This window comes from Nyctereutes procyonoides, unplaced genomic scaffold (assembly GCF_905146905.1).
Source record: "Nyctereutes procyonoides isolate TBG_1078 unplaced genomic scaffold, NYPRO_anot_genome, whole genome shotgun sequence".
In the NCBI taxonomy this organism is placed as follows: Eukaryota; Metazoa; Chordata; class Mammalia; order Carnivora; family Canidae; genus Nyctereutes; species Nyctereutes procyonoides.
In genome coordinates, this window is record NW_026575133.1 from 60,195,970 (window position 1) to 60,339,792 (window position 143,823).

General features: G+C 36.9%; 1 pseudogene; it reads left to right on the forward strand.

The window, feature by feature from the left end:
• Positions 1-15,407: 15,407 nt before the first annotated feature.
• LOC129523210 (tigger transposable element-derived protein 1-like) lies at positions 15,408-96,727 on the forward strand (annotated as a pseudogene).
• The last annotated feature ends 47,096 nt before the right edge of the window (positions 96,728-143,823 follow it).

The window sequence follows — 143,823 nt, forward strand, 5'->3', positions numbered from 1 at the left end:
CCTATAACATACTTAGAACCTTGTTTTTAACACTCCATGTACCACATTGGATAGGATATGATGAAAGAGGAGAAAGTGAATAGAAAATAGAGCAGTTACCTCCTGCATATGTAATTGTACTCTTTCTCAATCTATGACCTTTATTATTGTGAATCACAGTATGGTTCAAAAAGGTTCAGGGGCACCTGGGTGGCTCAGTGGTTGGGCACCTGGGTGGCTCAGTGGTTGAGAATCTGCCTTTTGCTCAGGTCGTGATCCTGGGTCCTGGGATCAAGTCCCACATCAGGTTCCCTATGGGGAGCCTGCTTCTTCCTTTGCCTCTATCTCTGTGTCTCTCATGAAAAAATAAATAAAATCTTTATTAAAAAGTTTCAAAAGCTACTTGTTTTAATATTGACTGCAATTATTGCCTCTAGAGTTTATTTTTGAATTTCTGACTATGCTACCATTTTAATCTTATGGTTCCATTTAAATGTTTTAGCACCCTTCTAATTCCTCTTACTAAAATTTCATCAAAAATGTATGGTTACACTACATTTTAACAGAATTTTTTTTTTTGAGAGGAAGAGAGAGAGAGAGCACAAGCAGGGAGAGGGTCAAAGGGAGAGGAAGAGGGAGAACCAGACTCTCCACTGAGCACAATGCAGGGCTCGATCCCAGGACCCTGAGATCATGACTGGGTTGAAATCAGATACTTCACCAACTGAGCCACCCAGGTGCCCCTTGAAGATAATTTTTTAAGTTGAACTTTAAACCATTAAAATTTCTTTTTTGCTCTTAGTTTTTAGGTAACATCTCACACATAAACTCTCTCACTCAACAAATAATTCGCAAACAGTTATTTTGTTGGTAAATTTATATTTGCATGTTTCAATACATTGTGTTCTATGTAGATGTTAGTGCAGACATGCACTGGTTAAGGTCTGGTCTGGCAAAAAGCATTCTAGGAATGCTAGAATCTAATATAGAGAGATAGTTACAAAGGTTACTGGAAGAACTGAAGAACCCTAGAGAAAGGATGGGATGAAAAAGTAACCGGAAGGAAGGTACTACTCCAGGGTAGGAGTGGGCAGCCACTGACAGACATGCCACCTTAAGAGAAGGGAGAAGGAGGAAATGACCTTGAAATCTCCCATCTGCCTGCCCTTCACTATTCTGTTTTCAAATCAGGAAAATATTGTTTGCAGGATCTGCCCCTTGTGACAGGGCTGAGCAGTATAATAGAAGGGAATGGATTTGAAAATAAACAGTCTAGTGACAGGCACAACATACATTTGATATTTACCCTGCTGCAGTCATAGATTTGAGCTTGCTACTTAGCACCCACTAAAGGTTATATCTAAGAGTCATGAATAAAGATAACACTCTGACTCCATAAAAATAAAATGGTGCAGTGGCCTGAGGATCTATTTGCACAATAGCTAATGACCCTGCAGACATCTTGCAGATAAGTAGCAGCCTATGCACTTGGGCATAGAGATGTACAGATTTACTGATAATTCCTGTCACTCATCCTTAAGATCATTTGTCTTATTGTTTTATGCTGTGACTAGTTATGTAAATATAAGAAATACTACTTCAAAAATGAAGAAAGCAATACTGTCTCACCATCATCATATAGGTGCTAAATAAGTTTTCAATGACACTAAAACAGGCTGGTCATCATATTAAGTCCTATCAGATTTTTGGGCTCAACCTGATGACTTTAAATTGTAAAAGAATGAAGTGATAAATTCTCAGATTTAGGTTGCCCTAAAGCAATTGCATGCTAATCAGACACCATTATCTAAAATCTAAATGTATAAATTTAAACAGATTTTTACTATCCACTCTTAAATTCATATATATGTGTGTATATACATAAATTACATATTCATAAAGAGATAGATGATATAGGTAAATAGATAAATAGGTAATACAGATGTGATGGAAGAACTAGATCTGTGGCTTTCAAATGTTTCACTCTTGATCACAAAGGAAATTTTAGAACTATGTATACTTTGTAATCATTGAGTAAGAGAGTAGCAGAGGATTCAGATAAACCTCGAAATTCATGGCTTAACATAATTAAACTTTTTCTTTGCTCATAAAGGAACCCAATGCTGGTATTCAGTGAGCAGCTTTACAGAAGTGGTTCTGGATCCTTCTGCCTTGTAGCTCCACTGTCTAGGGCTTTGGGGTCATTCACCTTCAGCCAGTGACTGGAGAAGTAGAGAAGACATATCCGCTTCTTAAACAATCTCAGCCTGCAAGTAATATAAATTATTTTTACTCATAGCCTATTGGTGAAACTAGTTCCATGACCCTATCCAAATGTAAGCAATGCTAGGAAGTATAGAACCTATAGACAAGCTTCCCAAAAACAACTCTCCACAATAGAAAAGGAGCTTGCATTTTTCATGAGCAAACACATCTTTTGTGGTTTTGCCACATGTAGTATCTCTCTATAAACCCCTCATTCCTCACAATGAAAACATACACTCCCACTCAAGAGAAACATCCTAAAATCCCACACAGTTACTGCATGCAACTCAAATCCAGATCCCCAGTATCTACACCGTCCTCTCCATTAGGACATGTGGCTTCTTGGGATCCCTGGGTGGCGCAGAGGTTTGGCCCCTGCCTTTGGCCCAGGGCGCGATCTTGGAGACACGGGATCGAATCCCACGTCGGGTTCCCTGCATGGAGCCTGCTTCTCCCTCTGCCTGTGTCTCTGCCTCTCTCTCTCTCTCTCTCTCTCTCTCTCTCTCTCTCTGTGAGTATCATAAATAAATAAAATCTTAAAAAAAAAGGTCATGTGGCTTCTCATGATCTAGTGACCTGTGAACTCAAAAGACAATTTATCTAACCTGTGCACACACACCCTGTATAATGATGACTAGAGGAAGAAAACCAACAATAAAATCTCTTACTTGGAAAAGAGAAGAGGAGGATCACTGGTCAACAACAGTGATAACAATTCTACAAGTAAGCATTGTGAGGTCTCTGCCCTGGAAGTGAGGAATTTCCTTGTCCACACTCTGAGTAGACTCTGGGCCTCTGAATGATAGTGTAGCTGCAATATAGAAGGAGCCTGAATCCTCAAATAACCCTCTTGGAATGCTTCCCACTCTACACTTACATTGAATTCTTGTGTCTGAGAGAAATAAATTCTATTTTGTTAAGTTCCTGCAATTTTGTGATTTCTCTCTGACAGCACTGAACATTATCTTAGCTAATACAGTTGATACAGAAGTGGAATGCTGCCAAACAACCAAACCCAACATATGTAGCATTGTCTTAATACATGAATAGCAGGTGGTGAGGCTAGAAAAATGGAGGACCATGTTAAGCAAAAATAAATATATTTTTGGTAATTGATAATTATATTGCTTCTGTGACTACTGAGGCTGATTTCTAAATGAAGAGGTTGGAAGACAGAATGCATTGGTGTGTTTTGGTATTTTCCAGTTATGTTTGCAAGGTATAGAACCCAGAGACGAGCTCAGGTTAGAGTTCACCTAGCCTGAGCTAGGATAAAAATGGAAGAAAAAAAAAAAAGGAGAAGAGAGAATCCAGAAATTTGAAGCCTTTGGGGTTGGAAAGTTTAACTGGCTTTAAACTCCAGATAACAAAAGGTAAGACTAAGAAATGTTTTCTCTATTAAAAATGCATTAAAATGCATTAAAGTATAGGTCTGTCCTTGATGTTTATAGCAGCATTATTTATAATGCTGCTATAAACATGCCCAATTGTGCCCGATTGTGGAAACAGGCCCAATTGTGCCCAATTGTGGAAACAGCCCAAGTGTCCATAGACTAATAAGTGGATAAAGAAGATGTGGTATATATACACAATGGAATATTACTCAACCATAAAAAGAATGAAATATTGCCATTTGCAACTACACTGATGGAACTAGAAAGTATAATGCTGAGCAAAATAATCCAGTCAGAGAAAGACATACACATTATTTCACTCATATGTCGAATTTAAGAAACAAAATAAATGAACAATGAGAAAAAAAGAGAGAGGGGGGCAAACCAAGAAACAGACTCTTAACTAGAGAGAACAAACTGATGAGTACCAGAGGGAAGGTGGGTGAGGGGATGGATGAAATAGGTGATGGGGATTAAGGAGGGCACTTGTGATGAGCACTGGGTACTGTGTGTAACTATTGAATCACTATATTGTACACCTGAAACCAATACATTCTAAGTTAACTAACTGCAATTAAAATAAAACTTAAAAATAAAGTAGAAGTCTGTCACAAATTGCAAGTGTAGAGTTCCATCCAAGCCTGCTTATTTCAACATAGCTGCCATTATGTTGAAAGAAGAGAAGAATGGGGGTGCAAGGAAACATGTCAGGCTGAGAATTATGACCTCTCTGACAATGAAAGATATTTGAGATTTTTTCAGGCAAACCAAATTGACTAGAGTAAATAGATTAAAAGTCTACTAATTTTTTAGAAAATTGCTCAGCTAAATAAATTATAAACCTGACTGAAAAAGCCTTTAAGTGTTTGAGACTTAAAATAAACTTTGGGTTTTAACACTTGGATTGACAAGACAGAATGTATAAAAATGATACAACTTCCCAGAAGATTTGGTGCCATCAATCCCGTCTACCCCAAAATGGACAATAATAGGCCAAGAAGAAAGATTCTGCCTGAATGGCTTCACTGGTTAATTCTCCCAAATATTTGAGGAAGAAGCAATTCCAACTTTATATCCATTCTCCCAGAGTACAAAAAAAGAGGCCAATTCCCAACTTATAACCTTGATTTCAAAACCTACCATAGATATTATATATAAAAAAATAAATAAATCGCACTTTCCCCATAATGAACATAAGTATAAAAATCCTAAAAGTTAACACACACAAAATTCTTTCACATCAAAAAATAACAGAAAATAAATTGAGTTATTATAGTAATTGAATATGGTCCAACTTTCAAATATACTCATGGAAAATGATATTAACAAAATAAAAAGGGAAATCATATGATTATCTTATTATATACATAAAAATAGTTGATGAGATCCAACATATATTCTTAATTATGATGGTAAATAAGTATAAAAAACTAATAATAAGAAAGTGATTTCTTAGTTTCATGAAAAGTATCCACCAAAAAAGCACAAAATAACAGCATGGAAATGTTTGGAAGTCTTTCCTCTGTAATTATGAACAAATCAGGAATGTTCACTATCTCAACCTTTATTTGAATTTAAGTGATCTATCCAGTACAATTAGGCAATGAAAAGGCAATATAGAAATTGGAAATGAAAAAATAAAACCATCATTATTTTCTGTGTATGTGACTATAAATGCACAAAAGTCTAAGAAACTTAAATTATTAGAATTAATGATTTATCAAGCATGTCGACTATGAAAAAGTGGCCACAATTCTTTGCAGTTTCTTTCAACAATAGCTGGAGTCTGTTTCTATACCGCAATCCAGGTTGGCCTTGTGACCTCCTTCGTCAAAACAATGCAGGAGAGTCAATATTGTCTGATGTCTGATAGAGGTTTTTGCTTGCTTCTATTTTTGTGCATGGAATCCTGCCTCCTCATGAATAAGCCTGATGTCAACCTATTGATGGATGATAGACCAAATGGAGGAGAACCAAAACAGTCTAATGGGCCAGTTCTCAGCCACTCCAGTAGGCAGCAGCAGATACATGAATCAGCCACATTAGAGATTAGCCAACCCTAATTTATGCAGAAGAACCACTCAGCTGAGCCCAACCCAAATTGGCAACCCATAGAATTGTGAGAAAAATAAATTGTTATTGTAATCCACTAATGTACGGTTCCTTGTTATGTGGCAAATGCTAACTGGTATAAGAAGGTTCTGAAAACAAAGATGGTATAGAAAAATATGTGAAAATCTAAAAACCCAGCATTTAAAATACAGTACGCTCCATAACATAAAAATTACCAAATAGCCTCTGGCCTTGATGGGCTTCAAGGAAGAAGGAAAAGAAGTAAGGAAGAGAAGAAGAGAGGGAGAGACAAAGAAAGAGAAAAAAGAGAAGGAGGGAGAAGAGAAAGAAAAAAGAAAGGGAGAAATGAAGAAAAAGAAAACTAAAAATGTTTCATTGAATAATAATAATTTAAAAACCACATTTAATTGATGGCAAAGGAAAGCTACCTAAATAAATCAGAATTTTGAGGGACCAGGATGCTGGAGAGAAGAGAAACTCACTGAAATGAATGTGGTGTTTTTACTACTTCTTCTTGGAAACACTGGCCACTTTTTTGTTGTTTGTTTTTTGTTGTTGTTGTTTTTTGGTTTTGTTTTTGTTTTTTTACACTGACCACTTTTTAAATGCTCTGTGATGCTGACAAAGGGTAGATGAAGGCTAATAGCTACTACATTGCAGAGAAGCAAAATAGAACAGAATTAAAAGGTGCCACTGTGTGGCTCAGTTGGTTAAGCAAGCACTCATCCAACTTGTGATTTCAGCTCAGGTCCTCATCTCAGAGTCTTGAGATCGAGACTTGCATCAGCCTCCATGCTCAGTGGGGAGTCTGCTCAAGATTCTCTCTCCCTCTCTCTCTGCTCCTCCTCCCACACACCCTCTAAATAAATAAGTAAATAATACATCTTTTAAAAAAGGAATATTTTTAAAAATGGTCCATGGCTGGAGGAAAAATACTGGAGTTTAGGACAACTAAGTAGTGAGGATTTGAGAGAGCAAGATTATAAAGAAAAAGGAAGTACAAAAAATAAAGCCTGAAGCTGAGAGCCAGTTTCAGCACAAGCCATTTGACAATCTATAAGCAACTTGGTTTGAGAGGCAGACAAGCTAATATAAAGTGGTCACTAAGAGGCTGGAAAACTAACCATAGCTCTCATCAGTATCATCTGTGGGATAGAAAACAGTAAGAGTCAGACCCAATTATGGTGGGGAGGTAACAGAAAATAGCATCACTTGGGGCCCCCCTAAAGCCAGACTCTACAAGTAAGGGCAAACCAGAAATAGAGACCAGGCCATAAAAGGACTAAAACCCTGACTCAAGTCATCTTAATAGCTTATTAGATTTAGCTGATAAACCCTGCTATTCTACTTGTTTACCATAAGCAAATGAAAACCTCCTATGGAGAAAAATAATCAGCCAGAGCTTCTATAATTCTTCATACATGATTTGTAGCATTCAATTAGAGTAATAGACTAAAAATTTAAAAAGTAACAGACATACAAACAGTAAGAAAATATTTTGTTTGGAAAAAGACAGCCTCTAAGGGCTACATATTAGAGTTAATAAAAAGTGGACTTTAAAATAATTGTAATTAAAAAAATAATTGCAATTTGTATGTCCAAAAATTAGATGACTAACGCTGGGAATTTTGCCAAAGAACTGGAAACAACAAAAGACTTTTAGAAATGACAAGACAATTACTGAAATCAAGAAAATAGATGAAATAAGAGACTAGACATAGCTGAAGAGATTCGTAAATCCGATCAGAGATTCAGAAAATAGGCCAGCAGAGAATTGCTAGGCAAGGGATAGAAGAAGTGTGGACTCAAAGTCATCCAAAACAGGTGTGATTTGAGTCCCAGGAAAGAATAAAAGAGAAACTGAGGCAGAAGCAACATTTGAAACTCATTTTCAAGAATTTTCCTAAAGGAATTCAAACTGCTGATTCAAGAAAACATGCAAATGACAAGAATAAAAGCACACCTTGCCAAATGATCGTACAAACCACTGAAAATCAATGATGAAAGGAAATCTTAAAACCATCCAGAGGGGTAAAAAAGACACATTATCTTCAAAGGAGACAAAACTAAAATTGGTGATTGTCTTCTTAACAGAAACTCTGGAGGTCAGAAAACAATGAAATACTATTTCAATGTCCAAAAACAAGCAAAAAAGTCTTCCTAGAGTTCTAGATGCAGTAAAAATATCTTTCAAAATTGAAGGTGTAATAAATATATTTCCAGGAAAAAAACTGAGAGAATTTTTCACAACATATCCCCAATCAAAGAAATACAAGCAAGGATTTTTTTAAGCACCAGAAAGGATTCCTAGATGGAGGAAGAAAAATGCAAGGGGCTGGGAAGTGTCATGGTAAGTGGGGAGGGAGGAAGGGGGGTGAGGAGAGAATATGATAAATAAAAATAAATAATTTAGTAAGCAATGAAAATAATGACTTCCAGAATTTAAAATACATGAAAGCATAGATGTCATGAGGAAGTAAATAGAGTTAGTGTTCTAAGGTATTTATATTTTCCGGGATTTGGTAAAAAATCACTAATTAATATTTAATAAATCAAGTACACTAGTGTAAGAGAAGATAATATATAACTAATAAGCTAATTGAGAATAAATTCTAATAATAATTAGCTGATGAGTCCAAAGAAAGAAAAAACAGTACATATAATGGTGGACCCAATAGAAAACAAGTGCATTAGTGATCGAATTGTAAATTAAATCATCCCACACTTCTCTTTACAAACCCCAATGTCTCCCACTGCAGTTAAGATAAAATCCTCTTTCTTGGATCTTATCTGTTCTCATCTCCCTTGTTTCTGACTTCTCTGTAGATTCACTGGCTTCTCTGACCCTTGAATGTATCAAATTTTCCCAAGAACCTTGCCCTCACTCTGCAGCCTAGAGGGCCCTCTTCCCCTATATTTCCAAGATTTGCTGGGCTGTGATATAACCTCTGCAGTACAGTCCCCCATGACCAGCACTCTAATTTAGTCGTTCAGCTAGCCTACCCTAGGATGAGACATCCCACTTGTTTTAATTTTTACTTTCATAGCACTGTTTCTTTCAGAATTTATCTTGGTCATTTATTTTTTCACTTCATTATGGTTTTTCTGCTCTAATACAACCTCTATAGGAACAAGGACTTTCTCTGTTTCTGTTCTCCAACAAATCCTAGCATATAAAACAGTGCATGGAGGGGGTGGGTATGCCTGGGTGGTTAGTGGATTAAGGGCCTGACTCTTGGGCTCAAGTCATGAACTCAGGGTTGTGAGATGGAGCCCCTCATCAGACTCTGTGTTTAGCATGGAGTCTGCTTGGGATTCCCTCAACCTCTCCCTCTGCCCCTCCCGTTGGTGCTCTTTCTCTTTCTGAATGAGTAAACAAAATCTTTAAAAACAAAACAAAACAAAAAACCCCAGTACATGGCACATTATGTGCATCAAGTAAAGACTGTTGAATTGATGAATGAAATGTCTGTTAGATAGCTAAAGCATTCTAGACTATCTTTAAAAATATGTTTCCCAAACAACGGAAGTCAGTATTTCCATTCTTCTCTGTATTGGTCAGATGGCTTCTAGGATATTGAATTGTAGTCTAAGTACCACATGTTAAGAGGAATTCAGAAATCTGGAGTTCTGATTTTTATCTTAAGTGTAAAGAGAGAAATATACAAAATTTCACATACTTGGAGTCATTTTAAGGAAGACAGAATAGACAGTTTTCTCCAGAGAACAGGACAGTGAATAAGTAGAGGTGCAAGGGATATGGTATAAGGGTACCATCAGAATGAGGACACTCCAAATCAAATACATTTGACCTGAAAACAGAAAATTTGTTGATCATTGAGATAGTTGAGGCTAATACCAAGAATCTGCTTAGGGATCCTGTACATGGCATCTCTGCACAAATGGAAAGTTGGCCAAAAGAGCTGTAAATCTCTTTAAATTTCAGTTCTATTCTATAGTACTACATAATGGCCTTCGCAATTAAGTTTATACAAAGTACGTACATTTAATGACAACACTTTCCTTAATCATAAAGAGTCACTATGCTGTTTGTGCATTATTCTGCTTCCTTTCTAACTTTCTTTAATGTCTGGTTTCTCGTGTCTATTTAATATCTAAGTATTTTGTGTGGTAGGAGGCTTTCCAGAACTATGTGGCCTTACTTTGCTCTTCTGGGCTGCCACCTCATCATACAGCCACCCAGCTGTCTATTTCCAGACTCTGGCAAGGATCTTTTTAAATGAGTTCCAGTGGCCATCTAAACTGGAATTAATCAAATTCTTGTTTGTAAAAACCTTGTTTTAGGTTTTGTTGTAAAAGGCTTACAAAATGTTAGTTCTTCCTGCCCAAGGGGGTGCGAGTAGGGAGGTTCTTTGGCAAAGAGGATGTTTGAGCATCCATTTTCTTAGATAAATTTTATCAACATTATGGTCGCTAATGTGATATGATAAAATTTATCTCTTTTTTTGTTGTATCCTCTTCTCATATCTTGTTGGTGAAGGGATGTTTTAAATTTATGGGATCACACAAGCAGATGCCTAGGGTTTCATGATGGTAAGCATGCTGCCCTTTATAAAATTAAGACAGAAAATTTGATCTTTCCAGCCTGGGTCTTTTTGTTTTTCCTACCGCTTTTACTCTGACCCACTTCTACTGCCTAAGATCAGATTCTTAGCACATCTTACATGTGCTAATATACTTTTATTTTTCTCATAATTACTCTCAAGCCTCCTGTGTCTGTCCTGGTCAATTAACCCTAAATATTGTATTTGTGTAATCTAATCAGGTCACTCCCCAGCTCAAAACTTCCTGCCGCCTACTTCCAGAGGCATGACATCCAGAGCTCCAGCCAGACATTCCAGACTTTTCACAATCAGACCACAATTCGCCAATCCTGCTTTATCTGAGCTAATCCTTATCAAATTACAGGTTTCCCCAAATCCCACCTCTGGTTTTCACTTATTCTGTTTCTCTTTTATCCTCATCTCTGAAGTCTGCCCCAGACAGAGGGGAATAGGAGTATGTGCAAGGGGGATGGTTATGATAGGAAGAGAATGCAAATGGAAGAGAAATTAAAATTGAAGGCATTGATGATGGGAATTTTAGGCTAACGATACTAGAAAGAGATTTGAATAACCTTTCGAGAAATATGTTTTTCTGATTTAGCCTGGTATAAAAGCATAAGGAATAGATTTCTGAATTTGTCTGCATACAGATGTTTGTAATCCCTGCTGATCCAGATTCAATTGAACAATGAATAAGATTTTCATATTATAATCAAAGCACCTAAGAAGGTAAAGCAGGCCTTTACATGGTTTCCCAAACCCCACTGGCTCAAGTTAAGTACTTGTTACTTGCTAGTTGACATGACTTGTTTGGGGGCAGGGGTATCAGTCATGATCCCAAATCATCCCATCTATCACAGGACTTTATCCTGGACAACTCCTTTTTCTTGTGTCTTAAAACATCAAAAGTTAGTCCCCAGGGTTGCTGGGTTTCTGCGTTTCAGTATCACTTCACACAATTCAACAGAGCAGAAATTAATCTCTGCTTCCCATTATCTTTTTTCATCTTATTACAAGTTATGGTGAGTGAGTAATGAGGAATACTGAACTCCAAACAATCCTGTTTTCTGTCATTGCTAGAAAACATTCAAAACTTAAAAATAAATAGATAAATAAATAAATAGATAGATAAATAAATAAATAAGAAGAAGAATACTTTTTGGAGATCTCTTTACACATGCACGCACACACACAACACAGCCTGATAAATAGAAAGCCAGAAAGGATAGAAATGGCAATCTCCAATAAAACTTTCTCTTTTAGAAGTCTACTTTTTTAAAGGTTTCTAAGGTAAATGCTAGTGTCTTTTTTTTTTCATTTACTTCTTCTTGATTTCTTAAGCGTTTAATAGTAGAGAGAAGAGGCTAAGAATCCTCATACTAATTCTCACTCACAAGCTTCCCTGAATCCATCTGTTTTGGTGTTCTCTTCCCTTAATATGGAAACAGAAAGTAAATAAATAGTGAGTCTTTCTTAAAACTCCCTCTTGTTTCACTTATATACAGCCCATCAACTCTGTCCTATTATGACTTGTGGCAAATCTTACTTTAACTATGTTTTAACCTAAATGAAGAAAACAAGTAATGAGACACTTTTCTGTTCTCCCCTATCCCACTGCCTAAAGAGACAAACTTGCTGTATTTTAATTTAGTGCTCTACCGAAGTCTAAAGCAGTCCTTTCCCCCAGTAGAAATTTGCGAGGACGGTTAAATTGTTTTATTTCACTCATGTGGAATTTAAGAAACAAAATATATGAACATATGGGGAGAGAGAGAGGAGCAAACCATCAGAGACTTTTAAGGATAGAGAAACTGAGGGTTGATGGAAGGAAGTGGGTCGGGGATGGGCTAGGTGGGTGAAAGGGATTAAGGAAGGCACTTATGATGAGCACTGGGTGTCCTACGTAAGTGATGAATCACTAGGTAAAGTAAGTAAATAAATAAATGAAAATAACTTTCTTAGAACCCTTAAGTAGGATATTTACTGAGTTTTTAAATTAAATTTGAAATTTAAATTACATTTAATATTATACATTCCAAGAATATCAATCTACCTTTTCATTTTACATACATTTACTGAATAATCACCTTGCTTCAAGAACAGTACTAGACATCAAGGAACCATGGATGAGTAAGTCAGTCACATGCCTGCCTTCGATTGTGTTTGGGAAACAAACATAAAGACTGTAATGGCTTTATGTATAAGGTTCATGGGAAGATTAGAATGGAAACTTTGCTTGAGTGAGTCAGGGAAGAGAAAGCTTCATAAAAAAGGAGAATTTTATGCCCAATCTTGAAAGATTTTTAAAGAGCCTGGGTGGAAGATGTTACAGGGAGAGGGAAACTGCATAATTAGTTTAACAAACTATAATTATTCTCTATGAATTAGCATAAAATTTAGGATTGGAAGCTGGTGTAAAGCATCCATGTGTCAGCCTAAGAGGTTTGTTCTTTGTGTTGGCCATAGGGAACCCTTCATGTGTGTTAATAAACAAAAAGTAGGAAAAGGGTTGTGTTTGAAAAGATATTTTGGGGGCACCCCCGGTGGCGCAGCGGTTTAGCCCCGCCTGCAGCCCGGGGTCTGATCCTGGAGACCCAGAATCGAGTCCCGCGTCAGGCTCCCTGCATGGAGCCTGCTTCTCCCTCTGCCTGTGTCTCTGCCTCTCAATCTCTCTCTCTCTCTGAATAAGTAAATTAAAAAAAAAAAAAGATATTTTGGGGATGTGTTCAGAATGGAATAGACAAAAGCTGTCCTGAAAGTCCAGATAACTAAGTGGGAAAATATTGCAAAATCCTATAAGAGAGATGATAGAGGCCTTAATAAATGTAATAATAATGGAGATGAAGAGGTAAGCACACACAGAAGCACAACTATAGATCAGAATCAGCAGTGCTGTGTGGGGAATGAGCAGTGAAAAGGAGGGCAAGCCCTGGGACCACTATCAGGTTTTCTATATACAAAGTTTAAAAAAAGCATCGTCAACAACATCATCGGTGACATTTATTGAGGGCTTACTCTGTTCCGAACATTGTGTCAAGTGCTTTGCTCCAAATCTTGTAACAATCTTATAAGACAAATACCATTAGCATTCCAATACTCCAAAATAAATGAAATTTCAACTACCTTAGGGAAATCACTGACATGTAACAAGAATACCAGTAACCCTGAATATTCTTTTCAACACATGTTGAACTTTACTATTTTTTTCTCAATATTCACATGAGGCAGCAGTCAAATATTAAGTTCATTTTATTATAATAAACAGGAAATTGATCTGGAAAGAAATGATAGCAGCTCAGGAATGAAACTTTGGGTCTCAGGGTTCCCGTGCTGGAAAGCCTTTCTGGCTCTCATAGAGTTACTATTACTGAGTCCAGTTTGTATTTCTGAAGCACAGAATCTAGGAAAAAAACACAGTTGAGTCCAGGCTCTTAGTTTCAAGTGAAAGAAATTCTAAGCATACCAAGGTGCCTTACAGAACTGAAGGGCAGGAATGCAGCGAATGGCAGGAACCACTGGAAAGATCTCCCAAATATCACCACTGCCTTTTTCTTCTGACCTATTTGAATTTTTTCTTTCTCTTCACAGGCTGGCTTTTGTCAATGTAAGATTTTATTTTTTCTGGGGTCTTTTATTTATTTATTTTTTGCATAAAAAGGACAAATCTTAGCTACTGGGATTTTTAAAATTAATATTCAATTTATTAAAGTAAAAAAAAATCTAGAATTTCTTTTCCCTTAAGCTTTTAATTTCATTTCATATATGTCACATAATTCTGTTTTCAAATTAGTAAAATTTAGGGCAGCCCCAATGGCCCAGCAGTTTGGCACCGCCTTCAGCCCAGGGTATGATCCTGGAGACCCGGGATTGAGTCCCACATTGGGCTCCCTGCATGGAGCCTGCTTCTCCCTCTGCCTGTGTCTCTGCCTCTCTCTCTCTCTGTCTCTCTCTCTCTCTGTGTGTGTGTCTGCCTTGAAAAAATAAATAAAATCTTAAAAAAAAAACAAATTAATGAAATTTAACAGTCACTTACAGAATGGGCTTTGCTGTCTGAGTAACTCAGTTTGCAGAACTCATTGAACAGCCAGCCTTCTTAGAAATTAGTTGATTTAATTGCCTTTAACATTTTAGACTACATCTATAATTAATGTATTTGTTGCCTGATCTGATCTGACCTGACAAGTGAAATTTTCTCAGGTACTCTCAGCTATTTAAAGTGCTCTAGTGGGCAGCCTTGTTGGCTCAGTGGTTTAGCACTGCCTTCAGCCCAAGGTGTGATCCTGGAGACCCAGGACCGAGTCCCACGTTGGGCTCCCTGCGTGGTGCCTGCTTCTCCCTTTGCCTGTGTCTCTGCCTCTCTCTCTCTCTCTCTCTCTGTGTGTGTGTGTGTGTCTCTAATGAATAAATAAATAAAAATCTTAAAAAAAATAAAGTGCTCTAGTAAATCTCATAAGTTAATTTCATAAATACGATAAATCTGAAGTTCTCTAATGCATTTTAGCAGTGTTTACAATCTTAGAAAAATCCTCTCCTGAGTTTCAACTAAACTACTAGTTCAAATCAATTGTACTTTTTTTTTCAAGATTTTATTTATTTACTTATTTTAGAGAGAGAGAGAGAAAGAGAGAGAGAGCAGGAGAGAGGGGCAATGGGAGAGGGAGAAGCAAACCCCCCACCGAGCAGGGGGAGTCCATCACAGGGCTGATCCTAGGACCCTGGGATCATGACCTGAGCCAAAGGCAAACACTTAATCACTCAGGTGCCCCCATTATACTTTCAAATTTAAATGAAAAACCTTAACTGTCAGATTTGCCAATAAGTTAAATATAGTAGACAGACTCCAAGATAGCCCCAACAATTCTCACTTCCTGGCAGTCACACTCTTATGTGATACCTTCCCCTTGGAGGGCTGGTGTTTCATGACTTCCAATGGATTTTCATGAGAAATAACACTATCTTATTTCCAAGATTAGGTTATAAAAAAACAACCACCAACTTCTGTCTTTGGCGATCTCTCTTCCTCTCTGGGTTGTTTATTCTAATGTAGCCAGCTACCATGTTGTGAGCTTCCCTGTGAAGGACCCATGTGGCAAGGAACTGAGGGAGGACTTCACATAACAGCCAATGAGGAATGGGGGCATTCCATTCAACATGCCATAAGGAACTGAATCCTGACAATCAGGTGAGTGAATGTAGAAGCAGATCCAGCCCCCGACTTGGGCCTTCAGATTAAACTGCAGCTCCAACTAGAACCTTGATTACAGCCTTGAAGAGCCATTATGACAGAAGCATTCAGCAAAGCTGCACCTCGATTCCTTATCTACAGAGACCATGAGATAATAAATGTGTGTTTCTTCAAGTCAATAATTGTTGGAGCCTTTGTCATAAATATGCATAGTCAGGATTCTCTGGGAAAACAAAATAATGTATGTGACTGTGTGTGTGTGTGTGTGTGTGTACAGAAGAAGAGGGTGTGGGAGCTGGTGAGTCCAAAAATCTGCTGAGCAGGTTGACAGGCTGTCAATTCCATCAAGAGTTGATGTTGCAACCTTGAGTCCAAAGGCAGTCTTTCGGGGGGTATATCACACTCGGGAGTGCACTCCGGCTTCTCCTGTCCACAGAGTAGAAAACGTGGCTATCAATTGCTCCCATACCTCCCTTCCAACTTTATATAAACCCAGCATACTAAAAGAAACTGATTTCCATTTCTTAGTTCTCATGTCTAAAACTCCTGTAAAGATTCCAGTTGGTCCAGTTCAGATAAGTTATCTATCTCTCAAACAGACAGTGATACAGGAGAGGGATTATAGAGGAGATCCTATAGCACCCAAGAGAATGAGGTGTGCTGGGCGGACAATCCCCTAGATTTCTAATGCATGGGTATTAAGACTCACGATATTAGATGTATACTGCTTTAAGTTGATGAACAAAAGAGATTTGCATGCACAGCTCTAAAAAGGAAAGGTTTCATAGCAGCACTCTTCTCAATTCCTTACCTGCTGGACTTCTCCCCAAGAGCCATTCTTATACTCTCATATCCACATCTTCATGTCTCACCCATGCCTGCCCTTTGGAGGCAACAAGTAGAGCTTCCTATCTATTCTCCTTTTTCAAAACTGGAGTTTTGCAGTATGCAGGTAAAAAAAGACACACAGCCAGGGCCAGAAAGGTAAAGGCCAATTATTTCACGTTCTAAACTTCACACAATGATTTCATTTGCATATTAGCAGCATGTTCATATATGTAAGCCATTGTAAACATTATAAAAAGAAACTTGCCAGGACAATGTCTATATGCAAATAGGATATGATCCTATAGTTAAAAATTCTAGGCACTACAGGAAGGTAAGAGATATTTTTGGATAGAGAGACTCTGATAGCAATAAAATTGGAGGTTGGAGCATGGCTGCTATAGGCCCATATGTCAATACCAAGCAAAGAAATAGTTATTTGCTACTTTCTGTCACTTGGATTGCCTCTAAATATTTGAATATAATGATCCAAAAGTGAAAAAATGGAAAACACCTAAATAAAATCACAGTAATGAAGCAGGAGATATACAAGAACATCAAATTAAAACTCTTAATTATTGATTATTGGGTAGTAATACAATCAATAATAGAGATGACACTACAGGAAACTAATACCTAGATAACTCTCCAAGTACTGAATTGATTGTTTTTCCTCAGAATTCTCTTTTTAAAAATTGGATAGTCATATACCTGCCTTCTCTCAGTCTCAGGGTGGACATTGTAAACCTTACATCAAACCACATGGAATTCATAATGTTGGCTCAATATCAACTTGATCCTTTTCCTCTTCATTAATTTTATGTGGCATCTCAGAACTTTCCTACGTGGCTGGGGGCTAGAAGTGCTATATATTCATTTAGTATATATTCATCTCTTACATTGCTAAGTGTGTATATCCAGTTCTAAGAAATGGGTAAAGTTTTGGTTACTATAGAGTAAAAAGAAAAACTGCCAAGCTAGATATGAATCACATACAAATTTTCTGTTTGGCAATGAAGTCTATTCCTCTGTTTTTCTGTACATTTTTCAAAGGCTGAAAGAATAGACTCCACTTAAGGAACTTGATGGGTAATATTTAGTTACATTCTTGGAGTTTATTCCACCTTTACTAATTGTACGCAGATTTTTCTTTGGAAATGTCCTTCTCTCCTCATACTATAGCCATAACTCTGGATAGATTGAATCCATCCCACCTCCAATCTATATTATTTTACCCCAATTAAAACAAAGATTGTTTCAGCAGGGGCTGTCACCAAAGCCCAGATGAACCTGCATTTGGTTTCCTCCTGGGCCCAGTGATGGCTCAACCAGAGTAAATCTCAAGACTATTCTTAAATGATTTTTAAAATGTGACAGTCTCCCCTCCTTTGGATATGAATCAAATAACATGTTGCCCTGGTTGCTATTGGCAGCCATTTTGTGACTATGATGGAAGCCAATCTGAGGATGTAGCCAGAACACAGAGAAGGGCACAGCCAAGAGAATCATAGAAAACTGAGAGTCTGCCTTGATCAAAACATGCCTGGACTTTTCAGGTACCTAAGCCAATAAATCTGGTTTATCATTTATGCTAATTTGAGTTGGAATTCTGTTACTCACAACCAAAAACATCTCAACTAATATATAAGGCATCTGGGAAGGAGGATTTATCTAGAAAATGAATACTAGAATATAGTGAAGGTTAAATTCATCACTATTTATTCTCATACACTGTGGCAATTCTTGGATTCAAGAATATCAGATGGAAAAAATTTAATCAGGACCAAGCACTCTTTTAATAATGTATATGTAGTAGTTGGTTCAGTCCTATTAGAAAAATATGCCCAGAAAGAGGAGCAAGCCATTTGAAGTTTGCTTGTTCTAAAATTTTCCCCTACTAACCAAATTTTTCTCTACTAATTATAGAAAATACCCCAAATTGGTCATCCTTACAAGAGAAGGCTTTGAAAGATAGTAATATTCAAAATTAGAATCTTAGATGGGCAAGATAGGAGCAATCTTTTATTATTAAACAACTCATCAGGCATTAGTTTATCAGATTAGCTCCAGCAGAAATAAGAACCCTCAGGAAATGGATACACATTTTATTAGGTGGAGGAAAGGCATGAAAGAAAAGAGTTCTGCCTACAGAGGAACGACAGATGGGGTAAAGAAAGAGTAGTAACATGGAAAAAATTATTCTAAAAACTAACCTCACTTATTTTAATTTCCTCCAGAGCCAGTCTATGTAGAGGACACTGATAAATTATATCTTAATGTTTGGACTACTTATTTATATGAGTATGAACCCTGACACCAACAATTGGCAAAGTTGTAAGAACATGTCCTAGAACTAGAAGTGGGTTCAAGCCAGAAAGCTGCAATACACAAACTGAACGGATGCCACATTTCAAACTTTACAATTTGCCCTTCCACTCCCTTCCTCAGCCCTTTCCCTCTCCCTGATCCTGTCAATCAATTACTTTTTGGCAATCTGTGCTTAGAAGATATTTGCATGACTTCGCTCCATTTTCCATCCAAACTGGAAAGGAACCAATTTTGTGAAAAACTTCTATTTGTCTCACTGGAAAAAAAAAGCGGTGATTAACTCCTAGAACTGCAAACACACATAACTGAAGGTGATTCAGCTCTTCTTTCATACACTCCATTTAAAAAAAAAAAGAAAAAAAAAGTGGAGCTCTTCCTTCCATTCTGCTAGCAACTACATCTTTAAGTGCCATTTCCCCCCCTAACACATTAAATAGAAGATTGTTTGATTTGAGGGAGGTCTCTTATTACTTATGGAGTAGCTTGAAAGCAAGTGTTTGTAAAACCACTTGGAAAAAAATATTTTGTTCTTCCTACCGAAAAAAAGCCCTTCGAAATATGTTTTGATTTCTTTCTGAGGGAGAGACAAAGAGAGAGAGAGAGAGAGAGAGAGAGGTATCGAGGTGTAAAACTATCATTTGACCACTTGGGAGTGAGCTAATATTTTATAAAGAATGATTAAGAAAACTCTTTAGGGTGTAAAATTCAAAATATTAAGAAAAACCAATGCTGTGTACAATTTTTTCAAAGTGAAAAATTCCTGCTCTATATATCTGGCTTATGGTTTGCTTTCAGGAAAAAAAAAGAATACCATGCAAGCCTCATTGGAAACCTGGTACTGATTTGCCAGTAGATTGATGTCAAATTCTGCTATTTTTGAGATTCTGACCTTTTACTTCGATTTTGTTTAATCAGGAAATATTTAAAATTACACTGTTTAGGCTTCTAGGTTTCACATAAACTCATTTGCCAGCAGCCTGTCCTCCTCCATAGGGGTTCCGGCAGAAGTACAAGACTAGTAAAATATCAAAGTTTATCAAGCCACAGAATCTACAAAATCTTAATTTTCCTCATTATTCTACATCCCACACACCCAGTCCCACCCTAGAAATTAGTAATGCAATCCAGAAAGAAACATTGGAGTTACTAAATCAAATAGAGTATAGCCGAGAATCCTAGACTCAGAAGAAGGATCTATTTAAATTTGCTTATAAATCTCTAATAAATTTAAATTTGTTTATAAATCTCTAATAAAGCATTTGTGAGTATGATGCCAAAAAATCAAAATTGAGAAAATTTACTTGCACATCATTCTCACAATGGCCTCCACAACCAGTCGATAATTGTATCTCATTCTTATAACCAAAGCATCTGAATCCAATGTCTAGAAAATATGTGAAATAGTGATAAGAAAGAACCTTATTTCTTACATACCTCTGAAAATCTCTGCCTCAAAGACAGAAGATACGGTTATATAACTGACAGCCTTAGAATATAGTGTTTCCTAAAATCTTAAAGTAGACTCCTCAGTGTGACTCCAAACCTTCAATATCTTGGCTTATTTCCAAGAGGAAAAACAAAACAAAATAAAATTACAGAAACCACAAGATTCTATACAGAAAAAATACTGAATATATTTATATTTTAATGTCAAAATTTTCAACATTAAAGGATCCATCATAGCTTTTTATTCCTATCTTTCTAGCTATCCAGACATCAGTAGACAATTTCTAAAATTAAATGACTTTTATGAATAATATGCATAGATGACTGCAAGCTTTAGATTTTGAATATAAAGTATAAGAGAAATTAAATTGACACATGATCTTTCATTTTCCTGATTTGCATCAGAGCAGTTCTTCAATGACCTGTGGATCTACCTCCTTCTTTCTCCTCTGCCCCTCCCACAAATTTTCAGAGAAATGGACCAAAATATTCATTGACATTGGAAAAATTTATAGAAGAAATACCTTAGGATATAGCAATGGTTTTTATTTTCTCATTGTAGTTAAAAGGAATAATATCCTGAATTTAAAATGTCTTTCTTTTAAAGCATTTGAGCATATTGTTTTTGTTTTTTACTGTTAATAGATTACCCAATGTTCCCGTGACATACTTAAAACCACTTGACTCACTGGTAGAGCTAAGACTAGAGCCTAAGCTTCCCACATATGTCTAAAGTTCAGTCTGCTAGGTTACACATTGGCCAACTCATGAGGTATCCACCTTAAAAACAGAGCTCAAAGGCCTCTGAATAACAGCAGAGGTCATGCCAATTAAGATTACCTTTCCTTTGGGTATGAGCTCTGTTGCTTTGTGATAGAGCTATTTTGATAGATCTAATTTTGATTTCTAAAATCAGTTCCTTGCTTTATAAAGCACAATTATTACCTAAGGAAGAAGCTATCTGAGCTGCTGCCTTTGGGTTTAAATTTAGATCCAGTCATTTGTTTACATGGCCTTTGAACCTACCACGTGAGAGAACCTTACCATAATCTCAGTCAGGCCAGACTGTATAGCAATGAACAGATAGATTTCCATTTACAATATGTTATGTACTTCTTAATTGGGACAATAAATTAATAAATTGAGACAATAAAATAGCACTTATCTCACAGGATTGCTGTGAGTTTTAAGGAGAACTTAAACATGTGTATGACACAACATATTATTCATAACTATATTTATATTGCACATAGAACAATGTATGAGTTTTATAAATACTCTATTCTTATTTTTCAGTTTGTAGCATTTTATTTTTCTCTGTATCCTATTAACAATTATCCCAACAGTTCCAATGTTGAGCTCAGAAACATCAACCAGCCATGAGCACCTGTCAGGTCCCTAGGCCAGCCTGTACAGTCCCACCTCCATTCCATCTCTCCCAAAAGATGATTAGGAAAATTTAGCAGAATTACTTTGATCACCTTAGCACATTTACTCAAAGCTGAAAATATTTGAATTGCCTGGTCATTCCTTAATCTAAATATATATAAACTTTGTAAAACTCATTTATGAATATTTCAGTTGAATTTTCAGAATATCCCTGATATTTAAAACTTATGTGAATGTATCAGTATATGTTGATATGTATGGATATATGTGTTATATATGTATTTATGTGTATGTAATATATATGTACATACAGTCAATGAAAAATGTGAAATACATCATGTATAAAATTGTCAAGTATTAAGAATTTTCACTAATAATGTATTATGAATGTGTTTAAATGACTGCATGCAGAAGATAATGATAAAGGAAATAGACATTTTCACAAGGGTCCAATGGATTCTCTTTCAGTATTTCAGTTTTAAATATGCTTTCACATACAGGAACAGTGTATGATACTAAGCTTAGTCCTCCCTTCCACAGTCCATATCTTTAATATTTTTCCATTCCATTTTTTTCTCTCAAAATACTGGCTTGTTATTTTTAAATTGTTGATACAGCCGAGATGGAATTGCAAAATCTTTAACAACTCTTTCAATCTTCCTCGTTTAAAATAAATACTGTAAAACAAGAAGCAAGTCTCTCAATTACATATCCATACTTCTGTTAAAAGATAAAGTTGAGAAGCCTTAAAAATACTAAACTTCATATAGGAAAGAAAAGTTTTAATTTTTAGGGGTCGTGGAATTTTATATTTATACATATAAATCAAGTTCCTTCCAAATAGTCACATGTCTGGATATTGATGAATGTTTGCCTTAGGTAAGCCTTCATAGTCTTAACTTGCTTTTTCATAGTTTCTTTTTTATTTTAGTTTTAACTTGAAATATGGTTTTATTGTATTGTATAGGAAAGACTCTAGGACACGGTTGTTTGCAGATATATTGGATTTGAGATTACCTCAGGAGCTAGACCTATGTATAATTCAGGCTGTGATAAATCATCTAAACATTTCAGTCTTTGTTTACAGAAGTAATTTTTTATTATATGCCTTCTTGGTTTTTTTCTGGGCAGGGTGTCTTTACTCTTGCCCTGTTTTCTTCTGTTTTATCAGTCTTCTTTATTTACATAATAGTTTCCTTCAACCTAAAACTTCCAAGTTAACTTGACATGAAGTTGTTTCTTTCTGGATCAGAAAAAGAAAATGTGTCATGTATTATTATTCTTTTCTTTATTAAACCATCTGGACATCTGGAAGCAGATTCTAAACCTGTCAGCTTCTCATGATATAAAGCAAATATGCATTATTCTATGGAGGAAACTAAAACAGAGGCGTTCTTCCCTCCTCTCTCCACCTCATGGAAAGAAGTTTAATTTATGGGGATTTCTGTGAAGGGCAAGCCATTCCAGAGAGGAAGGGCATAGCAATTACCTAAAAATAAATAAATAAATAAAAACCAAAACCCAGAGTTTCATCAAACACCTCCCATATCTTTGAAAATTTGCTCAAACTCCAATTAATTTTTGACAGAGCCTCCACATACATAGGAAGTGAAGCATAAGCTTTCAAGCCAAAATGTTCTTCACAGATGGCAACTGAGGGGGAAAACAATGGTGTGTTCTTTCCTCAGCCATTCTGTCAAGTTTGTATTGTAAGGTTTCACAAACAAGGAGTATTTACAGCATGTGGTGTCTGTGAGACATGCAGGTGGCATGTAAAGTGCACTCATATAGAGCTAAGGTGTCTCATTTCCTAATTTAACCTCTCAGAATAACAGAATTCCACCCTGGTATAGGGCCTCTGAACAATTAAGAGCAGTAAGATAGACACTGGGAGGACAATAGGATCTAACCAGCTTTGGTATTTTGAGTCAGCTGCGATTACAAAAAAAAAAAAAAAAAAAAAAACTTCATTCTTGAGTAATCTGAGACTTAAAAGGCCCGAATATACATTAATCGCTTAGCCCACTAAATCCACAGCTCAGTTATCAAAGTATCAAATAATTAGTAATAGGAGCTGCAATGGCAAGTGCTATTCCTTCTCTATTCTAACAGAATTATTCTCTATGAAATAATCCCACATGATATTAAAAACACAGCATTTCTTGACTCCAACTCACCAACATTTTCAAAAACAATAGAACAGAATACTTTTAGTTTATCCAAAGCACGAGATCAAGAGGGCATTAACATCTACACCTGTAGCATACATAGACAAGGATTTGGCTACTTAATAGTCCTAAAACTGCCATTAAGCCCTTTATCTGGACAACTCTATTATGCATTCTCTCTCTCTCTCTTTTTTTTTTTTTTAGATTTTATTTATTTATCATGAGTGACACAGAGAGAGAGGCAGAGACATAGGCAGAAGGAGAAGCAGGCTCCCCACAAGGGCCCTGATGCAGGACTGGATCCCAGGACCCCAGGATCACAACCTGAGTCAAAGGCAGATGCTCGACCACTAAGCCACCCAGGCCATCCCCCTGTTATTCAATTATTCACACAGTGGACTTAGAGATTTTATTCTAGGGGCACCTGGCTGGCTCAGTCAGTTAAGCATCCACCTCTTGGGTTCAGCTCAGGTCATGAGGTCAGAGTGGTAGAATCAAGCCCTGCCTTGGGCTCCATGCTCAGCAGGGGGTCTGCTTGAGATTCTCCCTCTCCCTCGCTTTCTGACCCTCCCACTCATGCTCTCTCTCTCTCTCTCTCTCTCTCTCTCAAATAAATAAATCTTAGAAACAAATAATTTTTATTCTAGCCTACCCCCTGTCACTCATACAGAATGGTATACACCAAAGGAATTCTATTTTTTTTCCAATTTAAGTTTAAGTTAGTTAACATATACTATGTTATTAGTTTCAGGCATGCCAAAATAATTCTTGAAGATTCCCTCTTACCTTTATTAAACCCTATAGACTAATGGACATTCTATCTTTTCCCCACCTTGATAAAGAGACTGGCTGCTTCTCTGTCCTTCCCCCACCACCGTTTCTAGGATTGAAGATGTGCTTGAAATTCTCTGTGGCCCATTCTGCAGATTTGTCTATCATATATCACCTGCTACTGGTGACAGACCTCCAGGCTGCAGTTCATGCTATGAAAATAAGAGTCAGATTTATGAGAGCCTATACATATGGTAAACTTTCTCTTACCACTATTTAAAAACTCTTCTCATTGTGTATAGCTTTTCTTGGTAATTGGGCCCATGCCTGACTGGCAGGTTAAGTCTTATGGATTTCTAAGTTTAGACTCCTTCAAACTAGACTTCTAGAACTTGGAAGCAATTTTAAGAGAACAATTTCATACCTTTGCTTTAAGAAAGTACAAACAGAATTTCCTATTATAAATTATTCCAATATTCATCTTTAAAGAACCAAAGCCAATGGATTTTCATCAAGCGCAAAGAAAATACTGGTGCTTTTCAAAATCCATCATTGTTTCTTTATAGCCAAGCTCTTTATTGGCAAAATTCTTTGGATTATATTTGGAAACTCCGTGGCACATTTTTAAATCCCAGGTTGGTGTGTTTTACTTTAAATGAAGACTTCCTGTATATGCTATAGAAGAAAATTTACCATTATCATTGGATCTTTGCACCCTAAAATAAACTTTATTTTAAGCCACACCTTTCAGTAAGGTTTGACAAAAGAAGGCAGCCAGATCTGGAAGGTTATGAATTCTGTGATGGAACTTGATTCATGGTTTCTAATAAAGATATTTTAATGCTCCTGCCAAGTTCAGCAACAAGGCTTGCCAGAACATAGACTCTCAAGTAAGCCTACCCCTTAATCTTGTGTGAGAAGAGAAAACAGGCCCAACAGCAATAGGGGCTGGATATGAAAGTCCTTCTCTGTATTACTTTCCCCAGTAAAGTTCAGCTGTACCACCAAGAAACAGCACATCAATAATATCTGGTAGTGTTCAGAGCCATCAGCAAGAGGAGGGGGCATATTTATGATCAATTGAGTATCTGTTTACATAAGTTCTTTGTGTGAATTACCCTCTTAATACATGCATTTTTCCCATTAAACAGAGACTTTTGATTATTCAGGTTGGTTAGGGTGGAAAGGAAGGGGAAAGGAATATGATCAGTCAAAGTGACAGACAATGAAAAACCCAACTGGGGTTGGCTTTTAATTTTGTTTTTGTACTTTCATTGGAATATGGGTGTGTCTGACATTCTGAGAATTTGCATTTCAGACAAAGTAATAAAAGCAGACCATAGAGACCTGAGTCAGAAAGCTGGAAAGTCATTTTAGCTATTTGCTCAATTTCTGGTTACCCCATTCCTCACTAAAGGTGGACATCTCCACTTCTTGCATTATTACCTGATTCAATTAAGTGAGGCAGAGTATTTCTTTTTTTCAACCAGCAAATGGAATCCCAGTTTTCGCTGTAATGATAATATAAAACTTGAGCAATAGAGATTTATCTTCTCCCTAAGAAAACTAGTGAAATAAAATCACTTTGTTTCTTTGGAACCTATAACTTGTCATACATTTCAGAGATATTTAGCCTCATACACTTGATAATTGCATACAATTTGCAAAACAAGATTGCTGCTGGAATTTTTACCTACTCCCCAACAAACACATGCATCCCACATCCCTAACACTGAGACATGATACAAACATCCAGGTAGAGGCTCAGAAGGATGCAAATCCAGGAAATATCAGAGAGAGATTTTTCACTTAGCAAGGAAAATAGTGAGAGACAACCCAAGAACATCTTTCACCTGGAAGAGAAGATCCTCCCCCAGTGCTGTGCAAGTGATCTTTCAAGACAAAGAGTATTTTTAAATTTATTTAACCTACACATTCTTCCATTTTCAAAGAGGTAAACATTTATATATTTGGCAGGTGGGATAAACTAAATGTTCACTTGCAGAGAGATACTGCCATTTCTGTGGCTGCCTGGGGAAAAAAAGGTTTAGTGAATGATTTAGATGTTTTACAGTCATTTCCCTAACGTCAAATCCTTGGAGTCACTGTTTGTGATGAACCAAACAGGGTGCACTGATGCCTTAAAGCTTGGAAAATTGTTCACCAGAAAAACGTTTCATTTTAGTCAGAATTGTCTCAGGAAGACAGATATTTCTAAACAATACTAATTCAGGGACTTGGCTAACATATTGGCTATGGAAAATAGTGGTTTCTTGCCAAGTTTTGGAGATGTTTGCACAATATCCAGATGATTTAATTATATACATGACAAATCAAAGGGACAAATATCAGTTGTACAAATCAAATTCTTAAAGGTATCTAATGATGGGACATGTTAAATGAAAAATGAGAAACTCATCCATTATCTACCAAAAAAGTGGGAAATTAACATCTTTTCTGTTTTATTGAGCTATGCAAAAGCAAGTAGTATAAAATGTTGTTAAACTGGTAAAACTTTATTTTATAATTGATGTTTTCAATTGACATCTTTATTGAAGAAAGGGATAGTATAAGTTACTAAGTAATCAGAAGGTTTTCAGTAAAATTTAGCTAAGCTCAACTTAGCCTTTTTATTCAACATGAGAAAGTTTGGTCTGAAAAACACAGGTAAAAAAAATTAACAACAAAAATAGGGAAATTTAACTGCATATTCATAAACCCACATTAGATAGCAAATAAGCAAAAAGAAATCCAAATGGTCTTTAACTTTGTTGGCATAAATGAAGCCTGAAAGCATGAGTTATAAGTACACAGTCAAAATATAAGAGAGAACTTGTATGGAAAAGGAGAATATTTCTTCTATAATATATCTAGGACTTACCGTGAAAAATAATAGAGAAACATGTTATATGATAAAAAGGAAGAAAATTATTATTTATACATATTTTAGAAATTATTATTTTTGAAAGGGTTTGAAAAGTTGATTTAAAAGTTGATGCACAAACTACAGAACATATATCATCATTTTTTTTTTTTTTTTAGAAAATATCAATTTAGGGAACCCTGGGTGGCGCAGCGGTTTAGCGCCTGCCTTTGGCCCAGGGCGCGATCCTGGAGACCCGGGATCGAATCCAACATCGGGCTCCCGGTGCATGGAGCCTGCTTCTCCCTCTGCCTATGTCTCTGCCTCTCTCTCTCTCTGTGACTATCATAAATAAATAAAAAAAAGTTTTAAAAAAAAGAAAATATCAATTTAGATGAGTTTTCTTATATACTTTGGCATCATTACATTGGAATAGCTGCCCTTTAACTGCAAAATTTTCACAGTAATAGTGCAATCAGAGCCACATATAATTTAAAATTACCTTCTCTGGACTTTGGAATGTATTATAGGGCCTTAGCTTTCACCAAAAAATTTTATATATACAAAGAAAAAGGTTGTGAACAGAATAAGTTACAGACTAGAAGTATGAGAAGGATTCCATTTCTGACTTGAAGATAGAGGATCCCTGTGTCAAGGAATGCAGGCAGCTTCTAAAGGCACAGAGAAGTCCTTGACCAACAACTGGCAAGGGACCTCAGTCCTATAACCACAAGGAATTGAATTCTGCCAACAACAAGAATGAACATGGAAGGCAGATTCCCCGCCCCCCCCCCCAGAACCTCCAGATGACAACTCAGCCCAGCCTACACCTTGATTTCAGCATTGTGATACTCTGAAAAGAGAACCCAGCCATGCCACACTGGGCTGTTGACTTCAAGAACTGTGCTGGTTGAGGTCCTCCTATTCCAGGGGAGTCAACCATTCATTCAAGCATCTTGTCAATTCACAAACCTGTGCAGCAGAGAGTCCTTGTCATGTCAAGTTCAGGGGGAGCCCTAAGAGATGGAGGCCTACCTCTGAGGCTATACATTTTTTCTTCTATAGGTATGATGAAATACACATTTTCATTAAATTTGTAAGCTGATTCGGTACTTCAAATATTAAACTGAAGTTGGTAGGGAAGAAATAAAGTGGAAAAAGAATATGCATATGTGACCTAAGGAGGAAAAAACATAATAGAAAAAAGACAGGAAAAAGGCTATGACTGAGGATGACTGCAATGACCTGAGGAATTTTTTATAGTGTACAAATACTGTGTATTTATCATCTTAAGAAGTTAATTGTGCTACTTCCTTAAAGTCAGTAATGAGAGGGGTACCTGGGTGGCTTAGTTGGTTAGGTGTCTGCCTTTGGTTCAGGTCATGATCCCAGGGTCTGGGGATTGAGCCCCACAGCAGGCTCCCTGCCCTGTGAGGAGCTTGCTTCTCCTTCTCCCTCTGCCATTCTGTCTGCTTGTGCTCTTTGGCACCCTCTCCCTTTGTCAAATAAATAAAATTTAAAAAATAAAGTAAAATAATAAAGCCACTAATGCTAGTATTATGCTATTACTAAAAGTTTAATATTGAAAACAGTTTATGGTATATGCAAACTGTAATTCTTCACTCACGAATATTCAGACTCTGTATCTAATTCTAGTATTTTCAAAGTTAGAGAGATAATATTTGAAATATTAGGTTTAAGCAGATGAAACTATGAATACATAACCATTTACAACCTATAAAAATGGCAGTTTCATATGATTCAACTTAATAGATTGTCAGGGGAGTATTAAAAACATTATGTTCCTATAGCCACATAATTAATCTTGGTAAGAAGAAGCTGCATAGTTATTGAACAACTGGTTGGCCTTTTTTTTTTCCAAAGATTTTATTTATTTATTCATGAGAGACACAGGGAGAGAGAGAGACAGAGAGGGAGAGAGAGAGAGAGAGAGGCAGAGACACAGGCAGAGGGAAAAGAAGTTTCCATGCAGGGAGCCTGACATGGGACTCGATCCCAGGTCTCCAGGATCAGGCCCTGGGCTGAAGGCAGCGCTAAACCACTGAGCCACCTAGGCTGCTGGGTTGGCCTTTTTTATCATATAACGTGTTTCTCTAATATCTATCATAGTAAGTTCTAGATGTATTTAAGGAGAAATATTGGTCTTTCCTATACAAATTATCCTTTGAGAACATTAAAGAAAAAAATTAGACTCAGCTTTTAATATAAAGTACCTTTACAATTTACATTTACAACAAGGAGTATCTTTCTGAGAGTGAGGGATGCTATTTATTTTAATTGGCTACATTTCTTGAAGGTTTTTCTTTTCTTGAAGGTTTTAAGCATGATTAAATATTTTTGTGTGGCAATAGAGTATTCTAAAGTAAAAAATGTTAATTTTTAGTTTAAAAAAAGCCCCACAAGATTACATGGTTGGAACATACATTAAATGATAGCACATGAAGATAAACCTCACAGAGAGAAGGTATTACATCTCAGAAAACTTCCTTTCCAAGCTCTTATGTCCTTTTGTTTTTCAGTGCTATTTTTATTGTCCCATTCCAGACTTTATGTTAAGTCATTTCATAGATCGACTTAGAATCCTTTGTTCCCCCAACATTTTGTAATATGGGCAAAGGAAATGCTCTCTCCTAGGTTAATGCTAAGGTTTCCATTATTCTCATGCCCCCTATTGCTGATTGTACTCATTCAAATGGCATAGCTAAGTAAATCCTACTAGGTTTGAGCTAATTATCAACCATTTTCTTCTATTTACCCAAGAAGCTAGTTTAAATAATTTCCACATTCTTCAAGTGGAATCCTACACCCTACACTCAAACCCAGAGGCTATTTCACTAAAAAGATTTCTCACTGAAAAGATTTAAGCCATTAAGAATAAATTTTATTGACTTTCTTCTTTTCTTATCTTAAGAATTTACCTTATTTCCTCTTACCCACTTCAATGTTGTTACAAAGAAATACTCTGCTCCTGTTTTCAAAACTAACCCTTTTACCTGTCCTGAGAATTTCATTTTCACGTGTCTCTTCTCCATCCTTATTTTATGAAACATCTCCTGAATTTGAAGTGAATTCCTCCTAATGGCTTGATTCCAGCCTACTACACTGTCTTAATTTTATTCTCTTCGAATGTTATTCCTTCAGTCTCTCCCACAAGCTTTATCATTTTGACTTCACTGAAGAATTTCTGAAGGGATTTTGTTTGCATTATTCTCTTTCCACATTCTCTACCTTGGTGTCTTCATGTCTAGACACTCTGTTTTGTATACTTCTTCATAAATTGCTATGGTCTTTACATTGAGGTTTGTTAAAGAGAGCCAGCCTACTACCTTAGTCAAAACATCTTGAACCAGGAAGAATAGAACACCTGAAGTGTCATCTCAGGATGAGGTAGCTTCACAGATAGTCAGATTTTCTACTTCATCTTGTGTCAGCTTTGATCATGTGGAATTACATAAAACTTCTGGGCCTGAGAGACTCTATTTTGAGAAAAGCTCCACTTTCCTTTCTAAAGCAAATGGCTAGTGAACTTGAACTGGGCAAAAAGATCTTTGGCTAGGCTAAAGTGACAATTGTTTTATAAGCAATTGTCTGTAAAAGTCAACAGGATAGCAGGCATCCTAATCATAAGACTGGTGGTTGTGGACTTCCTGAAGACAGAATAGTTAACTAATGTATGCCAGGCATAGTTTCATTTAACACCAACAGAATAAAGTCAGTTAGTGATACTTGGGTAGCTCAGTGTTTGAGCATCTACCTTTGGCTCAGGGGATGATCCTGGGTCCTGGAATCGAGTCCTACATCAGGCTTCCCATAGGGAGTCTGCTTCTCCCTCTGCCTGTGTCTCCTCCTGTCTTTCTCTGTGTCTCTCATGAATAAATAAATAGAAATCTAAAAAAAAAAAGTCAATTAGTGTATAACCAAAAGCAGTTCAGCCTCTCAGTACCAACTAACCATTTTTTTTCTTTTTTATACAAGTCATATAACTGTCCATCTTCCACTTTCTTATGAAAATCCCTTGCTTTCACCCTGCAGGCAGAACACTTTTCTAGTTTATGCTAGGATTTGTGCTCTCTGAATTATAATTCTGAGACCACAAATAAAGGCCTTTGTTCCTTTCTTCTTTACCTTCTTTCTTGGTTGACAGTAGTTTGTGTCACTCAAGGAATTTGTCCATTTAAAGTTACCAAATATACTGGCATCACATTGTTCATATTCCCTTATTACTCTTTAAATCTTAGTAGGATTTAGGGGTGTCTGGGTGGTTCAGTTGGTTGAGCGTCCGACTTTCCATTTAGTCTCAGGTCATGATCTCAGTTGTGAGATCGAGCTTCACATCAGGTTCCGCACTGGGACTGAAGTTTGCTCAAGGTTCTCTCTCTCCCTTTCCTTCTGCCCCTACCCCTGTGCACCTGCTCTTTATCTTTCTCTCATAAATCAATCAATCAATCAATCAATAAAATGTTAATAGGATTTACAGTGATAACTTCTCTTTTATTTTTGATATCAACAATTTGGCCTTCTTTCAATACTATTGATCTTCTCAATGAAGGCTTTCTGCCTTAGGTATTTGGAACTTGAGAGCCCTGTGAGTTGTAGAAATGTATCAGCTCCCTGATGATTCTTTGCCTGGTCTCATGGAGTTTTATCCTATTTATGCTACAGCTTAGGATTCAGCACCAGACTCAAGGGGGCTGGTATACAAGATTCCATAGCTCTTTTTCGGTTTGTTCACTAGTGCCTTGCCACATAAATTGAAGACCTCCGACCTATATGAATTCTAAGTCTGTCTCTTTAGCAGAATACATGAAATGACTGCCTCTGCTTGAATTCCTTTTTCACTGAAGCAAACCAGAAAGGCAAAAAGATAGAAATGATTGCAGGGATCACGTCATTAGCTTTCTTTCTCAAAGATCAGTATCCCGTGCCGCCTATTTCCAATGTGTAAAAACAGTTGTTTAATAAATTTTGCCAACGGGAGGGCAAAATCAAGGCCACTCAATGGGGGAAAATAGAATTCCTTTCACCTGTGGTGTATTTTGGATGTGCTCATCTATCACCTGTGGCATTTTTGCCTGGCTTTGCTGCCGTATACATTTCTTCTGTTGTCAGAATCTATCATCTAGCTACAGTTATTCTCTGGGCCTCCTGTATTAACAGATTACCTTAAAAAGAAAGAAAAAAAAGGCATTTTGAATGGGACTCAGCCTTCTTTCTTAACCATCAAGTGTTCACTGAAATACCTTGGATTTTGAAAGAGCAATGCCAACTTAAATGCTTATTTTTGACCAGTCTTCCACTCTTGCATGACACTAGTAGAATGGAATGCTAAGGTGCCACCTTCTAAAATGGCAAATTCTCCAGGAATAGTAATACATTCCTTAACCCTTCCTCGTAAGAGAGGTCTGACAAATGGCTTTAGGACCACCAGGCATGAAGGAAAAGCTGACAGAGACAGGATGGAGGGCTGAGAAGACATCTCACTCTCAAGTGACTTCCTCAGGAGTTTTTTTTTTTATCTCTGCAGAACATGCCAGCTTCCCTTCCTTCCTCACTCAGCCCTGAGGTCATCTCAACCTCTCATCTTGTGTAAGCCCCGCAGGGCCAGGGTGTGTTTTCTTCTCCTTCAGGGGAAGTTGTGATGAAATGAAGAAATAGGGCTCCAAGCAAAGAAATCACAGGAGGGGCACCTGGGCCGCTCAGTGGTTGAACATCTGCCTTTGGCTCAGGGCATTATCCCAGGGTCCTGGGATTGAGTCCTGCATCAGGCTCTATGGAGGGAGCCTGCTTCTCCCTCTGCCTCTGCCTCTGTCTCTCTGTCTTTGTGTCTCTCATGAATAAATAAATAAAATCTTTAGGGAAAAAAAAGAAATTATAGGAATCTCTTGGGAAATACAGATGAATATTCCATAAAAGCACTAAATTATATCACTAAAAAATATAATAGCTCTTAGGAGAGCATGTAACTGCTTTCTCCTTTTTACCTCCAGCAGACCAGTTATGTGTATTTAAGGTTTTCTTCTTTGTAATATTGTAGATGCAGCTAAACAACATGCATACAGTTTCATGGAGAAACTTCTCCGGTTTCTTCTAGAGCTGACATATGAAGTTACTCAACAGGAAAATAAATATTCTATTTTATAGTACAATATTGGGAGGAAGATTTCTTAAAGGTATTCTATATATAATAGACATAATTCAACATGAAGCATAAAACCTGATCATGGTGGATTGTTTCTCGATTACAAAGCACAGTAGCATTACAGATTGCCTGCATTTCTTTTTTTTTTTTTTTTTTTTTTTTTTTTTTTATAAATTAATTTTTATTGGTGTTCAATTTACCAACATACAGAATAACACCCAGTGCTCCTCCCGTCAAGTGTCCCCCTCCGTGCCCGTCACCCATTCACCCCCACCCCCCGCCCTCCTCCCCTTCCACCACCCCTAGTTCATTTCCCAGAGTTAGAAGTCTTTATGTTCTGTGTCCCTTTCTGATATCTCCCACACATTTCTTCTCCCTTCCCTTATATTCCCCTTCACTATTATTCATATTCCCCAAATAAGTGAGAACATACACTGTTTGTCCTTCTCCGATTGACTTACTTCACTCAGCATAATACCCTCCAGTTCCATCCACGTTGAAGCAAATGGTGGGTATTTGTTGTTTCTAATGGCTGAGTAATATTCCATTGTATACATAAACCACATCTTCTTTATCCATTCATCTTTCGATGGGCACCGAGGCTCCTTCCACAGTTTGGCTATTGTGGACATGATTGCCTGCATTTCTAAGAGTTTAGGTAAAAATAGCTGTTGTAGCACTACCAGCCATGTTTCTCAAATTTCTAAGGAAATAAATCCAGAAATCCAATGGTAAGAAATTTGGTGGCCATGGCAAACAATATGATAATTCAGCTTTATTTTGCAATCCTTTCCATTTTGCATTTCTAAAATTGATGGTTCTATTTCTATAATTGTATAGTATGATTAGAATTACAAGATTATCTAGTGCAATATTGAAATTAGTGAAGAGAAAGAGGAGGATAATGGGAGTAGAGGTGATAAGGAGAGGAAGAGAGTAGGAAGAGAAAAAAGAGAAGGAGGAGAAGAAAAGGTAGGGGATGGGAGGAGGAGATTAAAGAACAAACAGGAGAGTAAAGTTCTTTTATTTGTTCTTTTGGCATACTTCCCAAGAGTCCTAGGTTCAGATGATAAATTAGCAGGTAACAGAAAGCCCTCTGCTCTAGCTCTAACTAACCTTTATATAGATTCTGAATTATTTTCCAAGGAATTGTCAAAATCTTCCATTATATTGGTTTCTAGGTCTGGCTAACAAGCTTTTGTAAGCTGGAAATGACAACTGAGGATTCTAAAGTGTGTGCTACCTCTTCTATAATTACCAGTTTCTTAGGTTAGAAATACAATATTTTCATGGGCCAACATTCTTTATGGAATTTTGTACAGGCATTATTAGAACTGTAAAAATATAGAAGACACAGGGTCTACTCTATGAGATTGCAGTCTATAGCAGAGTGAGAAAAGCATGAACACAAATCAATGTTCTAACTACATTGTTAGAAATGGTGTGACCCTGAAAAAAACAAATAAATTAGAAATTAGAAGGGTAAGAAATAGGAAAGACTGAAATAGAAAATAGGGCAATAGGCATAACTGCAACCAGTCGATAATTATCTGAAAACAAACAAATAAAAACATCTTGGAAGAATGTGTGGCTCAAGCAGAAATCTGAAAAGGTAGAGTATGATTTGGAGTAGGCATTCCACAGGGGATACATTCCTTTTATAAGGAATGAAGAATGAAGGAAAGTAATGAAAAATAGTAAATTCTATTATTTCTGTTTTATTACTCAGAAAGGAGAAGGAAAACTTATTTTTCCTCCCCTACAGTTAGTACTACTCCTATCTATGTTAGTGAAGTTATTTAGATCTGTTGTATCTGTAGAGTAGAAATACTGCAAACTGGTACACTGCTCCGCATCTCCTCCCAACAAGGGTTACAAACTTTTTTATTTTTTCAGGAAATCCAGTTTTAAACATTTATCAGCACACTACTGCCCACGGAAAATGATTTTCTCTGAACAACAGACAGGACGAGCGTCCTCAGAAGACACTTTCAGAAATGCTGGCTTATAGATAAAATTTCTTTCCAGCTCTATCTCCTAACACCTCTTATATTTATCTTTTGCTGCAGCAGTATCTAACTTAACCCTGTTTTCCTCAACTCCTTCTGATTGTTTAAAGTCCCAGCTCAGACATGGTCTTTTTTGTGAAACCTCTGATCTTTCTGTGCAGAAGTAAATAGATCCTAGTTGTCTCCACTGAAGCTTGGATGTGTCACAATCAGAATATTGTCTTAGCTATAATTCAGTAATTAATTCAACAAATCTGCATTTATTGTGTGCCAAGAATTGAATTAGACGTTGGGAGTAACATTGAACTAGCAGCCGAGGTCTATTCCCTGATGGGGGAGATAAAACTAAACAACCAATCAATTAATTATCATTTTGGCAAGCGCTAAGAAGAAAGGTATAATTATCTATGCATCTGCTTAATCTACAACATTGTGATTCCGTTCAGTGTCAAAGGCTCTTTTCTATCATCTTCCTCTTTTTAATGTCAAATACCTCACAGAATATACACGATAGACAAATTTACTGTGAAATAGAAAATATGTATAGGGTGAAAAAATAGAAAAGATTTGCTTGTATATTGCTTGTATTTGCTTATAAGTTCTAAAGGATCCTGAAATAAATAAGTAAATATGCACATAAAATATTATATATCACAATGATAATATGTATATTAAGATCAAGAATGAATGAGATAAAGAATTATTACCACTCAGTTTAAGTTAACTCCCAGGAGAAAGGATTATGGAAAGAAATGTCAGAGCATTTAGAGAGGTAATCATAGTAGAAATGGCATAGAATTAAGACTGGATTATGGGAATGAAAAGAAAAGAAGAAATCCAGAAAAGATCTGCCCAAAGAATGAGTTGAACATAGAAGTGGGGCAGAAAGTAAGAATAGCAATAGAGGAGACAGAGCTGCCATTGACAGCCTAGGATATCATGACTTTAGAGCGCTGGCTTCAGTCTTGGCATTGGTACAATCATGGGTTTTATTGTTGTTGCCTAGAAAGAGAGGTTTGAAGGCATTTGCACTGGAATTTGCATGAAAGACATTCTAAGGCTGAAAAGAAAAAAATTAACTTGGGAATCATTCAAGCTGTCCCTGACCAGCAGATGGACTACCATTTATTTTACTGTATCCTCCTATTAACAAAACGCTATATTGTCCCATGTGCATAATGATAAGAATTCCCTAGCTTTCCGAAAACAGGACAAAGTCCAAGTGCCCTGTTAGCAATCTCCCACTGAGAATAATATAAGCATTCAGAAATTTTGAGGAAACTCCCTTATTTGCTGCCAAAATATTTTTCCCCCAAAGCCATATACAGCTTCTGGAATAGTTTCATGATTTCAGCATGATGCACCTTATTGAGTTTGCCACCATAAACACATACTTTACATGTTGGGATCTCAACCAAATTTGTCTTCTTAGGAACATTTTTTTTTTTAAATTTAAAACATTAACATATTGTGAGAAGTTAGAGCACCCACATGTCTGCAAAAGAGATGATTCAACAATTCCTCAGGCATTCTCACAAAACAAATGTAGACACATAACCTTAAATAAGAGCAAATGAAGAGGCTGAAAAGTACTAGAACTCCAGACACATGCAGACGTAATAATATCTTAGACTGCTCTCTCATATTTATTCACATCCATCTACAGATTGGCTTGGGGCTATTTGTTTTGAAATTCTATAACCATTAGTACTTAGAAGTTGCCCTGGGAAAGGGCTTTCCTTATTTTATATCACATTTAACCCTACAGTACGTGGAATCATGGGTGTTTAAGTCAAATAGGGCCTTTGAAATTATATATTCTAATTTTGTGAATCTGTTGGCAGAGTTTTTTGATCACAGCCTTTTGAAAATCTGATATTATCTCTAGATTTTTACTTAGAAAACTATTTTTTTCCCATGCTGTGCAGCAGTTTAGATTTGTCAACTCCCTGAAACCTATTCGTGGGTAATGTGACTATTGGGGTATGAAGGGCAGGGGGCCATGGACATCAGATAAACTGTTTCTGATTTGGCCCAAGCATCTTATCCACAAAGGAAGAAATGGAACCCAGGGTAGCTGTGGAACAAAGGTCACTACAGAGTAGCAGGGCCACCAGTGGAAATTGAACTTTCTTGCTAACTCACAGTCTTGTAAGCTTCTTTCAGCTACCGGGATCTAAAAAATCACAAACAATCAAGATTTTGGATTTTTTTTTAAAGGTTTTATTTATTTATTCATGAGAGACATAGAGAGGCAGAGACATAGGCAGAGGGAGAAGCAGGCTCCCTGAAGGGGACTTGATCCCAGGACCCTGGGACCATACCCTGAGCTGAAGGCACTCAACCACTGAGCCCCCCAGTGTCCAAGATTTTGGATCTTGATTGATCTGTCTACCACCCCCATCCTCAGACTGTATAGTCGTAGTCAAGAGATAGTATGGTCAGAAGTTGGAGAAGTCTGGCTTTATTCCCATTGATGACTGGTAAGGGTATTATACGACTGCACAGAGACTTTGTCTGCATCAATCTCTCTATCTGTGAAGTAAAAATGAATATTTCTGGCCAAATCCAACCTCTTCAGAGTATGGCAAGAAGAAGTGAGATAGTATCTATAGCATATAATATCAAAAGCATTTAACTTCAGGGGAAAAAAACTATAAAAATGGAGTAATAATAACTTGAATTTAGAGAGTTACAACCTAGAAATAATTGTGAAGTAACAATTCTGGTACAAATGTGTTTGGTTTGATTCTAACATTCACTGGAAAAATTAGTAGGACATCATACTGGTTATTACTTAAAGTCTCAAGCTGTGTCCCCTATGTCCTCATATGAAAGCCATCTCAACTGCTGTATGAAACCTACCTTTCTCCACTGACTTTGGCTCCAGCCTTGTAATGGAGAAGTCTCTGAAGCCTACCAACTGCCTTATTATTGCTGATGGTAGTGATTCTGCTATAGCCACACCATCTCCCTACTAAAATGGCCACCAAAGTCCCATGCTAATGTAGCTGCCTGTAGGAGTGTTACTTGCATGATTTTTACCGATACTCAACAATACCCAGCTCTAGATTTACCTCATTAAAAGAGCAGACCACACTCTGCTGAATTTGTCCCAAAGCAATCTACTTTGCATTCCTAATGTCCCACAGAGATTTTTTTATTTCTAATGTCTGGTGATTACTTGATACCAAAGAAATGCTGATGGAAATGTGTAAGAGAACACCAAATGTGCATTATTATTATTATTATTTCGATGTGTTAATATAATCCTTTGACTGTGTTGCCACACTTGGTCATACTGGTGAAATAAATTCAAGAATATCATAGATTCAGGGGCACCTGGGTGGCTCAGTTGGTCATGTCTGACTCTTGATTTTGACTCAGTCATTTGATTGAGCCCCACATTGGGCTCTGCACTGTGTGTGGAGCCTGCTTAAGAGTCTCTCTTTCCCTCTGCCCCCCCCACCCCTAAAAAAATCACCTATTTCAAAATAAATATATCTAAAATAATAATTAAATGTGTCAGCTTGTGAAAATAGTTTTTCATCTCTTAAGTTTCAGTTTCTGATAAAGGTCATTGAAAAAGTTGAACACATGTAATTATTTAAATTATAAAATTGACTTCATGCTAGTAAATATAGTAATAGATATTGTTTTTACTTTGTATTGTGGATCTCTTGGATCAAAAGATGTTACACTGGAAAAATACCATAGATATTTCAAACTTGAATATCAGCGTATGAGCTAAAGAAAGATAGCAGGAAGTCATTTGCAAAAGGATTTAAATACAATATACCCACTTACGGTTTCCTTTCCTTACAAGTTGCATGATTGAGGTAAATACATTCAATCCAGAGAAAGAAGGAACCAGAATTTACCACTATTCTAATTTATTTCTCCAGAGTCTTTTTTTTTTTTTATAAGCAAACTCAATGCCCACTGTGGGGCTTAAACTCACAACCCCAAGATCAAGAGTGCTTAATAGCACCCCTATTACCCCTTATATTTGTAACCCCTAATACCCCTTGTATTCGTCACCCCTTTGTGACAAATACAAGCTGTACTGTGTGTTACACACTGCTGTATATGGAAAATACAGTGCTGTACAAGCAATTTATGAACCACATGTCCAAGCAATTTCCAGTCACATGGGAAATGCTGACAAAGAGGCAGTGAGTTACCCGATAACAAATGTTAGGACTGGTGCCTTCTAGGAGGAAGTGCCAACAAAGACGCAAAGATGATAGACATTGGGCAAAGGAAGAGGATATTTAAAATGGAGACAATGATACTATGCATACAAAGACCCAGAATTGAGACTGAATGATTGGAGAAGTAAAATCAGTTCAATATGGCTGAGATGCAGAATGTGAGAAGGGATGCCGGCTAGAGATGAAGCTGCAGAGAAATATCAGGCAGCAAATTAAGAAGGGTTTCAAGGTCCTTCATAAAGAAGTTTAATTTTATCTAGACAAATGGGGAAATACGGAAAGGTTAGCATGCAAGTAGTGGTATTATCAGGTTTGTGTTTTTAAATTTTCTGACCACAGCCTGAAAAATGTCTCCATTAAAAATGCAGAGAGCCAAACTAAGGGCAAGGAGACCAGTAAGGAAGCTGTCACAGTAATTCAGAGGAGACACATTTGTGGCATATAGAAAGGCTTCCATATAGAGGCAGAGAGAAGTGATCATAGGACACTTAGGAGATACAGGATGATGGGCTTGATGTCAATGGTTTACAAAAAATAAAGTATAGACACCACATAGCTTTCCAGCTTTGGGTCCAGGGAAAGTAGAGAAAATGCAGTGGGACCTAATGTGCAAGGTTTCTACTGTGGGATTTCCAGATGGAGATGGGCAGTAAGAAGCTGGAAAAAATAGTTGCAAATGTAAATATGAATTGGAATTTAAGCACATTTCCAAATGCTATGTCAGAGAAGTAGATATTTAGGTATAAAGAGGGCTGAACCTCTTCAGAAGTAGAAGCCTACTCGCTTGCCTCTCTCAATTTTCTCCACAATGACCAGAGACGAGTTAAGTAGATGTGGATGGTGCCCCTTCATTACGGCAAGTCGCGTTTTGGAAAAGTCGAACCCATTGAGATCTGTTTGTACCATAGTCTTAGTAAAATATTAGTAAGTTAAGAATGGGGGAAATCTATTTAGATATTTTCACCTAGGGTTTGTCTTCCAGGAAAGGGAAGAGGGAATTGCAGGAGAAATCAATTCTACTTGCCAAAGGCCCCCAATGAAACACAAGGGAGAAGTAAGAACCCACCCTTCTAATTTCAAAACTTTCTTTGTGGTTCAAGTCTTTTCTCTAACCCCACTGTGGTTCGTTCAGACCTCAGACACTTAGAATCACAGGGTCATAGAACTGAAGAAGCTCTAACCATCAGAGGCTTCCTTCAGATATCACCACCCTTCTCCAGGAATCCTCTATGTCACATAACTGTCCAATAAGTATATTTTCCTTTTTCTCAGCTATCAGTGAGGTATTGCTTTAGGTGTCACCACTGCTCTACTAGTTGTGCTAGCTGTTTGCTGGCAGCGAACATTCTGTGGGCTGCGTGTCTAAGGTGAAATAAATGGTAATCATCTAACAAGGACCACGCATGTCCAGTGAAATAGCAATCAGCTCTCTAGTAGAAGTGTTCCAAAGACTTAATTACATAGTGTACTAGGCAATAGACACCAGTTTGACAGAGGTTTCCAAAGCTGAACTTTAAAAACACCTGGAGGAACTCTAAAAACGTACAAGCCCAGTCCCAACCCAAACAAATCAAATCAAAATCTCAGCAGATTAAAAGCCAGGTATTAGTTTTTCTTTTCGTTTCTATCTTTCTTTCCTTTTTTTTTTTTTTTAAACTCAGCTTATTTTCATGTGCAGCCCAAGTCATGAGCTTCTGTTCGAAAGGATTTGGAGGGCTAACCCAGCATGCTCCCATCATAGAGTTTGAGGGATGTGGACTCTCTGTTTTCTAATAGAGGACTGAGCTATGAATCCATGTGCTTAAAGGCTTTTGAGTCTCTTCTTACACACACAGCAGCCAAAGCAAATATGTCAAATATGTGTGTGGGCAGTAAGGGTAAATGGCAAAGACTTTTATTTTATTTTAAGATTTTATTTATTTATTTGATAGAGAAAGCTCAAGCAAGGGAGGGGTAGGAGAGGGAGAAGATGACGCCCCCTGAGCAGGGTGCACAGGGCTTGATCCCAGGACTATGAGATCATGACCTGAGCCAAAGGCAGACACTTAACCTACTCAGCCACCCAGGTGCCCCAAATTTTAACAGATCTAAATTCATTATTAAAAACAGTGATATGAAATTTGAGAAGAAATAGAAGTATGTAGAGAGGGGGGCTGTCACCTGCTTGAACCCCTGAACTCGTGACTGACCTCTGACCTCAGAGCTGACCTGAGCTCAGGAAATCCCTAGAATCTTCTGCCTATCAATCTCACCTTTTAGAAACTAACTAGCAAACTGCTGGAACAGAACACTGAAACACTTGAGGAAGATACTTGCACAGATGCATCAGGAAGTGCCTCAGCCTCATTGTAATGTTAAAATCCCTCTCTGAATATTCATCCAAAGCCCTAAGAAAAGGAGCCTGCTTTCTCGTGTTTGGGGAGGTACACCTTTGGAAAGTATTCCCAGTGATCTCCTTATTTGTACAAATAAAGATGACCTTGTAAGGCAACTCCCCTTGGTGTAGTCTCTTTCTGTAACTCACCAAGGAAAACACCCACTTTGGTCTGATAACAGTGGTTGTAGTGTTTCAGGGAGGGAGCGAGAGAGAAAGAGAAAATAAGGGGAGACAGAAATGGAAGAGAAACAAGTTGGTGCAGAGAATTAATATTCATGAGCGAGGTTTCCCTGGCTGTAGATCATTAGGTGACTCTAAAGTGATTTTGACTGAACACTGAAGCTTGTCACTTGAATGTCCTTTCCTTTACTAATCCTCCCTAAATGTCAGCTGTTTCTTTTGAATGGCTATCCTAATTTCTAAGACTTTAAACACTATTTTCTCCAAATAAGTATTAAACAACTATGAGCATCCCAGAAAACATCTCCTCAAATAATATCAAAGCTTTTTCAACATATAATTCCAAAGTTCACAGTACTATCTCCTATTGATCAAATACCAATTAGGTACAAGGTTTTATTTGTTGAGTTGCTATGCAAACTAGTGATGTATTATTTACTAGCCTAATATTCTAAATGAAACCGAAGGCCCAGTTTATTTCCCCAAATCATAAAGTTGTCTGAATCTAAAACTTGTATTATTAACTATTTAACTGAACTGCCTTACACATGAGAGTTTGTTAAAAGTATAATACAAAATGACAGGATTTTTTTCTATTTTCATAATAATAAGGATAAGAGGAAATCAAAAAAGTATTCCAGTGTGTCAATTACTAGCATTTGGAATAAAGATAAGTGTGTGTGTATATCAATCAAAGCTAAAAAAGAGTAGTATTTCTCTAAAATGGATAATGTATTGCCCCTCAGATATGCACAAACATAAAAACAGATATAAAACCTATATTCTTAAAGCTCTTAAATAACTATGACACCAAAAGAAACTTCTTATAAACAAAAAACCAAAAAAATTGCATCAACAACATTAATTTAATATTAATTGAGGTTGTATTAATGTTAAAATTAATTAAAATTGTATTGACATTAATTAAAAATTTAAATTAATTGATTTAATATGGCAGATGAGATCATTTTCCTGAAGCAAAATCACCACAGCCAATATGAATATTATATTGATATTCCAAATTTTGTTCACACAGAGAATCATCATGTCATCTGGCTTTCAGATGGCATGATGATTAGACTATTCTATTTGAATATCAAATCCCTTCTTTTGTTTTCTTACTAGACTTTGACAATTAAAATAACTGTTTATGCAGTAGGATCCCTGCTAAAGAAGCTTCCCAGATATCCCTGCACAAAACATCTCTTATGAAGCTGCCTTTTTTTCATTTATTATATGGTGCTGCTTTACAGTTCTCTTTTCTCATTGAAAATTATCTCCTCTGAGTTTCACTTTCTTATAACTAGATTTATCATAATTTCTAAGATAAAGACACCTATACAAGCTATGTGTTTGCTTTTGGCATTCCAACATGACTTTTTTCTTTCAGAAGAATCCCCCACAGGTACCATACTGAAGAAATGTGGTGACCAACCTCTCCCTTTGGAATCCAGAAGAAGGAAATATTTCTCTTCAAACATTGGTAGTCAGGGCACAGGCACAAGATCCAAGTTCAGCCAATTGGACTCTCTTACTAACTACTTTTTTTTTTTTAAGAGAGAGAAAGGGAGTGGGAGGGACAGAGGGAGAGAGAGAATCCCAAGCAGGTTCCATGCCCAGTGCAGAGCCCAACACGAGGCTCCATCTCACAACCCTGAGATCATGACTTGAGTGGAAATCAAGAGTCAGACAATTAACTGATGGAGCCACCCAGGTACCCCTTACCAAGTACTTTTAATTTGGGCCAAATGAGACAATGACTAAGTGGTGATTATGATTAATGACCCTGTCAATGATCAAGTGGTGGCAGTAGTGCCCAGACACTTTGGGCTATAATTCTAGGACAGGCTGACCCTGCATCTTTGATTCCTGTTTCTGGGCTCTATTCAATTCTCTGAACCTCTTATATCAGTCCAGAAAAATCACAATTTTGCTATGACCACAAGATTTGGTTTCTCTTCTTGTGAGCAAAATTCCTGACTAATACAGATAATAATAGGAAGAAGTTTGTGAGAAATGAAAATATGGGGAATGAGGACTTATTATCTAGTTTAGAGACTATAGATAGGCAGTCTCCTGAATATTCATGATGGAAATCTAACATCCCATGGGTGATAGTGGTGAAATAACTAATAAATACACCTATACCTTTCTAGGTAATTTTAATTCATCCCTGAAAATGTTGATATAGATGAAAAGCCATTATAATGTATCTTTAAATTCCATTAATTTTAATGCAATAAATTATGATTTATTTCATTCTAAACCAAGATACCCAATGGAACAATGTAAAACATAACAATTGAACAATGGAAACGTTTATGTAATTAATTACAACAATAGAAAAAATTGTTTATAAAATTTAGGGCAATGAAGATTTTATGTCTTCACCAAAAATGGAAGGAGACTGAAATGCAGATGGCAGTTAGTAGAGGAAAAATACAAGACATTCTTTGGAGGGTACACTTTTGGGGGGTACCATTTTTATTCACCAATTTTCAACCTCAGACTACACTTAACAAATAATACTATAACATAGAAAACCATGTTCAGTACAAAAAAATTTTGTAGAGGAGAGTATTTTAAGATACAAAAATGGTGCATGTACAAAAGAGACAAGTCATTCCCTTTCACTTGACTTGTGTACACAAAGAACAATTTCAAATTCAACCAAACATTATTCTGTATAACATCCTCAGACGTAAACTATTATGTCAAGTCTATTGAGGAGTATCTTTGCCTGAAAACATAATGTGGAAACATCACTTCTTATAGTATGTATCTTTAGTACATTAGGGGGAAAGATAGTTATACTAAAAAAAAGAAGTCATTCACAAAGAGGTAAACTTTTCAAGAGATAGCATGACCAAATTTCATGAATAAATAGAATTTATAAGGAGGAAAATTTGTATTGCCAGTGGTCTCCTAGGATGAAGTATCTTCTAGGATAAGACCTGGGAGAGTCATTATGCCCAGCTCATAGAATGCATGAAAACATGAAGAACACAAAGATTGTGTGAGAAGGGTTCATCTATTGTCACTAGACACTGTATGAAAGAGAATAGGGATCCTAAAAGAGAAAGATATGAATGTGCGTATTCAGCTATCTCTCTCAAATCCAAATCAACTACCATTTTCCTATTCTAGGCAGAGCAGATTCAGGAGCCATGGGTTCCTGAATAGCCTCTGTTCTTTGAAGATCTGGATGGAGAAAATTAGCCAAAGACTTAGCTCCTCTTATGCTAGAGGAAACTTTGAGACTTAAAGTTGAGAGTCCTGGAGCATAGAGTTCTTGGAACTCCTGAAGAGAGGCAGGCTAAGAGAATTTCATGGATGTATATAGGATGCACAAAAGAATATGCACAAAAATGTTAATTTTACCTCATGGTAAAGAGTTTTCAGTTTATTTTAACTTCTTTACTTATATGTATCTGTGATGGTAATATTTTTACGATAAACTGTATTACTTGTGTGATGAAAAAAATCATGACTTTATTTCATTATGAAATAGAATTTAAAAAGTAATGCCTAGGTGGCTCAGCAGTTGAGCATCTGCCTTTGGCGTGATCCCTGGTCCCGGGATCGAGTTCCACATCAGGCTTCCTGCGAGGACGCTGCTTCTCCCTCTGCCTATGTCTCTACCTCTCTCTGTGTCTCTCACGAATAAATACAAAACTAAAATATAAAAAAAAAAAGAAATAGAATTTAAACAACAACAAAAAAAAAACTAACTCATTAAAAAGTTTAAAAGCCCAGATTATTGGCTCACCTCAAAGACATTTAGAAACCCAGGGACTTTCTAAAACCACTTAAAATGATTCCTTAGCCCAGGCAGCTGCAGGGCTCAAGTGGCCAGAGATTTATTCTTTTGTCAAATTGTAACATCAGTTGAATTCTCAGCCTTATCAAGTCTCATAATAATAGCCATTGCCAACACTTAGAAAGTGCTATGCTCAAGGCACTGTTTTAAGTGCCTTGTATTATATTATATTTAATATTCAGAAGAATCCTTTTGAGTAAGTATTATTTCTCCTCTTTTTCACAGATTAGGAAACCAAGGCACAGAGAGCCTAAATAAATCAGCAAATATCAAATTGCTGGTAATAGCAGAGCCAGGATTAAAACAATCTGCCTGATTTCACAACCTGTATTCTTAACCATGCATAATAAATAAACAGCATATTGGTCAAAATTAAATGAGTGTTAGAGAATTGAAATGAAGATATATGGGAAGATTTGAAGTTTGTGTGTACCCCAAAACTCCAAACACCCACAAAGCTCCCTTGACTATGGAATCAGACTTTAGACCCTTGTGTTATAACGATGTTCCTCCCTTGCTTGAAAACATTGCTGCATCCTAATCTGAAGGGGTCACCCTGAAAGAAAAAGCCAGTTCTCATTATGAATCCTACTTTATCCCCACTAAATTGTGCAACTAAAGTCAGCCAAAACAAATTTCTCCTGACTTTCAGCATACCATGATTCCATTTTTGTTCCTTCTCATCTCCTCAACCTTCAGAGTGTGTTGCAGCTCTGTTTAGTTCTTTTCCCTTTTCTGTTGTGAAAGGTGAAATAAAACGGACTCAGTTATGTCAAGGCATTTTAAGGGAGGCCATTAAGAGGTGCATGTCCTCAGCAGCTGGAACTGTGAAGTTTTTAAATTCACCAAACAGCAAATATTCTAAGGACTTTGCACAAACATCTGCAACTTGCTATAGTAACTGACTTTTGCTTAGTGATGGCCTTAGCAACCAATTATGCTTAGCCAAGATTAGTTTTCTGCCATAGATACCAATCAAAATTCTCTGTAAACAATGTACACAAGCATTCCCTTTTGTCTTTAAAAACCCCTGACTTTTGTTCCCTAGGGGGACATAGTTCGGTTTGCTACACAGATCTGTGCTTCCCAAATTGCAATTACGAGACCTTAAATAAATGCTTTTGTTTATTTTAGCTCAACGTTATCTATTAGGTTCACTGCCTTTAAATACCTTCTATATGCTGAATTCCAAACCCTTATAGCCAAACCCAAACCTAATGTCCTACTGATATTTCTTTTAGAATGTCCAGCAGGCAGGATGCTTGGCTGGCTCAGTCAGTTAAGCATCTGACTCTTGGTTTCTGCTTAGGTCATGATCTCAGGGTCCTGAGATTGAGCCCTGCATTGGGCTCCATGCTAAGCATGGAGTCTGTTTAAGATTCTTTCCTCTCCCTCCTCTTTTGCTCTTTGCTCTCTCTGTGTCTCTCTAAAACAAATAAATTAAATAAAATCCTTTAAAAAAAGTGTTCAGCAAACCCAACATGTCCAAATCTAAGTTACTGATAATCCCTACCAAACTAGATTCTCATACAGTCTCTCCTATCTCAGTAAAGGAATTCATCTCTTCATCTGCTCTGTCAAAACTCTTAAAGTCATCTTTTATTCCTTTCTTTCTACTGTATCCCACTTGTGAATCCTGTTCACTTCAATGTATTTCTAGAACCTGACCACCCACAGGGCTACCACAGTGGTCCAGACCACTGTAATCTCTTCTGAATTACTGCAATAACCTCCCAAAGGTCTCCATTGTCCTTCATTTGGCCAACCTTACCCCCTTCCCACCCCTGCTCCCAAAACACACATTAATCTCATAAGAGCAACTAGAATGATTCTGATACAGATAAATCAAATCATATCATTCTTCTGTTCATAATCTACCCAAAGCTTCCCATCTTTGCAGAATATAAGCTTAAGCCATTGCTAGTACCAGCCCTGCATGACCTAGTCCCCGTTACCTTTCTGATTTCATGTCTTAATACTTCTTTCTCATTCTTTCTGCTTAAAGCTTACTGGCCTATTTAGCTTCCCTCTAATTTATCAGGTGTACTCCCAACCCAGGATTTTTTCCTTGACATTCCCTCTCAGATTTATGAATAGCTAACCACCTCACATTTTCCTTTTTTAAATCAAAATTTACATTCTATCAATGTGAGCTTTCCTGGTAGCCATCCTATTTAAAATGTCATGCATATATTCCTCACATGTTTCTTTTATGCATCAGACAATATTGATACAAGCACAGTATCCGGGGATCCCTGGGTGGCGCAGCGGTTTGGCGCCTGCCTTTGGCCCAGGGCGCGATCCTGGAGACCCGGGATCGAATCCCACGTCGGGCTCCCGGTGCATGGAGCCTGCTTCTCCCTCTGCCTATGTCTCTGCCTCTCTCTCTCTCTCTCTCTCTCTGTGTGTGTGTGACTATCATAAATAAATAAAAAAAATTTTAAAAAAAAGCACAGTATCCCATGGTCTATGGGAAATCATCTGCTCTCCACAAGGTTTCTGAGAATTTTCCTAGTGTTAATACCTTCATGATTACTGTGGCTCTGCCATCCAATCCCCTGAACTATTTTCATGTTCCCTGTCCTATAGCAAACTAAGACACAAAAGGCAACATCTTTCTTTTGAATAGAACTACAACCTGCATGCCCACAGTATTTGTATATGTCATATGTAAACTTGCAGCTTTTAATATTGTCTGTTTTCTAGTCATGCTAAAGATATGAATTTTGTGTGGTTTTATTTGTTCTCTTTTCTGTTTGGAGGTTGTTTGGAGAGGTTTGGATTTGGCACCTGCCAAATCTTTTTCAAGCAGAAAGAGTCTGCTTGGGATTCTTTCTCCCTCAGCCACTCCCTCCCAGTGCTCTCTAAAATAAACAAATAAATCTTTAAAAAAAGTATCAGAAAGGGAGACAGAACATAAAGACTCCTAACTCTGGGAAACGAACTAGGGGTGGTGGAAGGGGAGGAGGGCAAGAGGTGGGGGTGAATGGATGACGGGCACTGAGGGGGGCACTTGACAGGATGAGCACTGGGTGTTATTCTGTATGTTGGTAAATTGAACACCAATAAAAAAATAAATTTATTAAAAAAACATATTTAGTCTTCATGCATGTGGAATATCTTTCCATTTTTTGTGTCACCTTCGATTTGTTTCATCAATGTTTTATAGTTTCAGAATACAAATCTTCTATCTCTTTGGTTAGGTTTATTCCTAGGTATCTTACGGTGTTGTTATTTTTTTTTTTTTAAGTAGGCTCCATGTCCAGCATGGAACCCAACAAAGTGCTTGAACTCACAACCCTGAGGTCAAGACCTGAACTGAGATCAACAGTTGGACCACTTAAGCAACTGAGCCACTCAGGTACTTATGGTACTTATGGTACTTGGTGCAATTATACATGGGATTGACTCCTGATTTCTCTTTATGCTGCTTCATTATTGGTATACAGAAATGCAACAGATTTATGTATGTTGATTTTGTATTGTGTGACTTTAGAAAAGTCAGTATGCTTTCTAGTATGCTCATGGTAGTACGTGGGATTTTTTTTTAATTTTTATTTATTTATGATAGTCACACAGAGAGAGAGAGAGAGAGAGGCAGAGACACAGGCAGAGGGAAAAGCAGGCTCCATGCACCGGGAGCCCAACGTGGGATTCGATCCCGGGTCTCCAGGATCGCGCCCTGGGCCAAAGGCAGGCGCCAAACCGCTGCGCCACCCAGGGATCCCAGTACGTGGGATTTTTAATACAAGTAACGACTCTGATGACTTTTATTTTTCCAAATTCTTCAAGAGAAATTATTCATAATCATCAATTGTTAAATAAATTTTTCTAGACTGAATTCTTGGAATAGTGAAGGTAGTCTGCTTAATATTCAGCTCCATTATCTTATGTTGCAATATATTCTAGCAATAAGATGGCCCTCTGTTGGGGCACCCACATGGCTCAGTTGGTTAAGTATCTGCTTTTGACTCAGGCCATGATCCCAGGGTCCTGGAATTGAGCCCCACATTGGGCTCCCTGCTCAGTGGGGAACCTGTTTCTCCCTTTCCCTCTGCCACTCCCCCTGCTTGTGCTTGCTCTCTATCACTCTGTCAAATAAATAAATACAATCTTAAAAACAAAATATGACCTTCTATTGAAAAAATAATATTTATTTATTTTTCTGAGAAGGAGAGGAAGGGGCAGAGGGAGACAGAGAAAGAGAATCTCAAGTAGAATCCATGCTCAGGGCAGAGCCTGACATGGGATCTCACAACCCTGAAATCATGACCTGAGCTGAAATCAAGAATCAGACCCTTAAACCAAGTAAGTTGCCCACGTGCCCCCCACAAAATATTTTTTAAATATACTTTCAATATCCTAGAGGAATATACAATATAGGAAATCCAGAAACAGATCAAAATAATTAACTTGGAATAATTAAAAGGATGGACTGGGAAGGTGAATAGATATACTGCATATCTTGATTTTGAAGTTTAGGTTTTTATTCTATTTTAGTAAAAAAAAAAAAAACTTTATAATAAAATTCAAAGATCCAGAAATCAAATATTCACAAATATTCTTTGTTTTGAAACTCTTTAAAGTTAATTTTCATATTGAATTGTCAAGAAGGCAGCTAGCTACCCATTACCTTCAGACACAGTAGCTCTATTTACTTGGCCACTGCCAACATATGACTCATTGAGTCAGCTTGTGACATGCCCACAGCATATCATAGTATTTAACCCATGACTTCAGGACACACATAAGGAAAAACACACTCTCGATACACCAGTCATTTTAGCACCGGTGCACAATTTTATACAATGAAGTTGCATTTCTTAAGTAGTGTGAATGGCAAATCCAATGGTTTATGCAAGCCTGGATCATGTTTTTGAAAGAAACAATGCTTCCATAGAAATTTGTTTTCCCCTCACTCCTAGCCTGGAAAAGCTGGCCAACTGCCAACCCAGTCATTCCAAAAGCTGGAAATGCAATTTGTGTTATTGGTATCATAATCTTACTATGTGTTCAGGTGGTTATTCCAGTGATTCACAGAGAGCATCGGGAATCACAGTAAAAACCAAGAAGGTGGATTTTGATAAAATATGATTTAATAAAATGCAAAATCACATTTTAGCAAAGTGCCTTTGGCCTCTACTTAATGTACATTTTTTATTCATCTCCCCCTCCCTCCTCTTCTACTCCCCCTTCTTTTCCCCTCTCCTCTTTCATTTCTGTCAAGGCTCACAGTGTTTTCAGATTTCAGCCAAACTTTGGGAGTAAAATGCTGCATACCTTGAGAAAAACTTTTGCCATATTTCCACTTATTTCAAGGCAATTTCAGATAAGAACCTGAATTTAAGTGTGATTTATGGGTATTGTTACTCTTACCCGGAAAAAAAAAAATGCAAACCTAGAAGGGTTTTGACAGAGCTCATGGACTTTATAAGAATCTAAACCCTTCTTATTTGTCAAAAAAGATAGAGGACCATGAAAAGCGTATTTCTAAATTATGGAAAGAGCCGATTTAATGGTTTTGTGAAAGTAATAATTCTCATAATAAAATCTGTAATCATTTATTTTTGAAATTAACCTCTTTCTTAAAATGAAACATTTGTTTTTCATATTTCTTTCTCCAAAGATTGGGCTTAGTCAAGGTCCTGGAAAGAACATAGTGGTTTACTTTAAATAAGCTTAAAATTCACTAAATAAGTGCATAAAATCTTTTAACAAAACATTCTGCATAGGAACATATTTCTAATTTCCATAAATCTAATCTACTGAAGTCTAAAATTCAGCTCAGAATGTTTCTTGGCAGGTGAGCCCAGAGAGAAAACTGAAAGCAATCAGTTTGTTTGCTATGCCTTTGTGACTCACAGTGTGCCACCTCTGCCCTGTGTGTTGCAAAGCCCTTAGCGTTCATGTCTGAGAAATAAATACACTTGGTAATTGTAATAATTTTTATTTGTGATGGAATGAAAGCAGGGTCATTGCATTGTGAAAGAATGTAAGTGAATCCATCTGCATACAACTTACCGTGTGTATGAAGCAAGTCAAACACAAAAACTTGATCTCCTTGCTCTAAAGAATAAATGGAATATAAATAAATGTGGAATGAATGAAAAAGCAGGTCAATACCACCTTGTAATGAATAAATAAAGGTCAATTTTTTTAAAAACAACAATAACAAACAATATGGAGAAAAAGACTTCTTTCCTCAAAAATGTCCTCCAGGCAATATGGTGACAAATTTGTCCACTCAGCTCAATGAAGGGACTGCAAAAGGTGAAATATTAATACCCCACTTCCTGTGTTAATCTAACATTTATTAAATTTCACATAAAGTCTGAAGTGACACAATGCCTGTGATCCTAGAGCTCTCATGGTGCAGGTATGTACACAAGCCAGTGTGTAAGTACCACAACAGAGGTGTTGACAGTACAATGGGATCGCAAAAGTGGAAATACATATTATGCCTAGAAATGCCACAGACTATTTCATGAAGGACGTCAATTTTACCTAAGTAGCAAATGATTACAAGGACCTCCCTGGACAGTAGCAGGGGAAAACATTTGCAAAGACGTAGAAGAGAGAAAGAGCATATCATATTTTGAAGAACTAAATATTTCAGCAGAGCTACCATAGAAAACAGGGAGAAGACAAAAATCTGTTCATTATAGTGAAGGTGTTCAGAAGCCACTGAAAAAGTACTGATTTTTGTTGTTGCTGTTAATTAATTCCTATGCATCAATGGAAATTTTTAAATGGGGGGGAACATAGAGAAGAAAATTAGACCCACTTTAAATCCTATCAGCAAATAATCATGTTACTTGACCACAAGTTCTATGCTACAGTCCTGTTTCTAGTAGGTTTGCAGTGTTACTGACCTGAGGCAACAGGCAGCAAATACTGTCCCCAATTCTCCTGAGATCAACTTACACATCTCCTTTCTCACCAGAATTTTATCCACTTATTTTCTACAACCAGAAATTCTTCAATCAATCTTGATTCCTTCGAGCTGATTAAATTTTCCCTGGACTTGGCACACATTTCTTTGATTTTGTGATATATTATTCTACCCTTGGCACTAATAAAGGCAGTTTTCTTTTTCATTATTAATATTTCCTATTCTTGTTTTTCTTCAAACACATTGATCAGTCGTTGAGAAGGCTTGAAGAAGTTCTGTCATAAAAGAAGCTTTGCCAAAAATCCAGAGCATGTTTTCTTGTTTTAGCTCAGAGTAAGTATATGTATGGGGCACTGCTGGGCCAGAACGTACTATTGAAAGGTGTTTGGTACATAAGGCAAATTGCTTTCTGGAGAAGTACCAATTTTCATTCCCATTAGTGACTATGAGATGCTATTTGCTGCCATGCTTACTAACACAGGGTGTTCTCTTCTGTCTTTGGAAACAGTTGAGGGACTTTAGAGAGCCAGGCAATAAAATTAGGATGGCAGGTTTTCATGATCACTGTTCACTCAGTGTAGAGGATGGATTGAGGTACAAAGGTGTGGCGCGGTGCAGTCTGGGAGGCAGAGTGCTGAGTGATAGGATCTAGGTGATTAGCCAAGGAAGTATCGGGAAGAGACAAAGAAAAAGATTTGAGAGAGAGTTAAGAAAGTACAAATATTGTAACTAAGAATATGTTGTTGCTAAAGGAGAGACGAAAAATAATTTTGAAAATTACTGCTCTTTACAAAACATTCTACACACATTCGCTCATATAAATCTCACAACAAATTCATAAAGTAAGTTTTATTCCTGTGATTTTCAGATTTGTAAGATAGGTTAAAGCACCCATTGAGAAAGCTGGATTGTAAGAATTCTACCCACGTCTGTCTCACACCCCAGGGCCCATCGCCCCCACGTCATGCTGTATCACACTAGTTTCTGAAGCGATGTCTGCTTTTCTAATTTGAGCATCTTGGTACTGAAGACATTTCTAGGTCCCAGATGGAACTGGTTCCTGATCAGAGTACTCTGCCAGCAAACCGAAACCTAGATCATTCTCACTCCTATAAATAATTCCCTTGACCAGCACATGCTCCATCCAGGCAATCCCGCAAAGCCAAGACAACACTTACTTTCTCATTCCTTCATCATTCTAAATAAGATCAGATAAGCAATCCCAGCCAGTCAGCTTAAGAAACGTATTTCTTCCTTATTTCCTGCTTGCGTTTTTTCTATAACAGCTTGCAATGGGGCACCTGGGTGGCTCAGTCCCTTAAGTGTCAACCTGAGGTCATGATCTCGGGGTCCTGGGATAGAGCCCTGGGTTGGACCCCCTGCTCAGTGGGCAGTCTGCCTCTCCCACACCCTCTCCCCCACCAACCGCCTCCCTAACCCACTGGTGCACGCACTCTCTCACAAACAAATAAATAATAAAGTAATTTAAAAATTTTAAAAATATAACAGGTTGTAGCCCTTTTTCCTTACTTTGTAGTTCTCTAGATTCTTGAGAGTAGAGACTGCCCACGTTGTGAAGTGTGAAATAATATTCGTTTAGGTCAACTAAATTGCTCTCTTTGATTATTTTAACACTGATGATGGTTCCATTAACCAGATTGAGAAAAAGAATATAAAGAGCCAATATATAGAAAGAAAGATAATAAATAGCCATGCATTGAGTGTGAAGTGCCACTAGGACTTACAATTACAAAATTAGTAGAAATAGGGAAATGTGAATTTGGATTTTTTTTTGAGATTTTATTAATTTATTTGAGAGAGAAAGCAAGACCAGGGGGTGAGGGGCAGATGGAGAGGGAGAAGCAGACTCCCTGAACTATGGAGCCCAACTGAATAGGGAGCCAACTCAGGGCTGGATCCCAGGACCCCAGATGCTTAACCAACTGAGTCACCCAGGGGCCTCTGGATTTAAAATTGAAATGGGAGAGCTGAGGGGTACCTAGCTGGCTCAAGCAATGGAGCATGTAACCCTTGATCTTGGGGTTGTACGTGCCAGCCAATGAGGACTGGATGTAGAAATTACTTTTTAAAAAAATCTTAAAAATAAAATAAAAAATAAAAGGGAGAGTTATTTATTTATTTATTTATTTATTTATTTATTTATTTATTTATAGATTTCTTTATTTATTTTAAAGAGAGAGCATAAGAGCACGGTGGGAGGAGCAGGGAGAGGGTGTGGGGGTTGGTTGCTGGCACAGAGAGAGAGGGAGAGAGAAAATCTTCAGCAGTCTCCACACTCAGCACAGAGCCCCTGCATTAAGATTAAGCCCTGCATTAATCTCACAACCCTGAGATCATGACCTGAGCTGAAATCAAGAGTCAGATGCTTAACCAACTGAGCCACCCAGGCTCCCTGAGTCATACATTTAAAATTTTGGTAATCATTAAGATATCTTGGTCCCCCAATAAGTCTAAGTCATAAAGTAAGGCAAACCTTGTTTGCAAATTTAACATCAAATATAGTACAGGAATATAAGAATATAGTGTGCAACTATTAGCATGGTTTTTCTCCCTCAAAGAAGGAAACCAACTCAAAAAAAAGATTATATCAAATCTGCACACTATGCCAAGACAACACTGTCCAGGATAGAAAAAAGGAGAAAAGAATCAGAGGCAGAAGGCAGAGAACAGTACCTTATAAAGGACAGACGTCTGTAATATGTAAACTGAGTAATGATTCTCGAAGAAGTGAGATTTTAAAACATGTCTGGACACTGCTATGTTTAGAAGAAAAAGAAAGAAATATAGGCTCTGTTTAAACATGACATGCCAGAATTTGGCCGTTTTGTCTTCTCCAGTCAAAAACAATGTTTTGATTAATTAAATTCACTCACAGATTTTGGCAAAAAAGGTGATAACTGATAAAACAATGAGTATTAGAGATTTTTACATGCTCTTAAATGAGTCTGTGATACCCATCTGGACAGTGACAATATAGTAACTTTTCCTACCCAAAATCTGTAGCTTCTTGTTTTCTCGGATCAGGATAATCCTAATTAATAGGTTATAGAGTTTACAGGTTGTGATTTATGATATAATTTCACTTTTCTCTCAATCTTGCTGCATTCTTTTATGATATTTTATCATGCTTAAGTACATTAACTCAAATATGGCTTACAGAGTACACAGAAAATACGCAAATCAAATATTATTTTGTTTTGAGTTAGCAACTCTTTTATTTCAATTTTCTATGTAAATTCTAGTTTGTTAATATATATTGTACAATAGGTTTCAGGTATAGAATTAGCGATTCATCACTTACAGATATCATCTAGTGCTCACCACAACTCTCAAGTGGAAGAGAAATAACACTAGTGGCTAAAGTTCATGAATTGTTTTCATGCCTTTGAAAATGGCATGAAAATAGCAGAGCTAAGTTAACAAAATCTTAGTAAACAGAGTGCAGTAATTTAAAATTTACAATATATTGGAAAAGAATTAATTAAAAAACAACCTAACAGTTTCTTGTCAAATATTTTCCTAATTTCTGTTTTTTGAAATTTTTGCAAAATCTCTTTACTTCATATGTTCAAGTCTTTGTTTTTGTTATTTTTATGTAAACAATTCTTTTCAATAATAAAATTAAAAATCACATCTGCACTCATCTTTCAGCACATGTTCAATGTAACTTTCTATCAGCAACCCATTACAGACTACACAACTCCACTGTGGCTTTGGATTCCTAGAGCTGAATTTACAGATTTACTATGCAATCATCATGGTATTAGCCATTGTCTGTCTCTTCTCTTCTTATATTTACAAGACATTTATTTTTCTGATCTTTTTGCATTGGGCAAGATATTCAGTATTATGTCAAATAGAAGTAGTGATGACAAGCAGCCTTGTTTTTTTTTTTTTCTTTCCTGATCTGAAAAGTAAACCTCCATTAAAAATATTTGCTCTTCATTTTGTTATGTAGGATATTCAAATATAATTACTAAAAAAAAAAACATTTTCTAGTAATTTTGCCAGCTACTATTTTATATATTTTTTGAATATCTGCAAGTTCATAATATTTGTGATTATTTCACTTTCTTAATTTATTCTTATTACTAAGAGTTAGCATCCCCCTTTGCTCCCAACATGTGCTTGATCTCAAATGTTACCTTGTCCTTTTTTATTGAGTAGTTTAACCAATTTGTATATATTTTGGTTTTTATATATCCTCTCTTATCTTATATTTTCTACTTACCATACCACCATTTTTAAAATTCTTTTTGCCCTTTCCATTTTTTTTCATTAAATAAACCAAACATATTTTTCTGCTAGCTTGAAAGGAAAGCATTTTATTTCTATTCTCCAGTTATTACTTTTAATTTATTAAGTACCATATTTTTGTTTATTTTTTCCACACAAATGCTTGACATTTCTCACTGCCTATATGCACTCCCAAAATAAGAATAACCAGGCTCTTGCCTCCTTCTGATTCTGCCGTTACATACATCTCACCCCTACCCCATTTGCCCTATTGAGGTCACCTAAGTATTTGAGTTCTGGTTATCACAGATTGCTTTGTTTTCATTTCTTCCTTTTGTAAAAACAGTGAACTTTACCAAGTTATTCTTTCACCCTTATATGTATGTGTATGTGTTTATTTACTGATAAATGTGTTTCTCTTCTTGCTTTAATAATTCTTTGAAAATCATAAAAATGATTATTTTAAACCTAATATTAGGCTGGGGGATATCAGTATCAATCTCATATGTAACTGCTAGTTTATTTGGCTATTCAGGATTGGATTTGAAGTTCTTTTATCTCAAACATGGAAAATACCATGGTCTTTTTTTAGTCTAGATTTGCTTACGTGATATCACTTTCATTCTCCCTTCATTGTAAATTATCATCTCTTTCTCCCCTAAGATTCTAGAATTTTCTCCTTTTCTTTGATGTTCTTAAATTTCACTATTATATGTCAATGTGTAGGAGATTTTGTTCTCCACTTTTTTTTCTTCTTTAGTTTGTGCTACAATCTATGAACTCTTATGACCTCAGGTCTTATATCTTTCTTTTATTCTGAAGAAACTATTCAGAATAGTTATTTCTTCAAACATTTTCTTACTTCTATTGATTTTTTATATATCTAAATTGCAACAAAGCTCAACTATAATAATATTCACATTCTTTGGAGCAAAATTATAGGAATTCTGATAAACACTAAAGTTGCATAAACCACCTCTGCAATTAAGGGATGGGCAGAACAGTTTCATGACCCCAAAAATATCCTTTATGCCACTGTGTAATTAACCACTCTTGATCCCACCAAACCAGGCAATCCATGATCCACTTTTTATTCTTCTAGTTTTGCCTCTTCAGAATGTCATGTAAATGGAATCATTTAATATGTAGCCTTTTGAGATTGGCCTCTTTCACTTAGCAGGATTAATTTGGAATTCATCCATCCTATAGTATGTGTCAGTGGTCTGTTCCTTTTTTGTTGCTGAGTATTATTTCATAGCATGGATTTACCTCAGCTCCTCTGTTTACCAACTGGAGTTATTTCCAGTTCTTACCTATTATGAGTAACCAAGTCATAAAGATGTTTCTGTGAGCATAGGTTTTCATTTCAATTGGGTAAATACCTAGAGTGGGATTACTGGGGTGTATATGGTAAGCACATGTTTAATTTTTTAAGATACTGCCAAACTATTTTCCAAAGCATCTCTACCATTGTGCATTTCACCAGCAATAAATGAGGAGATTCAGTTGCTCTACACTCCCACCAGCACTGGATATGCTCAGGTTTTTGTTTGCTTCATTTTTTACAATGTAGTCATTCTAACAGGTACGTAATGATATGTCATTGTAGCTTTAATATAAATTTTACTGATGACAACTACTGTTGAATATCTTTTCATGTACTTATTTGCCATCCATATGTTTTCTTTAATGAAATATCTATTCAGATATTTTGCCTATATTTTGATTGGATGGATTGCTTTCTTGTTATTGAGTCTTAGGAGTACTTACTATATTCTGAGTAAAAATCTTTTATGATATGTATGTTTTGAAAATCTTTGTCTTTTATTAAATGAGAGTGAAAGTTTGCCATTTTGGTGAAGTCCAATTTGTCTTTTATTTTTTCTTATACTCCATACTTTTTATGCTATTGCCATGAAATCTTTGTTTAGAGGTCTGAAAGTTTTTTTTTTTTGTTTTCTTCAACAAATTGCATAGTTTTTAATTTTACATTGAAGTTAAAGTACCATTTTAGTTAATTTTTCTGTATGGTATGAGGTATGAAGCAATGATCTTTTTTCATAGGGTTGTCCAATTTTTCCATTATCATTTAATAAAAGGATAGCTTTCCTTTCTTCAATTAGGTTTGTATCTTTATCAAAAATTAATTGACCATAAGTAATTAATTGATCATAAAGGGGTGGGTATATTTCTGGAATTTCTATTCCATGCCATTGATCTGTACATTTATCATTTTGCTAATATGACTCTGACTTGATTACCATGGCTTTATAATAAGTCCTGAAATCAGGTAGTGTGAGTTCTCTAAGTTTGTTGTTTTTTTCAAAATTATTTTTGCAATTCTAGCTTTTTTGCCTTTCCATATAAATTTTAAATTCAGTTTGTAAATTTCTACTAGAAAAATCTGCTGGAATTTTTATTAAAATCACATAGAATCATAAATCAGTTTTGGGAGAATTGACATCTTGATTTTGAATATTCTAATATAAGAACACAACATATATATCCATTTATTTAGGTCTTCTTTGATATGTTTTATCAGTGGTGACTTTGCTTCTTAATGCAGATCGCTCACATATTTTACTTCACTTTCTAATTCTTCACTGCTGGTATATAAAAATAGTTTATTTAAAAAAATAGTTGATTTTTGTGTATTAACTTCATATCCTGTGTACTTGCTAAACTTACTTAGTTTTAGTCCCTGTTTTTGATAGATATTTTAGAATTTTCTACATAGACAATCATATAGTCTATGAAGATATTTCATTTCAGGTCTGGATGCTTTTTATTTGATTTTCCTTCCTTCCTTATTACACTAATTAGAACAATGATGATTAGGAAAGTTGGTAGCAGACATCTTCATCTTGCTTCTAATCTTCGGGGAAAGTCCTTTCACCATTAAGTGTGATGGTAACTTAATGTTGTTCAAATATGCCCTTAATCAGAATATAAAAAGTAGTGAAAGGGAATAAAGGGGAAAGGAGAAAAAATGAGTGGGAAATATCAGAAAGGGAGACAGAACATGAGAGACTCCTAACTCTGGGAAATGAACAAGGGGTGGTAGAAAGGGAGGTGGGCATGGGGTGGGGGTGACTGGGTGACGGGCACTGAGAGGGGCACTTGATGGGATGAGCACTGGGTGTTATGCTATATATTGGCAAATTGAACTCCAATAAAAAATAAATTAATTAATTTTTAAAAAGATGCCCTTAATCAGAGTGAGGAAGTTCCTGCCTATTCTTAGTTAATTGAGAGTTCATATAATGAATGCATATGTAATTTCACCAAATGCTTTTGCTACATCAACTGAGATAATCATATGATTTTTTTCATTATGTAATATGATGAACTACATCAATTCATTTTCAAATTTTATAACAAACTTGTATTCATGGAATAAACTGAATTCAGTCATAGTCATATCTTTTTCACATATTAATGGATTTAATCTGCTATTTGTTGGAGGATAGTAGTGTCTAAGTTTATATAGGATTTTGATATGTGGTTTTCTTTTCTTGTAATGATTTTGTCTGGTTTTGGTATCAAGGTAATAATACTAGCCTGATCAAATGAGTTATATAAAGTCTTTTTTTCTACTTTCTATAAAAGCTTGGATTGAATTAGTATTACTCTTTCTTAAATATTGAGTAGAATTTACCAGTGAAGCTAGCTGCACCTTGAAATTTATTTTTGTTGAAAAGTTTCAACCTCAAATTCTATTCCTTAAATAGAAAAAGAACAGTCTAGGTTATCTCTATTTTTGAGTATTATTTTTTTTAAATACATATAGTGTCTGTAATGATGTCCTTGATGTCATTCTTGATATTGGTAATGTTGGCTTCTCTCTTTTTCCTTAGCCATTCTGGTTAGAGGTGTCTCAGTTGTGTTGACCTTTGCAAAGAACCGGTTTGGGTTTCGATTATTATTTTCTGTTGTTTTTCTACTTTTAGTGTCATTGTTTTTTCTATCATCTTTTGTCTTTATTATTTCCTTTCTTCAGCTTGCTTTGAGTTTAATTAATTCTTTTTTGGGATATTTAGAATATTTAGAATATTTGTTTTTTGGATTTTTAACTTAAATTTTTAAAAATTTAATTCTGATATAATTAACATACAATATTATATTAGTTTTAGGCATAAATTTAATTAGTTCTTCTTTTCCTATTTTCTTAGGGTAAAATAAAGATCACTGATTTAATACCATGATTTCAATTTTTAAAAATTTGTTAGTGTTTATGATGGATGTTGGTGATCATTTCATGTACATTGGAGAAGATGGTATATTCAGCTGTGTGTGGGCAAATTATCTACAAATGTCAATTAGTTTAGGTTGTTTGATTATGTTTTTCAAGATTTCTGTTTCCTTCCTGATTTTCTATCTACCTGCTCTTTCAGTTACTGGGTCAAGAATACTGAGGTCTCAAACTATAATTGTGGATTCGTCTATTTCTTTTTTTTAGTTCTATCAGTTTTCCCTTCATGCTTTCTTTTACAATTATTTTACTTTTTTTATTTCTTCTTCCCAAGTTTTTAAAATGTAACTAGCAAGTCAGACATTTGACTCGTGTTTTGTTAAAAAGGTAAAGTTCACTCTATATATGAGAATATGTAAAATTAAATACATATAAGCCAATGTTCTTTTTATTGACATTATATTCTGAGTCAGATCAGTTCTATCAGAAGTAGTAGCATGAAAACATGTTCCAAGGTACACAAGACTCAGATGGTGGCTAGAGGTACCACTATCTTTTGGCAAATACTAATTTCTTAATAATTGCAAGTACTTATTGCAAGCAATTATATTCCCAGAATAATTAAAATATTTCATTACAAAAATTTCCAAAGCAAATTGTTGCATGTGATTTTAAGGAAAATAAAACATTTTTAAGTTTAGGTTTCAGTGGAAAGGATGAGAATGAGATGTTTCCCTCCACATTTTATAAGAACTACATCCCTAATGTGCACCAAAAGTAGTGAAGCCCATATCCTTCTCATCCAATGTCCTGTCAATCAGAAGGACTACATAATTAGGCTATCTGATTAGAAAACAAATTCAAGTTGCTTTACAAGTTGTTCATTACAGACACATTAAAATTTAAATATTGGCTATTAATCCTAACAAATAATGATCAGATAGGAAAGAAAACTCATAGTTACATAAACATGGATCCGATCCTTCCAAAGGGAAGCCCTAGATTCATCACCATAACCCCATCTATGGCATGATGTGCAACCTTATCTATTTTACTAAAACACTGCAAACTAAAGAAGCAGGGGACAGCCTTTATTAAGCTAATATGAGGGCATCTTGGTGGTACAGCCAGTTAAGAGCCCAGCTCTTGGTTTGGGCTCAGCATCCTGAGATCGAGCCCCACATTGGATTCCGCTAAGCACAGAGTCTGCTTGAGACTCTCTCTCCCTCTTCCTCTGACCCTCCTGCTTATGCTCTCTCTCTCTCTAAAATAAATAAATAAATCTTTATAAAAAAAAGAAAAAGCTAATCTAACCTATATTTTGACTAATGATCACCTCTAAACTTGATTCTTGATTTGTAAGATTGAATTTATTAACCACCAGATTTCACTCATACCACAATCTACAGACTTCTAAAAGCAGAGTCTCCAATGTGAAGTAAATTAGGACCTGAAGTCCACATCTTTGGGTACTTTTAATAAATTATGAGACTAGAAAAACTTCAAAGTTCATCTAGTTCAATGGCCTTGGTCATTTCTCAGTCAGAACTGTTAAGATCAAGAGAAGTCTGTTTCACAGTTTTTTACTCAAGTAAATCTAAATCAAATACAGTATCACTTTCATTTCAGAAACTTTTCAAAGTAACTCCATAAATATTTTAAATGAAAATCTAAATAATGACTAAAACTCTACTGTAATTTTATTTCTACATTTAATTATTTAGATAATAGCCTTTAATAAAATATAAAATAATATTGTTATATAAAAAAGGAAACATTAGTTTGGGAAAAAAATGAGAATATATAGTTTTTAACATTTAAAATATCTATAATTCCATTGTTAAAATCATTAAAATTAAAAACTTGATGGGTATATTTCTAAATTAAACCACATAAAACTGATAAACTTTAAGATTAAGAACTAAAATATAGGTATAAAAGTATAGCTTTAAATAAAAATTGGACCAAAATTCACATGCCATGTTGTATCTTGTTTCCTTCACATCGATCAGATTATGAACATTTTTCATTAAGAAATATTTACCTCCAGTATCACTCAAATGATTCCAAGTAGACCATTCAATGTATACACCATAATTTGTTTAACCAAATCCTGTATTATTGGTCATTTAGAAATGTTTCATATTGTCTGTTATAAAGAATTTTGTGTTGTACATTCTATAACGAAATATTTGGCTATTCCCTTAATGTATTTAGAATGATTTTGAAATAAAGAAATTTCTTGGTCAAAGGGTATATATATTTTTTAAGCATTTGATATAGATTTTTGCCCAAGAACAGATAATAGAAATTTTCAAACCTCGCTTATCAAATTCTGTAGTAACCTGCCACAGAAAAAGTTTTTGAGAAGTGTGCTAATGAAGCCTCAATTTGACAGAGGAATCGTACGAATAACATTCTACTTATTTGAAGAGTTTTGATTTAATTTCACTACTACCAAGTAGAAAAAAGCCTTTCCAATAGAGACCACTTTTTCTTTCTCTTTTGTTTCCCTCCTTAGAAAGAAATGAGCACTTGATAAGGACAAGAGAATAAAGAAGAATGAAACCATATTATTTTGGTTTTTAGCCCTTTAAAATTGAGTCTGTGTGTTATCTGACAAGATGTTGAAATGATATTAAAACTGGAAATATTTTCTTTGGAAGTGCATTTGCCTTTATGAATCGAGGATTCCTTAGGACCAAATAGTAAATATTTGCAGCTTTGTGATCTCTAAGGTGTCTGCCACAATAACTAAACTCTGCCTCAGCCATAGATGAGACATAAACAAATGAGTGAAGCTGTGTTCTAATAAAACTTTATTAACAAAAACAGTTGGTGATTTGATTTGGCCCGCAGGCTATAGTTTACCCTATCTACCTTGAACTCTCTTTCCATTTCAAATCCTCCACAAAAACTTAAGTCAGAATAGTTTCTGTCATTGGACTAACAACAAACATGTGCACTTTCCATGTTATTTTCTGGAATGATTCCCACAACTGTACCCATAGAAAGAACAAAGAAAGTGTGGATCAAATAAAGGTAACATCCAACTCTCTTTTCTTTCTAATAATCTTTCTGAGTGCTCTGCAGTTTTCCTTCACCTTGTATGGGAGCTGATTAGTGTTTACTCACATGGGAAGTCTTCATCAAATGCACATCCTTGTGGAATTTGTCACCTCTTGGGTTCTTCAATGGTGGCCCCCAACTTTCCATTCTGAACTTCTAGAGAGTTTCAAAATCTCTGAATTGGTTCAACCTGGAGAGTCATTGAGGTTTCTATTCTGGTCCCCCTGGGAGGAAGGCAGGGTCTGTCCAAGTACAGCATATTCCTGGCCTTTTGTAGGCTCAACAATGATATCCTTTGTTGCTCTGATGCAGCTCTTCGTGTGTGGTAGAGGACATATCTCGTCTTTTTTAGACTTGCCAGAAATGTGTCAAGACTAATTTTGTTCTCATTAGTGTAACATATCTGACTAGTTTATACAACAAACTTTCTTACTTTACGCTGAACAAGACATTTGAATTGCTTTGTACCCTGTGGCTGTTTACCATACTGTTCAATACTGTAACTCAGAAAGTTGAAGACTTTTAACATGAAATGTGTAACAAATGGATGGATATGCTCCAAAAAGTCCAACTTAAAACATCTTGTAAGTAATAAAATCCAAACGAAGTTTATATTAGGGAAATGATGAGTCAAAATAAACTCTGTGCTGAACAAATTTTTTATAGTGTTTGACAGACCAATGGAAATTGCATGGAAATAGAATACTGTTAAAATTTTTAGTAGTATAGTTAATATAATTTTCTGATATTTGATTTCACCTACATATTAGAAAATCACACATAGTTCTGGAACATAAAGATTTCAACATTTTCTTCAATTACTTTGGTGGCCTCAATTGCTCAATTTCTACTGCTGGTTTTACAAAAGTATGTGGCATGGTTGAGTGTCAGCTATATTAAAAAAAATTCACTAACTGCACGTACACTTCCAGGTATCCTTCTACATCTCTTCCTCTTTAAGCAATTGTACATGTTACCTATTTTAATTCTGATTTCCTATATCCCACTGTGATCCAGTTTTCTGGATCTACCAGGTGCTACTGTTGCTGTGCTACTGTTACTATCTTAACTGTTAAGATAACTGATAAATTTCTCTTTATAGATCTACTAAAGACTTTTCAGTACTTGTTGGCCACTCCTCCCTTAAAACATTTTCCTCCATTGACTTCTATCATTCTAATCCTTTATGCTCTCCTTTATCCTCTCAGATATTTTGTAAAGGTCCTCTTCTGCTATTAGCGCTTTAAATATGAACTATATTCTCAAGGGTTTTTTTTTTTAGATTTTATTTATTTATTCATGAGACACAGGGAGAGAAAGAAGCAGAGACACAGGCAGAGGGAGAAGCAGGCTCCACGCAGGATGCCTGACGTGGGACTCAATCCCAAGTCTCCAGGATCAGGCCCTGGGCTGAACGCAGCGCTAAACCACTGATCCGCCTGGGCTGCCCTATATCCTCAAGGTTTAATGCTAGACCACCTTCCCTTCTTGCATCACTGGTGGTTTTTATCAACTTCCATGGTTCTAAATCTGAAATCTTTGTGTAGATTTCTCTGTGAAGCTTCAGACTTGTATGCTCACCTACTTATTGGACACTGCTACTTTGATGCTTCTGGGCATCTTTGGCTCAGTATAGCCAAAACTGAATGCATCACCTTTATCTCTCCTTCAACTAGCTACTCTCTAGGTATTTTCCACTGCCAAGTCCAGAATCAGTGTTTCCCCTGACTCTTTCCTTTTTCTTTCATTTCCACATTTGGTCAAAAAATCAAATCTTGTTTAATCGATTGCCTAATAATTTCTCAGGTTTTCCTCTTTTCCCAATAGCTTCATTGTTGTCCCATTCCAAGTCACCCTAGTTACTCACCTGGGTTATTGAAACTGTCCTTTAACTTGCTTACCTCCATCCCTTCCTCCAGTTGGATCTCTACAATGAAGCACAAGAGCTTGACTGTGTTACCATGGTCCACTCAATCCTTGTGTATATCACCTCTGTGGCTTTTTGATGTTTTTGAGTTCAGAGATGGCTCATACAATCCTTCTCTGTCTAGTACTCTTTTTTGCCACTCACCTCCCATGCCAAGAACCATCCACGCCCAGCCATATTGCAAGCATTCATAGATTCATAGTATAATTCTCTTAGCTTCTACCCCCCTTCCAGAAACATTCTTAACTGTCTTCATTGCCTAGTTAGCTTCTGTTCATCTTTTTGGGTTTCAGTTTAGATATCACTTTCACCAGACATTTTTTTTTCTGACATAATCCCATCCTTCAGACTGGCTAAATATCCTGCAATGGACTCCCATGGTGTTATTTTATTTTATTCTAAACTTGAATATCACACTTTAAGTTATAACCTGTTTGATTCTTCCCTTTATTAAACTGTAAGCCCCAGGAGGTCAGAAAACATTTTCATCTCATTCATGCTGCATGAATTTTAAAAAATGGATGGATAAACCGGTAAGGTCATGAAGGAACAGTTTCACAGAAGAAACAGACATTAAGCAAATAAACAAGTAGATTAAATAAATAATAACACTCAATTGAGAACAGTTTTGTCAAGCAAAATAGAATATTTTAAAACAGACACCTAGAATCATTCAGGGGTGTGGCATAACATGACACACACATTTTAAAACTTTTATTTTTATTTTTTTAAGATTTTATTTATTTATTCATGAGACACACACACACAGAGAGAGAGAGAGAGGCAGAGACATAGACAGAAGAAGGAGCAGAGACTCCCTGTGGGGAGCCTGATGCAGAACTTGATCCCAGGATCCCAGGATCACACCCTGAGCAGAAGGCAGATGCTCAACCACTGAGCCACCCAGGCATCCCTAAAACTTTTAAAAATAGTTTTTTTTCTGCTACACACACACACACACACACACACACACACACACAAACAAAAAACAAAAAACAAAGAGAAATGACAGTAGAAATTAAGTCACAAAAAAAAGACTGTGCCACTACTCTAGTCGGGCACAATGGAAATAGATATTTATCTAATATTTCATCTTTTATTATTTGTAATAGGAAAAACTCAAGTTAAAGCAAGATAAGGATCTCTATATATAACTTAAAGTAAAAAGGAATGCATAACTTTTGGGAAATCTTTGAATATATGAAAAGATCAATTTTAGAGTAGTTGGTATCATTCCAAGTTTCCTTGTACCTGGAATCCAAAATTCTGTTAGGCACCAAGATACAATTTACTTCTGCTTATTTTCCATTTTCTCTCAGGATCAAAATCTTGATGCTGTGGTTCTTCTATAAAGCCTCATAGAGGGAGTAGCTTTCTCCAAGCTGACCAGCTAGACCTCAAAAACACAGCAGCCCCAGGGGCTGAGCATGATGTCTGATGACTCCCAGAAAAACTGTCTTGCAATAGACAATTATTTTGTGTGTGTGTGATATCTTTGTTACAAATATTCATTTAAGAATTGAAAGGGAAAGAGGCCTGAGAAGGTCTGTGATTGTCAAAGTTACTCCTTGGGGAAAAAAAGAGAAATAAGTCAATCGGAGAAGGACAAACAGTGTATGTTCTCACTTATTTGGGGAATATGAATAATAGTGAAGGGGAATATAAGGGAAGGGAGAAGAAATGTGTGGGAGATATCAGAAAGGGACACAGAACATAAAGACTTCTAACTCTGGGAAATGAACTAGGGGTGGTGGAAGGGGAGGAGGGCGGGGGGTGGGGGTGAATGGGTGACGGGCACGGAGGGGGACACTTGACGGGATGAGCACTGGGTGTTATTCTGTATGTTGGTAAATTGAACACCAATAAAAATTAATTTATAAAAAAAAAAAAAGAGAAATAAGAAGCAGGAAAAAAAAGAGAGAAAACAAATAAATCATTTTTGTTTCTACCACACACTGTGTCTGCTTGCCATCAAAAGGATGAGTGACAGAAAGGTCCTGACATACGAGGTGCCTGGGCAGGATAGGCGCCTACAGCTTTCACATCCAGCATTACAATATTAGAGCACATTTTCAATATCTTTATGTCATAGAATAAACCAAGAGCTATTTCTGTCCATAGAAAAAACTATACTAAAGAAAATCTTGCCTGTTATTACATGACCCACCACCCTAACCATTTTAGTTATGTAATATACAAATAGCCAATTTCCAATTAACTTACAGTGTTGAGGTCAGTGAATTCCCCCCAAAAGTATTTTCCTGATGCACATTTTCTTCCTTACTGTGTGGTATGACTAAAGTCACTCCCATAACCCAGAATTATTGTATGGGTGAAAACACTTGAAAATTTGGAGGATTCACTGCCTCTGTCTTCAATATTCACTTAAGGCAGACATAGGATTGCACAACTCTTTAACCAGTGTGGTGGCCCAGAGCTGCTGCTTGGGTGTAACTTCATATGACTAACTGACCAGATGATTTAAAGATGGTATTTCACTAGGAAATTCATTCTTAACATCAGACCTATTTCTAATGAAAGCACTCTAGACATGTGCCTTGTGCCTCCTTGGAAGTTTAAGTCCACTTATATAGAATATTTCCCATTTGTCCCCTGAAATCCTCTAGATATATGGACTAATGCTGTCCCATCCTCTCTACTGTCCATCTGCTCATCAGCACCACCACACAATCCAATTTCTAGACAGAGGTGAAGTTATAAGTGAATATCTTCTATCCTAATGTAATGGTTGGTGATGTCTGTTCATTTATTTTGTGCATGCTGGCAGGTTTTCTCTCTTGAATATCCAGTGTCCAAGGAGTCAGTTGGTTTGGTTTTTGTTTTGTCCTTCTAATAAGGTTTTCCTCCCCTTTTCTCTCCCCTTACTTCTCTTCTTTCCCCCCCTCCACTTTACGGATTTTATTTATTTATTTATTTATTTATTTATTTATTTATTTATTTATTTAAGAGAGAGTGTGTGCACATGATGCAGAAGAGGAGGGAGAGAATCTCAAGCAGACTCCATGCTGAGCACAAAGCCTGTCAGGGGCTCCATCTCAGGACCCTGAGATCATGACCTGAGCCAAAACCAAGAGCCAGATGCTTAACTGATTAAGCCACGCAGGTGCCCCTCCTCTTCTATTTCTCTTCTAATTCATAGGGAAGCAACAGACACATCAGACTTTTAAGCTGTCATCCTAACTGATACAGTGGATGAGTGAGAATTACAGACTTTCCTGCGGGAGTTGAGAGCACTCATATTACCTCATCATGCCGACCATTCTCTATAAACTCTTGGCATAGTCACCAGTTAGTAGAAATTATCAGATTCTAATTGCACTAGCAATATGGCTTGGAAAATTATAGTGTTACTTCCTAATTATGTTTGAGCAGGAGCTCATCTAAGACAGAATGGTCTTCATGTTGTTTAAAAAACATCTTGGAGGGACACCTGAGTGGCTCAGTGGTTGAGCATCAGCCATCGGCCCAGGGCATGATCCTGGAGTCCCAGGATTGAGTTCCACATCAGGGTCCCTGCATGGAGCCTGCTTCTCTCTCTTCCTATGTCTCTGTCTCTGTGTGTGTGTGTGTCTCTCACAAATTAAAAGAAAAAAATCTAAAAAAAAAAAAAAAGAAAGAGCATTTTGGAAAGATAACCTTGTTTTGATAAATTCAGCATTCTCAGTGGAGCGCCAATAAACAAAGATGTAAACAACTACCAAAATACCACAGAGCTTTATCAAATGACATTGTCACTCCGCCCCTGGCATCTGAGCTTTATTCTTATCTCTTATTATAAATTTCCTCAAACAATTTCAAATTATTTATTTGTTAGAATGATAAAGTAAATGGAGCTTTCCTGTAATGAATGCAATTTTACAGTTTGTACCTAGGATGAAAATTGTTGATTAACAACTTGTTGTGACCTTTGTAAGTCATTTTGTTCCATTATTAAAGATACTCAGGAAACAGCAAGAGAGCTTGTATTTTAGGAATAATTCCATCCCAGGTTTGAATATGTCACAATGCTTAATAGAATGTGTACAATCTCATAACTAATAAGAAGCCAGTGTTAACAATATCCTTTATGCTTCTAACTCCATGCATATTCCCATATAGCCAAGTTCCCAGTTAGGGTCACCCTGACCCAAAAAATAAAGAATCTTGACTGAAACCATCCATGTCATAGCCTCACAGCCTAAAGTCTTAGTTAAAATCTATGAATTCTCAAAGGCTTATCCAGCCAGGCATGTTAGCAAGAAATCTGGATTTCTTCCTTAGAAGAATTCTCATATCAGCTACTAAGAACACATTGTGTTACTGAGTTCCTTTGGATGACTCTATTAATCGTAAGTCCCTATGTGCCACGTTGACTAGCCAACAAAGACTTAAAATCCTAGTGAAGCATCTTATATAGATAGGAATCCATCCTCCTAAATCTTTAAATCCCAATGTGATGAGGTAAAGTTTCATTTGCTCCATTTCTAAGTTCATTCCTCTAGCTGAGGATCAGATTGGGTCAGAACTCATTTTTCCAGTCAGAAATTTGCACAGTTAATGCCTGCAATACAAACCTCCATATTTTAAAGGTAATGCACCAAAATGATAAAGTGGGTACTGCTCCTACATAGAGGGAAGGAATTTGAAGCAGAGTGTGTATTATTTCTGTCTCTGGCCATGACACAAAAACCAGGCTTCACACCTCCACTGCTCAGAAGAGATAATATAGCAAAAAGCAGTGGGCATCCTCCCTGTTATTCCCCACGCAACTCATGCTCCCACCTTTGCTTTAAGCAGTCTCCTCTTTCCATAGCATTCTCCCTGTGGATCTCTCTATGGCTCATTCTTTCACCTCTATCAATCTTTTATGCGACCCTACCATCTCAAAGAGAACCATCATCACCCCACTGTGAAAATTATCTCCCATCCTCCCCTTTGCCTTGCAGTCCCAGTCTCCTCCACCCTGCTCTCTTCCTTTCTTTTATCATCATACCGAGTTATGTACTAATTCACTACAGTTATGACTTAATTGACGGCCTCCCCCAGAGTATGGGAGCTCTTTAAGGACAGGGATTTTTTATCCACATAAGTGTCCTCTCTGCTTCTGCTTTTCACTTGCAGACAGTATTTCCCTGTCTAACCATGGCTTTCTAACCTAGAATTTCCCACTTTCTCATATCGCTGATCTTGTTCTTCCCCCAGCAAGTTTGCCAGTCCCTAAATCCCTCTGCTGTATCTAGATCATGGGCACTTTTATGACTTCGCTGCCTAACCATTCAGCCTGAAACTCTGATCAGCAACTTTAAGCTGCCTTAATTAGAGTCCCAGGCAACTTGTATCCTTTAATTTTCAGTTCTGCCCATCCCCAGCCTTGGGAAATCTACTTTGTACAATTCTACTCTTAGTCCTTCAACATTAAAATAAAAGGCATAAAATCAAGAGTGTGAGAACTACCAAAACATACGCATTTTATTTACTTGCACCCCACAGCAGCTCGCAATCTTTTTTTTTGAAAGATGTTATTTATTTATTTTGAGGTCGAGGGAGAGAGAGAGGAGACAGAGGGAGAGAGAATGAGCGAGCGGGGGCAGGGGCATAGGGAGAGTGAGAGAGGGAATCCCAGCCGACTCTGTGCTCAGCACAGAGCCCCAGGGAGGGTTCCATCTCATGATCCTGAGACTATGACCTGAGCACAAATCAAGAATCTACACCTAACTGATTGCACCACCCAGCACATCACACAATGCTTTAATTGTCTCTCCACGGACTCTCTTTCCAGCACCTACTGGAATCATTTTCCTCAGTCCTCATCCTATCAGTCCACACACCCAGTGTGGCTCTTGCCTCTGCATTGACTGGGAAGATAAATCCTTTGTCACAAAATCCCTCTTCTACATTCTCCTCTATCTCAAGCCATCTCTATGTCTATCAACCTCCACCTCTAAATTTCTCAGTATTTTCAGGTACCTATTCTTTCTTCATTCCTTTTCCAGAGGAGGAGGTGCCTTTCTCCTTGAAGAAACCATTCTCTCCATCTGCATTAGGGCTTTTCACATCTCCCACCTCTTCTGGAACGTCATTCCTTCTGATAAATTCTCTTTTCCAAATCTTTGAGTTCTTCCTCTTCTCTGCTACAACATACTTCCGCTGCCCCAAGCCTACAAAACCTTACTTCTTGTTCTAATATGTCTTTGAACTGCCTACACTCAATATTTTCTCCTTTCAAAAATGAGTGGGAAATATCAGAAAGGGAGACAGAACATGAGAGACTCCTACCTCTGGGAAACGAACTAGGGGTGGGGGAAGGCGAGGTGGGCGGGGGGTGGGGGTGACTGGGTGACGGGCACTGAGGGGGGCACTTGATGGGATGAGCACTGGGTGTTATTCTATATGTTGGTAAATTGAACACCAATAAAAAAATAAATTTACAAAAAAAAATATTTTCTCCTTTCTTGTATCCATTTTCTTATACATAATTAACTCCTCAGTTTTCGGTCCACAGTACTTTAAGTGACGCAAAGTAAAGATTTTACTGCCACATCATGTGGTCATTTTTTTATCACCATCTTGATCTTTGTGGCATTTGCCATTTTTAATCAGTCTTTTTCAGCCCTTCCTTTTTCTTCAGCCCTTGGGAGTTTCCTGTTATCCTACTTCACTACCCACTTCTTCTCTGTGGGTTTCCTTCATGGTTTTCTCCTCTTCCTCCCACACCATAAATCAAGATGTACCATGAAGCTTAATCACTGACCCCTTGTTCTTTGTCAGTTTTCCTTCTATGTAAGTTCCTTCCTGGCATTTTCTTGTTTTGCTCAATGGCACTATTGTTCTGGAACTGACACTTCCAAATCCAGTTTTGTATTTTCCCAGATTCATCAGCCCATAGTTTTCTGGTGTCCCTTTATTTTTTTTAAATATTTTATTTATTTATTCATGAGAGACACAGAAAGAGAGAGGCAGAGACATAGACAAAGGGAGAAGCAGGCTCCATGCAGGGAGTGTGACTCGGAACTTAATCCCGGGCCTCCAGGATCACACCCTGGGCTGAAGGCAGCACTAATCTGCTGAGCCACTGGGGCTGCCCTGGTGTCCCTTTATGATGAATACCTGGCATCTGCATGTTTTATAAACATAGAGAGGAAGTGTTAATCTTAGGGATCTTGAATGTCATCAAAGCTTATAGATCTAATTTTTGCCACATTACTTTCCTGCATGCATCAGAGAACACTAGACTATCAGAGCTGGAAGGGATGTTGGAGGTTACCTTGTCCAGGATTACCATTTGACAGGCAAAAAGGCAAAACCTACTGTCACCAGGAAATCAAAGATGAGAACTGAGGATTTCTAGTGCTTCTCATGTGACTGATCAAAAGTAATAGGCTGAGTGAAAGGTATTCATTTTCTCACCCTACCTTTATAACTAACACATTGTAACACTTGTAAAATCATTAAACTTCTCTGAATCTTATCTTCCAGTATCTCTCAAATAAGAAATGCTAACACAGTGGCTTCCAAACTCCCTTCAAACATTAGCTTTTCATTGATTCATGATTCTTTGATACCTGCCACAAGACATCACCTCAGGAACACAGTCAACTGAATAAAGTCAAATGATCCATTTTCCTAGAAGTGTCAGTTTCTCCTTAAGATTTCCTTGTCCTGGTCAATGGTACCATCATTCTCTCAGGAATTGATACTTCCAGACCCAGTTTTGCTCTGCTCCAGATTCACTGGCCCAAGTTTTCTGGTATCCTCCAGGATAAGCAGCTAACAGCAGCATGTTTTGTAACCATAAAGGAGGCTCTGTTCTTCCCTAGAAAGAGAGTCATTGGGCCATATTTCCTTCATAGCAGAGGCCAGTCCTTAGAGAAACTTCTGTTGGGCCGGTTACTCCCATTCCCCTGTCGCCTGAGAGATACTCCTGATATACCTTGCCTGATGCCTCTTCTTGCATGCCATCAGCCTCCTACCTGGCCTCTCTTTTTGCTGTTCAAGCATGAGAAGATCCAGGACTGCATGAAGTACAACATCTGCACTGGCTCACCCAGCCAGGCCCTGAGGCAGGCAAGTAGGCAAGGAGGCAACTCTCTAACACCAGCTGGATGGCTCACCCTGAGCCCTAGGCCATCTCAGCTGTCCTGAGACCTGGCTTTCTTGAAGTTTTCTCAAATGCAATTAATGCCATGTGGAATGAACTTGGACCAATAAGAGATGAAAGAGAACATATGACTGGCAGATAAGAATGACTTCATTTCTGCTTTCTTCTATCAGATAGTTGCAAGTTAAAAGGATTCCATACAGCCTTTCCAGAAGAGTCACATGTGACTGACCATGTGTGTTTCTTATAAAGCTGTGGTTTTCCCGCCCTCCTTATCTTTCTTTCTATTTTCACTCATTTTTCCTTCTCTAAAAATCCATACCCAAATAAAATTTTGCTTCGTGCCTCTACTTTCTAGGAAAACCAGACTGGGTCAGGTACCCAGTAAGCCTCCATCCTTTTCCCTACCCAGTCAGTTATTCACTCACTAAATTCCAGTTACTTTCATCTAAATATCATTCACATTTATTCCTTCCTTATCTCTTTAGAGTCAATCTCTTACTTCTGTTCTTACCACCTTTCACTTGGAATTCAACAAAAAGTCTCTTAACTAGCTGAATCAGTCAGAGTTCTCCAGAGAAACAGAACCAATAGGATATGTAGTTCTGATCTGAAAGCTAGCAGGCTCAAGACCCAGGAGTAGTAGATATTTCAGTTGGAGTATAATGGCAGGAAAAACCGATGTCCCAACTGAGAGCAATCAGGAAGGAAATTCCCTTTTAGAGGGTCAGCTTTTTTCCCCCATATTTAGACATTCAACTGATTAGATGAGGCCCACTCACACTAGGGAAAGCATCTTCTTTAGTCCATCTGCCAATTCAAACGTTAATTTCATCCAGAAACATCCTCACAGACACACCAAAATAATGTTTTACCAAATGTCTGAGCATCCTGTGATCTAGTAAAAAAATAGTAAAAACACTAAAACACACAAGTAAAAACACGCAAAATTACCTACCATAGTCATATTTCCCCTGTTGGTCCCTGATCCTCCAAATCCACTGCACACTGTAGCTCATTTAATCTTCTCAAAAAAATCATCTCCATCTTTCTAATAGACTTTAATAGTTTCTCATGACTTTTAGTATAACATTCAAATGTCTTTCCCTAGAATAAAAGATTCTTCATGTGTCAACACTAATTGACACAACCTATCCCCTATCATTCCTGTATGTTTATTCTCTGTTCTAAAGTTACTCATTGGATATTCCTTATCTCATGAACAAACCACCTCCACATTATCGTATACATCAACCTTTCTTCTCCGTGTTCCTTCCTTCTATTTAACCTCCTTCAGAAGTATAATCCATGAGGGCAAAGACCTTATCTGTCTCGTGCCCCCTTACACAGTTTTCAGCATTAACAGTGTGTTGAATAATGGCCAGTCTCTTTTCCTTGAAGCAGAAAGGGAAAAATATAGCTGTGTCATAGAGCTTATTTCCTTATGCTGTATTGGGATAGACCCTGGATGCTGATGTAGCTTCATGTGACCCATAACATTGCAAAAAAGTGCTCATCTGCCTTGGATTTTTCCCTCCTCCCTCCACCCTCAGAATGCTGAATATGAGAGGCGTCTCTGTAGAGGAACTGAGAAGATAGAAGAAAACCTCAACCACTTGCTTCCATTTGTGGTCTCATGCCAACCTTTACCCTGCTTATCTGCTGATGTGGTAGCAACATGAAGCAAAACCAATCTAAAGTATGTCCAACCAGTCATTCTCACCAGTCTTCAAATATAGACTAAACTACATGCTCTGCAATATTTCCAACAAGTAACCAATAAATATTTATTAAATGAAGGAGGGAAGGTGAATGACCAAGCCCTCATTTTCTCTGAAGGAACAACTCAAATCTTACCTCCTTCACAAGAACATTCTCAAGTGCCTTTTTACTAGACCAAAATGAGCTCTCCTAAGTTCCTAAGTTATTATTTTTTTCAGTTTATTATTGATTTACTTGGCTTATTTTTTTTTCAGACTCTGCAGAACTACACATAAGGCATGTAAGTAAATTGGTAAAATAAGGCCGGTCGAATTATGAAGAATGAAAAAAATCAGCCTGCTAAGAAATGCTGATTCTTTTCATATAATCTAAGAAGAGATCATTACCAAATAGAAATATAACAAAAACTGTAACAAAAACTGTAACCTTAAATTGGCAAGGAAGTTATAGATTATTCGTTTAAATTCTATAATCATTTTTATATGTTTACAATTTAACAAGTATTCCCTTTATAGTCAAAAAGGTATCAAATGTTATTTTCAGAAGAATCATCTAAATGAGTTTCTACTATGTATCTTCATTCATAATAAGGCTTTAGGGTGGAAGCTACTCTGCTGATCTACCTTAAAGATATAAAAGAATCAAGGAATCAGCATTCCTGGCTCTGGTTCCAGCATTTATAGGCTAAAGGAAACATTGGGAGACCATGTTCTTTTCTTATTTGAAAAGAACTGAGTAATCCCATATACAGCACCCTAACAATTAAATTTTGTTTTCATTCTTTAGGATGATGTGGTAAGGCCTATATGCCTACTATGATTGTATTCTTTAACTTCAGTTCCTATTAGTTCTAAAATATTGAGCTTGATTTTGAAAGTAAGAATCTAGAAGAATAATTTAGAAATTTTCTGATAAGGAGTCACCTTCCTACAGCAATATAGACTAGTTGTCATCTTTTCTTAGCATCATTCTATTTAGAAGCAAGAATTATATTTAATATTGAAGGGCATTAATGAGTTTTAACTATAGCTCTGTCTTGATTTAAAAAAAAAAGACATTTTGGAATTTTTTTCGTAATGATACCATCAAAGATCTGTGAATTAGTACTAAAGTATCTAAGGCCTTAGGGTCCTGGGAGCCAATTGATGATTCATGGTCTATAAGAAACAGATGGTACTAATGAAACACTATTTCCTTGGAGATGTACAAACTGAAACAACACATGGTCAGAATTAACCAGAATTAAGCATGGGCAAGGGGGGTACGTGTTCACAGCTCCCATAGGAACAGTGCCAGGGATGTTCTAACCCAGTCCTCCTCTGTGTCCTGAATGAATTCTCAAAGACTCATATCAGACTTGTGAAGATATGAGTTATGGAAGAGAATGCATGTTCTTAAGTGTAGCATGAGTAAGATTAACTGGAATTACTCATCAGAGCTAGATAGAAGGTCAATACTTATCATTCCATCAGATAGGCTGAATAATGTCCATCTAAATCCAAAGATGTCTATATGCTAATTCCCAGATTCTGTAATATGTTATTTACCTGGCAATGGGGAATTAAACTTAAAGATCCAATTAAGATGGCTAGTAGGTTGACTATGACATGGAAGACTATTCCATATTTTCTAGGCTGGCCTTATGAATGGATGAGGGAGTCAAAATAGTGAGTATTGGAATGATATGATACGAGATAAACTCCACTGGCCATTGCTGTCTTTGAAGGTGGAAGAGGGTCAGAAGACAAGGAATGCAGATGGAAAGAGCAAGAAAATGAAGTATCTCCTAAAGCCTCCAGAAGAGGAACACAGCCCTACCAAACCTTTGATTTTAGCCCAATCGAAACCCATTTTAACTCCAATCTTTGGAATGATAAGATAAATCGGCAATGTGTTAAACCACTATGTTTGTGGCAATTCGTTACAACAGCAATACGAAACTAGCACAATCAGCAAATAGTTTAAATCTCTGAATCCATTTGTTCGACTACCTACTCTTTATTTACTACTACATAATAGTTGAATTCAGTTTACATATTCACCTGCAAACATCTCCATACTTGCTCACAGACAGGGACCATGATTTACTTAACTTTTTGTCTTTGAAACTACTGCAAACCCTGGTTCCAAGAAGTTAAATAAGTTGGTAGTATTTTGCTTACCTCGCATGGCAATAATGCGCTATCAGCTGACAGTCATGGATAGCTCTATCCTCACAGTATTTGAGATTCTAAACAGGAGGATTCCGTTGTAATAATTCATCTCAAGCACTATTTCACTTCTCTCCGGATTTTACTCTAATCATAAAATTTTGAAGACGGAAATGCTAAGTTGTGTCCACTGCCCTCATTTTAGATGAGAGTACTAAGGCACAGATTGGTGACTCATTCTATTCATTGTTGGTGAGTCTTGCATTAGATCTTGAATCAGTCTTCTTTCCAAAACAAAATGCTGATTCTAGGCATTCAAACTTGCCTTGATTGGCAAATGAGAACAAAGTAACAATATTTCATATCCTGCCAGCAAATTATCAAAGTCTCCTAATGAATACTAATAAAAACCACAACGATTTCATCAAAATGGAGCCCCTGTTTGGGGATTTTGACAGAGGCAATCTTATGACTGTGAGATGGCTAAGTGTCACTTCTCTAGAGTAAGTATTTATATAAAAAAAGGAATAAAAAGAAATGATATATAATTTGGGTAAAGATAATGAATCATCCTCCAGATGATTTGGTTTTAAAAATGTTTCCTTTCAAAACTAAACTATATGCTCCTTTTTCTGATTCAATCTTCAAGCTGTAGAAAAGCAGAAATTATCCTCAACTATCTGGCTGCTCACCAGTGAACTATGTGAAAAGACAACAGGCTGTCCAAGCTTACCATCAAAAAATAAATATCTTTGAGATGAAATGTGTCCTGTCATAGTAAACATCAAATAGAACCTTTTTATTTTTGGGTATTTGTAGTCAATCTTGAAGTCAGTGGTCTTCAGTTGGGTCATGAAGAACCAAACACTTTCAGAAAGTGTCTCATGAAGTCAAAGATTCTTTTTCAAAGACAAAACAAAAATGTGCAGTGGACCTAGAATGCTATCATTAACTTGAAATTTAAATGTAGTTTTCTCCTTTCTTTCCCTGTCATCTTCTTTGATCTCTTTTCTTCTCTATTGGTTGCTTCTGCCTCTTCTCTTTTCATCCTACTGCCTTTTTCATTACTGACAAAGTCTGGAGAGGGTTGAAATGACAAATGGTGTGCTTTTAATAGTCAGCAAATACTACTGCTCTGACCCTGAAACATGGTGACATGGAAGAAGATGGAAGTTTGAGAAGTTGTTTGTTTTGCTGGGTGAAAGAAGATTGGATTTGGCTGGATTTTTAATAAAATGCCTAGAGATTTTTTTTCCCACTTCTCCACATCTTCACCATCAGAATGCTCTTACTTTCCGTATACAGAGCTATTTATCATATATGGCCTATTTATTTTTTATATGGCTTAGTTCATTATTATTGCTTTTGTGTTCCATAGCATTATTAACTGGCACTTAAGACTGATGACTTCTTTTTTAAAGATTTTTTTAATTTACTTATTCATAGAGACACAGAGAAAGAGAGGGGGCAGAGACACAGGCAGAGGGAGAAGCAGGCTCCATGCAGGGTGCCCAACGTGGGACTCAATCCCAGGTCTCCAGGATCACATCCCTGGCTGCAGGCAGCGCTAAACCGCTGCGCCCCTGGGGCTGCCCGAGTTCTTTTTTAAATATAGTGGACAATATATTGCTACCATATTTTAATCATGCTATTCAATACTTTATGTTAAAAGCAAAACAAATTCACCCAACTCCAGATAGGCAGCAGGTATATAACTTATAGAAAAAAATCTAGGTATTTGGAGTCAATTCAGTCAAGGAAGAGGCAATTCTCAATAAGTTAAAAGAATAGCATCATGCTTTGGAGGCATCAAGGTCATCTAGTCAAACTACACTGGTTTGTAATTTTTTAAACCTGGAGCCAATAAAATTTAAATGAGGATCTTAAAGCTGCAAAATTAGCTGCAGGCAGAAATGGGATTCAACTCTGTCCCCCTTACTCTCAGACCAGTGGAATGTTAATCACAGATTATTAATCATTGTCTCTGCTGCTGTGAAGCAGAAGCAACACTCTTGGTTTCACAGAGCTCAGAGAATAGGAAGGTAAAATTTCAGATCCCTGGAATGTAACTCCAGAGGATCAGGACATGTCACGGTGCCAGAAGTTTTTTTTAACTTTGAATGTCCCAGTAACCTAGTGAAACCCTTTAAATAATCTTAAAGACATGCAAATTCCATCCTCAATTGTGGGGGGGGGGACTATTATTTACATGCCTTATGAACATTCCAAACTATGGCCTGGCTATTTAAAGAACATAAAGGTGTTTAAAAAAAAAAAAAAAGGAGACCAAATAGAAGGCCACAGAGCTAGTATCCTGTACATACAACATTCAAGTTAGAATTTTATGATGACTCTGTTGGGCCAGATACAGTGCCCTGCAGGAAACGGGCTTCTTCGTTCTTCGGTCCATCTTCTATGTATAGGTGTTCATGTACATATGGATTGGACCACATTTGGGAACTTTCTGTGACTTCTCATCTAAAATATCAGAAAATGTTATAGATGGTTACTCCAGCTATGCTCCTGGCTGTACAGAAATCAGAGGGAAGACCATCTTATATGCATTGATATACAAATAAAGAACAAAAGTTAGCACCCCTGTCTCTGATTTATGGTCATCCCTGGAACAGGATTCTGTCTGTCAAAGGCATAAAGCAGGGAACATCAATTTTTTTTTCTCTAAAGAGCCAGAAAGTAAGTATTCTAGGCTTTGCAGGCCCTATCATCTCTACCAGAACCTGAACTCTGCTGATGTAGTATGAAAGCAACCATAGATAGTAAGTGAATGTGGCATTGTTCCAATAAAATTTTATTTAAACCCAAAACTAGACTTTTAAATAAATTTCATCTGTCATGAAATCTTTTTCTTTTAAAAATTTTTAACCATTTTAAAATATAAAAACAATTCCTAGTTCCAAGGCCATTCAAAAACAGAGACATTTTGTAAAATATTTGTAATTATTCTCTGTGATATAACCCAAATATCTCTAATTTGTGTTTCAGCAATTCCATATCATTCTAAACCCTTCTGTGTTTTGGGTATGCATAACCACTTGGATGAGGTCCAGATACTTATTTTCTGGTGTGATAGAAAGTAAAATCAAGAAGTCACTCCTGTGTCCTGAACATCTGAGATTTGGGCTAAATCCCACTCTCCCTTTGGAGTCTGGTGATGTGCTAGGATGATTAAACATGTAGCTCTTTTGGAGCGTAGTTTCTGAAGAATCATCCTGAGAGTGCATTTCCTGGCTCTAACCAATCTCTCCTCCCAAAAAAAGTCACTGCTTTCATAAATCTTAATCATATACAGTGTGTGGGAGACAAGAGAAGCATGCAAGTAGAGATATAGCAATGGTAAAGTTAACGTATTATCACTTACAAGTTCCTGAAGCATTTGTAAATATATTTCCAGTGTAAAAAACTTTTACACAGAATGCAAAACAGCAATCTCAAAAAGACTATTAAAGTACAGGTTCCTATTTTATTTGTTTTCTTTTTTCACCAGCAGCTGTCACAAGTGGAAAAAATGAAAGTAAAAGCTATCTAATTTCTGTTTATTCTTTGACCTTCTGAAGTGTGACCTGTAAATGTTTCTTCCAATTTAGGTCTGATTGAACACTTAGTTGGTCAGACACCTACTCACTGCAGATGCAAGTATGGATCATTCCACTCTTCCAAGTTGCTCAAAATCTGTGTAGAAAGCAGGAGCTCCTTCTTTTGGTCATGCCAATATGAATTGAGGTGACTGACTGCTCCAAATATTTCTTTTTCTCCTGTCCTTTCCTGGTCCCACCAGTCCCAAACCCTATATCCTCAGGATTTCTCCAGTGCTCTATGAATTCTTTTCCTCAGTGTCTCCTACTCCCTATGAATCTCTAATGAGTTCCCAAAGTCGTCATAAGAAGGAAGACTCAGCTGGGAAAAACCCCAGGGGACCCAGGACGAATTCTAAACTAATTACTTAGCTAGCACACACTTCCCATATCTATCCTAAGCACGAAAACAATACACTTAGGGGACAGAAGACAGAGCAGGTGTTAAGACACCAAATAAAGAAATACCACCAGGGACGCCTGGGTGGCTCAGTGGTTGAGCATCTGCTTTTGGCTCAGGGAATGATCCCGGGGTCTGGGAATCAAGTCCCACATTGGGGTCCCTGTGAGGAGCCTGTTTCAAACTCCCTCTGCCTGTGTCTCTGCTTCTCTCTCTGTGTCTCTCATGAATAAATAAATAACATCTTTAAAAAAAAAAAAGAAAGAAATACCACCAGCCAGCAACTGTTACCTCAAATTGCATCTTATGCAAGCAGGGAGTGGGCTTGGCAGATCTACTTCGTCTCAAGGTAGGCAAACCTTTATGAAGTTCTAATAAGGCTCCCATTGCAATCATTCCCTAAGCTGAAACACATAAAGGATAAAGACTTAGCTCCAGGAGACTCAACTTGCTAGATTTTCTGAACAAGGCATCTATTGTAATTTCACTCTCATAGCAACTACCACGCTGGTCCCCAGCAGGGCCCCAAGGGCTCTACTTTTGAAGTATCAAAAAAAAAAAAAAAAAAAAAAACTTTCCTTACTATGAAGGGACATAGAGCTTTCCAGCAGTCACAGAAGATAAACTTTTCCTCCCTCACTCTCCCTAGAGAAAACTCTGAACTCCAAAGGAAAAAAATAACCCATTATTTTCTAAGTCAGTTAGTGGATTTGCTTCTTAGGAGAAATAGATAGCACTTGATTAAAACTGTGGGCGAGGTCAGGCTTAGGTAGAACTGTGAAATAGAAGTACTGTCAGCATTGTCCCAGAATCTCTCTGGGCTTCTCTCATCCCTGTGGGCAACCCCTATGCCTCTGAAGCTTACTTCTTCATGTTCTTCTCCAGCCCCACAGAGCTGTCAGTCCTTATGAAAAGGATGCCCATTGTTGGGCATCAGGGACCTGAAATTCAAACTTGACTTTGTCTCTGGTATACTGTACTTAACCTACCCAGGAGAGAGGGGAAAAAAAAGAAGAAGAAGAAGATGGATGCTAAAAATACCTAGAAATGCAGAAAAAAATATTAACAAATATTCTTTACAATACAAAGATAAACTATGAAAAAAGTAAATCACCAGCAACCAAAAACTAGAAGGAAAGAGGAAACTAGAATATAACTGACTTGAGCTGGTGGTCCTTAGTGTTCCAAATTTCTTGTTTTGTTTAAGGATTAACTTTGTGTTGGGTCAACTATCTGTGTTGAAATTTTTTTTTCAATATTTTATTTATTTATTCATTAGAGAGAGAGAGCACAAGCAGGGGGATCTGCAGGCAGAGGGAGAAGCAGGCTCCCACTGAACCTGATGCTCAACTGGATCCCAGGACCCTGGGGTCATGACCTGAGCTGAAGGCAAACACTTACCTGACCTAGTCACCTGGACATCCCTCTGTGTTGAAATTTTAAAGGTAATCATCAAAGAGCTAAAATAAAGTATGCATCTTTTAACCAGGGAAATTGAACTTAAAAAGCTCACTATTGTATGAGCAGTAAGGAAAAAAGAAAAAAGGCATATTCTGGGGGTGCCTGGGTAGCTCAGGTCATGATCTTAGGGTCCTGGAATCAAGCCCGAGGCAGGGCTCCCTGCTCAGCAGGGGGTTTGCTCCTCACTTTCCCTTTGCCCCTCCCCTCAGCTCATGCATTTGCTCTATATCGAATAAATAAATGATAATCTTAAAAAGAAATTTCAAAAAGGCATATTTTTAAAATACACATTTCAAGAAAATTCAATATATGTCCATCACCATAATAAAAATCAATGGACTAAATCTGTCAAAGGACAAAGATTTTCACACTGGAACTTTTTGGATAGCCAACTACATACTGTTTCTAAAAGATACATGTAGGTGCATCTGGGTGGCTCAGTAATTTACCTTTGGCTCAGGTCATGCTTCAGGGTCCTGGGATCCAGTCCTGTTTTGGGCTCCCTGCTCAGCAGGGAATCTGCTTCTGCCTTTCCTCCTACTCGTTCTGTCTTTCTCTCAAATAAATAAAATCTTTAAAAGATGCATATAAACAAAATGAATCAGAAAAATAAAAAGTAAAGCATAGAAAAAGATACACAGCTATACGTTTTTTAAAAAGCAAAAGCATAGGAAAAAAGTACGTATGACACACATAGAAAAAGATGTACTAACTAAAAAAACCCTAAAGTTATATTAATGTTAAGCAAAACAGATACTAAGGTAAAATGCTTTTGGAGAGTAAAATGTCATATGAAGATATATGATATTCACATGAAAAGCAAATCTTAGAGACTTTTTGAAGAAAACATAGGTTATCTTTGAAATCTCCACATCAACAAGAATTCCTTAAACAAAGAAAACAATCAATTAAAAATGATACATTAAAAAAGTTCATTGCCAAAATTAACCCATTACAAAATTAAAAGAAAAGCCAAAGGCTGGGGAAGTTGTTTATGAACAGTAGAAGTTTAGTATGCTAAAATATAAAGAAATTAATAAGTGAAATAATTTAGTGGAAAAATATGCAAAGAGTTTTTGTATGCAAGCCACAAACTAGAAACCTGAAACCCAAATGACCAATAAACATCGGAAAAAATATATTCAAGTAAGCATACTCTTGGTGTACTATTTAGCAATCACGCTTTCTGATATTTACCCAAAGAAGTTGTAAATTTGTGTCCACATGAAAACCTGCAGCAGATGTTTATAACAGATTTATTCATAGTTGCTAAAATTTGGAAGCAACCAAGATGCCCTTCAGTAAGTGAATGAATAAATAAACTGTGGTACACATAACAATTGAATATTATTGAGCATTACAAAGACGAGCTATCAAACCACGAAACAACATGAAAGAACCTTAGAGGCATATCACTAAGTGAAAAAAGGCAATCTGAAAAGGCCTCGTACTATAGGATTCCAACTACATGGCAGTCTAGAAAATGCAAATCAGTGGAGAGGTAGTAAAAAGATCAGTAGTTGCCAGGAGTTGTCTGAATAGGCAAAGTGAGTGTCTGAATAGGCAAAGAATTTTTAGGGCAGTGGAAATACTCTGCATGATACTATAATGATGGTTTCATGTCATTATACATTTGTCCAAACCCGTAGAATGTGTGATATCAGGAGTAAATCTAATGTAAACTATGGACTTTGGGTGATTACGATTTATTAGTGTAGGTTCATCAGTCATAAAAAATGTACCTCTCTGGGAGATGATATTAACAATAGGGGAACCTATACATATGTGTCGGTAGAGGACATATGAGAAATCTGTGTAACTTCTGCACAAATTTTTGGGAACCTAAAACTGCTCTAAAAATAGTCTTTTTAAAAAAAGATATATTTATTTATTTGAGAGAGAGCGAGCATGTGAGCTTGCATGTGAATGGGGGGAGGCGCAGAAGGAGCAAATCTCAAGATTCCCTGCTGAGCACAGAGGCCCACACAGGGCTCAATCTCAGACCTATGGCATCATGACCTGAGCTGAAATCGGTCTCTGAGCCACCCAAGTCCCCTCTAAAAACAGTTTTAAAAATATATATCTATACATACACTACCTAGAAATAAAGGCACAAATTACAACCACTACATCATTTCATACTAATCAGAATGGCAATTGTTGAAAACCCTGACAATGCCAAGTGTTACCAAAAATGTGGAATTATAGAGCCCTTACCCACTGCTGGTTGAAGTTTACCTGGGGAAAAAAAACATTTTAAGTCCAATCTGCCAAAATCTAGTTGGGTTGGAAATTCATGCACCTTATAACTCAGGAATTCCACCCAGGAAATGTCTCCCACAGGCCCCCTCAAAACCGTACACATAGAGGAGAGCCGATACCAGCAGTGGATATATTAGCAAGGAATTTGAAACGAGCTAAATGTCTAACAACGGAATGAATTAATATATTTTATTTTGGTGTATGAGACTATTCAAGAATAAAGCAAATGGTCTAGTACTTCAGTTATCCATATGGTTACTTCTTAGAAACACAGTATCAAGTTATAGATAAAATGCAGTACAATTTCATTTAAATAAAATTTAAAGATGCCCGAAATTGTTACTTATTTTTAGGGATGCTTACATATGTCACAATACAAGTGGGGAGCAAACACAAACCACATTAGCAGTATTGATAATATATTGTTTCCCAAGTTGGATGATCTAGATATGAGTATTCATTGTATCATGTTCTATACCATTTGGTATGTTTTATTTCATATTATTAATTTTCTCTACATTATATATGTTGATATATATAAAATATATATATACCTATTTACATATTATTTTCATAATTTATCTTTTAAATAAGTGAAAATCTAAAATGTCAACATGCTGTTTCAAGTATCATTGCTACATTTTTAATCCAGAGAAGCTTTCTGGCAATGAAAGATGGAAATGAAACCCTCCTTGCCTTTAAATTATATTGTTCATTTTCTCTCTCAAACTTGTAATCAGAGACGAGTCTGGACACGTGAGTCTTAGCTTTCCACTGTGCGCTTATAATTACTACCAAACCAGTTATACTATCTGATGGGTTCAAAATGCATTGCCTAAAGCTCATCACTTAGTGGCTTACTTTCTAAATTGTTTGTTCCCACTGATCTTCTAAGAGTCAAGGACACATGCTTCAAAAAAAATGAAGTAACCAGGACTTCTCTGCTTGAACACTTATAATTCTGAGCCAATCCTTCCAATCTTTCTCTTATCTCTCTTAACAGGAACTATGTAACCCTGGTCTCCACATGGTCCTTCTCCATAATTTCAGTAATTAGCTTATCTGCCTTATATTTTACTGAGAGATCTCTAGGAGCAAGCTGATTATTGCATACTTGTTGGTTGTTCTGGTCAGGACCTAGCCAGGAAAATTCATCACGTAGCACTGAAACAGGGGCACCTGGGTGGCTCTGTGATTGAGCATCTACCTTCTGCTTAGGTTGTAATCCAGGGTCGGGATAGAGTCCCTCATCAGGCTCCCCGCAGGGAACCTGCCTCTCCCTCTGCCTACGTTCTCTGCCTCTCTCCGTGTGTCTTTTACGAATAAAGTAAAATCTTAAAAAAACAAACAAACAAAAAAAAACACTGAAACACACAGGAGAATTCAAGCTGTTATTTTCCTATGAGATGTTCTATAAATGATAACTGCTTCTTCCAATAAAATTATGTAAGTGAAAGTCTTTCTTTCTTTTTTTTTTTTCTAAAGGACCCAAGCATATTATGTTTCCATGAGTCATTTGGTCATTAAAGTCCATATTTTCTGAACTGACTGCATGGTGCAACAGGCCACACAGGGCATGCAAACCTAATTAATATAGCTGAGAGTTTGCAGATGCATAATGGCTCTCTCTGATGTTTCACTGTAGTATTATTTTGTCATATTGTTTCTATGCTGGAGGTGGGAAAGTAACTAAAGTAGTTTACTTTTTCTCATGATCAGGAAAATGGCAATGAGCCAATTCTGTTAAGCCATCTGAGTCTACTACAAATTTTCCAATTAGTCTGAAGGAAATAGTTCACAATATGTGCAAACATTTAGCTGTGATTGTGACCATGTTTGTAAAACTGTAGCAACTGTGTTTGCAACATTTGAAAAAGACTATGGCATATTCGTACAATGGAATATTAGGCATCCATTTAAAATTATGTTTGAAAATAATATATACTAGTATGGAAATATATTCACAGCATATTGTTAAGGGAAAGAAGTAGATTTCAAAGTAACATATATATGTATCTCTTTTTATATTTAAAAATAGCAAGAATATAAAGTCAAAAGATATGTAACAGGTGAAGAGAATAGTGGCTACCCTTTGCTTTGTAACACAAGTGACTTTTCTTTTAACTTTTCCTAACCTGTACCTTTCAATCTTGTCACAACAATTACATATTGTCTATGTAATAAGAAATTTAAATCCACTTAAATTAACATATGAGATGACAGATTTAAGCAGAAACCAAGTTTTGGTTTTTAAAGATGGAAAAACACTTCAAAAATGTAAAAACTTCAATTTTCTGTCTGCATTGAATACCTGAAAAAATGATTACTGGTAACAAAAGGTAAAATTACAAGAAAATTTTATGTCGGCCTTTTGCAAAAGTAAGAGCTGCACGATAGAGCAAGCTAAGGATTGACTAGGAAAAATTAACCAAGTCAAGGAACCACTAATTAATTCAAGGACCAAACCTCCTAATTAATGAAAGTTATCAACCATCCCGAAAAGGTGAATCCAAAGAATTTCACAAATTGTTTCAGCTGTTAACAAAGGGATTGGACGCTTGGGCATTCCTGACATAAGGGTGGAACTGCAGGTCTGAGATAGAATGGTGATATATCTCTTGGTATGGAATTATTATTTTTTAAATGAGTGATTTTTGGGGATGCCTGAGTGGCTCAGCGGTTGACTGTCTACCTTTGGCTCAGGGCATGATCCTGGAGTCCCAGGATTGAGTCCCACATCAGGCTCCCTGCATGGAGCCGGCTTCTCCCTCTGCCTGTGTCTCTGCCTCTCTCTCTCTCTCTCTCTCTCTCTCTCTCTCTCTCCTTCTCTCTCTCTCTGTCTCTCATGAATAAATAAATAAAATCTTTTTAAAAAAGTGATTTTTTTTAATGTAGCTATTTTTTAAAGATTTATTTATTTATTTATTTATTTTAGAGTGAGCACAGGTGGGAGGGGCAGAGGGAGAGAGAGTCTCAAGCAGACTGTGCATTGAGTATGGAACCCAACTTGGGGGCTCGATGTCATGACCCTGAGATCAGGACCTGAATGGAAACTAAGAGTTGGCCATTTAACCTAATGTACCACCTAGGCACTCTTTGGTGTAGATCCATTTTTACTTCCTTATTCCTAAGGCCTATTGGCCTTAGACGATGTATTCTGTTACCTGTGTTAAAAATATTTATTAAAGTGATGAATCACTAAATTCTACACTTGAAACTAATATTACACTGTATGTTAACTAACTAGAACTTCAATAGAAACTTGAGAAAGAAAAAAAATTCTTATAATTTTAAAAATTTCTTTAAATAGGTTTTTCTGTCACTGAGAAGAGATGAGGAATTTTTTAAATAGTGGTTTCGTATCAAAGTGGCTTAACATTTATGAAAAATGAGATTTGTCGGGATCCCTGGGTCGCGCTGCAGTTTAGCGCCTGCTTTTGGCCCTGGGCGCGATCCTGGAGACCCGGGATTGAATCCCACGTCGGGCTCCCAGTGCATGGAGCCTGCTTCTCCTTCTGCCTATGTCTCTGCCTCTCTCTCTGTGACTATCATAAATAAATAAAATTTTAAAAAAAAATGAGATTTGTCTTTCTTCTAGCATTTTTTTCTTAGTAGTATAATCATCTAGGAACCTTGAAATAGTGGTAAAATCTTTAGATATCAATATACTACTAGAATTATGCTTAAAATCTTAATTTTTTTGAAATCTGATTCTGTCCAATTAGTTTTTGCAGTTGCTACCATAAAAGTCTTTGAAAGGCCTCTAAGCTTCCACTCAGTCACCTTTGTAGAAGTAAACTTTTGAAACACAAGTCACCAATATGATTCTGTCCCTCCCAAGTGTGCTCTTGGACAATCTAATTGACTTTCCATTAAGCCAAAGGAATGGCAATCTCTGTTAAGCCAGATATTCCTAACCTTTCAGTGTGGCTGCACATTTACTCACAGTACATGTAGATCTATTTAAAAAAGAAAAGAGGGGCAATTGGGTGGCTCAGTTAGTTAAGTGGTTGCCTTCTGCTCAGGTCATGATCCTGAGGTCCTGTAGTTCACAGGAAACAGTACTGGAGAGGAATGACTTTACACACAGAGAGAGCTCCAGAAATCTACAGAGGATCATCCTTGAGTCTTCGGCTGAGTTCTGATCAGCACTTGTATGTGAAGAAACTATCAGTAACTAAAGAAAGAAATACTCAGAAGGCAAGCCCTAGGGCTCACGGTGTGTGCTGACCGTGAGAACAGAAAGTCTCATCATAGGAGAGCCATTGAATTGAATACTCAAAACATTACAGCCTTGCTAATTAGCCCTAAAAACTATTTTGATTCCACCTAACAAAACATGAAATGACAGTAAAGCTATATACTCTTTACAAGTAATTTAGTAGCCTCCTACAATGAAATTCAAGAATATATAGAAATGTAAAAATATCTAGCACCTAACAATACAAAAATATCTACCACCAACAAAATCTAAAATTTACATTCTCTGCATAAAACCAAGACTTACCAGACATACGAAAGAGCAGAAAAATATCCCCATGATGAGGAGAAAAATCAATCAACAGAAACAGACCCAGAAGTAGTGTGGATTCTAGTGGACAAGAACACCACATAGCTGGTATAATTATATGCCACATGCTCAAGAAGCATTGAGCATGTAGAGACATGAATATATTTTTAAAAGACTCAAACCACTAGAAGTGAAAAATGGGATGTCTGAGTATCTTCTGAATATAAATCCTTAACATGTTCTGTTACCTCTTCCTAGAATACTCGTCCTCTCCCATTTCGTTTGCTAAAAGTTGTTACTCGGATTTCATCTCTATTTTCACTTCCTCAAGAAAAATCTGCCTAATTGCTCTTTCACTTTTCTTTTCGTTGGGGGTTGGGACTCTCTGGGTTCAGGGCACCCAGGGGGAACCCCAGCTGATTCTATCGTGGCAGTTGAAGCCCGTCGCCAGGGAAGGGAGCCGGGTGGCTGCGCTGGTTGCCACCCTCTGCCCTGAAGCCTAGACTCATTGGAGGAAGTATCCTGGATGGATGGGAACCATTGCCATAGCCCACTCGTCTTCAATACTTAAGGATTTACCCTGGCATTGAGTAATAAGAATTTTGAAAGCACTTTGGAGAAGTACTTCCATCAGTGCTATTTGTGTTAACTTCTGAACATTTTCTGACTGAGGCTGGCATTCATGTCTTCATTTTGGGCTGTATCAGTGCAGGCCTTCCTAAAACAGATGCAAACTGGCAGGAGGTTATACTTGATTTGGAAAGAATTGACAATCTTATTCAATCTATACATATTGATACTGTTCTTATCCACTGAAAGTGATGTGCATCCCAGTTGCTAAGTAACAGCAATGAAGTGCTTTCTCCTGGAGTTAGGTGTTATTTCGTTTGAGTCCAACAATAATCCCATTAAGGAAACAGTAGAGAATTTTATCATCCTCACAAACAGTGATTTATCTTCAAAAGGGAATATAACTGAAACAGGATGCAAAGAATTGAGGAACTGGAGGAAAAAAGTATTAAAGAATTTTTGCAGAGTTTTATACATATTGTACAAATGTTCATCAACTGTTCTTGATTGTAAATCATCCTTTCCAGCATTTCTGCTATTAACAAACATCTCCCACGGCTTAAAGGAGGTGAAACTCTATGCAGTTCACATAGGCTGCACAAACAAATTTTTTCTAACAAGAGGATGATCTTGAATCTTGGATTGGGTGAACTCTTAGAAATGAAGGCAGAAAAATGGCATTGAGTAACGTGGTGTCTATGAACTACCCTCGTACTGATTTTGTTCATTTATTCTTAATTTATTACTGAAATTATACATATTTGTAGCATAATATAAAATATTGAATAAAATTGTGTATATACTCTATCCTTTGGAATTACACTGATATTTACCCCTTGTAAGAAAATAGGGGTTCACGTGACATTCGTTCAGGGGCAATAGTAAAATTGCATAGTCAGCAGGGCTGATGATATGCATTGATGCTGGCAAACCGTCTGCTCTAGCCAGTGAGGAGCGGCTAACCACCAGCCTTCACTTACTTCTCCAGTAGATATAGCACAAGGAGGAAGAATATATTGGGCTACCAATGAGAAAGGAGGAATAGATATGATACTGTGCTTTACTCTGTAATTTAGATATTGATACATAAAGCACCTGTTATAAAAGACAGTGCTGAAACCCGGGATGTACAGTGTGTCAGTAAATCTTAGGTGGGAATGACAAAAATAAACTTTCACCAATAGGTGGAATCATGTATAGAAAACCCATGGTTGTAATGTTTATATTCATGCTTTCCCAAGTGCAGGTGTTTTTTTCACATTTTGTTGCCATGTTTGTATAATAATAACAAAAAACCTTGCTGATTTGTTAGAGCCAACATTATCTGACATAAAATAATTGTTTATATATTTTTGCACTGTACTGTCTGAAATTTACAAGTTATTTTTTAATAAACTATGACTAAAATGAAAAAAAAAAAAAAAGAAAATCTGCCTAATCTCCAAACTAGATCATACCCCTCGGCTACATGATGATACGAATCCAAATACCAACAATTTACTGTCCTTATCACAAATATGCTTTAGGAGATTATATTAAATATTATTTAGGTGATTATGTGTTTAATCCCTGCCTCCATGCTATCCCAAGCACCATGCTGACATGAGTCAATGGTTGGTTTTATTTACTGCCGTCTCCGCTACCTCGCATAGTATCGGACACATACAAAAGATTTGACACTTGTGGAAAGAGGGAAGGAATAGGTGGTGGAAATCACCAAGGAAATGGAGAAAGTCTATCTCTTCAGAAGTGTTTATTTATTTATTTATTTATTTATTATTTATTTAATTTAAATATTTTATTTATTTATTCATGAGAGACACAGAAAGAGAGAGAGAATGGCAGAGACACAGTCAGAGGGAGAAGCAGGCTCCATGCAGGGAGCCTAATGCAGGACTCGATCCTGCAACTTCAGGACCAAGCCCTGGACTGAAGGCAGGCACTAAACTACTGAGCCACAAGGGATCCCCTCTTCAGAAGTGTTTAAACCCAGAAGCATTATTATATAAAGTATGCAAAAATTGCATACAGTTTCAAATTTGACAGATCAAATATACAAGTCTTGATTGGTGTACATATCTGGTTAAGAAAAACACAAAATTGTTGCCTTTTCTTTAGCTATGGTTCCCAGGAATTAGATTTCTGGTTCTGACACAGATATGCCTAATCTTTAACTTTATAATTGAACCTTGGAAAACACGAGTTTGAACTATACAAGTCCAAGTATATGTGGATTTTTTTCAAGAAATAAGTGTATTTTCTCTTCTTTATGATGTTTATAACATTTTCTTTTCTCCAGTTTTCTTTATTCTAAGATTGCATATAACTTATAAAATATGTGTTAATCAACTGTTTTCATTATTGGTAAGGCTTCTTGTCAACAGTAGGCTATTGGTAATTAAGTTTTGGAGGGAGTCAAAAGTTGTAAAACTAATGGGATACTTACAAGTACTAGATCTTCACTTGTTGCTTTGATTCTAATTGGAACTTCAGATGGTAGAGGGGAAATCTGATGGAGACTGTAAAATGTATTGTTTGTAGCAATAAAATCGGAAAATTGGACCAACTCTATCCCTAAAATTGGACCAACTCTATTCCTACTTATTGCATGTTTTAGAGGCTACAATCTCACAATATCAGGTAGAAAGAGAGGCACCGGTTGTACTGGGGCAAATGTGAGACATAGATAGTTTTTTTTTGTTTGTTTGTTTGTTTGTTTGTTCTGCTGTTTCTCTAGGTTTTGTTTCTCTAGGATTGCTTTCTTGAAAGATAATTTTAGTACTCTGATTATTGTGAAAAATTGGTTTGTAGGTGAATATTTAAATTTTGTATTATCATCCGTTGAATATTCAAATAGATGAGCTTAATTGATTTTAAGGTGTGTTTTCTTTTGAGGTAATGTAATGACTGTTAGTGTTGACTCTGCTACTTACACTGTGTGATTAACAGGATTCAAATGTTTAAACGTTTAATGTTAAACGTTTAAACATTTGAATTGGAAGTTAAAAATATGCGTAAATTATGCAAAGATGATGAATGTCCTGGGTAGACCTGTTTGTCCCCTAAGGGAAAAGGCATCTATTAGCACTCTAAAATTCTAAGAAGTCACCTATCCTCTTACGATAGGACTATCACTTTGATCTATCTGTCATCTGAAAAATTACAGACTACCCCAGCTAGAAAATGGATCCTCCTCTTCTTCCCAAGCTAGAAATTTGATGCAGGACTGGGACCCCTTAACTGTCACCGTGTACCTTCCTAGACTGTTCTCACAATAGGAAAATAAAATTGCTGATATTGGAAAAAGTAAAGTGTGTTTGGATGTATCTTGTGCAAAATCTGTATTAGGTAGAAGAGGCTATTATGCTAAGGTAACAAACATTACATGTCATTTCCACCCACAACCATCAACCAAAACTAGTCATGAGGTTCTGATTGCATCAAGGTTGAGAAATAGGAGCTCCGCTATCTCTAGTATGATCCTTATCTTACTCTTCAAGGAATGACACCTGATCAGAGAAATGCCAGCAATTGAGTGTGTGTGTGTGTGTGTGTGTGTGTGTCTGTGTGAATGTTCATTTGCTCCTCTTGAATCATTTTCTTGTGGTGTCACAGAAACCGGGGCCAGGTTTCATAAGAGAATTGTGCCTTGATGATACTGCTAAAAGATAATCTGAAACATGTTAAATTTTTTTAAGAGTCTAAGCAAACTTAATAAATGTATGTGTTCTGAGTGCTCTCCTCATCAGCCATACCACTGTCTCTCTCCTTCTCCTCAGACTTCCTATTTCTTGAAACACATAGCATTGAAATTAGACTAATTAATAACCCTACAACGTTATTGTACAACAAACCCTAAGTGCTCAAGTGAAAGGAAGAGTCATACATCTCACACTTGAAATGAAAAGCTAGAAATGATTTTAGTGAGAAAGATATGTCAAAAGCCAAGATAGCCAAATAGTTATCAAATGTGCCTCTCCTGTCAAATAGTTAGCCAGGCTGTGAAAGCAAAGGAAAGGTTCTTGAAGAAAACTAAAAGTGCTACTCCACTGAACACACAAATGTTTAAGAAGGTGAAACAGCCTTATTGCTGATATGGAGAAAGTTTGAGCGGTCTAGATAGAAGATCAAACCAAGCACAGCATTCCCATAAGCCAAAGCTTAATCCAGCACAAGGCTCCAAATTATTTCTGTTCTATGAAGGCTGAGAGGCAAGAAAGCTGCAGGAGAAAAGTTTGAAGTTGCAAGATTTGGTTCATGAGGTTTAGGAAAGAAGAAGAAAGAAGCCATCTCCATAACAGAAGAGTGCTGATGCAAAAGCTTCAGCGAGCTTTCCAGAAGATCAGGCTCAGATTATTAATTAAGGCGGCTACACTAAACAATAAATTTTGAATGTAGACAAAACAGCCTTCTATTGGAAGAAGATGCCATCTAGGACTTTCATAGATAGAAGTCAATCCCTAGCTTGAAAGTTTCAAAGGACAGAATGACTCTCTTGGTAGGGGCTAATGTAGCTGGTGACTTTCAGTTGAAGCCAACACTCATTGACAACTCTGAAAATGTAGGGCCCTTAAGAACTATGCTAAATCTACTCTGCTTGTGCTCTGCAAATGGAACAACAAAGCCTGGTTGACAGCATATCTGTTTACAACATGACTTACTGAATATTTTAAGCCCACTGCTCAGAAAAAAAAAAAAAAGATTCCTTTCAAAATGTGACTGCCCACTGACAGTGTACCTGGTCACCCAAGAGGTCTGATGGAGGTGTATAGTAGGCGTCATGTTGTTCCCATGCCTGCTGGTACAACATCCATTCTGCAGTCCATGGATCAAGGAGTAATTTCGATTTTCAGGTCTTACTATTTAAGAAATACATTGTGTAAGGCTCTAGCTGCCATACATAGTGTTTCCTCTGATGGGTCTGGACAAAGCAAATTGAAAACCTTCTGGAAAGAACTCACCCTTCCAGATGCCATTAAGAACATTTGTGATTCATGAGAAGACGTCAAAATACCAACGTGAAGAGGAGTTTGGAGGAAGTTGACTCCAACCCTCGAAGTTGACTGTGAGGGGTTCAAGAATTCAATGGAGGCAGTAAATGGAGATGCGGTGGAAATAGCAAGAGAGTTTGAAATAGAAGCAGAGCCTGAAATTGAGTATGAATTGCTGCAATTTCATGATAAAACTTAAATGAATGAGGAGTTTTTTCTTACAGATGAGCAAAGAAAGTGGTTTCTTAAAATCAAATCTATTCCTGGTTAAGATGATGTGAAGATTGTCAAAATGACAACAAACAATTTAGAATGTTACACAAATGTAATTGATAAAGCAGTGGCAGGTTTGAGAAAATTAAGTCCAATTCTGAAAGAAGTTTCTGTGGGCAAAATGCTATCAAACAGCATCACACACTAGTGAGAAATCATTCTTGAAAGGTAGTGTCAATCGATGAGGCGGACTTCGTTGTTGTCTTATGTGAAGAAACTGCCACGGCCACCCCAACCGTCAGCAACAAGCACCCTGATCAGTCAGCAGCCATCAGTGTCAAGGAGAGACCCTCCGCCAGCAAAAGACTATGACACACTGAAAGCTCAGATGATAGTTAGAAATTTTTAGTAATAGACTGTTTTTTAATGAAGATATGTACATTGTTTTTTAGATGCATAGCACACTCAATAGACTACTATACTGTAGACATATATTTTATATGCACTGGGAAACCAAAAACTTCATTTGACTCATTTTATTGTGCTATTCACTTTATTGAGGTGGTCTGCAACCAAACAGGAAGTTTGGTACGGCTTTGCATACTCCTTTCTTCTCATACTCCCTTTGTCTTCCCCTGTTCTCTCTTATACACTTTAGTAATCTCTTCCATGTTTCCAAAATAGCTGTCCTTAACCTCACTGGAGGTAAAGCATGCACAGAAGTAGCTGCAGAGACAGTTTTGATGCTTCTTGTTAGCTGCTGGATTTTGAAGAAGTCAAGGAAGAGATAACAGGAGATTTAAGGCGTGGTTTCTGGCAAGAAACTTCATTCCTATGACTCTTGCTGGACTTAGGGAAGTAAAACAGCATGAATCCATAAGCCAGGCTTTAGTCAAGCTAGAGAAGATTGGGTTAGATCAAGAAAGAAGAAATGGAATTGGAATGGGACCATGGGAATTGGAAAGGGTGAACAGTGAAGGTCATAAAAGATGTTAATATCAGTAATAATGATGATGATAACTAAAACTCATTAAGCACTTGTATGCTAAGAACCCTGGACATCAAGAAATATTTCAAAAATAATGCCAATATTTTGAAACATACATATCTGCAACCTCCAGAAGATGGTTTGAATATGGACAAGAGATTGTTATTTTCCTGATTGTTCAATAAACATTTGCTAAATAAATTTTTTAAGGTATTGAATTTCCTTAGAAATCTTTTTTTAAAAACTATTGTACTCATCAGACAAAAGGGCTCAAAATTCCAGGCATTGCCACAAATCATCTTTTGTTTGTTTGTTTGTTTTTACTTATTCATGAGAGACACAGGTAGAGAGAGGCAGAGATATAGGCAGAGGAAGAAGCAGGCTTCCAGCAGGGAGCCTGATGCAGGACTCAATCCCAGGACCCCAAGATCATGACCAGAGCCAAAGGCAGACGCTCAACCACTGAGCCACCGAGGTGCCCCACAAATCATCTTTTAAAATTTTTTTTTTACTTGAGACATATTTTGAGCACGTGCTTTCTCATGATAGAAAAGGAAGGATAGGGGGATCCCTGGGTGGCGCAGTGGTTTGGCGCCTGCCTTTGGCCCAGGGCGCGATCCTGGAGACACGGGATCGAGTCCCACTTCGGGCTCCCGGTGCATGGAGCCTGCTTATCCCTCTGCCTGTGTCTCTGCCTCTCTCTCTCTCTCTCTCTCTCCGTGTGACTATCATAAATTAAAAAAAAAAAAGAAAAGAAAAGGAAGGATACTGAAACCATTACTTCATTTTCAAAACTTACTACAAGAGTGTTTAACTGGAGGATGCTGACCTTGGTGGTAAGTTTTCTGGAAGTCAATGTGCTATCAACATCTGCCTCTTCCAGGCACTCCTGGTTACATCAGGACTCCCCCACTACAGTCAGCTTGTGGTCAATGTGCTGAAGTCAGGGATCCGCTCTAACATAGATGTTTGGAAGAGGGGGTTTTTGACCAAGCTGGGATGCCAAGAAAGAATATCTTAGTTGTTCATTAATTCAACCAAACTTGAATAGACACCAATATTTTCTGTTATGTTTTGAGAACAAAAATGAGTAAAATATGACTCTGCCCCTTGAATAACTGATACTCATTGGAGAAGTTCGGCCTAAATGATAAAAGCTATGATTGTCATAAGACACCCTAAATCAATTCTTGAAAACCCTTTTAAGGAGCAAAATGCTCATTTTCCTATTTAGAGGCCAGTGTCTTATATTTCAATTTCTCTAATGTATATATTATGTATTATAAAGTAATATATAATAACTCATAATATGCAATATATAACAATAGTATATAATAATATGAGTAATATAGTGATATTCTCCATATATAATATTTATAACAATAAATTATGTGTAATAATATAAGATAAAATAATATATAGCAGTAATATATAATCATATAAATAATATATAATATAATGATATTCTCCATATGTATATATGTCATATCTATATAGCTATTTATATGTTGTTTCCATATCTTGGCTATTGTGAGTAATGCTGCAATGAACATGGGAGTGCAAGTGTCTCTCTAAGATACTGATTTAATTTCCTTTGCATATATATATCCAGAAGAGAGATTGCTGAACCCTTCATATTGTTTCCCTACACAGCATTTCCACCAACAGTGCATATTGGTTCCAAAAAGGACTAGGTTTTGAGTCTGACAAGTCAGGGCTTAAAAATATGTTCTACCTGCTTCAAACTGTGATCAAGGTCACCTCACCTTGCTGATTTCCTGTTTCCTTGAGTTGTAAAGGAAATTTCATCATAGGGTTCTGAAGATTTGATGATACAACCATTTTATACTGCATAGCACAATATCAGTCACATAGTTACTAAAACCATTTTGCATCTTTTTTCTTTTCTGCTCCCTTGCCTGATTCTACTCAGTTGTGAAATTGGTAGCACAGCTTGTCGGCTTACAAAAGTAAATGCGCTTATTTGGTATGTATAGCCATGCTCTTCTAAAAGGCTTTAGAAACAATCTACTCCATCATATTCTAAGTCTCTGTTTTAATGTTGGCATTAATAAAAATGGAATAATTACGTCTTGCTACTTTGCCGAGAGGGCTGAGGTGAGGATGAAGAGGATGCTATTTAAGACTCAATATGAGCATTCAGCATAAACAAGTCATGGTAATCAGATCACTTCTGTGGACATGCTTGGAAGAGAATGCTCTGACTTATCCATTACTAGTTTAAAGCATAAAGTACTGAAATTTGCAGTGAGATTAGGTCCAAAGGGCCTCTTCTTTATAATGCAGTGGACGATTTCTTTTATGAAAAGATTCAAGCAATTTCTCAGGAATGTGCTGCTTTGGAGTACAGATGCTGAGCACATGAATCAAATTAACTCTTATAGTAAAACATTAATCTAGTCCCCTGGTGCTTTTCCCAAAAGTATTAAAAAGAAGTCACTTATAAAGTGTTGCCAGGAAATTCTGGAGAGCAACTGCAAGAAACAAAATGCAACTTCCGATCATCTGGGCAAGGTCAAGCCTTTTGAAATTATGATGATATGTTCCCCTCTAAGGTTTAGTATATATTCATCTTCATGGAAAGTAACACCTAGATTCTGAGCCCACATTGTCTGTCCGTCTTAGAATTCTGTAATACATATACCCTCCAAAAGATTCGCTTGAATCAAGGGTGGATTTTCAAGTGGAAAAGTTATAAGCAAAGAGAAAAACAGAAAAACGTGGGGGCTGAAAGGATAGGGACTGGAAATAGTAGAACAAAGAGGAGTGAAGAATACGTTTTATGCAAAATTATCATCTGTCTGAACACATGTCAAGTTTTTAAGGAAACTAAACATGATAAAAAGTATATACTCAGATGGATTCTTTTTTTAAAAAAATAGGGTTTTTGTTTTTCGTTTGTTTGTTTGTTTTGACAGAGAACTGGAGCACAAGCAGGGGGGAGCTACAGGCAGAGAGAGAGGGAGAAGCAGGCTCCCTGCTAAGGTGCCTGGAATCATGACCTGAGCCACCCAAGCACCCTTCCCTCAGTGGATTCTTAAGAAACACTACTGATTACTTGGTGAACCTAGAAAATTTTCTTTAGAAAACTTTTTAATTTCAAAATCCAAGATCACATTTATTATCAAAGCGAAGGAAAAAGTAGACAGTGATAAACATTGAAGAGGTAAAGACATTTTAATTGCTTTATAAATAAAGCATTACCAATAATTGTTGTAAACTTATGTTATTCATACATTAACTATTTTATTATTGACTTAGAGAGGAAATTAACAATTTTATTCTTCTAGTGAAATGTATAACCAAACCAAAGCAGAGTTCATCTGCCTAATGTGCAGCAAACCAATAAAAATTATCATGGAGATTTTACGGTGAAGAAAGGCAATTTATTGGTCTGGCACCACCCAGGAGAACAAAGTCCCAAACTCTCTGCAAGTGAGGGCTTTTAAGAGCAAAATTTGGGGCAAGTGACTCCCGTGAAGGTGTCCCTTCTTTGGAATATTAGATTATCCCGTCTCCTAAGACATTAATATTAGCTCTTTATTTCAAAAAACTCTATGATGCTGAGTCTGTTATGCCTTCATATCATATATTTGCTTTAATATCTTTTTTTTTTTTTCTTTTTTTGCTTTAATATCTTCTGATCCTAATCAGTCACTCTGTGGGCATGCTTGGAGGAGAATGCTCCAATTTATTCATTACTGATCCCAACCAGGTACTCACAGCAAATGGAATTCATTGGGCATCTGCTCTGGGCCAGGCACAATACTAAACTCTTCCACAGCATGATCACATTCAAACCCCACAACAATGCTACACTGTATTACCATCCCAACCTCACTGCGCACATCTCAGTATAATCATCCCACTTCTCTCTCATCATCTATCATCCATAAAGTTAGGCTGGCATTGTAGAAGGCAGACTCAAAATTGAACCATTTAGTTTAAAAATTATTATGATGCCGGACTCACATAGAAATTTGGTTTAACACTACCATGAATGTTCAAATGAGATCCTGAAAGTGTCTCTCCTACATATAGTCCAAGATCTGATACCCATCATTTTATTCCACGGAAAAAAAAATGTCACAAAAGAACAGCAACATATGCAAATAAATACCTCAAAAATGCCCTTGATGACAATATATATTTAGAATGAGATGTGTAAGTTACTTAATTAATAAGTCATTAATTAAGAAAAACATAGGGTCCCTTGAAACTTGATATTAAGTCAATGTCTTAATTTGCCCCAGCAAGTAAATTTTACAGAAAACCCAGCAAGTGATACAGGGATTTTTTTTTTCTCAGCTTTATCAAAATAAAAGATATGGAATATTTTGAAATATGATATCATAAAAACGCAGATTTTTGTTCCTCCACCTCACAATCTGGATTGCTTTAATTTATAAATCTAAAGGAAGAAGACATTTTCCCATATGAGAAACAAAGTGCAGCTGAATTTTGTGTAATTATTAGTAGGAAGAGGCAGAAATAAAAGAGTTGCTTAAAATTTCTGAAGATCTCTAGGATTTTGAAGCAGAAAATTGTAAATGCCATCACAGAGGTCAATGCCAAACTTTATTTCCTCTAAAATTGTTCACTTTCATCCTAGACAATTAGTCCAAGATTTATTTTACCTTTTATTCTGCCTATAGTCTCTTGCAATGCTATTTATTATACGTTTTAACTTACACCAACGCTAATTTTTTCAAATGATTGGATTTGTTTCTTAAACCTTCCTAATAACCAATAATGTCTATCGTTACAGATTTTTGTTTGCTGAGGGCAAACCAAATTTGGCCCTTTATTTTCTCAGTTTTCTCTAAAACAAAGTCCAAGTGAACAAAACCCCAAACCTCTACTGCCATCCAGTGGTCTCTCTGAATTTTTTCAAATAAAACGATTTCCTTACTTCTGCAAGCTCCATTAGCATTTTAAAAGGAATTTGCCCCCTTAAATTGCTAATGTTTCAAGTATTTTAATCTGAAGCAACTAAAAGCAAACGCTTTTTTAAATAAACTATACATGTCTATCATATGTACGTTATTATCAATAGTTATTTTTACCATTGCAACTAAGCAATAAATACAGTAAAAACTCATTTCCATCTTAGTATGTTTCACACGCTATTTCTTTAACCTTTTATTAAAATATAATTCAAAACTCATACACAGAAATTTTATATAGATTCCCATGAAGAGACTGCCAGCCTTTTTCCAGGTAGTTGTATCATTTTAGATACCCACCAGCAATGAATAAGAAATTAAGTTTGTTGGCATTCTCACCAGCATTGGGAGTTGCCAGTATTTTTTTTAAAGATTTATTTGTTTATTTTATTTATTTATTTTTTAATGATAAATTTATTTTTTATTGGTGCTCAATTTGCCAACATACAGAATAACACCCAGTGCTCATCCCGTCAAGTGCCCCCCTCAGTGCCCGTCACCCATTTGTTTATTTTAGTGAGAGAAAGAGATAAAGAGTGGGGGGCGAGGGGAGCAGAGAGGGAGACAAGAAAACTCCCTGCTTAGCATGGAACCTGATGCAGGGCTTGATCCTAGGACCCTAAGATCATGACCTGAGCTGAAATCAAGAATCTGAAGCTTAACCATCTGAACCACCCAGGTACTCCCGGAGTTGCCAGTATTTTTAATTTTAGCTATTCTTATAGATATAAAGTGATATCTCATTGTGGTTTTGTTATTCATTTCCTTAATATACATTAACAAATGAGGCTGAATATCCCTTCAAATGTGCTTTTTGCCCTAAGCATCTTCTCCTTGGGAAATGTCTATTTATGTCTTGTGTCCACTTTCTAATTTTTTTTAATTGTTGACTTTGAGAATTCTTTATACGCTGCAGATATAACTCCTTTGTCACATATGGGCCTTGAAAATATTGTCTACTAGTGTGTAACTTGTGCTTTTTATTCTCTTCACAGGGTCTTACCCAGAACAAAAGCTTATTATTTTGATGATGTTCAATTTATCAAAAATGTTTTTGATGTCATGTCCAAGTTTTAAGATATTCTCTTTTGCTTTTTTCCTAAATGCCTTATAGTTTTACATTTTGCATTTAAATCTGTACTGTATTTTAATTTTTGAAAAAGTATGAGGTAGGTTGAACTCCATTTTTCAGGATGCCCACTGCTGCAACACCATCTGTTGAAAATTCTTCCATCGAATTATTTCTGTACCTTTGTCAGAAATCAATTGGATGTGTTTGTGTATAATACATGATTTTTATTTTGCTTTATATTAAATATATTGCATGATGACTCCCAACAACAATCTTTTGATGAAGCTAATATAGAAACATCTGTTGTGCCCAAGATTGCGAATCCGAGAAACCACCAAGGAGCCGACACCAATGTAAGTACAGGAGGGTTTATTTACAAGGTCAAGGTTGGGTCCAAGTATACTCCACACAGCAGAGCAGGGGCTTGGACCCCGAAGTGGGTTACAGCTGGGTTTTTTTATGGGTTAGTCTAGGGGATTTTCAGAAGGGTTGGAGGAATTTTTTTCCCATTCCAACATGGGGGAAAGGGTGAGGGAGTTTCTTAAGATCTAATATGGGATTCTCTGAGCTCTGTTGTCTTTCTGATATGGGATTCCCTGTCAAGGACATTCTGCAGTTTTTTCTGTAAAGTTCAACTCTTATTAACAGGGGCCTAAGATGGCTGTACTTGTGCTAATGCTAAACTTGAGGTGGAATGGCCTTAATTTTCTCGGCCTCCACACATCAATAAGAGATAATTTATAAAAATGAAAAGGAAAGCTCAATAAAATTAAATGGCTTAGCTAGGAAAACACAGAAAATTATTCAAAGTGAGAGGAATGGAATCTTACATAATAATCACCTATTAGGTTACAGCCTAATTTTAAATTGAAAGTTGTATCAAAATCAGCAGAAGGCAGGGTCTTTGAAATGACTTGCAAGGTTTAACTCTCAGTTAAGCTTTTTATCAGCTACAGGACCTTGGGGCTCTAGCTTCTAAAACTTTCAATGTGTGCATTTTGCATTTCCAAAACAAAAATAATAGTGCACCTATCTCCTTGTGTTGCTGTTGGGCTAATAGATGTAAAACGCTTACTTAGAATAGTGCTTAACATTAAAAATACAATAAATGCCGGCTATCATTAATCAAATGTGATAAAATATATCTGATAATTCCAAAGACAACTTGATTCAAACCTATCTTTTAACATAAAATATATTCATTCTAAATCTTAAGCAAGTTCTCAAGTCCATTTCTTCACTGTATAATGAGATACTTGTGAGGAACAAATGAGCTCAAGTATTAGGAGAATGTATCACAGTTATATAGTATATAGTCCTTTAGCAAATACTGCTTTTCTAAAATGTAAAATACTATTTGTCATATTTTACCATTCTCAGTAAGTCAAATGTTTCTGAAGACTTAATGTACATATAAAGTATTATGTGAGCTATGATGGTTAAAAAGCAATAAAGGTGGTCCTTATGCTAGATTGCATCTTCCAGGCAAAATGAGGGCAAACAAAATAGAAAAAGGAGGGAAATTATTGCTCCCCATGGTTTATGAGACTAACCAGGTTCAATATCCATAATTTCCAAATGCAGTGTGAGTGATGGAGGATTTCAACACCAACAACTCTATTGACTCAGTTTCTAAAGACAGAGCTAACATTTAGCAAACTCATGAAAATTAAGTTTCTCTGATATCCTAAGAGAAAGAAACACAGATTAAGGAAATCTGCTACAGAAGAACAGCAGTTTGATCAACTTAATTAGCATATATAAGAATTGATTACCAACAAAGAAAATTCCATATGGGGCGTTATGGTTTCTTATCTCTTATCAAAGTACTGATCTAATTCATAATACTAATTTATTGATAATTATTGATAATTATGGGTAGATACTGATAATATCATTTTCTTAAATAGATCATGATTTTGAGACCAAAGTAGAATAAGCTACTTGTCTACTGAGTTCCTGGAGTCTCCTATTAACACCCTATGGTGAGCCAAATCACTGGCCCCCTACCCCTGCTACCTCCTGTTGATTCACCAGGTTGTGGCATATAAAGAGTGACATCTGTTGATTCAGTCCACTTCACTGACAGCAAATACCTGCCTCACTTGTCATGTAGAAGCAGAGAAGATGCCTCAGAGAAGCAATTGAATCTGTTACAAGAAAAGCCAAAGGCTGCCCAAGGCAGTAGTTGTTGAAAAACAAAAACAAAACAAAGCAAACAAAAAAACTACAGCAAGTTTAAGATTTAAAAGAAAAAAGTTGTTCACATTCATGCTTGAAACTCAAGTCTCCACTTGATTTCATCACTTTTTCCATCTTAACAATTTTTCCTCTTAACAATTTTTTGAAAAATAACATCATTGTACTCTTTTTCTTGTGAATTACTTGTTATATATTTAAGATTTTGAAGACAGCAAATCTTAGAATTGGGAAATAGATATGTATAAATTTCTTTTCAGGATTATGTCCACATCTTTTCAAGAGAAAGAGTCTTGATAGCATAGCCAAGACCTGAATGGTTAACTGAAGCTGAACCCTCTCTGGCATGGGAGCAGGAAAGAGAACTTGCTCACTGGTTACTGTGCAAACTCAGAATCATTCTGAAATTTTCTGAGAGTAATCCAAAACACTCACACATTTCTTTTAACCAATGACAACCTGTCTTTCCTCCCCCACCCCCACCCCCATGTAAATAAGGTCCACAAACCCAAGGAAGTGTGATCATAACCAGTTTGGGGAGCGCAGACATAGAAATTGAGTCTAAGATTGCTGTTACCATGGGGAGGAAGGGGTATTGTTCATTTTTGACATTTTGAAAATAACTCCTAAAACAAGAGTATCTGTACAAAGCTTTATAGGGAGCAAAGTATTCTCCTGTATGTTGTTTAGCTTTCACAACCTAAATGTAAATAGCAAAGATATAATTGAATCAGTAACATTAATTACGACTTCAGGTTTCATTTTGTTTTTTAGGAAGCTCTGAATAATCTTTGAAACAGAATTGTCATTCTCTTAGGTAACACAAGAAATTATTGTATGCATGCAAAGAAAGAAAAAAAAGAAAATTATATCAAAGTTAACCAAACAGATTCACTTATACAAATAGCAACCAGCAGAGCAAAGTAAACTTTACTTGCAAATCTTACAAGTCATAGCCCACACTAAAATTTTAGGTAAACGGTATATAACCCTATATTCTTGATCTGCTAAATTAAATAGTTCTACTTTCTTGAAGGAAAGGGAAAGGTTACATTGCCTGAAGAATTTAGGTTTTATTAACCCTTTCTTCTAGGTAAAGTATCATACCACACACCTCTGTGATAAAGTAATAAAGTGGAGTCCAGTCAAGTTTGTGAGAAATAGAGTATGAGAAGTCTTAAGAAGAGAAAAAGAACAAGGAGCATTGGCAATGTCAAGAAGACTCAGGAGAGGGAGATGGAGGGGGATGAATGAAACAGACAAAGGGGACTAAAAGTACACTTATCTTGATGAGCACTGAGTGATGTAGAAAGAATTGCTGAATCACTATATACCACCCCTGAAACTAATATAACCCGACATGTAAATTATACTGGAATTAAAAAAAAAATTAGTCAACAGCAAAGGGGAAAGCGTGACTGGGACACTGCTAGTAAAACCAGTTTGGGTGGTGTGGAATGATTACATGATGGACAAACAGACATAAAGTTAATTGAGGCTAGACAAGCCAAACAGAGCTACGAGGTCCTGGACAAAGGTTAAGGACTTAAAATTTTATTTATCCTTTTGAAAATGGAAATTTATTTATGGCCTTTAATAGGAAAATTACATAATTAAAGGTATTGTTTGGGAAAATTGACCTAATGCTGGTATGCATTTGAATTAGGGAAGCGCAGAGCTAGAGGCAAGAGGACTAGTTAGGAGGCTCCGGGAGCAAGTGTCCCCTGTAGAGGTCAGGGGCAGAGGCAGCAGGAGTTGGAAGGTATGATGCCAACTGGGACTAGCACTGAGCACTTGCAACAGGCCAGCTGCTGTCCTGAGCTTCATTTGATCCTGTGAAGTGGACACTAATCAAATTGTCCAAGGTCAATGTACCAAGTATTTGATAAATATATTATATTGAATATGCCCTCCATACAATTCCCTCTATCAGAAAAGATTGAAGAAAGATCAGGGAGGAAAGAATCGGTGCCTTTTATCACCAGGGCATTTAGCCTGGCCTGTGAGCAAATTTCAGACAGAACTCAAAATTCCTGGAAGACTGGCTGCCCACACTCCCACTGTTGAGGTTGGTCCCTTCTCTGAAATACTCAAAGAAATGCTTCCTAGAAAATAAAAAAATAAATAAAAAATAATAAAAAATCATAGTAAATATCTTATTGTAAGTATATTGAAAGAAGAAATCCATGGAAATATCTAGATGGCCTTACATTTCAGGACTCAGACCTTAGATCTCAGCATTCACATTTCATGTACACAGGCCTCTGTCATATGCCTCTTTTACTAATAAGAAAGTGAAGTCTTGGGAATGCAAGCAGCTTACGCAAGGTCAAGCAGGTATGTGATAGGGATCTGAACAAAATTACCATCTTGTCAATGAAGCCCTAGATCATTTCCAGTATATACCACCCACCTCATGCTATCCAGAGTTGCATTTATTTTTACTTAGTGGAAAAGAAAATAGATTGTGGCTGGTAATAGTGAACTATCTCTACTATTTTACACTTATTTTGCTGTAAGCACTTCTGAATACTAAAATGTCTTCTAAGACTTCCTCATCAAACACATGATTTATTATTATCTGAAGGAATAGCTTGCTATTCTTCATTCTATATATCAACAGGATCATTTTTCTGACTTTCGTTATCATAAAGAGGCAGAGGCCTCTGTTAAAATCAATGTCGCTCATCTCATTATCCATAAAGATGCTACACCATGCTGGATTCTTCAAGATGTAAAGGGTGAAAACAATGTAAGTGCATTTCTTTCCCCACTTAGGCTTAAACTACACATCATATGTATCTCCCTTTAAACACTCAATTGTGTAGGCAATTTGAACTATAATTGTGCTAAAGAACAAAGTTCAAGACATTAATTTAATGTTAATGTCATATGACAGAGGTCTGTGTACGTCAAATGTGAATGCTGAGATCTAAGGTCTGACTCCTGAAATGTAAGGCCATCTAGATATTTCCATGGATTTCTTCTTTCAATATACTTACAATAAGATATTTACTATGATTTTTTTTTTAAATTTCTAGTTCAATGGGTTATTCTCACCACAGTGAGAGGATAGAAACAAAATAGAAAAGAGCTAGCAAATTCATGTTATCTACACAGTGGTCATGGAACTATGGAATTCTAGCCACAGAAAATTAGTATATTTATCATATAGCAGAAACTGTTAAAATTCATAAATATAATTAATTGAAGGGCTAAATTAAGTTTCTATAAAATTGGAGTGAGCACATGGGTTACAAAGAAATGTGCCTATAATAAAAGGAAAGGAAATTCTGTCTCCAGTAATTAGTCCACATTTATTTGTGATTTGTGAGATGCCTAAATCACGAGATAGGGGGAGACTGATTGGCTCCAGTCGGTAAAGTTCCCACCTTTGGTTCAGGTTATGATCTCAGACTCAACCTGGCTTTGGGCTCCCTGCTCAGCAGTCTGCTTCTCCCTTGCCTCTCCCCTACGCTTTGCTCATACCCTCTCTCTGTCTCAAATAAATAAATAAAATCATTTTTTAAAAATTTTGAGAAAAAAAAACAATGGATTTCCTTAAAGGTTTACTTACAAAATAAATTTTCCGATAAAAATAATGTAGATTTTAAATAATTCTTGCAGATTTAAAAATTTAAAAGTTCAATCATTATGATGGCTTTGGAATAAAATATGCTCTATTTAAGAATATAACCCTAGTGGGACACCTGGGTGGCTAAGTGGTTGAGCATCTGCCTTTGGCTCAGGGTGTGATCCTGGATTTCTGGAATCATATCCACATTGGACTCCCTGCAGGGACCTTGCTTCTCCCTCTGCCTATGTCTCTGCCTCTCTGTCTCTCCTGAAAAAATAAATAAATCTTTTTAAAAAAAGGATACCACCCTAGTGTCCATAAGTAATATGCCAAAATAAATTGCCTTTTATTTGACATACACATAAAGGAACAAATTAATGATATTGAGGAACTCTTGGAAGTTTGAAGGATTTTCTTTAATATAGATCTTGGGAGTCCATGTACAATGTAAGGTAGACTTTTATTTTTAAGTAAAGAACAAATATACTCCAAGTAACATTCTCACATCTTAATTTAATTGCCAAATTGATTAACAATTTGTATAAGGATACGGTAGGAGAGATTCCTTAGGAACATGAGCACAAAACCATTTTCCTGTCTGTACGTACCTCTATTTGAGAATGCTGCATTTTCATAGAATGGAAAATCCTGGACTTCTCCTTCACACCACATTGAAAACTTTGCTGATCTGATCCGGGACACCACAAAAACTAACCTGGAATCTCAGACAGAATTGGTGCTGACAGGAAGTCAGTTGTATCATTTTACTAACATGGAAGGATCTATTGTAGAGGCTGCAATCTTATAGTGTTTAAGAGCAACTGCTCAAATATTTTTACTCTAATATTTGCTTTATAATGACTCCTCCGTGCCTGAAACCCATCTAATATGAGTGTGAATCAGCCAAGATATGCTGTCTGTCTCCAGTAAAGCATCTTCTGAGAGTGTCAGGGAGCCTTCAGATGACACTGAGGTTGTGTAACATTTTACTGCAATGTCATCACATGACAACACACAGGTAAAAGTCACTTCTGTCAGGAAGGTTTACAGTATCACAACTGGCTTGGTCTGGATTTACTCTGAAGGTGAGCTTCTCCCACACCTCCAACATTAGTTACAGAGACTACCAAAGAAGGAATCAGAAACCTGGAGCATAACTTAGTAGGGAGATCTCAGGGAAGAATGGAGGGAGTAGCCAAAATGAAAGACATAATGTCACAAGATGTAGGAAAAGACTTTTCCTCCAAATCAAATTTTTAGAAATTACCCTTAACTCTGTAGTCAAAGTTGCAAAGAACACAACTACTTTGAAAAATACCTGTGGGAGAAGAATAGTTGAAAACAGTTTTATAAGGCATCTCCATTTAAAGAAAGAATCTTATGTCATCACGATTTCTGGTAGATGAGGACTAATAGAGTATAGAGGCACAGAGATATACTTGATTTAGGAAAAGGCGGGACTCAGTATGATAAACAAAGAAGATCGAGGAAATTATTAGTTTAAACTGAGGGATTAAACCGAAGAATTTGATTACATGTTAAAAATAACCACCCACAAATAGAGTGAATTTTGAAACAATATGAACTCTTGCCTGTGTCTTTACAAATTGGTGTAAATCACATGCTTTATACCTAACACTTGGTAATTTAGATAAAATTAGATTGAACTCCATGTTTCCATTTGTTATGAAAATCCAAAGACATTCCATGATTGCTGGATACTTTCTGGAAAGCTTACTACCTCATGACTTCCTCTGCTTCTTGGGTTCTTGTCCCACACATGCTATCTAAGCACTTCCTCACATCCACCTGGATGTAGAACAGCTCCTTTATTGTGTTCCTCAAAAATCAAACCAAAGCCTTTGTAAGCATACCTGATTTTATTGATGACTGGAGGGATGAAGGGTGAAAGCATATAAATTATTATACTGCCCTCTCCCCTAGGTCCATTTTTACCACTTATCAGAAATTTCTTTCTTGGCTCTTTTTCTCTGCTTTTCTGTTTTGCTGCCTTGTCTTTTCTCTTGTCCCCACCTCTTTTACTCCATATTTCTCCTCCAACCCCATCTCTCATCCCTCTCAGTAGCAAAACAACACATTCCTCTCCTTATTTTATGCATAGCAGCTTCCCCCTTCTTCTGAAGTGACCAGCTGATACCCTCCCAGCATTTATGGACATATTTTTTGAACAGAAACAGTTCACAGAGAAGAATTCTTGACCAAATGTTAGGATAATATTCTCAAACTGTATTACAATTAATATCTGTATTTGAATAAGACAAATTTGGGGCAGCCCGGGTGGCTCAGCAGTTTAGTGCCATCTTCAATCCAGGGTGTGATCCTGGAGACCTGGGATCAAGTCCCACCTCAGGCTTCCTGCATGGAGCCTGCTTCTCCCTCTGCCTGTGTCTCTGCCTCTCTCTCTCTCTGTCTCTCTCTCTCTGTGTCTCTCATAAATAAATAAATAAATAAATAAATAAATAAATAAATAAAATCTTTTTAAAAAAGACTAATTTGACGTGATCATGTTGAAAATGATTAAGATGGAACCAACGACTTCTCAAAAGTTAACCTCATTAAGTCCTCAGCAAATGCAGGGGAGGAAAAACGTTTCCACTACTCTCTTAGGCTCTATGGCCAGGAACCTGTGAGTTACATGGACAAAGACAGGTAAGGAAAAAAAACTTATGATTTATATTGATGTTAATATATTTTACATGCATGGGGACTTCACAGGAAAGAAGTGAGAAACCCAAAGAAGTAGTTAGATTCAGGGGCTTATATATCAATTTAACAAAGGCCAATAAATTGTGGAGAAGTGATCAGATAAAGTAAAGGGAGGTTGGGGGACACTTGGGTGGCTCAGCGGTTGAGCATCTGCCTTGGGCACAAAGTATGATCCTGGACTCCCTGAATCGAGTACCACATCGGGCTCCTTGCATGGAGCCTGCTTCTCTCTCTGCCTATCCTCTGCCAGTCTCTCTGTGTCTCTCATGAATAAATAAATACAAACCTTAAAAAAAATAAATAAAAAGGAAAGGGAAGCTGGGCTTCTAGGGCAGAAAAACCATGTGGAAGTGACTAGAAAATTTATGGGGGCAACTAGTGGAACTGAAAGGATATTTTAGTAAGGTTTGGGTACATAGTCTGGTCTTGGTGCAGCTCTCTATCTCTGGCTATCAAAGGGTTGCTATCCTCACCATGGTACAGGAGGGGAAAATGTATGCCCTGCTTCTCAGGAAGGGCAGAGGGTGGGATCCCTGGGTGGCGCAGTGGTTTGGCGCCCGTCTTTGGCCCGGGGCGCGATCCTGGAGACCCGGGATCGGGTCCCACGTCGGGCTCTCGGTGCATGGAGCCTGCTTCTCCCTCTGCCTGTGTCTCTGCCTCTCTCTCTCTCTCTCTCTCTCTCTCTCTCTCTGTGACTGTCATAAAAAAAAAATTAAAAGGAAGGGCAGAGGGCTCTAATTACAGTCCCTATTTCTTAACTGCCTTCAATTCACAATAATCAGTGTGCCACAGTGGCATATTTGGGGGGTAACAAAGATATCCTGATCTCCTTCACAAACAAGTGAGGCATTTTTCTCCCCACTTGATAGATGAAGACTCTAAGGCAATATTAGGAAAATTTCCCAACATGACTGGAGTGAGGAGGCCTATAAAACTATTCAGTTCTAGTGGCTCCTATTCACATGTTTCATGATGCTTTTTTATATGGCAACCAAAACACAATTTTTTGAATGTCTATAATACACACATTTTGAAACTTGACTATATACTATTTTGTAGTATTTGTTAGCCTTTTGTCTCTGACAATAAGGTCTTCCAAGACCAACACTAATTTGTGAACTTCTCCTTTGCTATCCCCAAGATTAAGAACCAGTCACCAGGGGATCCCTGGGTGGTGCAGTGGTTTGGCTCCTGCCTTTGGCCCAGGGTATGACCTTGGAGACCCGGGATCAAATCCCACGTCGGGTTCCCGGTGCATGGAGCCTGCTCCTCCCTCTGCCTGTGTCTCTGCCTCTCTCTCTCTCTCTCTGTGACTATCATAAATAAATAATAAAAATAAAGGAACCAGTCACCATATTAAATAAGGACTTTTAAATTTCCTTAGGCTAATTTTACCATTCTGTGAACAATTGGGTAAAGCTGCCTTATACAGACTTTAGAATAAAGTTGGATTTATTGATATCTTAAACTACTACAGGATTAAAACAAGATGAAAACATTTAAGCAAATTATTTTGAAGCATCATCACTCAGGATTAACCTTTAGCAGAATGCTAGGAAATGTTTTACATAAAGAAGCTGGAAAATCCCATTTTCCCTTTACTGTTTTTTTGGGACATTCTGAGGAGTTCCTTTCTCCAAGGCTACCTACTCAGATCCTTTTATCAGGAGCCTAGAGGCATCTTATGGCCCCTCCCTCCACCTATCCTGAGATGTTAGTCAAATAAAGCCATTTCATTGAAAAGAAGAAAGAAGAAAGAAAGAAAGAAAGAAAGAAAGAAAGAAAGAAAGAAAGAAAGAAAGAAGAAAAAGAAAAAAAGTGGGTTTAATATAAATATCTGTATTTATAGCTAATATAATTAGCTATAAATATCTAACCACTCATGGTGTGTATCTGATGATATTTCTATTTATCTTTTCTCTCTCTCTCTCTCTCGCTGGGAAAAGGTAAGAGAAAAACAGGAAGTGTTAGAAATATTATATCTCCAGTTAACTAGAACATTCTTTGGCTTTGATTATCTTTTATGCCTTCTTCCCCCCAAGTGGGCTTAAAACCTTCTATTTCAGAATTTATACTTTTCAGTGACCTTAATAGGTCTAGACATCTTCCTCAATTAGACTGTAATATTTAGCACGATTTATACTTTTCTCAAAAATATTTGTGAAATAATGAGTGAAAAATTACCAATATTGGATTAAGTTCCTCAGTTTCCCTCTGTAATTTATCCTAATATTCATTCAAAGTAGTTGGTCCCATGAGGGAGAGTGTGGTTATTAAATCCCTTCAGAGAAGGCAACGTACTTTCTCCATGATTCCACAGGCTCCTGACAACACCTTGGCCAGTCAGATGCACTGTGATATCCCCTGCAAACAAGATCCCAAGCAGCTCTACCTAATTTTCTGAGCTAAATTGCAAGGATTGCAGAGAGGTGATGAAACCACACACAGCACACACACAACTTCTCACAAGGAGAAGGCTCAGCCAGCCCTTCCCCAGGTGTTCAGGGAACCCCTCTGAGAGGACAGCTGGGAAGTAGCAAATCAGAACATAATTCTGATGTCAAATTTGTTTATCACTGAGTCTGATTACCTCTTTTCAATACTGGAAAAGACAACGTGATATAAAATTAAATTCTCCTTCCTAGGCCTCCTCTGGTAGAAGGCAAACTGCTACACCTTTTCCTTCCACACAATTTTACAGTCAACCTAATCCCTCCCTCTATTTTTTAACGTGCAGAAAGGCTGAGTAATCTCCTGCCCCTGAATAATCATAATGCAAACACCAACATATAGGCAAAATTGGGGACAAACATTTGGATATGCTCAGCGAAGGCAAATCTATAGTAACTGGTTAATGATTTCTGGCCCTGGGGAGAAGCCAAGGAGTTCAAGTGAAGAAATGTGTGGTAGGATGGGGTTCTTGCACCTTTGACATGGGAATGAAGAGGATCCTTCAGAGCCTGCAGGGAAAAAAAGCATCGTATTATATGGCCTCTAGTGTGTCATTCCAGCAGATTGAGATACATGGGCAGCACCTTGGCACCCTGAGCAACTGGTCTCCAAATGTAGCCTTTTGGTAGATGATCTGACTCAAAAAGCTTTAGTTTTATGTATTTCTTTAAGAATAGATCCATTGTTATTATCTTGAAATGGAACATCAGAAACACATCAACTTTATGTCTTTCACTTACCTGGAGTTCAAAGTGTTGTAGCAGCTCTGTTTCTTTTCTGTACGAAATTGTTCCAGGTTGACCCAGTTTTCCCCATATGAAGTAAATTGAACAGTTAGGGGTTTACGAGGTTTAGCACATGAACTGGATGTCTACATCAAGCACTGTGTCGAGTTGGAATTACTTGCTGTTGGAAAATGAACTGCTATAATAGTTCAGAGCGAATGCTGAGTTTTGTCAAAAATCTGTCACTTTCAATGACAATGAAAATTACATTGAAGAAGTCACTCTGCTTCTGGCTTTGCAGATGGGGTTTTCTGCATCTCAGGTAAAATGAATCTGTGGAAGTAATCAAGGAATGTCAAATACCCAATGATGAGATAAAAATGCTGCTTAAGAATTATTAGTTGATTTGGCTTTGTTAGATATTAATCGGAAAGGGTTCCAACTTGTTTTATTGGTACTTAAAATAATCTCTTGGCTTAACTTTTTAATTTCATTTCTCTGAAACAAGTCACATGATTCTTTCTCTCTGTGAAAGCACATTTACCATTCGAAACTACATTCAGTTTTTAAGCTATTGAATTGAGTTTTGTGCTTTAATGAAGTAATTGACTAAACAATTTAACATCAAGCTACGGGAACTCGAAGATGCTCTTAGTGAGTACAAAGTGATAGCAAACCTTTACTCATCTCATCTGCAAATAGCAAGTAGCTCCCACTGTTTGTAAACTAATATATTTTTACACCGGGAGTAATGTTGTCTTTAAAAAAAATGTCTGTCTTCATGTAAAAATATGAGCACAGACAGAGGGCTGTATTTTAGTGAAAGAGGCAATCAAACGAACACCAGACCCTGAGATGGTAGCAAGGGGTCTTATTTGCTTAATTGCTTCTCTTCACCCACACGATATCCTTTTACATGAGAAGGGCAATCAGATTTTACAAACAAACAGGGGAGGGAATTGAAAGTACTGAGCCTAAAGCAATAGGATTTTGGACAGTGGAGAGAAATCACCTGGGAAATATTATAACCTTGTTGTCAGAATCCTGGGGTCACATAGGAAGTTGTATAAAGAGGCCTACAGGGACCCATGGATAAAGTAGGAATAGAAATAACATATGGTAAGAACGTGAGAGGAATCAGTCTACCTATCAAATAATTACTGTCATTTTATGTATGCAGGTGGGCAAAAGAGCAACAGGCAACCGGTTAGTCTGATACACGATACTTTTACACACTTGTAATAGTTGCCAAGTTTTACAGTTACCACTATGGTGCTGAGTATAACATTTCAGAAATATTTTTCCAACTGTCTTAAATCCTCTATGGAAAGAGAAAGGAAAAAAAAAAGGAAGAAGAAGAGAAAAACAGAAAACAACAAGCTAAGCCACTAGGGGTATAATGATGAACAGACCTTACTTAGTCTGTATACCTGAGGAATTCAGTCCTTGGAGTTAAATATTATAGATAGGTAGACAGATGGATAAATTAAAATGTAGCATGGCAAATGCTAATACGGGGATGTGAACAGAATGCCCATAGAGGACAGGGCAAATACTTTTCTTGAGAGAAGTTAGGGTTCTCACAGTCTTTGAGGTGGATGTTGAAAAAATATCAGCAATTTTCCAAGAAAAAAAAGAAAATGCAAGTGTGGGATTCCAGTTACAAAGAACAGTCCTGAAGTCTGCCATTTACAGGATGAGCAAGAAGGTCAATGCGAGAAGAGCATGAAGTGTGTGAGAAATAGAAATTCAGGACAGACTTCAAGGTTTGGTAGCAACCAGAACAGAAGGGTTCTCCTCACCCTCTGAGGTTCAGCCTCAGAATCACCTGGAGGAGGGCTTGCTAAATCACAGACTCAAGGATTGTACCCTCAGTACATCTGTGGAGGGACCTAACATTTTGTCAAGTTCCCTGGAGTGCTAATTCTGCTACTCCAGGGACCACCCTTTGAGATACAGGGAGAGACTCTGATATCCTAAGGACTGCTGAGAGACACTAATGAGAGATGATGGAGAACTTGTGGGAAGACACGCAAATCATTGCCTTTGGTTTATAGTGTGAGATTTCACTAGTGTATGGAAGTCTGGTAACAGAAAAATAAATAAGGATTATTAAATATTCTGAGAGAGAAATGAGAGCTTTCTACCTAGTAGAAGCTGGAGGGAAGAAAAATGGCTAAGAAATATGTCTCAGATAGAAGCAACAGGACTTGGCATCCACTTGGATTTGAGAGTTGAGAAAAATGAAAGAAATGAGGAATGACAAAGTCTTAGCTCAGGAGAATAGGCACTTAATAGGGGCATCAACTGCAGGATCCAGTATACAACACTGGAGCAGGTCTCAAGAAGGAGGGGTAGTGTGACTTCTATTTCTAGAAATACTGCTTTATGGTTACTTTTAAAAACATCCTTGTACAGTGCTGGATTAAAATACAGATCCTCTTTAGTGCAGCAAAAACATGACGATATTATAAATGATGGTTATAAATGATGGTTTGTTTGGTTTTTTTTTTCAACCTTTCTCCAAGACCTCTCTCTGGCGAGTTCGCCAGGCCACTCTTGCACCTCCCCGTTGCTTCCTGGTACTCACTGGGAAGTCCTGAGTGCAACGCCGTCCCCTGTCGCTAAAATGACTCTTTTCCCTTGGAAGGCCACTCATGCACAGAGCCAGCTGGGCGTTAGGACAGGTGTTCTTCTTGAGGCTGGTGTTTTGCAATCTGCGTGTGTTCTGGGAGTCCCTATTGCATGGTGTTCACTTTTCTTCCATATACACAAAGGTATGTGGGGAAAAAACCCAAAACCTTGGATTCTTTGACCCTTCGTGGGACTCTTCCTTTCCACTATCCCCAATTCCTTGGCCTCCTGCTTCTGAGACTCCATCACACCCTCCACTCCATCAAGTAAGCGGGACAATCTGTGTATTTGGTAAACATAAATGCCCACAACTTTATCCTAATCTCTATTTGGCTTTCTTCACCTGGAGACAGAGGGACTTTGTACCCTTTTGGTTTAATTTTTCTGCCTAGGTGGCTACTAAGAATCTATTTTTTTTTTTTTAATTTTTTGCAATTTCTTTTTTTTTTAAATTTTTATTTATTTATTTTATGATAGTCACAGAGAGAGAGAGAGAGAGAGAGAGAGAGGCAGAGACATAGGCAGAAGGAGAAGCAGGCTCCATGCACTGGGAGCCCCATGTGGGATTCGATCCCGGGTCTCCAGGATCGCGCCCTGGGCCAAAGGCAGGCGCCAAACCGCTGCACCACCCAGGGATCCCTAAGAATCTATTTTTTAAGGACTGTTGCCACCTTCGTTTCTAATCATCCTCTCCTTCAAGAATAAAAGAACCAGTAATTGCTTAAAAAAAAAAAAAAAAAAAACAACCCATAGAATGTACAACACCAAGAATGAATCCTTAGGTAAACTGTGAACTTTGGGTGGTCATGATGAGTCAATGTAGGTTTATCCTTAGAAAAAAAAAAGTACCATTCCAGTGAGTGATGTTGACATTGGGAGAGGCTGCGTGGTGGTGGCGGGTGGGGGAGTGGGTAGGAACTATGTGGAAATCTCTGTATTTCCCTCCTTTTAAAAAAGTCTTAAAAAATACAAAATCTTTGATATATGGTGACATACAGTCGAATGCTACTCAGAGGTTAAATAGGGTGCAGCACAAAAAAAAAAAAAAAAAAAGAACTTAGGATTTGGTCAGAGGCCATTCTCTTCCCAGCAAAAATTGTTTTCCTCCATGAAGAGAAAATAAGCCAAATTGTAATCAGTTGAGGAGTGTATAGGAGTTAAGAAAGTGAGCACATCAAGGGTCATTGCACTCATAAGAACTATGACATCAAAGAAAAGGGAGGCTGGAAGAACTTGATGGGATGATCAGATCAAGAGAAATTATTGGTGTTCACTTGAGGGTATGAAAGGGATTTGAGCATATCTGGGGGCAAATGCCAGTAAAAAGAAAAAATCCAAAATTCTTGAAATGAGATATAACTGATCAAGCAAAGCCCATAAATAGGCAGGAAGTATTAAGAGATACCTGCCAAAGAATCTGAGTTCTATGCTCTGGTTCTATTGTCACATGAAATGATAATCAGGGCTTCTGGTCATCTGTATCCATCCTTGCAATGACCAGAGTTATCCTTTGACGCTGTCTGTGTGGCTTCTTCAGCTTTGCCAGATCTTAGCTACTCTTACACCTTAAAAACCTACCATGAGCCTACTTAAGCTTTGCCCCCCTAACCCCTGCTGGAAGCCCTGCAGTGTCTGCCCCTTTGGGGAGCCTTGCCAGTTTTCCAGATCTTAATGCAAAGAAGGACACAGACTTCTCTGTTCACAGGATCCACAAGGCCCCTCCTGTTCTCCCTCAGCTTTGGAGACCTTCTGTGTGTACTGGAGGAGCATTTGTTCCTTTATGTTTTTTCCAAGGCACTCTATCTCTGTCTTCAAATGACACCCCACCCTTTTCCTGTTTCCTGCAAAACATAAATTCTCTGAAAGTTTGAGGCTTTGAAGAACTAAAAGACAGACAGATTTGTAAAACAGCTTCACTTTCTGTCCTGCCCCTAAACTGCTTAAGACTTTGGGATGAGGGGTAGAAGACAGAAAGGAAACAAAGTATTAACTCTGCTTTACAAGTGAGAATATTGAAGCTTGGGAGACGATTTGTCCAGCTTTTAAAAAGTGGTACACGGTAGAACTAAGAATTCAGCTAAATAAATGCTCATCCCCAAATCCATCCAGTTAACCACCCCACTAACCTCTGCTTTTATTTTCTAAAGATAAAATAATGTGGACCTTCGCACACATCTACTGAAACAGCAAGGGCCTCAGAAAGTCTGCCTTTTATTTATGGTTATGTAGATTCTAAGGACGTGGATTGACCTCATTTCCCAGAGAAATATATACAAATGAGCTTAACTATGAATATAACATCTAGTATTTGTTTGAAAATTACTGTCTTTAGGGGGATCCCTGGGTGGCTCAGCAGTTTAGCGCCTGCCTTCAGCCCAGGGTGTGATCCTGGAGTCCAGGGATCAAGTCCCACATTGGGCTCCCTGCATGGAGCCTGCTTCTCCCTCTGCCTGTGTCTCTGTTTCTCTCTCTCTCTCTCTGTATCTCTCATGAATAAATAAATAGAATCTTTAAAAAAAAAAAGAAAAGAAAAGAAAGAAAGAAAGAAAGAAAGAAAGAAAGAAAGAAAGAAAGAAAGAAAAAGAAAATTACTGTCTTTAGAGTTTTTGAGGACAGGATTAATACTTCTATCTCTCCCCCCCAAAATGTCTAAGACATTTTCTATAAACAGTAAATAATATTTAGTAATTTATATTCCCACCTATAAATATATCTGGGCTGTTACTCAGTAAGGTTCAGCACTCAGGCACTACATGTTTAAATGGAGAAGGAAGACAAAATGTCCTGGGAAATCAGAGTCCTTAATTACTTGCTACCACGAAATGATGTGCTTATTTTGAGACACTAGAGCTTTTTTATTTTGGGGCACTCCCAAGTGTGTTACTGATTCATAGTGTAGTAGGGTAAGCAATCTGGTAACTACCCCCCAAAAAAGGCAAGAATGGAATTAGAAAGCCTGAAAAAATCATGATGACCCCTTAGGAAAGAAATATGAATATATATATACATATATATTTTTTTATTTCATCCCCTTTTACTCAGTAATTTTACTTTTGAAAATTTAACTCCGATGGTCTTTTGATGTGCCTGCTTGGCTAAGCTACAGTTCCCAGTTACTCAGAACCACTTATCAAGGTGTTGTTGTGAAGTTATTTTTTAGATGTGATTAAAGTCCATAATCAACTGACTGTAAATTAAAGAGATTATAAGATAATTTGAGTGGGTCTTATTCAGTTAAAAGGACCTGAAAGCAGCTGAAGCTTCCCAGAAGGCAAAGCTTTGCTTGCAGACAGCTGTTAGAGCCCATTCCAGAGAGTTCCAGCCTGCCCTTCCTGACAGCCTTGCCAATGGATTCCACACTTGCCTAGCTGCCCTCCATGATCATGTGAGCCACTTTGTTATAGTAAGTCTTGTAATGTATATCTCCTATAGGTTCTGCTTCTCTGGTTGAACTCTGACTGGTACTCTAAGTAAAAGAAATAATCTGAAATTAAGTAAGATGCTCCCTAGAGCATTTTTATAATGGCAAATTTAAATGTGCAATATTATGAGATTAAAGTAATCATAGTAAAGTCACTGGATGGGTTTTTAAGTTAAATGCATGAAATTTTGGTAATACAGGACAAACATTAAAGTTTAAAATGCAGGATATAAACTGTATATAGAGATTGGTCACAGTTATGTAAAAATGGACAACCCCCCCCCCAAAAAAAAAGCCTCGAAGAGGACTTGTATTAGAAATTGTCTTTGGGACATGGGATTATTTATTATATTTTAAACTGGGAGATAGGTTAATATTTAATCTTTTAAGAAAGCCATTTATGTTCATGCTGCACACTTCTTCAGAATTAAGGACATTTCCAAATATAAATAATTTTAAAAATACTGCTTTTAAATTCATTGGCGATTTTTCAGAGAAGTCTAGTGCCTTAATCAATTAGAACAATAAGAAAAAAAAGTGAGTACACAAAAGGCACAGATAAGATCGTTGTTATGATTCTGCTTAGTAAAGAGTTGCCTGAAATTAAATTTTGAGCTGGACATGTTTCTATCAAACTGAGCCATAATTTTAGCACTTGTTTAGGCCTAGGTTTTTAAGAATTAATTTTGTTTGCATGCAGTATTACCAATGCTGCTCACAACCTCATCTGTGTGGGTTCCAGTAGCTCTCTGCATATGTATCTGAATGTCTCCCTCTCTTAAGCTGTCTTTGAAAATTAACAATTAAAAAAAATTTCCACAGTTTTTGCCAGAAAAAGAGTTGAGAAAACGTACAGAGACATAGGTAAAATCAGAGCAATAGACCCATGAGATTATTTAAGTGGTTAAATCCATCTGTATGTATAGAAACGAATATAAAATGAATTTTCTGTGTCCTAGGATTTGTACAACGAAGATAAAAACTCAGTACCATACCACCTTTAGTCGTTTACCATCTAAACTATTATCACTTCTTAAGCATGTTTTGTACGTAAATTTAAACAGACATTAAATCTAAAGCAGATACCTCTAGAGCGGAACCCATGGTTTTATGTTATTTTATGTGTCTTTCATGTCATGTAAGTACCCATCCTATATATCATGAATACATTTATTGTGGAAGTATGTGTTTATAATGAGAAAAATATTGATATTTCAATAGGTCATATATAAAATCATATATACTTTACATTTTTATGTATATATACATTTTTTCTATATATAAAAGGCATGAGAATATGGATTCCAAATACGGGGCCAGTGGGTATCGTTGTTTGGTTGCCTTGTGTCTCTGGATCATGGAGTAACTCCAGATTTTCAGATTTGAAAGAAATCAAACTTTGGAAGATTTTCAAATCATATAGCAGGGTTTAGGCTAGTGATGTCCTCAAATGCATCTGTGTGCCTCCCTCCCCAGCACCGCTGGGGGCACCAGCTTCTTTGAAAAAATATCCTGTGGAGATGTGCTCTTTAGTCAGCAACCCTGAACTCTATGAGATCATCATCATAATTTCATACAGAAATTTTGGAAGAAGTCAATAAACTTTGGCAATGTGCTGTGGGCATATGAGCTTGTTAGAGAAAACATGTAGTGATGGTGAAGAGTTGATGACAATTTGGGATCCTCTTTTTTGAGGCATCTGTTTTCATTTATATTCAGTTGTTCATCTGCTATTCATTCAGGAAGGTTTGTTAGTAGCTTAGACATATTTAAGCAGTTGAATAGTTGAATCTACATAGAAAGCTAATATAGTTAATGGTCAAAGAAGATTATGGTAGTAGAATTCATTATATATATATATAATGTGTGTATATATATGTATACATACACACACACACACACTGCAACAGTGCTTTTTCTTTTTAATTGTAGCCTTATCGCTTTTATTTGCTCTAAAGCACATTATGAATAATGTCGTGGTCCTGAGGCAAGTGAGCTATTCAGTTCTCTGATTCACAATCCATAGTTTCTGTGTTTTAAAAGTGTCCAGTCCTGTGCTATGGAATAAATGTGGGCCTTTATCCTGGAGCATCAGATAAACTCACTTATATGTAAGGCATTATTTTTATGTTAAGGCAAGTAAGGTTACTTTATTAAATAGAATTCAAAATTTGTTTTGAAACAGAACACTTGGATCATGTCAGGCTATATACCTTTACACCTCTATGACTATACACTTTTGACTCTTCTAGCCACTTTTCATTCACTCACTTCCTTAAACAGAACACCAAAAGCACAAGACATAAAAGAAAATCATTGGTAAATTGGACTTCATTAAAATGAAAAACATTTGCTCTTTTAAAAATGCTATTAAGAAAATGGAAAGGCAAGCCAAAAACTGGGAGAAAATATTCACAACACATGCCAGATGAAAGACTTGTATCCAGAATATATAAAGAATTCTTACAATTTAATAGTAAGACAAGTAACTCAGAAAAAATGTCAAACTGTTTGCCAAAGTAGATATATAATACCTGCCAGCAGTGTATGAGAGTCTAGTTACTTATTAACTGTGTGATCTTTGGCAAGTAATGACAACTTTGTCTCAGAAACAGTGGTTGAATACAAAAATAGTCACAATGAATCTCTCTCCAAGAAGTGGAGTCCACTTCCCCCCACCACACACCCCACCACATTTGAAACCTGGTGGGATTTGTGACTTTCTTTGACCAACAGAATACACTAGAAATGAGGTTGTGCTAGTTCAAAACCTGGGCCTCAAGAGATCATAGAGCCTCTACTCTAGAGCTTTTGGAACCCTGAGACTACCCCTTCAACCATGAGCAAACACCGCCTCCCCCCCCCCCCTCAGTTTATAGGCTGGAGAATGAGACACATTGTAGAGAGGCTAAGGCCTTCACAGACCAGTCAGGCTCTGACTCATCAGCTGATCACAAGGGCTAGCTAGCAAAGCCCCGCCCAAACTGCTATCCACAGAACCATGTTAAATTCAGGATTGACAACGGTTATAGCAGCAATGTCCACAATAGCCAAACTGTGGAAGGAGCCTCGGTGTCCATCGAAAGATGAATGGATAAAGAAGATGTGGTCTATGTATACAATGGAATATTCCTCAGCCATTAGAAATGACAAATACCCACCATTTGCTTCAACGTGGATGGAACTGGAGGGTATTATGCTGAGTGAAGTAAGTCAATCGGAAAAGGACAAACATTATATGGTCTCATTCATTTGGGGAATATAAAAATTAGTGAAAGGGAATAAAGGGGAAAGGAGAAAAAAAATGAGTGAAAATATCAGTGAGGGTGACAAAACATGAGAGACACCTAACTTTGGGAAACGAACAAGGGGTAGTGGAAAGGGAGGTGGGTGGGGGGTTGGGGTGACTGGGTGATGGGCACTTGGCATGATGAGCAGTGGGTGTTATGCTAAATGGTGGCAATTTGAACTCCAATAAAAAAACATTAAAAAAAATTCAGGGTTGAGGTTTGAAGCCATTAACTTGGGAGGTACTTTGTTCATCACAATGGATAATTGATACGGACATATCATCAATGAGATGAGATAATACAAGTATCTACCAAATTGTATTGTTGAGGTTTAAATGAGATGTGTGTCAGAGCAAGTAAGTATTCAAGTATTTTAGCAATGATTGGTGCTATTGTAATTTTTGATAAAGATTCTTTTGTCTGGGAGGAGGCTTTTTCAAAGGCTGGCACTTCCCAGGGCTACTGTCTTATCTGATAACCTATAAAAGTATCCATTTTGAAAAAATACATTATGGGGGCACTTGGGTGGCTCAGTTAACATCTGCCTTCGGCTCAGATCATGATCTCATGGGCTTGATCTCATCAAGCCCCTGCTCCCTGCTCTGCGGAGTGTCTGCTTCTCCCTCTGCCCCTTACTTCACTTGTGCTCTCTCTCAAACAAATAAATACAAGAAAAAAAAGAGAAAGAAAAGAAAGAAAGAAAGAAAGAAAGAAAGAAGAAAGAAAGAAGAAGAAGAAAGAAAGAAAGAAAGAAAGAAAGAAAGAAGAAAGAAAGAAAGATACGTTATGAGCTAACTGGCTGAAAATTATTCTTCCTGACAAGAAAGGTGAAGACACTTTTCTTCTAGATGATGGCTGTTAAATGTAAATACATGATTGGTGCAGAGAGAAAGAAACTATGGTTCTTCTCCCTATTGATCTATCAGCTCATATTCTTCTATCTAATTAAGCTTTTTGTCTTGTGTAGCTGCAAGTTAAATCAAACAGATGTACAGAGGGAGCGGGGGGAAAGAGAATGTAAGATTAATATGGTTAAAGAGACAGAGTTTCCAAGAGGACTACATGGAGCAAGCTTGAGCAGAGTATCTTAATTGTTGTTTCAGTGTTGGCTGGGACGCATAGCTGCATTCCATTAAATGTTACTGCAAATAATGATGCTCATCAGATTATAATTAGAATTTTATTCCAATGCATCTTTTTTCATGCCCCCAAGCTCAAAAGATATTTCTCAAATATATCCTTGAAAGTATAAACGCTGATCAAACATTAATCCTTTTTAGTCTTCCCTTATTTTTTTTTGCATAATTTTCAAATTTTTACAAAGTCTTTCTCAGCAGTAAGTGCATTAACTGTTACACTAACAAGTGTTAATGTAGTTCCTGTCTTTTCCCGAAAGGACTATAAAACTGCAAGGCTTTTAGGACCTAAGGCAGAGATATAAATATTCAACCCAGGTGTTTCTAAATCACCTTCCACAGTCTCAAACGATGCTCTACTTGAATAGCTTTGGCAGGATGTCTTAGAGTGTCTTCTGTTTGTATCTCGTTATGTTACATCCAGAAGAAATGCATACAATAAAGCAAAGCCTGCTGACATATTTATTTTTAGGATAGTTCTGTCATATGAACTTTATAAGCATATTTGAAAATCCAGCTGTGGAAAGGTATGCATACTAGATAAATGGCTATTGGGCACTTGCCAGACCACAAAGTTAAACTGTACATCGCAAAGAAAAATTCTAAAACCAATGTTAGAGCAGTTTGTCTTTTAAGTTAAATCTTCAATTAACCACCTAATTTCTGTTAGTATCGATACAGCAATCTTTTTAATGCCTACTAAAAATAAGAAAATACATTACAGTGTTTTTCTGAAACACTCTTAAATGTTATGTCTTTTCTGGCTTATAAAAGTCTTGTCTTATCTAAAGTGTTTCTCTTACTATAAATGTCCTCTGTGCCCAATGTAATCAATTTTCCACTTTCAGTAAATTCCAAAGAACTCTACCTTCCAAAAGAAGTGTTGGCTCAACATCTTGGTGGATTGTTTCTATTAGCAAATGCATTATTTAGAGAGGAATGTCACGTGTTCTAGACTTCAATTCCAAGAAGTCAATAGGTTCGATCCTAAGCATTATTTCCTTCAATTAGAAACAAAATGGCATTTATTCCTTCAAAAATAGATTGCTTGAGCCAGAACTTATGGATATGTTCATTCTGAATTATTTTCTCTTTAAACTAAGGCACAGTCTGATTCTAGCTCTATGTATTGAACAAACATCTGAACCTGAACAGTAAATAGTTGTGATTTTTTTTAAGTTTTTTTTTTAAGCTTCTATTTATTTATTCAAGAGAGACACACAGAGAGGCAGAGACACAGGCAGAGGGAGAAGCAGACTCCCGTGGGGATCCTGACGTGGGGCTCGATCCTGGGACTCCAGGATCACACCCTGAGCCAAAGGCAGACAGACACTCAACCACTGAGCCACCCAGGTGTCCCAGTAGTTGTGATTAATGCATACATTGCCTGAGATCTTTGGTCATTCAAATGGGAAGCACATAACATCTCTGCCACTTTGAGACCCATACCATTTGGGGAGATACTTTCTTAAATATGATCATAAAAATAAAAGTGGATTTTATTTTATTGAAAGGATTTAAAAAAAAAAGTATGTGCTAGCAATTTGAGGATTCAACAAATTGCAATGAATGAGCCAAGGCCTGTAAGATATGTCTGGCCCATGGAATTGTGTTTATAAGATGTGATTGATGCAATTAGTGCAATGAATATAAAGTATTGCTGATGTTGCGTGTTCAAAGGAAAAGCAAATGCTGTCTCCATTAATATTCCTTTCGATTGCCACATATGGTGGCACTGCTGAAATGAATGGCATGGTTCAGTTTAGAATGTATAATCAACACAGGAGCAGTGATCTTAGATCCAAAGGACTTAATTTATTTTGCCATCACCCCAGCTTATGTGGCATACTCTGACCTTAGTGTGACAATCAATTCTACAACAAATGGATTTTCCCTACCCAGCTCTTTTTCTGCTGCTTTCATTGTTATGCTATGTCTTAATTCCCACCCCGCTTAGTCAATGTTTTTGCTATTCTGGATATATATATAATACTTATGTGTAGACCTAATAAGCAGTGAGAGGAAAGTAAGGGTGAACTACTTTGGTACCTCTGCAATGTTTGAATTTTTCTCTAGTTACCTTGTACTGACTTTGTATATTTTTTTTCCTGAAGTTGATACAAATATTTAAGTTAATGAAGCAGATCTCTGTTTTTAAGATTTTAATTTATTTATTCATGAGGGATACAGAGAGAGAGGCAGAGACATAGGCAGAGGGAGAAGCAGGCTCCATGCAGGGAGCCCAATGTGGGACTCAATCCCTGAACTCCGGGATCATGCCCTGAGCCAAAGGCGTATTCAACCACTGAGCCACCCAGGCGCCCTCCAGATCTTCCATTGTTAAGAAATATGTTTTTCTACCCTCCATAGCTCCCACTTAAAATGACAACAAAGAAATATTAAAACTTTAAACCATGAAGAGAATGGGGTGAAGGGTTACCAGCAGAGGTTTTAACAAATATCTGGCAAATGGAAATCAGATAAACAGGGTTACCTGTGCAAAAGGAAGGAAAAAGCCATAGGTTGGCGTGTACCCACTGGGAGAGCTGGAGCTATGAAGGGGGCCAAGCTTTTCAGGCAAAATTCTGGAGAGCCTCTAGACTGAGCAAATGAGCTCCATGAAAACATCAGAGCATGGCAAGGAAAGAAAAACATGGGACCCAAGAAATAAAGACTAAACACAGGAGGAAGGCCAGGGAAAGTTCCATAATGATGAGTTTACACTTAAACAGAAACTCCTACAGATGAATGTAACTTTTATAGACATAAAGACAGGAATAGATACCAATTACCTTAATCACTGTCACCCTGAAAATACTTCCTAAGGAAATAATAGTACATATCATGAAAGATTTCCGTGTAGAAGTGTTTATCATGGCACTTACTGTTTTTAGGAACTTTATAAATCAGCAAAATAAACCCAGAGAGAAAATTATTTAAAAAATTATGGTGTTGTGCCTGGCATGTTGAAGTTCAAATACTTAAATATTTAAAAGGAAATATTTTGGGGGCACTTGGGTGGCTCAGTCAGTTAAATGTCTGCCTTCAGCTCAGGTCATGATCCTGGTGTCCTGGAATGGAGTCCCACATTGCGCTCTCTGCTCAGTGAGGAGTCTGCTTCTCCCTCCCCCTGCTCTTATGCGCATGCTCTAACTCCCTCTCAAATAAGTAAAATCTTTACAAAAATAAAAATTAAAAAAATAAAAGGAAATATTTTGTAGCTATTAAAATCCAAATTGTGCATTGGAAAACATATTTAATGAACTGGGAAAAGCACATGAGTTTAATGAAAAATAAAAATTACAACTAAAAAATAACATTTATTTTTAACAACCCACACAATCACATAGAAACACAGACAAAAGTTAGATACATAACACACAACATTAAAGGTTATTTCTTTGTTATGAATTTAGTACAAATTTGCTCTTTGTACTTTTCAAATTGTCAGAATGAAAATGATCTAACATGTTGAAAGATGAACATGTGGTATATATTCATAATAAAAACAGAAAAGAGATTATATATTCTTATAGTCATTTTATAGGAAGTATGAAAGTTGAAGCTATAATAAGCACCCTTATCTAAAATATTCAAGTTTACATATTCTTTTTGACCTAAGGGTAGAGGAAGTTATTTGTAACTCCTCCAAACTCATCTTTAAGAATTTAACAGGACAGTTCAGTAGTCTATTTTTACCATAAATCTATCTTAAGCAAGAATGTTGATAACCTGAAGGTTAACATGTATTCATTAGTATTTTGTTTTACAAAATCAGAACAAATAATCCAAACAGTCTTATCCTTTTTAAAAACCTAAAAACAAAACAAAAACCAACAAAAAGAAAATCCCTCATGAAATACCTTTTGAACTTTTTCGCTTCAGTTTTTCTCTCATAGCATAACATTTTTAGTTCCCATGCGTAAAGTACATTCTCAGAGCTATAAAGTGTGAGAACATTATCCTGGAAGCAAAATGTTATTGTTAAACCACCAAATATACTTTAACATTGACCATTGGGACGCCTGGGTGGCTCAGCAGTTGAGTGTCTGCCTTTGGCTCAGGGTGTGATCCTGGAGTTCCAGGATCGAGTCCCACATCCGGTTTCTGCATGGAGCCCGCTTATCCCTCTGTCTATGTTTCTGCTTCATTCTCTGTGTCTCTCATGAATAAATAAAATCTTTAAAAAAAAAAAAAACAACAACATTGACCATCTCGTAACTTCGAAGATATACCAAAACAATTTAAAAAAAAAAAAAAAAACAGGACTCCTTCGACTTTAGCTTTTACAATTTAATCAACTAAAATTGTACTATTAGGGGAAAGGCTAACAATTTTTCTGAAAAGTCTTATGATTTGCCTTTGTTAAAATGTGTAAGTTTTGTGTGTTTGAGGGAAGTGCTTTCCTGAGCTATTTTCCTGTTTATCTTGATTCACCTTCCTAATGAAACAGGAAAGCGTATAATTGCCATTACTCTTCACATGCCAGTCTTAAATGCTAATGCTTTGTCATCAATTTTTCTACATGACTTCAGATTTAAAAAGCCACTTTCATTTATATTAAATAATATTTTGGTCCAGGAAAGTCAAAAGCTATCAATACCCTCTATATAGAATTCAGTTGGTTTGAATTGTATAATAATAATACAGTACTAATAGCTTTTTGAATGTTTCAAAGTGTTATGGTTAAAAATCATAGTTACTGAATAGTTCTTCTTTGCCATAAGAAGATATTAAAGAAATAAGGTAATTTTTCCTAAAAAAAATTACACACAATTTTCTGAGTATATCATGATACCATACAGCCTCTGATAATAATGGCAGTATTTTGGTTCACACATTTGAAAAGTCCACAGGTAGATCTGGCTTTGGAAAAACCTTACTTCAGCAATTCACATACTGTTTTTACCATTGTGCCCTTTGAGATATTGGCTTCTTCTCTGGGTTCACATGGGAGCTTTTCACTCAGGCACAAATAACTATCAGCTCCAGACTTGAATCCTCATATTTACATTGTAGAGAGTAAAAGAGCATCTCTTTTGGTAGCTACCATGGAAAAGAAAAGAGGTTTCTCTTTCTCAAAAAGACCAAACTCCTTAAGACAAACCAGAATAGAACAAAACAAACACCCCAACTCCTTGTGCACAGTTGGGTTGCCTGCTCACTTGTCAATCAGTATCTGAGAATAAGGAGAATGAGTTATAAGGTAAGTGGATCCACACCTGAATTCATGTCACTTAAAACAACGTGACTCACTCACAAAGGAAAGGCATTGTTGTCCATTAGGAAATATGGGTGAAGTCCCCAAAGGAAGAGAAGTATGAGACTGCACAGCAAATAAGTGTCCATTCTACATATCTATCATAATTATATAGATTATTTCATATTAATAATTGTTATGCTTCACTTTTAAAACAACCAAAACAAAACACCAATTCTATAGTCTTTAACTCCATGACAAAAATGAGCAATGTTAACAAATCAACATATTTATTTAATTATCTGGAATTACAGATGGGAGATTATTTATCCTATTAGACCCATTTGAAGACATGGTTCTTCAAAAGTGACTTTCTACACGACTAATATCAACATTCTTTGATGACTATCATCCATCCGAGACAGACACATCCCAGCTAATCAACTATTCTTTGATTTTTTTTCCTTGGTATTTGTCTTTTCTGTCTCTCCTTTCTCTCCAACACTATTTCTTCCCTATAAACCTTTCTCTCTCCTGAAATGTTACACTGTCCCTAACCAGTGGCATTGGTTGAGGCCTAGCCAGTCCTTGTGCCTTACCTTTGTCATCTTCTAATTCCCCTTCTAAAACTCACCCTCAACCCCGGGGAATCTTTCTAAAATGAAATTTTAGTCTCCAGGGCTTCCCCTTGTTTCACAAGGTATAAAGCTCCTTAGGATGATATACAAAATTCTACTTCTCCAGTCACTTGTCTACCATTTTTTTGATAATTTCATGCACATCATACTATGAATACTGTGAATATTCTGACATAGTCTCTAAATACCTGTGGCAGAATTTATCTAAGGTATATGCCACAGTGGGGTATGGCTAATTCTCATGATCTGCACACCTTTACCTTTATGAGATTTTGCCAATGTATTTGCAAGTAGTTATATGGACTGCATTCCCACCAGAAGTGTTTAAGAACTCCTGTTGACTACAATCTTAATGAAACTTAATATTGTCTGACTTTTAAAATTTTATTAAGTCTAGCGGGAACCTTAGAGTATATTTTCATGTTTATATTTGCCCATTCATGATTTCTTTTCTCAATAATTCCTATTGTTTTTTATACTGTCTTCTACTGGATTGTTAACTTGTAGGTGTCATTTGTATATTCTGAATACCAACCTGGGGATCCCTGGGTGGCGCAGCGGTTTGGCGCCTGCCTTTGGCTCAGGGTGTGATCCTGGAGACCCGGGATCGAATCCCACGTCGGGCTCCCGGTGCATGGAGCCTGCTTCTCCCACTGCCTGTGTCTCTGCCTCTCTCTCTCTCTCTCTCTCTCTGTGACTATCATAAATAAATGAAAATTAAAAAAAAAAAAGATTTTGAATACCAACCTGTTTGTTATTTTTTTAAGGATTTTATTTATTCATAGGGACACACACACACACACACACACACACACACAGGGGGGGGGGGGCGGGGAGGGAGAGGGAGAGACACAGGCAGAGGGAGAAGCAGGCTCCATGCAGGGAGCCTGACCTGGGACTCAATCCCGGGTCTCCAGGACCACTCCCTGAACTGAAGGTGGCGCTAAACTGCTGAGCCACCTGGGCTGCCCCTGTTTGTTTTTTCTATTGAAAGAAACTTTATCTCTGCTTTGTCATCTCATATTTTCCTTTGATGGATGAATATTTTTTAAGGGATTCTCCAATTTTTCAGTGAAATTACATGGAAATAAATCACACAAAATTTACAAGTGGAGAATAAAGTATCATCTAAGAGTCATGAAGGATAAGTGCTCAGAGCCCTTGGGGTTCCTGTTCAACATTTTTTGTTTTCTACAAATCCCTGCAGTAACTTCTGGAAACTCCCAAGGTTCCTGTTGAACATTTTTTGTTTTCTACAAATCCCTTCAGTAACTTCTGGAACCTCCCAAAGTTCTATGGTGCCCAGTTTGAGAACAGGGGCCTGAGGCTAACTTCTCTGTTTGGGCAAACAAAACCAAGGCTCACAGAGGTTGAACTACTTGCCCCAGGAGCCCTCAACCAATGCCATCAGGATGGAAAAGGTGGGGAAATAATGCGAGAGTGGGAAGGGTGCTCAGATGATGTCCTTGATTTCAGGCTCTGTTTGCCTCCAACAAGCCCATTGCAATAGTTCACCCCCATAGAGGGTGCAAATTGAGAGCTTCAGGCAGTGTGACCTCACATCTGACTTTGTACCCTTGGCATCCAGACCCACAGCTTCCCTTCTCAATCTCATAGGCTTCCCTGTGGATATGAATGACATCAAAGAAAGAATTTGAGCACTGGAATCACTTTCTAAATGACTCTATTGGGGAAAACCATGGCTGGCAGAGTAGAAAGGATGGATAAGGACAGTGTAGAAAACAAGAGTTTGGAATGATCTGTCCATTCTCCATGACTGGCAATTTGAACTCTTTGCCAGTTGAGGCTGAAAGGCTTTCCAGGTTGCATGTGGAAAAGACCATCTCTAGTTCAGGTAAAGCAGCTGAACAACTCTGGAGTTGGTCAGGCTTGACAGCCAAGCCATAACCACTAGCACATGCCTCTCGTTGATGCGTGTTTTGTCCACAAGAATATCTAAATTATCTGCAGGATACAATGGTGTTGGTTTTAGAGCTCTTAATCCTTTCTAATGTTGACTTTTTCTCAAACAGGTCCAGAGAATTGTCCCTCAGTACACACAAAGGGACTTTGGATTTGTGGGATGGAAGTGGGGCAGTCATCAACTGTATCTTCATGTACCTGAGATGGGTGTGCACACTGGCCTTAGCTCCAGTGTCCAATTCTCACAGTCTTCAGGATTGGAATTTCCACATCGCTACAACTCAGCTGTTTTCCCCTCCTTGGTGAGAATTCTGGGCATCTGTGGTTTCCTTTATTCATCAAATCAATGAGGTAATAAATCCCCCCTTATACTTAAGCCAGTATAAGTGAAGCTATTTTTGCAACAGATGCAGGATGTTGAAAATATGGTCAAGTAGCTTCCAGTCTGACATATTTGCAGGGCTGCTTTCTGTATGAACAACCAGTCCTTTAGGAATCCCCCATCGTTCCAGACAGTAATTCAAGTGCTTAGTAGTAATGTCAAATTTATTTTCTGTCTTATGGCTTGTGTATTTTGTATTTCAAAAACTATTTCCCTACCCCAATGTCATAAAGATAATCTTTTAAATCACGGCTTCTCTAACTTTAATAAGCATATTTTAAAAATGCAGATATAGCTCAAAGATGATGTTGATACTGGTGTTTACAGATCTTACTTTCTTTTCTATTTTCGTATTTATGTCTTTGATCTACCTGAAAATGATTGTGAATAGTGTAAAAAGAGACTGTAACTGCATTTTCCCCTATATTGGTAGCTATGTATTCCTACAACTATTTACCGAATAATTCATTCTTTCCCCACTAATCAATAAAGCAGTATTTGTCCTATATCTTACTCTCTATATAGTCTGTTTAGGGGATCTCTACTCTGGTCTAATAGACTGGCTGCCTTGAAATACAACAGTTACTTAAGAATTTTAATTCTGTTATAATTACTAAAACTGTTATAATTACTACAGCTTTACAAAATTTAAAATATCTTCTTTTTTTAAAGATTTTATTTATTCATGAGAGAGAGAGAGAGAGAGAGAGAGAGAGACAGACACACAGGCAGAGGGAGAAGCAGGCTCCATGCGGGGAGCCCGACGTGGGACTCCATCCCAGGACCCTGGGATCAGGCCTACCGCTGAGCCACCCAGGCATCCCCAAAATTTCAAATCTTATTGGACAAATCCACACTCCATTTTTCCTCAATTGTCTTAGTTATCTTTGGGGACTTTTTCTTAATCTCTGTGGTCTTAAAATCTGGAGGAAAACACTGAAAGTTTTGGTTGGAATTAATTGTGATGAAATATCAAATATAAACTGGGTGAGAATGGAGAATCTTTATTGAATATTCCTAGCAAGAAGATGGTAAAGATCTCCATTAACTTACATTTTGTGAGCAGCCCTGGTGGCTCAGCAGTTTAGTGCCGCCTTTGGCCCAGGGTGTGATCCTGGAGAGTAGGGATTGAGTCCCACATCAGGCTTCCTGCATAGAGCCTGCTTCTTCCTCTGCCTGTATCTCTGCCTCTCTCTGTGTCTCTCATGAATAAATAAAATCTTTTAAAAAAATTTAGGTTTTTTTTTTTATTTTACATAAGTTTTATAATCTTCTTCATGAAGCCCAGATGCATCTTTTTATTAATCTATACCTATGTACATTAATTATCTATTCCTTTTATATATAGTACATTTATATAAATATATACATATATATGAAAATTTCCATTCATAGCTCCTTTATAGAAATAAAAGTGATTTTTGTATATAGATGTAATATCCCCAAATCCATCAAATTCTACTTATAAAAATTTGTCTAATTTGGTTTTTCTACATAGCCCTTCTCATTACTAAAAATCAGTGATAAAGAGAAATATTAAGAAAGCAGAGTTCAAAGATTCTGTAAAGGAACAAAGATAAAAATGACAGACTTCTCATCAGAAATAATGCAAACCAAACAATAGTAGAGAGGCATCTTTAAATTGTTGAAAGGAAGAATAACAAACCTGTTTACCTAAAAAATGGGTACCCAGCAAAAAACTTTAAAAAACATCTTTTGAAAATGAAAGACTTTTTCAGAATTCATCAGCAAACTAGTGAGAAAAGTTAAAGAAGCCCCTTCAGGCAGAAGGAAAATGATACCAGGAGAAAATGTGGCTCTACATAAAGGAATAAATAGCACCAGAAATGGCAAATATGTGGGCATACATGATTCTTTAAAAATTATTGAAACCTCTTTAAAAAGGAATAATTAAAGCAAAATTAATGAGAATGTTTTGTGTACTTTCTACCACATATAGAAGTAAAATATATAACAAAAAGCTTGAGAGGGAATAGAAGTATGTTAAAATGTTCTTGTACTACTTGAAGTTGTGTAATATTATTTAAAGGTACCCCATAAAAAGTCAAAGATTTATACTGCAAACCTTGGGGCAACCACCAAAACAAAAAAAAAGCATACTTTAAATAAGTCACTGAAAGATATAAAATAGAAACATAACAAAAATTCAATTAGTGCAAAATAATACAGGAAAAGAAACCAGAACAACAAGAAAGGAAACAAGAAAAATGGGAAACAGAAACCAATAAGAAGGTGGTAGATTTTAAAGCCAACTATTTCCACAAATTAAATGTAAATGACCCAACCACTCCAGAGATTTTTAGATTGGATGAAAGAACAAGACCAAATTATATGACCTTCAGGAAGCCTACTTTAAATACACCCACAGATATTCTAAAAGATGGGAAATAATTACTGTAATAATACTTTTCTAAAGAAAGCTGGAGTGGTCATATCAATGTCAAAGTCAATTTCAGAAGACAGGCTATTACTAGACAAACAGGGCCATTTCATAATGATAGTCAATTAGTCATAAGGAAATAGTCAAAATATTTATACATCTAACAACAGATTACAAATACATGAGAGTACTAAAAAATTTTTTGTAGCCTCCAACTACAATTATGGTTGGAGATTTCAACCACCCTTCTCTCAATAACTAATAAATAGATCAAGTGGATGTTTTTAAAATTTAAAACTTCTGCCCTTTAAAATACACTTAAGGGCTGCCTGGGTGGCTCAGTCAGTTAAGCGTCTGTATTCAGCTTGGGTCATAATCTCAAGGTCCTGGGATCAAGCCCCTATGTTGGGCTCCCTGCTCAGTGGGGAGGCTGCTTCTCCCTCTGCCCCTGCTCCTGTGTGCCCTCTCTTACTCAGTCTCTCAAATAAAATTAAAAAAAAAAAAAGAAAAAGAAAAGAAAGAACACAAAAACACTGGGATGCCAGTGGTTGAGCGTCTTGTCTTGCCTTTGGCTCAGGTTGTGATCCCTGGGTTCTGGGATGGAGTCCCATGTCAGGATCCCTGCAGGGAGCCTGCTTCTCCCTTTGCCTATGTCTCTGCCTCTCTCTGTGTGTCTCTCATGAATAAATAAATCTTAAAAAATAAAATACACTGTTAAGGAAATGAATGAGAAGTCAGATTGGGAGAAATCTTTGTAAAAACATGTATCTGACAAAGCACTCTTACAGCTGACTAGGAAGGTAACAGCTTTGAGCCAAACTTCACCAAAGAGGGTATACAAATAGCAAATAAGTATATGATGCTCAACATCTTAGAGAAATGTAAACTAAAATTAACCCAAGACACCCTTATGCACAGCTTTAATCAGGTCCTGTTCACTGCCTTGTTGAGGGAAAGATCACTACCCTAAAATTACGGAGATGGCCCAACATATGACACCTGATACAGGACAGCCGAAATCAACAGTTTTAAGTTACATGTACTCACAACCTGTGGGAGAAGGACACTGCCTGCCAGGCAGGGCCAGATTGAAGTAACACTTGGAAACAGTAAACAATTAGGGGTTGTGGGAGGTAAGCTTCATAGCATTATGAGGTGCTCCCTGGTTGCTCCATCCCTGTGATTGGCTTCTCTGAATAACTCTGTCTGGCTACTCAGGGACAAGCAGGAACTGTGCCTGGTCCCCCTGGTAAGGAGGGTGGTTCTTATGGGAATCTTATCCATGGCAGCAGAGTGGGGGAGGGGAACTTATGGTTAGGCTGTGGGAGGCCTTCCCCATTTTACCACATATCAAGACGGCACATAATTTCAGCCTGACATTCCATCTTTTTTATTGCCCGCATCCACTAAAAGGTTGATAAAAACCAAGTGTTGGTGAGGATGCAGAGAAATGGAACTCATAAATGGCTGGTGGGGAAATTAAAATGGTATAGCCAATTTAGAAAACACTTTAGCAGTATCTCAGAGTTAAATAATCTTATCATGTGACTCAACTATCATTCTTAGATATCATTATCTTCTTATCCAGAAGAAATGAATATGTACTCAAACAAAGCTTTGTATTTGGTTATTCAAACAGCTTTATTCATAATATCCCCAAACTGGAAATAACCATCAACTAAGGCACAATTCAGAAATTGTGGTATTTCCACATAATAAAAGAACTACTCAGCAATATTAAAGGAATGAACTACTATATACAATATGGGTGAATTTCAAAAGCCAAATACTATAGGGTTACATTTACATAAAATTCTAGAAATGATAAAATTAAAATGACAAAATGCAAATTAGTGTTGCTAGGGACCAAGGATGAAGAAGATTAACTACAAAGAGTTCTATATCTTGATTAGGGTGATGGTGACAAGAATGTATATATTTTTCAAAGCTTAAATTGGTGAATGTGATTGCATTTAAATTATTCTCTAATAAAACTGAAGAAACATGAGGGGGGAAAAAAAAACCCTGAAGGCTTTGTTTTTGCTATCACCAAATTACCTCAGGGTGACTGCTGTTTCAAATTCAAGACTAAATTTGTTTTCTCTTGTCCCTTAGGAATTTCTTCTCATTTCTTGTGATATTAATTGTATTTGTTGACTACTTGATGACTTGTCGCAGGAGTTTTTCATTTTTTAATATCTTGTCTACCATATTGCTACAAGCTGAAATATTTTCCCAAAATTCACTGGCTTTTGGGGTTTAAATGAGATCAATGTACTTTTGTGCAAAATTTCCTCACTTTTTTTTCTTTTTTCTTTATTCATGAGAGACACAAAGAAAGAGGCAGAGACACATGCAGAGGGAGAAACAGGCTCCCTGTGGGGCCCCTGATGTGGGACTCAATTCCAGGACCCTCGGATCACTCCCTGAGCCAAACGCAGACACTCAACCACTGAGCCATCCAGGCGTCCCTCCTCACCTTTTTTAATGGGAGAAACTTCCACTAGGGCTAAAAAATAGCAATGCTTAAAATGTGGAGAATGATTTCTAAAGTTACCAACTTGGAAATTAATGCCACATACTATATCTCACATTTAAATACATTACCAGATACAGGAATATCATATCTAAATAAACAGCTGATGTTAAATTGAAATTAGGATGTTGAATTTAGAAATCAGTAAAAGTTGTCTGTGAAATTTGAATTGTATAGTAATATGGGGGTTAGAGGGAGTCTAAGTGTTCATTTATCAAATTACAAAATGAACTGAGATTGTCCCATGTACCAGGCATGTGATAAGTGTGGAGGGTACATCAGTAAACAAAGCTCAGGATGTTTCTCACACAGTTTACAGTGTAGCAGGGAAGACAGATCTTATGCAACAATTGTGAATTGTGGCTTACATAATGTACAAATTGAAGTGAAGGAAAATCAGAATGCTTTAATAATAGTATGTAATGGGATGCCTAAATAAACCATGCTAGGGACTTAGGGAATGTTACGTGAATAAGTTATGTTTAATCTGAAACCATGGGATAAGTAAAGTTCTCTAGACATGGTAGAGAGAATAGGAAACAAAGACTGGGTTAGGGCACCTGAGTGGCTCAGTCAGTTAAGCATCTGACTTCAGCTCAGGTTTTGATCTCAGGGTCCTGGGATAGAGCCCCAAGTGAGGCTCTGTGCTCAACGAGAAGTCTGCTTGTTCCTCTGCCTCTCCCTGCTCGTTACACTTTGGGCAATATAAGGTAAAAAGCTGGGAAATTTCTCAGCATACACACAGATATTTCAAAGATAGATATTGGTATGACCTATGCATCTTTAGTGAAGAATCATTTCTGATGAGACACCAAACATTAATTTGTACAAAGTTTACACCTAACTTTGGAAGAAGACTGTTTTAACCCTTACACGTAATTCAAGAGAGTAAAGAAAAATTGAATGCATTCAAAACCGTAAACTATCCATTCAAATGGGGAAATGATCCAAGACATTGAGCATGGGTTATAAAAAGTTGTATTTAGATGAAAGCAGTTTAAAAGAATCTGAATTTGGAAGCTTAGATTCAAATGTTGATTATGATGAGAAAGCAAAGGTATGTCAATGGAAACTAGTGCTCCTCAAATTTCGGGTCCCTACAAGTTACTTTGGGTTCTTGGTGCAGTGCAAATCTGATTCAATAGATGGGACTAGTGGCTCAAGATTTTGTATATTTAACAAGATTCTAGTTCAGTATCAATTAGGCAAAATAGTAGACTAATTATTAATGTAATATCACCCCCCTCCATGCAGATACTGAAGTGAAGGTAGTTCTTTAAAAGATTTTTTTGTTTATTCATCAGAGGCACAGAGAGAGGCAGAGACACAGGCAGAGGGAGAAGCAGGCTCCATGCAGGGAGCCTGATGTGGGACTCAATCCCAGGACTCCAGGATCATGCCCTGAGTCAAAGGTAGACGCTCAACCGCTGAGCCACCCAGGTGTCCCAAACACCATCAATTTAAATCAAATTTAAGAAGTCTTAAATGAGAAGAATTGCATTTTCTTAATCCCATTACTTCCCTCCATCTCCAGTCATCATAAACGAGTCACCCCAGCTCTTTGGTAGATTAAGGTGATGGCCTCCTAAATGGTTTCTCTGCTTCTAGCCTTGCCACCTCTTTTTCATTCTCCAGAATATAGCACTAAAATACATGCTTCAAAAACTCAAAATCTGGTTATTCTCCTGCTCACCTTTTCTCTAAATATAAACTGCCCCTGAGGCCTGAATGAAGGAACCTCTAACACCTTGCCCTACGGATAGCCACTCTCTATGCTACTCCTAGTGAACGTCCTTTAAATGACCTTCCTCTTAAAACCTGGTTTATGCTAGCCCTTTTGCTTAAACCTTCCTTGGCTATCCGTCATTCATCCGTTAGGACTTACATTAACAGCACAGATTAACAGCACTTCTTAGACGACTTCTCTCCACCCCAGGTTAGTCAGATGCATTACACTTTCTTTTAATTACTTACTAGAAGTTATTACTTATTTAAGTGTCTTTTCCTGCTCAGCATCTAGCTCAGCGAGAACAGGAACCATGTTTATCTTGTTCTCTACCTATGGTCAGCGCCTAGATACACTGACATCCAGTAAACAGGTGTATCAACTTTGATTCTAAATTATTCATTAATATGCCAACAAAGTGTGATGATCCTTTTCTAGAACACATGGTGATTAGATCTTTCTTCAATACATTCCTTCCATTGAAAGGATAGAGCATGACTGACCAGACTGCAACTTTCAACTTGATAAAACTTATCTGGAAACCTTGATTATAATTTCATTATAATTTGATATTCACTTGGTCAACATTTAAGTTGACTGAAATTACTAGGTACCACTTAGTTTGTAATGAATAAACAATTAAACCCTAGGCACTAGGGGGAAATAAACATTGAAGAAAGATTGAAAACCGAAAGACAGAACCAATGGAGATTAAAGTCACATAAACAAACAATAACTATAAAACTGGTGTAAAAATCAAAAGTATAAACATGGCCCTAAAGCAGCAAAGAGATAAAAGCATACAATTTGGCTTCTGTAGTTGAGAAAAGCCTTTTTAAGGAAGGTACAGTGCCTGGAAGATAAGCTGAGTGGAAGGAAAATCATCCTCAGCAAACGCAATAGCGTGCAAAGCACAACTGAAGAGCTACTAGGTCTATAGGTGATAGAATTGTAGGAGAGGACTGTGAAAATGTAGAAGAGACTGAAGAAAAAGATTTTCACTGTCCAGGGTTTGGGCTTTGCTCAGTAGAATAAGAAATTTAGAGAACATTCTAAGCAATGGGATAGCATAATCTAAGGAACATTTCAAAATACATACTTGCCTATATGAAAGGAGGCTTGGCTGTAAGCAGGAAGGCCAGTGAAGAGAGCAAGCAGAGCACAGGAGAGGGAACACAGTGGCGATGGGAAAAGAGACAAAGGGGTAAAATGGTATACAGTGTAGGACTTGGAGTTAGAGGTTAGGAGTAATCATCTCTGGCTAAGGGAGATTGTGTTGTGTTCTTGATAGAAACTGTCACTTTGTAAAAGAAACTAAAAACCAAAACCATTCTAATTGGGATTTAGAGAAGCTAATACATTCTTTCTTTACCAAAGTGGAGGATAAGAGAAATAGAAAGTGAGTCAGTAGTAACACCCCTAAAAATGATCAGTCCTGGCACCATTCGAACTTGAATGAACTTTTACATTTGTAACAGTGATTGGTCCATAGTTTTAAAACATTTTCATACATATCATAACAGGGATACATGCTTAGAGTCTCAGAAATTAGTTTCAGAGATGGCAAAATAACAAAAGTAGAAACACTGTTTAGAGAGGACCCAGAAAGAAGGAACCTAGTCAGGGTAAATTTTACTGATAATAGCACAAAAGTGAAAAGCAGTAGGAGTAGATGAGAGACTTATGATCTGATCCATAAGGGATGATCAAAAGCTGTTTAAAAAACAGGTATAGAGGGGATCCCTGTTGGCTCAGTGGTTTAGCGCCTGCCTTCGGCCCAGGGCGAAATCCTGGAGTACCGGGATCGAGTCCGGGGATCGAGTCCCACATCGGGCTCCTTATATGGAGCCTGCTTCTCCCTCTGCCTGTGTCTCTGCCATTCTCTCTCTCTCCTCTCTCATGTGTCTCTCATGAATAAAGAAATAAAATTTAAAAAAAAAAAGAATAATTCTAGTGCCTATTCACTAGGCTCTTTTAGGATTTCAACATCAAAGAGATTGAAGAGCTATATCCAATGATTTCATAAGTTGAATGTTGTCCAAGTAGTACATACCAACTTATCAACTTCAGGAAAGTGAATGATTGGATCTACAAATTAGGATTTATTACACAATACTCATATTTCCCATCTCTCTACATCCCACTGTTCAACTTTCTTGGGTAATTAGTATTGTGATTCTCTGCTTTTCCTTTTCTTACCACCCATCCATAATATAAAATTCAAATAATTTATATATTTGGGATGCTTAAGCCTTCTGTTTTTAGTTTTAAAATGTTGAGTTGCATTTGAAACCCTTTTTTAAAAAAAATCAAATTACAATTTTCTGAGTAATTTTTAGTTGGCTTCAGAGAGAAAAATAACGGTCCCCATTCCTACAGCTATTAGCTGTAATAAAAATCATTATAAAATAGAAACTTTCACCACCACCACTCCCAAATAAATTGCATGTTGCTACTGCTGTCAGTGCTGGTTTTCTAGCTGCTTTCATTCTGAGTAGTGTAAGGAACCTACCATGTTCACTAAAACATTAAAACTCAAGTGACACAATTAAAGTTTTAATTTTGTAGCTGAACTTTAAAGTTTCACACTCCTCTACCTCTTTACCTTCTCTACAACTTTCAGCTTGAAAGAAAGAGGACAGATGGACCTGGGGATTGTTAAAAAGTAAAAATTAAATCTATAATGTTACTTGAGCTCCAAAAGTGTTGTAGTTTGTAAAACTGACAAGGTCCTTTAATTTTTAATGTTTCCCCAAGAGCCTGTCAATTATATAATGCTGTGAGTAATGAATGATATAAAATGCAGTTCCAAAGTCTTTAAGTTTTATTTTTTAGTGAATATATTCATTCCATGTACATTATATTAAAAATTCTAGGACAAAACATAGAACTATTTTTCTCCAACTCCTTATATCTTTGCCTGGGATTTTCACATTGTTGATGTTACTTGAGTCTGTTCTAAGTAGTATTTTACTTTACACATATTTTTAGCATTCCAAAACAAGCTTTATCCAGGCCTACTCACAGAGTATAGTACAGGTAGGGCAGCACAAGCTGCAGATGACTGTTGGCAGTATAATAAATACCTTTTATCCAGGTTATGGGAGAATTAATGGAATGGAGTTAGTGAAAATTCCCATTAAAGATTTAATAATGTAGCTCCAAGGAATCTCTCTAAGATTCTCCTCTCTTACTTTCTCAAGACTCTCATGTTAAAAAAGCGGTTTAAGGTTACAAGCTACTTACCAAATTATCTGAGAGAAAACTTTAAAATTTTTCTACTATTTCTAAAAGAGTTAATAAATAATCTGGCTAATATTCAGTAACTTCAAAGTCAAGTTAGTTTTGTTTTCTGCAAAGATTATGTTGTCAGGGTAGTGTAGAGATTCTTTGTAAGTAAACATAGTGTATGAGTTGATTTTATTAGTTCTTGTTTAAAGTTGTTAGATAAAAAGACTATAAAAAGTGGATTCCAAATTTCCAGTTGATAAGACATCTTTTACCATATTTTC